The sequence below is a fragment of the Nelumbo nucifera genome, chromosome 5 (assembly GCF_055504915.1).
Source record: "Nelumbo nucifera cultivar China Antique chromosome 5, China Antique-T2T, whole genome shotgun sequence".
Classification (NCBI taxonomy): Eukaryota; Viridiplantae; Streptophyta; class Magnoliopsida; order Proteales; family Nelumbonaceae; genus Nelumbo; species Nelumbo nucifera.
The window spans coordinates 23,730,527-23,874,705 of record NC_142653.1 but is presented as its reverse complement, the minus strand read 5'-3'; the positions used below and the strand labels follow the sequence as shown (position 1 = coordinate 23,874,705).

The window sequence follows — 144,179 nt, the reverse complement described above, 5'->3', positions numbered from 1 at the left end:
CTAACTTACCTACCTATTATTTGTCTGTCTTTAGGATACCAGTTAGGGAAGCCAGGAAACTTGAGAAGTTGATGAGAGACTTCTTATGGGAGCCGGGACAAGAAAAAAAAGGATCACTTGGTTAATTGGGAAATTGTGTGCAGAAGTAAAGAAGAAGGGGGCTTGGGAATTGGGAGGGTAATTAGAAAGAATCAAGCTCTGTTAGGGAAATGGTTGTGGAGATGGCCTTTGGAAAGAGAGAGATTGTGGCATGAGGTGGTGGGAAGCATTCATGGGAGGTCAGAGAACGGATGGGATGCTGGTGTATCAAGGCAAGCTAACCTAGCAGCACCGTGGAAGGCTATTCACAACACCCTTCCTCAATTCCTCAATTTTATCAAGTATGAAGTTTGTTCTGGCAACTCTGTTCTTTTTTGGGAGGATATTTGGGTAGGAGACTCACCGTTAAAGGACTTGTTCCCTTTGCTTTTTTCTATTTCTTTGTACAAAAAAGAGGTAGTCTCAAAATTTGTTTCACCTTTGGGAACACCCTTAGATCCTACTTGGGATTTTGGGTTTCGTAGAGGACTTAGGGATGCTGAAATTGAGTCTCTTTCTATTTTGCTTGGTTGTCTTAACCAGGTTTGTTTGGATCCCTCCAAGCCAGATAAGAGAGTTTGGACTCCTAGACCCATTGGAACCTTCTCTTGTGCTTCTTTCTTCAAGTCCATCTCTCAACTTTCTTCTCACCAACCCTATCCATCTAAAGAAATTTGGTGCAGGCCAGTCCCCCCAAAAATTATGGCTTTTTGTTGGGAAGTATTCCATGGGAAAGTAAACACTTTAGACAACCTACAAAAGAGAAGACCTTTTCTCTGTATTTCTCCTAATTGGTGTATCCTCTGTAGAGCTCACGGTGAGGATTGTTACCATCTACTAGTATCTTGTCCCTTTTCTGCAAACCTTTGGGCTTGGCTACTTTCGTTGTTTGGGGGTAGTTGGAGTCTACCAGCAGAAGTTCACATGCTCTTCAACCATTCTACCTTTTATTGGCCTACAAAAATAGGGAGAATTATGTGGAGATGTGCTCGTGCTGCTTTGACTTTGACTCTTTGGGAAGAAAGGAATCTCAGAATTTTTCAAGACAAGGAAAGGAACAGCCAAGATTTGAAAGACTGTGTGTTAAACAGGGCAATACATTGGCTGAAGACCTTGGAAATCTTCCATCAATTCTCCTTTAATGACCTTTGGAGAAATTGGTCAGCAGTAGCAAGGTGCTCATCTTTAAAGGACAAATCAATTACAAGCTGGTCTCCTCCACCCGAAGGCTCAATAAAGTTGAACTTTGATGGAAGCAGCATGGGTAATCCAGGATTATCCGGAGTGGGGGGTGCTTTGAGAAATGAGAAGGGAGAGATTTTGTTGCTCTACTCAGGTCCCTTGGGAATTGGGAACTCCATCAGGGCAGAACTCTTAGCTGCTGTACAAGGGGTGCAATTTTCAAACTAGCTGGGGGTACAACACCTAATAATCGAGGGGGATTCCAAAGTGGTGGTGGGTTGGTTAAAAAATTCTGAAGAGGCTATGTGGCGATACAAGAATGAAATGAAGAAATTTAGTTGGTTGACAAGGAATATGTTGGTCACTGTACAGTGGGTGGGGAGATCAGCAAATACTTTGTCAGATGTGTTAGCTAAGCAAGGGGTAAATAGGGAAGAATTATTTTGGGCTCAGTTGTGATTATTGTTTTTCTTTCCTAGTTTACTTGTAAGACTCAAGGAGGGGCTGCAGCTCGTGCCTCTCGTTGGGATGATGTATGAACTCACTCTAAAGTTGCTTCTGAATCAATAAACTTATTATTATTCATCAAAAAAAAGATGGTTGCTGCTTGCTAATGGAACCTAGGAATTTGCCCTAGGATTCATGGTTTTTTTATTCAAAAAAAAATCCCAAATCCCATTGAATAGGTGACTAGGCAATAAGGTGCCCCCTATCACCTATTCTCGCCTCGGCACCTTGAAAATTATGATTCAGGTATGAAAATGGAATAACATAGCTGGTCCTTCACTCAAAACCATTAATCTACATCTTTGTTTAAACTGCTGACCCCATTAACATACTCTGTCCCTCCAACTGACTCGATCTCTCTCCCACTTGATAGAAGCCAGAGACCAAGATTATTGTTGGATGGCAGGTGGATACCAAAGAGAACTTTGTCTATGTTAATTACTTCAACAAAATAGAAATGGATTTTATTTAAATCCGTTTTGATTTGAATTATTATTTTGAACATATAGAAAGGATCTTTAAGCACTACCTAGAAGATGTTCTCACAAGTTTATTAGAAACAACATAAATGTAGAAATTTAGCAATAACCCTATTACCATACAGGAGTAGAGTGTAGAAGCTTTCCTTCTATGGAAGATTTGTTCTCTCTGTGAAATATTTGTGTGGGTGTACAGACCAAAGTTATTAATTAGTCATTCATTTATTTTAAGTTACTAGCACGTGAAAACTTTGCACAGCTGTCAAACACAGACTTTGTTCTATCTGGTTCTTGATCTATATCTATTGTAATCCTGGTATGCCCCACAGCCCCTACCTTCTTCTCTAGCCAACAAACACCGCCCAGCCTTAGCTCTAGCCCCAATGATGTAGAACTGATTGCTCTGGTACCAAGTGATGTAGGTTCAACTGTTCTAATACAGTAATACCAACTTATGTAGCATGGTCTTAGGATGATCAAGTCTCTCAAAATATAATAAGGGGAAATGTAGAGAATCAAAAACAAAAAATAAAAGAGGAGTCAAACATCTCGTCCTAAATCAAGTATGGAATCACTCCAACATTCAAGTTTAATACAAGGCCTTCAATGGAGTCAAACCAAGGAGGAAAAGTTTTGGGAAAAGTGACAAAGGTATGATTTTAATGTACTATGCCAACTAAGCATAGTGCAGGAAAATTTTGAATTGAACATCCTTGTTCTTAAAGCTATGCCCACCAAGTCCTAACTCAAGCACAAACCCTATTTTGTGTTCAATATATTATCATCCAAGAACAAAAAAAAAAGAAAATTTTGTTTCTTTAAATTCTTTCTTCCTGTTATTAAGATTGAAACTACCTTTCTAGAAGCATTGTTAATGGGAATCCAAATGGATAAATACTTTTTTGATAAGTAATAAGATAAGTTTCATTAATAGAGAACCAAATGGATAAATACTCAATCAAATCAATATGAAAAATAAAAAGAAAAGAAAAAAGAATTGTGCTATAGCTTTGTATAGTAATAAAGGAAATATAAAGAAAAAAACACTTCATATTTGATGGATCTCAGCTCAATAGCTAACAATAATTGAGAGAAAGAACACTGGATGTTTAAAAGCCATTTTGTAAGTAGCTGGAAGATGTTGAATACAAAGAAGGCCTAAGAGGCACAAGTTCCAATAGGAAAAAAATTTGTGTCCCATATTCCCTAATTGTAAGAGATAATCTAAAAGTACCCATATCAATAATTCTTTATTTTGTAATTTAAATAGCGATATCAATAATTTCCCAATAACCTTTGAGCATCACACCCAGAAGAAACAAAAAGGCATAATTTTATTCTCAATCTTGTCATTCTCCCTTGCAACAATATCATGAACCATATATAGACTTCATCCCCTAACCTAAAGACTTGTATTCACTCTCCAATCCATACCTAAAGTTGGAATTTCAAACTAACTAAAACTCCTAAACATTGGCTTTTCGAGCCATTACAAGTTTGGCATGAATTTCTAATAATTAACTTTTAGAACAAATTGCAAACAAAATAAATTCTATAATTACTTAAAAACTAATTCAAAACATGAAAACATAAAAATTAGAAATCCTGTTGCAAACTCATCAATTGTCTGTAAATTGGTAATAACTCACTCAATGATTCAAGTTATGTCCTAATCACATTTTGGTCTTGTTGAATGGGTAACTAATAACCTATCTAATGACACCAAAATCAAGTAAAATGGTAAATTTGGAACTTTCATATTTAAGATGCAAGTTGGGTAATGGACCTGAGATTGATTTCTCTCTGATTTTTAGTCAGGGCCCAACTTTGATTATCATCTCATTCTTGTTCCACATCACCCAATTCTAGCCCAAATCCCTCAGTTTATCACCCTTACCTGTATTCGTTAGCATAATTCCTTACCTTTATTTTGGTAACAAAATCCCTTACCTACATCAAGGAAAAACTATTAACCCCGAGATCATATCTAATTTGCTTTTGCTAGATAAACCCCAAATATTTTAATTTTGGACCTTCATACAGGACCTCCTAGACCTTTCCTCTATCAAGCCCCCACATTACCATCTCCAAGGTGTATATGAACATAATTGTTTGCCTGGTTTGTAAATAGAGAATAAACTATTTATGGCATGCAGTAAGGTGTTTGAACATAACAATATCTTGTTAGTTGTCAAAGAACCACCAAACATCTCAATGTTTTCAAGGGCATTCTGTTAAAATATCAAGCATCAAGATGGACACAATAGAAAGTAACAACACATTCAAACAATTATTAGCTAATGATCAATGATCTGTGGGACAATATAAACTCTTTAAAGAGATAAAATAGCAGATCATATAGAAAGTAATAAAAAGAAAAAACTCACCATGGTTATACATCACCAATATGAGAATGCCAAAGGTATTGGTGCCCCAGAGCATTCAATGGGGATGCTAGGTGAGAAAGCTTTGGGTTCCACTGAAGCACCAAATCAAGTTATTTCTGTTCATTATGTGTCTTGCCAAGAAGACATCTCTCAATTGCTTCATCACAAAGCTCAAGAGTCATCTCCATGTTCCCTTCTCCATAGTTTAGGTCCACAAAAATGTTGTATATTTCTCTATCTGGAACAAGACCTTCTTTCCTCATCTCTTCAAACAGTGTCTTTGCCTCAGTAAATTTCCTCTTTTTATAGAGCCCCTTGATGAGTGCATTGTAAGAACTAGCTCTGAGGCTAAACCCTTTCTCAACCATTTCAGTGTGGAAGTAGCATGCCTCTTTCATGTTCCTGGCTCTACAATGCCCCTTTATTAATATGTTATAGGTGTCACTGTCAGGCATGATCTCTTGAGCACACATCCCTCTATAAATTTCAGTGGTTGCCTTCATATTATTTCCAACAGAGTACTGCTTCATAAGAGAATTATATGTGGTTGCATTTGGCTTTATACCCTTATCAAGCATCCAGTTTAGTAACCTCTTACCATCTTCTAGCATCCCCGACATACAAAATCCATTCATAAGCACATTAAATGTCACAACTGTTGGTTGAAGCCCTTTATCCAGCATCTCACGGAGAAGCTCATGAGCTCGTACCATCTGTCCTAACTTGCAATAAGCATCCATTAGAGTGGTATAAGTAATGGTATCTGGATGAAGCCCTGCCATCTCCATGTCTTCCATGAGCTTAACTGCCTGCATGATATTTCCAGCCTTGCAAAGACCATTAACTAGTGAATTATATGTATAAATATTCAGCTTCAGGCCCTTTCCGCACATCTCATGGAGAAGTTCATTTGCAGTTTCCACCTCCCCGCGTTTACAGAGGCCATCAGCCAGTGTTGTGTAAGTTACAATATTCGGGGTCAGTCCCATCTGAACCATTTGATTGTGAAGAGTAAAAGCCTCTTTCATCTGACCTGCCTTGCAATAACCATCAATAAGCGTGGTATAAGTAACTTCATCTGGATTCAATCCCTTACTGAGCATCTCATGGAAAAACTTTTCAGCTTCAATCACCTTTCCACTTCGACAAAGCCCACAAATCAGAGCAGTATATGTTATAGTGTCAGGAATAAGTTTCTGGCTCCGCATTTCATTGGAAAGTCTATTTGCAGCAGGCAAATTCCCAGATTTGCAGAACCCATCAATAAGTGTTGTGTAGACGACATTATCTGGAACTATACCATGATTAATCATCTCCCTCAATACTCTCTCTGCTTCCACTACTTTATTGTTTCTACACAAATAAATGATTATGCTATTGTAGGTAAATGGGTTCGGCTTCAAACCTTTTGTGCCCATGTCTCTTATGAGCTCCAATGCACTTTGAAGCTCCCCAACATGACAATAGCCATCAACAACAGTACTGTAGCCTATAGCATCTGGCAAGCACCCCTTTGATTCCATTTGAAGGAGAAAGGAGTGAGCTTCCTTTACTTTCCCTAACCTACAGAGAGTGTGAATTATAATATTGTATGATGCAGTATTCCAGCAAACACCAACCTCAGGATATTCATTAAAAATCTTCAATGCTATGTCAGCCCCATTAGAGATGTTTGACAAACGAGAGAGTAGAAAATTACAGGAACCAACAGAGATAACCACCCCATAGTTCAACATTTTGTCAAACAGTTTCCTTGCCTCATCAAACATGCCAATCTCTACAAGGACTTGAAAGAAAATGTCAAAGACGAGGGGATTGCAACCCCAGTCTTTATAGGTGTAAATCAACCGTTCAACAAAATGACTAAATGAGAGACCGACATCAAGATTTGGCTTCGTCCAGAAGTCACTGATAAGTCCACGTGCCATCTTTGGCTTTTTGGAAGACACAGCAATCTGAACAACGATGCAACGGACTTCCAGCGACGGATCTTTACGCAAGCATGCCCAGTCGAAGAAATCAATAACCAATTTGCAATCGTTCTTGATTTTCATGAGTACCCAGATGATGTGATCAGACCTGAATTTGGATTCAAATGATCTTAATATTCGGTGGAGGGGCTCGGAGCGGCGTTGCTTAATGGCGGTTGAAAGGTGAAGGACAAACTCGGAATCTCTAATAGTGGGTTTTTTCGGGGAATAATCGGGGAAAGGCCTGGTACCGGAGTAGACAACGGAAGAAAAGTTGCGGCTCAAGCTCCCGAAGAAGAAGAAGAATGAAACGGCATTTTGAGAATAACCCAAGTGAGAAGAGTAAGGGACCTGAAACCGAAGATGCAAGGAGGAGAAAGCATACCTCTTCATGTCTGTGGGAGACCCATGATAAGAGAAAGAGAGTGGCAAGCTTGTTCATGCAGTCGCTCTCCATTTAGGACACAAGAATTTCATGGTTTCGTAGGATGCTGCTCGCTGGATCTTTGATAAAATGTCGCAGAGGCTCGACGCGGGCTCGGTGCGCCGTCTATTAGGCCCACTAGAGGTAGGAGTCAGAGACCGGCAGGGACCTCGTCTCAACCACAAAGGGTAGGATGTGCATGTGCATGTGAGGCGCCAGGTGTGAGGAGCAGATCCGGTCTCACCACGAATGTAGACTCAGGACTGTGTCTAAATTTAATTTACGATGAATATCTCGTCAACGGTTTGCGTTGCCCAAAATGGGGGCTCAAATCTCAATGGATTATAATTGCTACATGTTAGTCAGTTATTAGTTGCCTTTCTCAAACGAGTCAGTTTGTGAAGAGTACCGCAAAAATAGAAAAAATTAATGTTGTATATATGGTTTTATACTGAACATTTTTGTATTTACACTTCCAAATGGGCCTGGATTGATTGATTGATTAAACAATGAGTGCTGATTCGTTGGTGTATTTCATGGTTTGGTTAATCGAATTATGGACATTTTTTGTAAATTGAATCGGTTTTATTGGTTTTTCAATTTTTTTAAAATCGAAATTGAACCGGTTAATTGGTCTACTGGTTTTGGTTTTTGACCGATTCGGTTCTTTAGTTTTTTGGTTTTTTATATTATATAAATATATGTATAATATTATATTATAAATAATAAATGATATATAATATATTTATAAATAGATTATTATAAATATAATATATATATATATTTATATATAATTCATATATATTTATATATAATATATAGAAAATATGTGACATATATTTAAAATATACATATAAATATATATATTGGTCGGTTTGGTTAACCATCGGTTTTTTCTAAGGTAACTGAAAACTGAACTGGTCCTTCAGTTTTTCAAAAAAACCAAACCGAAAACCAAACTGATCGGTTTGATTAACCACATTTTCCCATTCGATTTTCTTAGTTCAGTTTGGTTTTTCATTTTTTTGGTTTTTCATGGACACCCCTAGTATTAGCTAATTTATTCCAGCATTGACATGGAATGGATCTCGCAGCAAACACTTTGGGAAAAAAAGGGTCAAGGGGAAGTTACCAAAAAAAATTGGGCCTGGATTGAACTGCTCAGGGTTGAGTTTGAACAGGATCAGATAGCCTAATGTGGTATTATTCCAATCTATTCATATTTATGCATGTTTTATATGTACTAGAGTAAGAGTATGTGGATAAGTATCTGTATTAATTATGAATGAAACGTGGTATTTGAATTTAGGTTTTATGACCTGCAAGAAATTCAATGCAAGTATGTGGATAACCTTCTAGCCTGTTATGTATTTCAAAATGTGAGAGGAATTTTTTCTACTTCTAATGTTTGTATATAAGCTAACCCAACTTTGGATAATTTTCTATTGTATCCTTCTATGTTAATGAGATTATCAATTTAAAATCAAAATAATTTTTTTCCCAATCTCAAAGAACTATTTAACCTAAAAGCTTAAATTGTTAGGCGAGGTCCTAGATAGGTTTTCATTCTCTAATGCACTCACTCGCATGAAAGTCTATGGGCTTGAAGTGTGGACAATTACAAGTCCATTCACACTTTATGCTTAAATATAATTAATTATAATGGGGGAACAAGGATCAAACACTATACCACATGGTTAAACAAGCTCTCATACCATCTCAAATAAATGTTCAACCTAAAATTTTAAGATGCTAGATGAGGTCCCTTAATAGGTTTTTATTCTTTAACACTTTAAATCATGAATAAATACCCACCCTTTAAAAAATTAACTGCACCTTAAATTTGTTATGACGCTATTCTTATATTGACCTAGATAAATTTTTGCCCTCAATTCTATTCGACAATCACTTGTCATTAACTATGATTTAAACTTTTAACTGACACAAAATTTGTACTTTTTGTCTCATTTTGCACTAATTGTATAAATTTTGCATCTAAAAAAACTGATGCAAAATTTGCACCCTAATTTGATTTTCTCCCATATAGAGCGAGGATCACCTCTTTTTGCTTCCTACCTTACATTACTCCCAAATAACCAATCTTCTATTTCCATTCCCTTTCATTTAAAGTAGAGGCCACATTATTCGACTTCCCATTTTATTTCAAACAAGCAAATTAACAAAGTCTGGAAGCAAAAGTAAACTAGAATTTGAACTCAACTCATTTTGACTCCCCTCATCCCATGCATTTATTCCAGTGCTAATGAAATTCACACTATAAACAAACTAAGCTTGAGGTTGTCATTTTTTACTTGTAAGTTTGCAAAAAAAAATCACTAATTAATGATTAATTAGTTAACTAATTAATTGTAAAATGAATGAATAAAGTATTATTCATTAATAATTAATGAATAATAAAATATAAAATAATAAAAATATTACTAATTACCTAATTAATTAGTACGAATTAAAATGTTAATTAATTAATAATTATTCAATAATTAACAAAAAAATAGTTAATAATTAATTAATTAAGTAATTGATGAATAATTAAATAGTCATTTTAGTACTAGCTTACATAATAAATAAATAATAATCGCATTAATTAAATAAAAACAATTATTAATACAAAATAGAAATTATTTATTAATTCATAATAAATATTAACTAATTAATAATTAATTAATTATCTAAAAATAAAAAATATATATCTTTCTTAATTAATGATAAAATTAATTAATAATGAAAAATATTACTAAATACCTAATTAGTTAATAAAGTAATAATTGTTATTAGGGTTGATTTTCCCACTATTTTTTCTTTTATAAGCAAACAAGGGAAATTTTTTCTGTTTTTCCTTTCTCATCCCATCCCATCCCATCCCACTAAAATGTTCCCTCAAACCAAACACAACCATGTGATAGATGAATTTAAAACACGGGTTGTTATAGGCAGTGGACGAGACCTAAAAAACCTCACCATGAGCCTTTCACCAACGGGAAAAAAAACAAAAAACAAAAAACAAAAAACAAAAACAGCCTAAAGGGCTGAAAATATAATGAAAAATTCTCATTCACCTTTTTTCTGGGAAACAAATCGATGGATAAGCAAATACAACCTACACAGCTCAACAAGATAAATACTGATCTGACACATATGTTGTATATCGACTAAAGTTTCCTATATCAATATCAACTGTATAAAGCTCAAGCCCATCATTAATATCCACTAATATTTTTTTTTTATATAATAAATGATGATGATGAAAGTGCCAAGTCTTGTACATAAACCTCCACCCCCCCCAACCCATCATTACTATCCAGTAATATATTTTTTTTTTGTAATAAATGATCTCATGATAATGAAAGTGCCAAGTCTTATACATAAAAGAATTCCCCCTCACCCATTGGAGTTCTTATTTATGAGTATGAATTTGTTTTGAGAATGAACAAGTTTAAGGGAGATCACATTTTATGTCACGATAGTCACAATCTGGAGACCCTCAATAAAATGAGTTTGGATCTGCTCCTCATAGAGCGTGATAGAGTGCGCCTCATAGCATGTTTTGGAGATCCTCAATAAAATGAGTTTGGATCTGTTCCTCATAGAGCGCGATAGAGCGCGCCTCATAGCATGTTTTGGTAGTGCATCTGGAACATCTCTGTGTTTGTGAATTTTTATTCATGGAAGATGTTTCAGACAAGGTTCAAAGTATCGATTTGTTCCTATGTATCAATAGAGGCGTGTATACTAAACAGGTGTATTAGGACCTGTTTTATTTAAAAAAATAGAGGCATATCGATAAATTTTTCATACATATTTTTTATTAAAAAAAGAAGGGTCCCTAAACACTATTGGGACCCTAAAGATACAATGGGCATATCATATCGAAATTTTGAACCTTGGTTCCATATGCATGGCTGAAACATGCTGTAAGATTAGTGTGAGACCCACTCTATAAGAAGTAAATCCAATTTCCAATAAAATGCGAGAAAAGACAAAACATCACATCAACAGTTTTTTTGCTTTAAAACACTTACATGTTCACATTTCATTGGGGGTTGAATGCAAACACCAGTCACAGGAAATCTTTTCTCAATTTAAGGAGAACTAGCGGGGACCCGTGCAATGCACGGGATTTGCTAGGAAAAAGTGAAATAAAACAATGTAGCAAAATAATAGACTTTATTAATGTAATCAAAACAAACTAAAAATAAAAATACAATTTTTACCCCTAATAAAACACTAATGCCCACTCTCTTTTTCACTATTTGGTCAATTTTGCTTTTTTTATACAAAAAAAGTGTTAAGGGTACTTTTGAAATAAATAATCATGGATCCATAACCCTTGAACATTTTCCACTTAGTTTAAGGGTACTTCTGGAATAAACAACCATGGGTCCATGCTCTTGGACATTTTCCACTTAGCTTAGGTGATCATGATACTATTTTCAAATGACAAATCAAATAGTTATTAATAAAAGTTTCATTAAGTAAATAGGTTGCAAACTATAAGGTGTGTTTTAGTAAAGTGCAAACTATAGGGTAGGTTTAAGTAAATCTATAAAACTATATTTGTTAAGAAAAAGTAAAATAAAATAATGTAGCAAAAGCAATAAACTTCACTAATATATTAGTGTAACTAATGTAACAAAACAATAGACTTTATCGATGTAATCAAAATAAACTAAAAATAAAAATACCACTTTTGCCCCTAATAAAACACTAATGCACACTCTATTTTTCTCTATTTGGTCAACTTTGCTTTCTATACAACAATGTTAGGGGTACTTTTGGAATAATACTCTAGTTTTCACTATGCTTTATTAATAAATACAATATTTTAATAAATAAAGTATTTTAATAAATACTGTTATTTAATTAATAATATAATAATTACTAAAAATGATGTATTTATTAAAAACACAGTAATTATTAAAAATATAGTATTTACTAAAATACTATATTTATTGAAAATACGGTATTTGTTAAAATTCTCTAATTATTAAAAATATTGTTTTGAATAATACAATATTTTAATAAAGTACTACCGATTAATTAATAATACTGTAATTATTCAAAATATTGTATATATTAATAATAGTTATTAATAAAAGTTTCATTAAGTAAATAGGTGCAAACTATAAGGTGTGTTTTAGTAAAATGCAAACTATAGGGTAGGTTTAAGTAAATCTATGAAAATATATTTGTTAAGAAAAAGTGATAAAATAATGTAGCAAAAGCAATAGACTTCACTAATATATTAGTGTAACTAATGTAACAAAAAAAAGACTTTATTGATGTAATCAAAATAAACTAAAAATAAAAATACCATTTTTTGCCCCTAATAAAACACTAGTGCACACTCTATTTTTTCTCTATTTGGTCAACTTTGTTTTCTATACAACAATGCTAGGGGTACTTTTGGAACAATACTCTAGTTTTCACTATGTTTTATTAATAAATACAATATTTTAATAAATACCGTTAATTAATTAATAATACAGTAATTACTATAAATGATGTATTTATTAAAAATACAGTAATTATTAAAAATATGGTATTTACTAAAATACTATATTTATTGAAAATACGATATTTGTTAAAATTATCTAATGATTAAAAATATTGTTTTGAATAATATTATATTTTAATAAATGCTATTAATTAAATAAATACTACAATTATTAATAAATACTGTTAATAAATTAATAAATACATTATTTTTGAAAAATACTATAATTAATAATGTATTTTAAAAATACATTATTAATGCTGTTAATTATTAAAATACTATAATTATTAAAAATATTATTAAATTGGAAACCCAATATCCAATATTGTAATTGTCATCCACATGGATAACCCAATATCCAAAGGGTATACTAAGTGTCAGCCACATGAATAACCCAATATCCAATAATTTACAATGAAAATTATTGAAAATACAAAATGTTATTTTCAATAATTATTTATTACAAAACGTAGACTAACTTATCTTTTATTTTCCAAAATGTATTTTTATGAAAATTTTAGAAAATTTATTTAATATTTTAATTTATTCTTAAATAAAATTTTTATTAAGTTATTCTTAAAATTTATTTAATTTTCCAAAATGTAGACTAATTGATTTTTTTATTTTCCAAAATGTATTTTTATGAAAATTTTAGAAAACTTATTTAATTTTTTAAGTTATTCTTAAATAAAATTATTACACTAATTTATCTATTATTTTCCATTATAAATTAATCAATCATTTCCTTTTCTAAACTTATACTAATTTATCTTAGTAATAGAAATAATTATTTTAATTATTGGTTGAAATAAATAATTTGATTATTAATTGCAAAAAATATTTTTCAGTAATTTACAATGTAAACTACACAAAATTTCAATAATTTTTCAGAATTGTACAAATCTAATAAATTTTACTAAATTTTCCAACTTTTTGAAAAGTACAACGATTTATATTTTATCTACCAAAATGTAATTTTCTATAAAAAATCAGAAATGTAATTATTTCCAAAAGTACACTAATAAATAATAAATTTTGAAAAGTATACTAAATTTTGAAAATTAATTTGTTCTAATATTTCCTAGTTTTCCAAATAATTTTCGCTATTAATTGCAAAAAAATAATTTTGAATTATTATTAGTATTATAGTATAATATATTATTTATATAATATTCAATTATTATTACTATTATTATTGTTGTTATTATAATTATCATTATTATTATTATTATTATTATTAAAATGAGTAAAAATCAACCTGTGTAGTACACGGGTTGCTAATATATTTAGCAACCGTGTATTGCACGGGTTACTAACATATTGAGTAACCCGTGTATTACATGGGTTGCTAACATATTAAGCAACCTGTGTATTACACAGTTGGGGCGTAAAAGGTCCGAGTGGTTATTCAAAAGCGGGTCGAGAAAACCCGTTTTCTTTGTCGGGTTGGGAATTGAAATCAGCTGGAATGTAAGTTCATTCCCAAGGGAGGGGGAGGGAATGACCATTCCCTTAAATGGGGAATCCACCAAGAATGAAAATGGAATTCCGATTCACAACCAAGCAGTTGGAATCAGAATGACCCATTTCGATTCTGATTCCAGACCCTTATTCCTGCAAACCAAATGGGCTCTAAATCCACTCATTCAAATGTCTGGTCACAAGCTTCCCCAATGTTGAGTAAATTAGTAGGAAAACAAATAAGGAGACTGGTTGAGGCAGTGAGGCGCCTTCTAATTTTGATTACAGAGGTGGCCATGGAAGTTCCATATTGAGAAAATTATTTTCTTACGTCTTCTTTCTTTAAAATCAATGATGTCCATTTGGTTCGTAGTTGGAACCGGAATCGAAATCTTTCGGAATTGGAATTGGAATGGTCTATTCCCATAATTTGTTTGGTTCAGATAGGAATGGAAATGGAAATTAAATCAATTAACAGAAATATGATTTTATTTCCAAGGGAAAAGCAAAGAATAGCTATTTCCTCAAATGGAAGAATATCATTCCAGCAGGAATGAAAATAAGATTCTGATTCCACTCAACTAAACAGTTAGAATTAGAATAACTCATTCCAATTCCCATTCCAGACCCCTCTTCCTGTAAACCAAACGTGGCCTAAGAATGTTTCTGTTTCACACACACTCAACATCTCAAGATACCGTAAAACCGTGGAAATAGATTTCCAGTACCGGTTAAGAGGAAAATATACATATATTGGACTGGGGAGGAAATACTCATTATTTAAGGTATAAGGGCATGATTTACTGAGTGCAATATGATAAAAGATAGACATATGTTGGTCCACATGTAAAAACTGAGAAAATGATGATTAATACAAGATCTGCTTGATGATGTCAGACTCCCTAACCTGGGCTCAGGAAATCATTTCCCTTGGGTCAATCCATTTATAGAATAATGCTGTACTCAGTGGAGCTAATTTTGTTCTAGGCCCATTTCAAGTATGGGTGTAGTTGATAATGGACAAAAGAATGGTGTTGGGCATGGCCCATGTAAACTCGAAATTTGATGAGCTTCAGGCTATGTTGAAAGACGGATCAGTTACAGTTAAAAAACGGAAAACTATAGACAGATCCATTGCAGACTTATGAATTTTACTGTAGACCTATAAACATTCAAAATGTCAAATACCTCTATTCTATGCATCAATGCCCCCGGTGAATTGACATCAATTCTAAATTGGCATCTATCTCAACTGTACTTTGAGCCTAAAAATTGTGACCTGGGCTGAACCGTCATTCTCTCATTAAAGAAAAGAGTGCTTTGAACACTCTAGCTATCTAGGGTAGTACATAGTGCTTTGAGCATTCCATCTAGTGAAAAAAAAAGCAATCTAGATTGCACCAATTCACCAATTTTAGATTAGGGTTTAGGGATGAGGTTATTTTTATCTTTTTGAAATTCATATGACCATTGATTAGGGATAGGGTATCAATGGACCGGTTTTGAGTTGGACACATCCAAATCAAAACCAATTTGGATGGAATGAATAAATCAATATGACAAATGGACTGGACCAGGTCCATCTGTAATAGATTTATATTGAATTGAGTTAGATTGCACCAATACCCGGTTTATTAATAGAAGATAAGAATATAGGTGTCAATGGACCAGGTTTGTATTGGAATAAATCTAAATTAAAACCAATTTGAATAATTGAATGGTCCAAACATTGAACTCACCCGGCCCAAAATGGTCCAAAGTATATATTCATCGGATTGGATTGGACCTGATCCATTTGTAAATGAATTCATATTGGACCAAACCATACAGAGTCAAATCAAAAGTCTGTAGGCCCCAATATTCCATACAGAGTCAAATCACAACTCTACCTAGTACCTACGTCCCCAGAGCCCCCTACCACGTATCAAGATTCAGGAGTCAAGGTTGATCAAAACCCACCCCATTCCTATCCCTGGTTAACCTAGGTTTGGACTTTGGATTGTCTTCTTAAATTGTAGGCTAGGCTTGGGCTTCAGGGCTTGAACTACCCCTTTTGATGGATTTCAATTTGCATGTTTCGGACTGTCGGACATATGATATGATCACCGCCCGACCGCCAGAAAGACTCGTGCCGGCGGCAGAGACCTTCGACAAAAAAACACTATTCTTGTAGTCTTTGGATATATTCATATTTGTACTCTTCACCATGAATAGATTCTAAGACTGTCCAATCTCCTCGACTACCAATCTCTTTGTTTGTTTGAGCCGTTCTTATTCCCAACTATTTTTCTCTTCTTTATGACCTCACATGGTTTCTTCTTATTTAATTCAGCAAGTTCTATTTATTCCCCATGTCACTTGTCCTTGCAACTTCAATGGAGTGTAATCAAATTAATCTGATGCAGTCATGTGCTTACCAATTCACAGTTAAGACATGCTTTGATTATTTATTTATATTATCGATTCGAAGTTAAGGTAAGTTCCTATTAATTCACCCTTCGCTCTGTCCACCTTACAAGAGCAAGGGATTATAAATAATTCAGGGGCGTTAAATCTTGGACCGTCCGACAAACCCATCATTTGTTTTTTCAATGACTAAGCTGCCTAATTCCAAATTGCAAATGGGTTTAGTTCTAATTTTAAATTTTGGTGGGTTTCGCCTTTTTTTTTCCCCCCCAAATCCAACTAGGATGGGCCCACAGCAGACCCAACCGGACCCCATTTCCAAAATGGACCCCTAGGTTTGGGTTGGGCTTTCCTGAACTACCCGACCCAATTCCTTGACATGAACTAATAATATCTTTACAATGATAATGGTCAAGGCCCATTAACCAAGTCTTCCAATAATATTCCCATCCTTTTCTCTTTCACATAATATATAGCCAGAGACACCAGTACATTACAAGTTTACAACGAGTGACCATGGATAAACTAAAACAATTAATAACTTGGTCTAGAGCTAGCTTATCAAACTTTCAATGCAACACGTCATGGAAGCATCCAATTTGATCAATAGGAAAGGAAGTGAGGTTCTTTTACAGAAGATGTTGAAATTTATTATTAGGGTTTTTCTTTAGCTTTTCTAAGGAGGGTGTGCATGACAGCTGAAAGTTAGAGAGAGAGAGAGAGAGAGAGAGGTAATTAAATGGGACCAAGGAAGGGATTGGAAATTAACTCTGCTTAAAACCTAAGTTTGAGAAGATTTTGTTTTTTAATATGTAGAGTGCATCGTAGTCTATGAGACAGCTTGGGAAGTAGGAAAGAATATTTAAGGGTTCTCGAGACAATGGTTTAAGTATAGAAAATTGCTAATCATGGCGCATCTCCTTCTTCCTACTTTTCTTCCATTTTCAAATTGATGGAAGCGCTCTCTCTCTCGCTCTCGGTGGGGAAATTGAAAAAAGACACACTTTGGAGAAAGATATATAATGGGAGTTGGCTCCACCTCCACGAATAACGGCCCACAACTTATGCTGTCGGTTTGGTCAAATTTGAATCTAGAAAGAAGAAAGAAGCGTAAGTGTCAACGCAACTAAAATCAATCTAGAAAAGAGAAGAGCCGCAAATCACGTTAAAAAGTTGGAGAGAAAAACCTTTCACATTGTGTATTGATGAAACAAGATGCAGTGGCCCCATGTTACCAAAGATGAGATCCAATCCACGGTTCTGTTTTTCATACGCCATCTATTGGAACTTCCAAATTAAATTCAATGGTAGAATATTGTGATGCATCTCTTAGCGATCGTATATATCTCAAACCCATTTCGGGGAACAGTCCCAGAGAGTTGTCCGCATTGAAAAAACCATGTGAATTTGATTGAGGGATCTCCTCGATCGCTTTGTTTCGGCTCATTTCCAAATACTGTATTTGTAACTGCACCAACTTGGTTTTGTGGCCATGTTATAAGTCTCCACTGAAGACATTCTCTGCAGGATATTGTGTTGTTGACGGATCAATATTCATTGTCTCAGTTAGTCTCCATTCTTCAATGCTATATACGTTTGTAGCTCTTCCATTATCAATATATGCATGGTGGTCCAATGGAGTGTGGACGGGCTTGTGCTTTGTCTTGCGACTCAAGAGTCTGCTGGGAAGCTTCCTTCTGTTTGGTTGTCTTATTATTAATTCTTTGCTGGACGCCCTCCCTTCTTATTTTGTCTGCTTTCCTCTTGTGTTCTCGTTTTCTCGATCCAGGTTTTGGTTTATAAGGATGTCACTACGGTCCGAAAGAGAAATAAACTAATGTTCTTTTTGGCCTCGTGTTGATTTTCGAAATAGCTAAATTAGGATGGATGAAGTTAATTTTATGGATTCTTTTTCTTCTCTACAATTTATTAATATTTGTTAAAACATTAAAGAGTTCAACTAGGTGCATTCAGTAATATTGGGTATTCATTGAATCATAAAATCAACTAATAATGTTAAAATCTGCTTAGTTTTTATTGGTTCTAAAGTAAACATCATATTCAATCAACCACGTTTTTTGCTGCCACAGTGGAATGCACTAAATTAAATTCTTTTTTAATTGATCAAATATATTTTGAATTAAAAAAAAAAGTAGAAATAAACGGTTCAACTTTGAGAACCTAATTAGAGAAAACCTGATATAAGATTAGTGAAGCTGGTGGATTATTGGGTTGACTGATGGCTGTAGTACAAGCCATGGTGGTATCCTAATGATCAATTGCTGCATAATATCGACAATGGAGTTGGGTCAGTGAATTCCTTATTATGAGTGTCAATGGAATGGTTTTGAATTGGACCCGTCCAGTCCAAAATCAACTTGGATGGATTGGATGGACCAATAAGATATATTGGATTGGATCAATTTAATCCATTTGTAATAAATTTATATTAGATTAAGTTGGATTAAATCAATATCTGATCCATTGGTATAAGATAAGAAAATAAGTGTCAATGGACTGGGTTTGAGTTAAAATTAATCCAAATCAAAACGAATTTGAACAGATTGACCTGGTCTATTAATATGGACTGACATTGGACTGGATCGGATTGGTCCATATCCAGTCCAATTGACACCCCCTACTTATTAAATCAGTATCAGGCACTGTAGCATTCATTAATTATTATTTTGTATATATTGAACTGGTCGATCATTATTGTTGTTTATGAGGCTCCCTTGGTTTCTAGTATAAATCTAAACCCGAAGCAAAATTAGATTTCTGCTTGGATTTGCATGTAGTTAGGGTCCGCACTCTTATATGTAACTATAAAACTTGTACATTTTGTCTCATTCGAATTTATTAGAAATAAGGTTCAAAATATTGATAAGTTTGATATACCAGTAATGGAGTATTGGGCAATATCGATAGTTTTTTTTTTTAAGTTTTTTTAAAAATATGGTTCAGAGGGGCCGGTTTAAGTCCATTCACCCTCTAAACTGGTCGAGACCCCGAAACACCCTTCATAGAAGCATATCGAAAAGCCACCGATACACTATATATTGGTTGATACAGCCCAATACTTATAGATATTTTGAACGTTTAGAAGTGTAAACTTTGCATCCCAAAAAATTGATGTAAAACTTACATCATCTTCTTATTCCCTTCATTTCCTTTTATATAAAGATGGGGACCCCATATTTTCTTTCCATTGTACTCCTCTGATCCACTCAAGCAGACAATCTACCTCCTGCGTATTTTCATTTTCTCTCATGTATATAAAGTGGAATCCACACACTCGCTTACCATTTTACTCTTATATAAACAAAACAAAATGAAAATAAACCGAAATTTGAACTCAATCCATATTGCTTTTGTAAATAATAATAATAGATTACGATGAGGAAGACAGGGACTGAGGGATTACTAGAAACAATATCTACAATTTTTGGCTAGGAAAAAGAAAATTAAGCAAGGGGCATCTTGGTGAGAAGAATAATATGATTATGAATAAATGAAGATCAAACAAACCATGCATTGGCACCTGGAAGGAGAGAAAGAATTTGATGGTCTATGTCTCAATTGAGCCTTCAAATGTCTCTCTTTGTTCTTTTTTTTTTAGAATATTCTTAAAAATATGCCTATATATATAATACAAATATGTACTGTACAAACCTGATATTTTATATTTTTAATCCTGTATTTGCAGTATTATATATATCTGTATTTATACTCTCCCCAAACTGAGCCTAACTCATATTTAGAAACAATTTTCTGACATATGAAGTATGAACCCGTCTTATAAAACGCACCAGAAGTATTTCTAGATTAAAGTCAAACAGCAACAAAACCGATATATATCCAGAATTTAATATTAATTCCTATCTTCGATCGATCAAACTGCCGGACCATTTGGGTCATTAATTCAATAAAATTTCAGTTTAATTTGCTAGATGAATTCCTATAAGAAAAGCTCAAAACAATAAAAAGCTTACAAACCATTGGATTTTGATTGTTCAGGCATGGCTCAGGGAACTGGAATGCTTCTATACGGACTTCATTGCAGAAACAAGAAAAAACAAAAGAAAGCAACACATATCAGAAGGCAAACTTTGAAGTGGTTCAGCAATTATATGCATGTGCCTATATCCATAGATGAAACCTTGTGAAACTTCACTGTATTATTCATCGGAATACAACCCTTACTTTCATTTGAAGAATGAATTACTATCTCTTCTCATAACCCTAATGTGAAGCAATACCCTTAAGGGGGCATTCTTTTTTGGATTTTGAGAGGGAGGAAAGTTTGTCAATGGGATTTTGGTTCCCATTGACCAAGAAACGTATGTTCTTTCTGTAGATTTCTGTAAGGATTTGAGAAAGTTTATTTTTCTGGATATTATTTACCCGGTTAAGTAATACCCATCTCCTAGGTGGGTAAATAACTTTCCCACCTAGGGGGAAAGTTAACAAAACTTAAATGGGACAAAAATGCTCCTTTTGATAATGAATTTTTATGACTAAAATGGTCATTGCCTTATTTACCAAGGAAATAAAAGAGCATGGGTAAATGCACTTATTTGGGTAAGTGTTTCCCAGGAAAAACTTACCCAAGTAAATGCATTTACCCCGGTAAGTAACTTACCAAAAAACGAACGTGGCATAAATGGAAGAATTAATCTTGCTTCTAGTTCACTGTGGGTTTCCGCCACTTGTGCGAATTAATACATATATACCAAAAATACACATGAAGAGAATAATCTTCCCTCCATCCAATTCGCCATCCTTGAGTAGCACCGGCCTTACCATCTTAACAAGGTAACACTAAAAAAGCATGTTAATCTATTAAGTAATACCAAAATAAAAGATTTAAATATATAGGACAAATACATGTATTAACATCGAGGTAGAGGTGTAAATCGGGTCATACCGCGCTTAGGGTTTCAGGTCCGTGGGTTGGGCTCCTGTGCTATGGCCCATATATATTTATATAATATAAGTAAAATAAACAATTATTTTCAATTTTATTATACTATTTTATTTAATTATTTTATATATAAACAATTGTATACATCAAAATTCATATAGAATAAAAATTTTAAGCTTTTTTCAGTTTTTTTAAATAAATAGCTTTGGTCCAATCAATGGTCCAGCCTGTTCTAAGGCTCGGCCCGTGGCACGAAACGGGCCTGCGTGGGCTCAGGCCATGGGTCATGCCGGGCCAACCCCCCAAAATATCCAAGGTAGGGGGGCATGGCCCGAGACGATCCTCAGACCAACACGACACGACCCGCACTTTGTGTGGACCACACGCAAGTCGTGTGGTACTTGGCCCAACACAGTTCATTTTACAACTCTACATCGAGGGAGTATTCTAATACTATCAATAATATATACAAATCAAATGATAATAAACCCGCTTATCAAGTATCAACAGGAAATTAAAAGCATCAAGGAATTCAGCTTTGATTAAGTGAGTGATCTCTCTAGAATTGAAGGAAAATCTGTCAGCAAATACAAGCGACCCATCCACATACTTTGTTTCTACTAGAAATCATGTATGTATAGAACCAAGAACTCAATCAAATGTAGATAGATTAGTAGTGTAAATACATGTAATTTATCATCACTAAGACTACAATGAGGATGTTAAAGAAAAATCACACAGAGAAATCCCCACTGTGACACCTCTGTAATAGCACAGAGACACTTTATCAAAATGATAAAAGGCTTACACACTTGCGATGAGCACAAAGAGCCATCCAGGACTTGCGATGGGCATGAAATGTCTTTCGAGACCTGTAGTGAGCATAAAAGACCACCTAAAACCTGCGATGAGCAACGACCATCACTTGGGACTAGCGATGGGCATAAAATGGCATCGCTAGTCTGAGACAAACCCAATACATTACCAATGCCTTTCGATAAACACGAAATAGTAGCCCATACTATAACGAACGGGGGACAAACCCCGAAGACCAATGACGCCTGCCTACGGAGAAAGAACGGATGTTCGAACACGTTAGTCAAACCCAAATTTTGTCCTTGACACATGGCCATAGGGAAACCCATAAGGGGACTTAGCATACACATGTAATGCAAGAATCCTTAAGAGAAAGAAAACTTTGTAGGGTCTCGCTGGACACGTAGCGAAATCCCAATGATGATTGATATTCCTTTTGGTCACAACAAGTTATGACGAGGTGCCTCAAAGGTGATAGAACGGATGTTCGAACACGTTAGTCAAACCCAAATTTTGTCCTTGACACATGGCCACAGGGAAACCCATAAGGGGACGTAGCGTACACATGTAATGCAAGAATCCTTAGGAGAAAGAAAACTTTGTAGGGTCTCGCTGGACACGTAGCGAAATCCCAATGATGATTGATATTCCTTTTGGTCACAACAAGTTATGACGAGGTGCCTCAAAGGTGATAGAACGAATGTTCGAACACGTTAGTCAAACCCAAATTTTGTCCTTGACACATGGCCACAGGGAAACCCATAAGGGGACGTAGCGTACACATATAATGCAAGAATCCTTAAGAGAAAGAAAACTTTGTAGGGTCTCGCTAGACACGTAGCGAAATCCCAATGATGCTCCCTTAATAGCTGATATGAGAACAAAAATCTCTTTTCCTAATAAGAAAAATCTTCTTTTAAATCTTTGTCCTTAAAGTCTCGAGATCCTCTCTATAAAAAGGGAAACAGAACACTATCTTTGAGGATCATCATCATTATCATCCAAGACATCTTAGATCTCCTCAAAGATCAAGGCATACCCACAACCTTGACCTAATTAAGCCCTATTCCATCTTCAAGTAGAGATAATTTTGCAGAAACATCTTTTTGTTATACGACAATACGAAATCAAAAGTTAAGAAAGAAGAAGAGTTTAGACTTTAGAGCAAAAATCATCTATTTAGGCATCAATTTTGGTAAAGACATATTTCCCATATTTAGTTGTGTTGTGCATAATATGATTGAGAATAGGGAAGCTCTCCACAAATCTCTACGACATGTTAATGGAAAAAAGCAGTAAAGCGTATAGAGTTTACGTTTGTTCTTTTTATCTGTTGTTAGGCCTAAGCTCTGATAGAAAACTTGTCCTGCTATATTCCAGACCGCTTGCGGTGAATCAGTTGCCACTCCTGGGTGTCGTCTGTGTGCAGTGTGTCTACAAGACGAGACACACATCTAAATGGACTTTTGCCTTTGGAATGCAAAAGACACTGGGGAAACGTAAACCGGTTGAAAAGGTTGTCTGGTTAACAATTTCCACGAAGCAACGAGAGCTTGCATCAACCAATGAGATGACGCTACTGTATGTGTTCTTCTCCATACTGATTCTACAAAGATGACAGAACAAGAGTAGTCCATTTAGTCACTGCCTAACTAACACAAGAAGCTCATGCAATGCCATGTGTCATCAGATCAGAATTGTTGTTTGGTTTTTCTTCCACGTAATTAGCACAGCAATTGAAGTGATCTGATGAGCATAAAAAGGCTGATTCCAATATGTGATAGTCACGGTAGCTGGGTCCAGGAACCAAGATGCATCGAAACACAGAACACTGAGATTATTAACAGACCCCACCCCATCTCGATCAAGTGGGTTGTTGACTTGAGGGGTCTTGAATCAGACATTTGCAGAGGAATTACTCGTCATCATTTTCTTTACCATTTTAGATGAGTTTTTTTATTTTTTTTTAAGAGTCGTGTGTACGAGATCCGCTGCCCTCTCTCTATTTTCTACGCTTATTGCCTCCTTTCATGTCCTTCCTTCATCAGCACCAGAAGTTCAGAACTCTAACACAGTTCTTTGAATGAACAACCGGTGGCCCAGTTCACAGTCCAGTACCCTTTTTAATTTAAGAAGGGTGGGGGTGAAGAGAATGCATGGCGAGATAGAAAGTTGCCCTGATGCTTGGGGAATCCAAATATACGGAAAAAGAATAAATGCACTGGATGTTTTGATGGTTGTGTTTTTTAAAAGCAGCCTCTTGGTTGTTTTCTTCTGTTTACGAAATTATGATGGCCCCCACCTTCCTCACTTGCCCAGCCCTTTCCTCGGCTCCTCCACTCCCATCTCTGCATGAAGCGTTGCTGAGCAGTGTCGCACCGAGGTCGGCCCCACCCACTTTAAGAGTTATGAGATTGAGCGCTCTAGGGGTGTTTATTATATATATACACTACAGCTCAAACCGTAAAACCAAATCAAATCAAATAGAACTTGCAGTTTTATTCAGTCAGTAATAAAAAATGATTTGGTTGTTTTAATTTTTAACTTTTAATTAATAATTGAATAAATCTCTCACTAATACCCTTGAGTTAGAGGTTTAATCCCATTAAATTTATTGAAAGGTAAATGCATGACACACAAATGAATTGGAGGATTGGGTTGTTCACGGGATATATAAATCAAGGTAATGTAGCATCAATGAATTCAACGGTCCAGGACTGTCTCAAGAGTCAACACCCTGTGATGAAGCTGTGCCTTCAGCCTTGTGTAACATTTTCCGAGAAACCAATAAGCCGAAGAAGTATTGTAATTGTATGTTGCCTCATCTTTAACTCTCTCTCTCTCTCTCCATCTTTCTTTTCTCTCTCTCTTTTAAACATATTATTATTATTCGGGTAAAAGAGAATTGCGTGTACATTGAGATTGGAGAATAGACAAGACACGAAATAGGGTAAGCAGAAGTGATAGTAAAACTACTAGTAGTAGTTGGTAATAACAGAAACACAAAAAGGAAAAGGTTGCTCGAGTTTCGAGGCACCGGACGGGCTCTCCGCTTTACCACCTCCACCCCAATTGGGTCACGTATTACGTAACGTACGTACGTCTTTACCCCTTTTGTCTCTACTGAAACGAAAGAAAATTTTGCACTATTGTGTGTATCGAGGGGTGGTGCGCAGGATAGACTGCTAGCTTAGCTGCTTAGCTAGCTAGAGTACTACTGTCTAGACCAGCCAGTCTAAAATGAAATGGGGTTTCGTCCTTGGCTGGGTCTGGCTTTTGCCGCTTAAAGGTGATCAGACCCTTCTGGGGCAGCTTTGATGGGGCGAGTGTTAAGTGGGAAAGAATGAAAGAAAGAAGAAAAGGAGGGTCCTTTTCCCTTTCTCCTTTCCTTTCTGCTTTTTGTTTCAGTACTGCTGACTATTGACACGGAGGGAATTAAAAAGGGAAGTGGCTTTTTAACATCAATTATTGAAAGTTGAAGGTGGGGTTTGACCGCTTTTACTATTATTCTAAGGTGGCGCACGTTAGCCTAAGTGGCATCGTTCTCGGAGATTCTATTAGTAGAAGGGATCGTAGAGAGAAGAAGAAGAAGCAATGCAAATTCAAAAGCTGTCTACAACCATGCTATGCCAGACGATTATTCTTTTTGGTTATTGGTTCGAGGAGGCGAGGCGATTGGATCGCGTCGTGTGTTTGTCTGTTTCTCCCTCGAAGCATGATCTTCATTATTATATTAACGTAAATCAAAAGCAAACACAAACACTACTTAAACCTTCTCTGCTTAAACAACATGGGATTTTTTGGGTCGTACGCATTGCCTTTAATTTTTTTCTTTTTTTTTTCGGGCTGTGATCAATATTGCGAAAAAAGCAAAAGATTACTGATTAGTGATTAACCCCCAAAAAATAAAGTTTATTATAACAAACAATTCAGAAATCAAGGTCTCACGTTTCACTGAGGAGTCCTTCATGTGGAAGGGTGTGTTAGAGTCAAAGAGAAAGCTAGCCATATAGATGTAAGACTGTGTATGGTTTGTTAACTGGATTCCGATCAAACATTATAGAAAAATGAGATGGAAAAGTAATGAGAAAGTAATAGAGAGGAATAAAAGCTAGGCACGTGATAGACTACTGATTGAATCAAACTAGCTCCATTAATAAATTGTGTGTTTTGTTCAAGTCTTTAGATACCTAAAGGTACATGAAAGAAAGCGATACATTCCTTAATTCCACAGATCACAAGTTGGCTATTTGTTTAAATTTATGTTTATACTAAATTAACTAGATTAATTGTGTGTGACATTGATCCATATAACTAATCTTCATGTGGGTCTGGTCCAACTTGTTTAAAAAAATGCATCTCTCAGCAATTGTTTTTGTTCTAGCTAGCCATTGGTCTGGGTTGCTGGTCTAACCTAGTTCAACCCACCGATCAGATGCCAGCAGATCTCCAATAAAATTAAAACAACTGAACAATATAACTACTCAATCAAGGTAAAGGGTTCAAACCATTTCTTGGGTTCAAACCCACCGGTCCAATTCCGGTTTGCTAAGTATATAAATTTGTAGTGACCCCCATGTTAGCAAAATGGGATTATTCTGAAGGTGAACAGAAACCAAAAAAGAAGGAAACAAAGAAAAAAAAGTGCATGTACAACGATGGTTGCTAGAAGACAAACACATGGAATATGGAATATGAAGAAGCAAAGTAATTGAAAATGTTGGGAGTGAGTGACGAAGAGAGAGACATGTTGACCGAATATGATTTAGCCGATTATCAACTTGTTTATAGGCTTTTCGTTTCTTGTTTTTTTTTTTTATTTTCTTGAATTCCTGAATCACCGATGAATTGAATTGAGCGAAACATGTATGAATGTACGTGAATGACACTGCTAAAATTAAAAAATCTCATTTCCCGGAGAATCTAGAGCGCATCAGCCGCTGACCACAGCTTCGGAATCGATTAACAAATGATTAATGTGTTTACGCTTCTTGCTCTTGCCCTAATTTGTTGATTAAACAAGTCTATCACAAGAAGAAAAAAATATGAAGCGGGCAGCAAAACAGAACAAACAATGAGCTTAAGAGCCTATCGCCTCGACAAGGTCACGCCCATATCTCACGTGATGGAAGCCGGGGAATGTGGTGGATCGTCGGATATATGCCACGTGGGCGTCTATGGCAGGGAGGGGCTCGAGAGGAGAATATTTGGACACGAGGAGGGAATATTAGGGAGGGTTAGGGAGGGCAGAAGACAAAATGCTAGGCGTTAAAAGGGAAGGTTGGAGGCTTGAGCGGGCTGGGGCTGGAGCTGGGTCATATGGGCCACCCTCATTCCGCATGTGGCTTGCAGCCCCGATGTCGCCGGACAACCCTACCTCCTTGACACTTCTCGCGATATATTCCGTCTTCATTATATCTCATGACTCACTCAACTCGACCGAGTTGAGAGTTGAGACATCCAACGTTAATACTCCCAAATTCTTTTGGGATAGTTTTTTCTTCTTTATTCGTTATAAATCTGATTCTTGCGTGGGACTGTGCTAGTCCCACGTGCACGGCTCGATACTGTCCCCGCATTCCTACACCATTAGCTATGCAAGTTAGTGAGTTACAGATACGGCCCTACTTTCTCTCACCTCTCACGTGAGCGTCTACTAAAAAAACATAGAAATCAATCTCCAAATCCAATATCTCGCGTCTAGTAAAATTCAAGAGTCCAGACAGATATATGACGACCGCCTTTGTTAATTTGCTGGTCTCCGGTGTGAAATGGTCTGGTAATTTCACTTTTGTATATTTCGTACTTGGGGAATTATCCCGAGTAACTTTCTACTGCTGCGAGAAGGACGACGAGCTGGTAGAAAATTATGTACCTAATACCCTTGCAAATTAAGAAATTGTTTTATTATTATTTATTAGACAGTGCATCAGTGCTCTAAATGTCGACTGACTCGGACTGACTAGTTACGGTGAGTCAGTCGACCGGCGGAAGAAGTTCCTAGTGGATGGACCCGATTCTCCAAATGTGGAAAATTCATGGAGGTTTGGGTGAGCCGATCACTATCGTCTGCAGTTTAGGGGTTCCAACGGGTCGGGTTCATTTACACGCATAACTGGCCAGACCTTATCATAAGGCTGAAGGATGTTCTAAGTGGCCCACATTTGTCAAAATTACATAGAGGCTTCAGTAGAGAACACACAAGATCATGATGGTAGTAAGTGAGAGAGTGTGAGATCACCACAGTCCATAGCCAATAGGAGCGTTTTGCTCCATTTTCCTCAAGCAAAGGAGCCAATGTCTTTTTTTCCTTCCAAGGGCCAAGGATCGTCCGTCCTCCTTTCCTAAAATAAAATATAAATGGAATATTCTGAATTCAGTAAAATAGAAATGATAATGCTAATTTGGGTTGTCGAGAAAAACCGGATAAGAATTATTATAATTATTATTTATTAAAAAAACAAAATGACATGAAAATTGAAAACTTTATTTGGAGGTTGCCGTTGTGTTGACGTGAGCGACAGATGCTTTCAAAAATCCTTCTCACAAAAATTAGTACCCCCTTTGATTTTTCGAATTCCAACCATTCCTTGCAGAAACCACCATTTAATCGCTTCCTCTCTCTCTCTCTCATACGTCTGTCATATAACTCATACCTCTGCTTCCTTAAAATACACCTCTTACCCTTTTCACTATCTTTTCCTTCATCGCTTCATTCCAGACACCGACTCTCTTTCTTCCCAACTTTATTTTTTTATATGACTAAAGAGCCTCTGCAATTCCTGCACATCCGTCTCGCCTTCCTTGGTGTTGTTTATTAACCCTAGAGGGATCCTACTGAAAGCCTATCCTTCTTTGTCTAGCCTTTCTAACTCCCCTTCGTTCCCATTTATCAACATTCATGCAAATCATAAGCCACTCATGATATGATCACTACCTACTCCCTCCCCATTTAGTTCTCTTCGCATCGTTTGCTTCCTCCGTTCTTCCATTACTTCTCTCTTTCTTACTTCGACCTGCACCTTGTTCCTTCAATCTCACAACTTTCACTCCGTTTCTTCCTTACTTATCCAAATCCGGTAACCACTGAATGATCTGAACCGCGTCTCCGCCATTTTATTCTCTCGAGCTCTAACTCTATGAGAACTACGTTGCCTTTCCCCGATCTCTCCCTGCAGATCAGCCCACCTACAATTCCAGATTGCGAAGGTAAGGATATGAGCTATCATGGATGGATGAGGAAACCAATCTACAGTGACAGGACCTCCACCACCGACTCTGGTAGCAGTGGGAGCGATGTAACCCATGAACAAGGGTTCCTGCACTTAGAGAGGGCTTATGATCTTAGAGGGTCTGAACCCACGTTGAGCTTAGGGTTTGAGACGGCAGCTGTGGATCCTCCGCCCATGCAACTGCCACGCAACCTTCACTACCTCCACCAACCTCAAATCTATGGTCGTGAGTTCAAAAGGAATTCCAGAATGATTAATGGAGGGAAAAGAAGCATCAGAGCTCCTAGAATGAGATGGACCACAACTTTACATGCCCATTTCGTTCACGCAGTGGAACTGCTTGGTGGCCATGAAAGTAAGCAGAACAGAGAAAAACAGATAATAGTAGATAGCAATCTTCATTTTCTATATTGATTTTTGTTATCCTTTTTCACCATATAAACAGATCAAACTTCTACACTATTTCTTCTCACCGATTCTTCTAACTAACAGGAGCAACACCTAAATCGGTATTGGAGCTGATGAATGTGAAAGATCTAACTCTAGCTCATGTTAAGAGCCATTTACAGGTGAGATTACTGCAACCAATGTCCTGGTTTGCACTTATTAATATTGTTATAATTCGTAGATTTTTATTCTTTTGTATAGTCAGTGGGGTTTGCAATACAAGGGGTAAGGACAAAAGGGCATCTAAAGAGTAATCTTAGCAATGTGGACTTTTTTGTTTTAAAATTTCTTCCTGTGCGTGTTCATGCAGATGTATAGAACAGTGAAGAGCACTGACAAGGGAGCAGGTATTTGGATTTTCCCCTTAAGAACCTTTTTTTCTCTACTTCTCTCTCTCTCCCTCTCCTTATTTTTTTTCCTCTTTTTTTGTTAATCCAAGGGTGGCAGATCTTCTATTAGTTGATGCACTATTACTTTCTACAAAATGGTTGAGACTGGTCTGGCTTTTGTCCGTGAATTATTTGTTCGGTGTCTGATAAAGCACAAGCAATGACTGTATGTGTAATGAATATTGCAGGCCAAGGGCAGACCGAATTGGGTTTGAATCAAAGATCGGGGGTCATCGAAGTGGATGCTGGCTTATCATCATGTGAGAAAACTGATCCAAATCCCTATTCTCTCAACCCACCACTACCAAAATCTCCAAGGTGTGTGCACCATCATCACCTCCACTCTATCTATTCCATTTTTTCATTAAGTCTCATCTTCTTCTCTCCATCGTAACAACGTGTAAATGTCAATGACTCAAATCGAACATGTACAAACAGCTTTGAGCTTTCATCAGTTAATGTTTGGTGCAAAGGGCAAGCATTTTAACTTTGGGATAATAAGTAATGCTGCTTTTGTTTTCCTTTTGATATATAACGGTGTGTGAGACTGTAAATAGGAGACTTGGGTTTGTGGATAGGGTAGATGTAGCTTCAATTTTAAGGTTTTTTTATTGGGTTTACATCGACATTGATGAATCTAAGTCTAGGGCATCCTCCGGGTATGTATGGTTTTTACATAAAAGGAGTATTAAATGTTGTTCGTTACTTGGAGTTTGTTGACTTTGTTCGTGAAGTGTCGAACACAATCAATCAAAAGAACAGGCGGATTGGATTTTAGTTAACAAAGTTTTATTATTGATTACTGATTGATTAGAGATATCCAGCTGGTTCATTTATTGAATCAGGCCTTGTAAACGGTAAATCGTGTACTTGATTTCGCCAACATGTTTGATTTGTTCAAGACTTGTTTAATAGTCTTATCTCACCAAAATGAGAAATGGTTCTTCCTAAATGAAATTATTAATACGTCAGAGACTCAGAGCTCACCTAAAATCACTCATTAAAAATGAGTAAGATGCTGTCATGGTACTATCAATCCTCTGTCTACCCAAGTGAAGCTGCCAAACCCTGTCTTCTCAGTTCTCACGCTACTGTCAATTAGTTTGTCTCCTTGTTTGTCTGCCATTTTGTAGTTACCTTCATCACTCTCTCTCTCTCTCTCTCTCTCTCCCCCTTTGTTTATGTTCAATCGTTGATTGTAGATATTAATCATCATGATGAAGATCCAATGGACCTTCAGTACTGACAGCTTGTAAGATTGCATGCCAAGTTTTCTGCCGTTGATTCCGATGGTCTTAGCCAGAAGGACAAACGGAATTTGATAATGGAAAAGTTCAAAAGCACGCCTGTGGAATGAGGCAGAAAGCTCTGTTACTCGCTAACACTGAGCGGAAGGGAATTTTGAAGTTTGATTTTTTTTTTTAGAACTATGCATACCACATTCTCAACTGTGACATGCATCTTTCTGAAAGCAGTTGTACACAAAAGCACATACTAAACTATTCATGTCCTAAGGATTAGAATGCCTTTCATTTTTCTTTTCTTTCTAATATTTACATGTTGATCAACTCCTACAGAGTCAGTCTCATTCATCTAGAGACATCTTTTATGTTTTTTCTTTTTTAATCAAAATATATACTTCCTCACTCATCTAATAACTTCTGTCGTCTCTCACTAAATTACTTGGGAACAGAGGCTCATGGTCATCAATGGAGACAAATGGTTGGGACCCATCAACTAAGGAGAGTGGCTTAATCCCTTCCCATTTGAAATCGACTGATTTAACCAATGAGAAGAACAAGGTATGAGTTTCTTCCAAATTTCCAATTGCAAAATCATTACATCTTTTCTTGAGTATTACAAAATCACTACTATAATTGTTTCCATCTAACTCATGTTTCTTTTTTTTTTTTTTTCTGGAACAATTAAAGCACAGATGGACGGAGCGGATTTCTATGTATCGCACAACGAGAGCGAGAGGTTGTATTTAAGCCCCTTGGCATCTTCACACGTGTTGCCTAACCTAGAGTTCACCCTTGGAAGACAGAGTTGGGAAATGGACTATGCTGATCCCACAAATGAACTAACCCTCCTCAAGTGTTAAATACTACTAATACATATATTTTGTATTTTTGGAGACTAATTTTAGAAAAAGAAAAGTCTCAAAATAATCATCCTCACTTGTTAATGATTTGTGTTCGTGCGTGGCTTCGGCTTCAATTCAAGATCTTCAAGGGGAGAGAGAATGTAAGTTATATGATATGGGGGTGAGCCGGGTGAGGTGGGTATTGTGGGTTGGACCTCAAGAGTCAAGACAGCGAGGAGAATGTAGCTTTAACGGAACTCGATCATCACTAATTTAATATTGGATTGTGGACTGTTAAGGTAGTGGGCCAGCTCTTTAATGGACCATAGTCCCGTGAAAGAACATCACATTGATATGATGACCTTGGCCCCATCGTGGGCGGACATCTTCCCCGAACTTTCGAAGCACATATTTCATGGCCAAGTTCGAGCTATTCCTGAAACAGTTATTGATTGCCTGATCGTCATCATCATTCTTTTTGGCCATGGCTCATGACCATTGCAACTGGATAGTACACATATTGGACGATTCGCACTAATAATTGTAGATGGGCCCATACGGAGGACAACTGCCTGGAACCAACTTTTGTTCCTCTGGGGGTCCTACTGTCATTTGATGAGCCGGAGAGGGTCCACTACCGTCAGTGAACCTTCACCTAGACGGTACTGTGGGCCCTGTGGGGACAAGGGGCTCCTGAAACGAGAACAGTAAATGTAGTGATAAATTCACCGGCTGTGGCGGGCTGCGGCACTATATCGTTGATTCCTTTCTTGCTGCATTATAAGCAAGAGGCACTCGTTGGCAATATCAATATCGTAGATGGTTCTAACAAGTACCCTCTCTTTCTTTTGGCCCCCCCAACACCTTTAAGACGATACACCACCAAATACTCTAATGACAACAGTAGCTTGGTGAAAATTTTTCCTGAAATTAATCAAGAAAAACATGATGAACCACTGTACCTGTAAAACCACAGCAGAACAAAGGGAACAGGAACAGTCGACAAGAAGAAAGAAAGAAAAGAATGTTTCAAGGATAATAACTATTCAAGTAGAGTTAAGACCTAAAAACCTAGAGATGGATGACCTAAATCGCCTTAGTATAGAAGAGCCAAGTGTTGGGTTCTTAAAAAATGTCTTTTTAATAGAAAAATATTTGTCTTTTTTTGCTTTTGATTAGAGAATGGTCATCATCCAAAACATCAACTGTAGAGAAGGATAAAGTAAATAATATGGGGTGTACGATTTTTTTTTCCATTTTAGTGACACTTGGGAAAAAAATAGGTCTGCAGCCAATCCTGGTGTTGAATTTGTTGAGATGATTATTGATAAGATTCTAATTTCGTATAAAAAATAATTCAAGATAGACAATGCGAGGAGGCAGTGGAATGAGTAGAATTATGGCGAGAAGGCTTGAAATTAAACTGTTCCAAAAAAAAATCATACTGTTTCACAATATACGACACAAGCAAGCTTTCCAAAGCACAAGTAGGAACCCAAGAGACTTAATGGGCTACCCACTAGTCCACTCGAGTTGGGCCAGCACATAAGACCAGTGATGCTTCATATAACAACATATAGACCAATCAAGATATCACACCTTGCCAAGAACAATTTAAAAAGGGTAAAATTGTAGTGCGTCCAGAGAGCCTAAGGATAGCCTCGATTTGGGTGACAACTCAGATAGTCAAAATGAATCCACTTGGTGAATCAAGTTAATGATGCTCTGGCACCCCTGAGAAATCGGTTCTCTTTGTAGTGATGAAATTGATAACTTCTACTTAATTATTAGGGAAAAGCAGAAGATTATGACATGAACCAATTAATATATGACTTTAGAAAGCTTTCAGTCTTTCACAATAGCTATTGCTCTTTGAACCGAGTTTCCTTTGATGTGAAGGAGTGCAAAACAGAAAGACTTGGTTCTCCAACCCTAATACTTCAAAGAAGTCTATATTGGGGAAAAAAGATTATAAAAATTTTGACCATAAAGTTGGAGATTGAATATATAATTATGTATAGTCTATGGTTTTCAAAACCGGACTGGACAGTTGGACAGGAAAACCCAGGAATCGGTCAGGTAATTGGTTCCATTTACCTTAAAATTGCTCTTTGGCCAAAAACCATTGATTTGATCAGCATCCTATTGACTCAGGCGATTGACCATCGATTCGGACAATGATTTTTTACTATTTTTTTTTAATTAAAATAAACTATCTATTTGAATCGAACGGTCAGACCATTCAACCCGAGAACCGGTCTTAAAACGATTCCCTCTCCGATCCGATTTTAAAAACCTTGGTACAATCCATAAAAATCTGTTCATATTGTCATTATAAACCTTTTTACTGGAACCACTTGCTTCTCAGTTGTCACCCACTCAGACTATTCTCTCATTGTGAAGTGCGAACATCCAGGTAGTCTGGAATTTGCTGCAAGGAATATTATCTCCATTGGAAGGTGATGGAGAATTGAATCCCAAACCATGCTGCAATTAATTCTTTCTTCGTCCTATAGCTCTTCTGAATTTTTTTTCTTTTTCTTTTCTTTTATTTATTTATTTTTTGTGAAAGATGATCATTTGCAGTTATATGGAAATCTGAATTAAGTGGAAATATCTTTAATTATTATTTGACACTAATATTTGCCAGATTGGAACAGGATGTAGAGCCGTTTTGGTGATGGTTCCACAGGCTGAATGGTTCAACTGCACGGTTCAAACGATCCACTCAAGCAAAATAAAAAGCCATGGTTTCAGATTATATTTTAATGCTATTTTACATCTAACATATGCTTACAAAAAATAAATATTACAACTTTGGGAAAAGATCAAAAGATCCACGTAGTTCAACTGAAATAAGGGAAGGATCCAATGGTGAGAAACAAGAGGAATGACATGTGACAACCCGCATTTTCGAAGAACCAGACAACCCAAAAACAGCTTTATCTGCTGGTTCCTGATTTGAATGATTCAATCATCCAGTCCATCGGGTTTGATCCTCACAAAATCCTACTCACACTATCCTTACAGCAGTGCATTAGGAATATCCCATACAAGGACTGAAATGTTTTCAATGCACGGTTGCAATAGTCTTGTAAAGACGGTTCTGTAAGGATCAAATCTAAATTCGCTTTGAATCAGACAATACTGGTTGAAATCAGAGAGAACGAGTAATAATACCAACAAAGCAAAAAAAAAAACATTGAATTGATAATCTTTATATAAAAATAAAATGTTTTCCTTCCTTCGTCGATCCAGGAGAGAGAGTGAGAGAGTATCAAATGGAAACACAACACATTATCGATGACTAGAGGTGTCAGCTAAACTTTCGCTCCTTTTAAAAAGGAAGGAGTGCTGTTTTGGATGGTGGGTGGGGTGGGATAACAAAGCGCATCACCATTCACCCATGTTTAAATTCTTTAGAACTTCTCCATCATGCTAAGGTGGTTGTAGTATATACTACTAATTAATACTCGCCGTGAAAGGAGAATTGTCTCTCCTTTTAACGCATTGGTGACAGGGATGCTAGCTTTGACATTTGACAAGCCAATTAGAATATGAAAGGTAGCAAGGAGACATGATCAACTGATTCCTACAGTTTAAAGTGGCAACTTGCGAAATGGCCATTAGGTTATCCATACATATAGTGGGACAAACAGCTAAATTTCGCCCTAACATTGCTCTATCAATAAAGATGAAACTAAAACAGAAAATATGAAGGTGGAAGCTGACTCAGCTGGTTTAATCGAGTTCTTCTTTAAATTCATTTATTAGCGGGATTCGCGATGCATGAAATTTATTAAGAAAAAATTAAATAATAAAAAGGGTCATATACTAAAATACCTCTTATAGTTTTATGGGTTTACTAAAATCTACCCTATAGTTAGCATTTTACTAAAATACTACTTATAATTTGCAATGGATTTAATCAATCATCTATTAGATGACAGTGGAAAATGACAATGTTGACCCTAATGTTCATTTAAATAAATTTAATCAAAATAAAATAAGAATAAAAATACCATTTTTGCCCTTAGTAAGACACGGACAACCACTCTATTGGCTATATTTGGTCAATTTTGTTTTTTATACAAAAAGGTATTAAGGGTATTTTTGGATTAAAACATCATAGACCTAATGACAAAACAAACAATCCTTAGTGAAATGTTGATTAAGTAAATAAGTTGTAAAATATATGAGATGTTTTAGTAAAATGAAAACTATAAGATAGGTTTAAGTAAATATGTAAAACTATAAGGTGTGTAGGAATGGCAATGGGGTAAGGATCATATTCCCCGTCCCCTACCATGATTCTAAAATTATCCCCCATCCCCGATCCTCGATGGGGATGGGTTCCCTATGGGGACCCGAATCCCCAAAATGTTTTCAGATAATAGTATTTTTTTTTAAATAAATAAAAACTTTAAATTATAAATAATGTTTTAAATATGTTTTGATACATATAATATAAATAATATAATAGTATATCTAATATAAATAACATTTAATATATAATTGGGGTCGGGGCGGGGCGGGGACCTCAATCCCCATCCCTGTCCCTGCCCCCGCCCCCGCCCAACCCCATCGGGTCAAGGAAGTCGGGTCCCCATTGAGAATGAGAAAAATTGTCATCCCTAAAAGTGTGTTCTAATAAATGACTCTAATAGAAACATATAAGAATATATAATTGTTTTATATTTTCAACTTTTTAAATAATTAATAAAATAGAAAAGTATGAAGGTGGCAACTGACTCAGCTGGTTTGATGGAGTTCTTCAGTAAAAGACTTTAAATTCATTAATGGATCTGCCAACATGACACGTTTTATTCTCTTGTTCATGAGAACAATTTTGGCCATAAAGCTCAGTTTAGAAAAAGTACAAATACAAATATACACAATATAAATACATACAAAATATAAGGTTTTACATTCTACATATTTGCATTTATACTCCTTCTAAATGGAGCCTAAGGGCCAACAATTTGGGCTGTGGGAATGCTTTTGGCCACATACACGTTATCATGGGCCTGAAGGTGAAAGAGTAATTGCCTTCAAAACGTAAAATAATGCAGTGGTTCAATTGGTAAGTTATCTAGCTGATTGTAGTGGAAATTTGAGCATCCATGTAATACACCCATCCAGGTGATATATCAATATTATCTCTACATACTAGCATATTAAACTAATGTTCCGGTTCGTCAAAATGACATTAATAAAGGAGTCAACAGATTAAGCCATCCAATTGATGTGCGGGAGTTTCAATGCAGTAGAATATATGAACATGTCATTAATCAATCTTATGCCACCATCACCTTTCATTCTCTCTAAACCATCACTCTTTTTGCTAGTTGCTAGTCTGTTTGGTTTGAAAGAAAATGCAAGGAAAGGATTAGGTTTCCCTGTCTTTCCCTTCCTTTCCCTATCTTTTCCTTCAAACCAAACATAGCCAAGTGCAAATTATATATTTGTATTTGTACTAGGGTTTTAAAAACTAATTCAGAAACGGAATCGTTTTAGCTTTCGGTTTTTGGGTTAGTGGTTCAATCATCTGGTTTGAGTGGGTCAAGCTAGTAAGATGTAAAATATAATGCAATTTTTTTATTTTGACCGTCAAATTATGATTAAGTTAAAGCTAAACTATTATAAGAGGGGAGTGTGATACTTTGACAAAGAGGCAGATGGTTAAAGCTGAGAAATGAGAAGAAAGAAAAGAAGAAAGAAGAAAAAGGAACTGCCGCTAGCAATTGTCTCCATATTCATCATCACTGCCATCTATATAGTGTAAGATGTTTGAGTGAAACAGACTTGTTTAAATGGGTTGAGATGGCCGAGTTGGTCTAAGGCGCCAGATTAAGGTTCTGGTCCGAAAGGGCGTGGGTTCAAATCCCACTCTCAACAGTTCTTTTATTTATCTTTTTTGTATTCAACTACTCCTTAAATCCACGGAAAAACATTTATTTTATTTAAACCATCCAGTTGAATCATTCATTATAGATCATCACGGCATCACCACACATTTCAAACGTTGATTTCCAGTATTCAATGGGTTATATCATTTCCTGTATTAGTATACTTTTTTATTGTTTTTGGTTATTTGTGGCATAACAAGTTGACCCTAGACAGTAAAAATGCTAACTCCTCACCCGGAGAGAAGCAAATTGAGCCACTGACTATAATCCCTGAGACTTACAGGTTACAGCCTAAAGGGGTGTGGCACATAAAATCAATACTTTTTTTAAGAAAATAAAAGTTATCAAGAGAAAGATGGTTGATACTTTAGTAATCGTGAAAATGGTAATAGAGGAGAACATGAGAATATAAATGGTGGGGTTGATAGAGGAAAAAAAACGAAACAACCAATGGTGGAGGCATGATAAAAGTTGAAGTGTGTGGATTACTTGTAAAATGTATTGATGAAGATGGTGCACAAGGTGGGCTTAAAGGTCATTTTGATGACAAGGATTAAACGAAGTGGTGAAGTGGTGAAGGTTCACTTTGGAAAGAGAATAGATCACTGTTTTAAAAACCGGATTTGGATTACACCATTTCGTCAAAATCTTAATTTGAAACCTTAAACTAACTCAAACATCTTACACTATATACCATCTGTGACCTATCGTACTAGGAATATAATAAAAGATAGATAATAATAAAATATTTAGTGGTAAATTACTCATGCCTCCTTGTGTTTCCATTGAATACTGATACATTCCCTAAGTTTCAGTTTTTTAACTTGTACCCCTTTGACAACAAAGCTACAAGGTGTTCTATTAATGGAAGAGAAAATTAAGATTGAGATAGATACCTTATATCAAAATACACTTGATAGTTAATTAGCTTGGCCTTATCAGATGTTTGATAAAAGCATTTGTATACAAATATATACAGTACAATTGTATATAAAATACAAATTTTTGCACTCTACGTATTTATATTATTACTCCTTTTAAATTGAGTCTAGATATAAATATATATAGTGTAAACACATATAAAATAATACAAAATACAAGGTTTTGCGTTCTACATATTTGTATTTGTACTCAAGGCTCTAAATATTGATATGCCAGTAGGGGCGTATTGGGCAGTATCAGTCCTTTTTTTTTCAAAACCAGTTCAGAGGGCCAGTTTAAAGATCCCCCATCCCCTGAACTGATCAGAACCCTAATACACCCACGTTAGGTGTGCATCGGAGTGCTTCCAATACAATACGTATCGACCAATACAGGCCGATACATGTTGATACTTTGAACCTTGTTTGCATTCCTTCCAAATGAAGCTTAAGGAATGTTTGTTTAGTTTACAATCGAAACCAGAATTGGAATGGCCTATTTCTTCCATATGTTTAGTTTAGATGAGAATTGGAACTGGAATTGGAATCAAGATTGGAAGGAATGGATTTTCATTCATAAGGGAGAGCCCTTTCCTTAAATGGGGAATGCCATTCTACCATGAATGGGAGAATAGGATTTTGATTCTGCCCAATCAAACAGTTGAAATCAGAATTGTCCCAATCCCAAACCCTTATTCCTACAAATCAAATGACCCTAAATATAACTTGATCAATAAAACACTGAATATAGTTTTATGATGTCAATTTTTATTTCATTTTTTCCTAAAGCCATTTCGACTTTTCATTCTCAATCCTAATGTTAGAGCACAAAAATATTTCATTAAGCATAAATAATGGCATTTTTTTCTTCTATATAACATACAAGATGGTGCAAGGAAAAAAAGGTAAAATAGGCTTCTAGAAAGTTTTAAATCTCATTTAAAGCTTTAAACACTTTTTCTCACCCAAACTCGTAAGCCTAGAGTGGGATTTAAACCTACGACAAAATGATAACTTATAGACCACCAAGATGGTCCTGATCTCCTGCACTTTTCTCATGGCTTCCAAAAAAGTGCAGGAAATCTAAGAGCCCGTTTAGAATCTTTATATTCATTAAAATAAAAAAAAAAAAGAGAAAGTATCCAAATGGTTCAACTGATATTATCTGATGTATATAATATTTTAAAAGCCATTTTAAAAATCCAGACATATAAAGTGGATACTAGTTTGGTTTTAGTATAGGCCATTAAAGTTAAATTTATATGAATGTTAATTTATATCTTTATTTGTATAGATGCATAGTATGTTCCTTTACATTAATATATTATTATTATTATTATTATTATTATTATTATTATTATTATTGTTATTATTTTTATTGATTATTATATAAAAAAGATATTTGCTTTGGGTTTTGTGCAAGTTATAAAAGTTAAATCCAAATAACATATATGTAGGAATGGCAACGGGGCGGGGATCATATTCCCCGTCCCCACCCTCAATTCTGAAATTAATCCCCATCCCCGTTCTCGATCCCCGATGGGGATGGATTCTCGATGGGGACCCGAATCCCCGAAAATTTTTAGATAATAGTATTTTTTTGAAAAATAAATTTATTTAAAATAACTTAAAATTTTAAATTATAAATAATATTTTAAATATGTTTTGATATATATATATATATAATATACATCTAATATAAATAACATTTAAATATATATAAATATATAATTGGGATCGAACGGGGTGGGGGCCTCAATCCCCATCCCTGACCCCAACCCCGATCAGGGATATCGGGTTGGGGATGGGGAAAATTGCCATCCTTACATATCTGATACTATGCTCTCTTACACTAGTACTATATAATGTGGATATTTGCATTCGATTCCACACATATCATAAAATTAAAACCCAAATGTTATATAATATACATGGTTAATATTTACAATGTATGTAGCACATATCTTTAAAAAAAGTCAAAATTCATAAATTAGAAGCAAATATTTTTGTTTCAATCATTTTTTTAACTAATTCTCACTACATACGTCCTCGTGTTAGAAGTTCTTTGAACCTATTGAAAGGTGAATGTTGATTCTTTCAATATAAAAATTTTTTGTGCCTTTGTGGTGTAATTAATGGGCTCAAATTATATCCAATTTGATGGGAAAATTATATCCAAACCCAAATTGATAGGAAAAATATACGATTTGAATTGGATTAGAATCTGACAATTATCCAAAACCCTTTTTGGAATTAAATTTATTTATATTATCAGATATCTAATTTGAATCCAATTTGATTCGTGTTACAACATAATGATGATGAACATGTTGTGCCATTGCACATCGTGTATGAACAAGGATCTCCAATGACTTGGTTATTCTATCATAACCAAGTTGATGATCAAAATCCAAAACTCTAAAGTTGCGTTTGTTTTCGATATAAAACTCTATTTTTGGTTTGTATATGTCATTGTTTATTTTGAATATAGTTTTACATCTAAAATTGATATAAATTCTATTCATCGTGGAGTTTTACATCGATAATCATACATTTTTACTTTATAATGATTCACTCATTTAAACTGATTGGTGTCAAATTCCATCGATGTACCTGAGACTAGAGAACTAAAACTGATTTGAAAAGTTGTAGCTATTGAAGGTTGTAAGACAAAATCATTAAGGGCTCTCAAGTTACACTAATAATCTCAAAGCTAAGAAATCCACGATAGAGTTGGAAACTTGAAATTTCTCTTGCATGGCTAGAACACTGTAGGAAGAATAAGATGGGAATGTTAATTTTCTACAATGAAATGCTGGTACCTTTGTAGCAAGATTGTAGGAGACAACGACAATTAATAGTGGGTCTTAGGTTTAAGGTTTGTTAAACAAATCTGAAGGCTGAAGTTCAAGTTTGACTATTGTTATGTTCAATGGACCAGAAGTTAAGGGTTATAACTTTCTTTAGATAGACATTTTAGGATGAAAATTACGACTAGCTTTACTTATTTATTTATATAAAACGAGGGTATAAATGTCTTGTACAAAACATTTATAATATATAAAACAACAAAAAATGATAAAATATAAAAAATATATAAATATAATCTCTGAAATATCAATCGGATTTTCCCAAATCAAATTGTGTTCAATAACTAAGTATATGTTTGACATATACAACACCGTTTTTTGATGTATGGGTTGGAAGCACCATTTTATGAGAAAACGGTGTATTTTTTTTGTTTGGAAACGTTGCTGCCAGGTAGAACATTTCCTAAAGCAATAGCAACACTTTCTGTTTGGTACTTGTGCTCCATGTTTGTTTTCAGCACAGGTACCCATTATAGGAAGTCCACGTCACTACCACATCACGTCCTCATTGGAAGCAACGAGCTGCAATTTGAGAAAATGCCAAATTCGGCATTGATCCAAACCACGCCTTCTCGATTTCCAAGACGTGGCTTGGAGCACCGTTTTTTATGGAAAAATAGTTCCAAAAAAACAAGTGTTTCCTAAACCACCATTTTTTTTGACGTGGCGTTAATGTGTCACCGTTTTCTTGAGCGACGACATTGATGCCAAACAAATGCTAAATGAATCACATTTTTTTATCGATTCAATTTGGCAAGCTCAAAATTAAACGGAAATCAGAATCCCATAAACGAAACGGATTCAGTGACTTTGAATTGAACCATAATCCGACCCATGTGCATTAGAGAGATACTTGGTGAAATCTCAAATTATTTCTATAACACTAGTAGAATGGCCCGTGTGATGCATGGGATATTTGAACCAATGAATGATGCCACAAAATGCCATGGATCCTCCATAGAGACTAAAGAACATCATTGGAGATTGCTTGGATTTGAAGACTCGTTTCAAGAAGGGTATTGCCTACCGGCATGTGTACCGCAAGGCCAATCAAGCTGTAGACTAATTAGCACATGAAGCTCTTTTTAGTAGCATAGGGTTTTTGAATCTAAATCTCTAGGACCTCCCTTAGGCTGCATTTGAAAACAATGCAAATGGAGTGTAAATCTCGGTTCAAGGTAAATTTGCACTCTGGTTCACTTTTGCTTGTATTTGGCAACATTACATTTATGCATTGACAAATGACAGACCAATGCATATTTACATTGATAATAAGATATAAAAGTACATCAATAAAAAAGAAGTAAATTTGCATTCAATTGGATTTTTGATAAAAGGAAGCATACTTTGCATCCATTACAACTAAAAGTCTGTTTAGTAAAAAGGTAAATTTTTCAGTGCAAAACTAACCCAACTTTGCAATTTATATGGACCATTTTACACTCTGCATATTTGCACTCACTTTTTTGCGTCATTTCCAAATGCAGCCTTAGTCTTTCGATATATTTGTGATTGTGAGAGTGATTTATGGGGATGTGCTACCCCTTGTCTTGTATAGTCCTTAGGCTCCGTTTGGAAGGAGTACGAATGCAAATATGTACATTGTAAATACATACAAAATATAAGGCTTTGCACTCTACATATTTGCATTTGTACTCCTTCCAAATTCAGCCTAAAAAAATAAAATAAAACAGATGTATCAAGTATACCACAAAATGAAATGTGCCTATAATAATATAAGTTAATTAAACTAAGTAATATATCATGAAAATTTAAGGTAAGGGTCTTTCAAAGTATTAATGAAATTTAGATGAAGTGCCCTAAATTCCTTGTTTTCACTACCATAGAGGTGTGGGATCATCCCCGTGTAGTAGGCTTTCATGGTAAGGTTATCTACATTGCTCCATTCTCCACACCTTAATCCCTCTTCTATTGTGTAATATTTATAATATAAAAAAAGAGACTAATTGGATCCTATAGAAGAATCTATCAATGTGGGCAAGGCAAGACAACCCCATGAGACTACATTGCGTTTTCTCTCCCCATAGGTTCTTTCTAGACCTAGATGGCCCATTCTTATCCCAACCGAGGATGGTTTAATTGGTAGGGTCTCTAGCTAGTTATAGCAGAGACTTGGGATAAAATCCCACTACCACCGAGGTGGAATAATACTGGGCTCCTACCCAATTGAAGGAAGGACATGTGTCCGATCAAATCCATTTTACATGCTAACTTTAGGCTGTATTCGGTTTAAAAAAAAGGTAGGAAAAGAAAGGAAAATGATATGAAAACTTAATAAGCTTTAGGGTTAGGGTTTAAGGGTTCAGCATTAAAATTTTAAGGATTAGGATTTAAGGGTTTAGAGTTTATATATACATACAAAAATTAAGAGGTGGATATGATAGGAGCCATGTATAGCCCTGCCAGTTGGGGGGATTATGGGTACGGGGTTGGACTCCGGATCTCCTGCCCACAAGAATCCTACTCATGCCTACTCACAATACACCACCCCCCGTGAATTGGAAATATCTCCCCCTGTATAATGTTATGCAGAAGATAAGATGTTCTCCATGTGTGGCTACGATAAATGTGTGCAGGAGATCGGGGCTCGTGGGGATGGGCTACGTAACTGGAGCTGCAAATCAGGGGTAAAAAAAAAGATTGTCTTCGACTCCGTTCAATATATAGTGCTAACGTACTCTACAACGATATGGGCGGGGCTGGGCACGTAAGGCCAGGACCGGCCCGGCGCCTCAACCCAACCCAACCCAATAGCTCATTGTGTATCGATGGGTTTGCCTTGTGTCGTCACTCGTCAGCGGTCAGCCGGTCTGGCCCGATTCGACCGATACCGAAGAAATAATGTGGATGTTCTGTTATTAGGGAAAACCCCATGTTATTAACTTATTATTGCCGGGTTAACCCAAAAAAAGGGAGCAGCATATAGGCATATCCCAGTTCTGGGCCTTCTGGCGGAGGGAATAGAAATGCAAATGCAGGAGAGAGATGCAAGGTCTTCATCACCAACAGCATCAGTTAGCAGCTCTCCTCTCTGTTGTTCTCCCCAAAGACGACTCCTCATCTTCCACCTCCGAAGAAGACGACTCAGCCCGACTTGCCGCTCTTACCTCTCTCCACCGTGCGATTCTTTACCCTCCCAACTCGTTACTTGTTGCTCACTCTGCCTCTTTCCTCTCTCAGGGCTTCTCTCAGCTTCTTTCGGACAAGTAAGTTCCGTTACCTGATCCTCTATATATGTTCTATTCTGGATTTTCTTTTATTTCTTGTAGTTTTCGTTCTTTCGATCAAATCGAACTCAGTTTTCTTTATTACTTCCCCTTAATTGAAAACCAAACATGGTTGAATTGGCGGAGGCCAGCTTTGTTTGTGACTTTGTGCATCTCTTCTCTGACCAAGATTGCATTTATGTTTGGTCCGAGTCCTTTTTTTTGGTGAAGAGGTTTTTCTCGAGTTTAATCTACTATAAATGGCGGATTTGTTGCTGTTTGTTCTTCGAATTCATACTATTTTTTTAACGAGCAGCCAATTTCGTATGATTTCAACAGAATGACAGAATGAGTTTTGACTCTTGAAGTTATCTCAGTTAAGGTTGTCTATCATTCTTGTAGAAATTAGAATACCGACTGGAGTCAAAATCATTTTTCTTTTCAGAATGTTCACATAAAATTGCTTTAGATTCCACGAAGTTCCGAAACAAGATATGAAGAGGAGAATTTTTTGCTTTGATGCTCCGTTCTTATTGGAACTGAATGTAGGATGTATTTGATTGTTGCAAACTCGTATCGCAGGTCATACTCGGTGAGCCGGTCAGCGGCTATTGCCTATGGAGCTCTGTGTTCTGTGGTATCTTCCAGCCATCTTGCATCTAATGGGAGACAAAACCATGTTATAGCGGGTAATTTGGTGGACCGGTTCATTAGTTTGGCTTTGCCACTACTTAGGGATGTCAGTGCTGGCGACGGGTCGGTGGAATTGTCAATTGAAGCCCTCCGTGAATTTCTTACCATTGGAGATGCAGGAGGAATTGAACGATATGTTCCACCTATTCTCAAAGCATGCCAAGAACTTCTTGAGGATGAAAGAACCTCCTTGAACCTGCTTCATCGGCTGCTGGGCCTTTTAACTCTTATCTCCTTGAAGTTCAGTAGGTGCTTTCAGCCTCATTTTGTTGACATTGTCGACCTGCTTCTTGGATGGGCATTGGTGCCAGATCTTTCAGAACCAGACAGATGCATTATAATGGATAGTTTTTTACAGTTCCAGAAGCATTGGTTGAGTAATCTTCAGTTTTCTCTGGGGATTTTGTCAAAGTTCTTGGGTGACATGGATGCTCTACTTCAGGATGGAAGTCCTGGAACCCCCCAGCAGTTTCGGAGATTGTTTGCACTATTATCTTGTTTTTCAACAATTCTACGGGCCACAGCTTCTGGAATGTTAGAAATGAATTTGCTTGAACAGATCTATGAACCACTCACCAGGATGTTACCTCAACTGTTGACTTGCCTATCTATCGTTGGCAGGAAATTTGGGTGGTCAAAATGGATGGGAGAATCATGGAGGTGCTTGACTCTGTTGGCTGAAATCTTGTCTGAAAAATTTTGCAACTTTTATACTTCTGCTTTGGATATCTTGTTTGAAAGTTTGAGGGAGAGTTGTGCAACCCAACCAGCAGCGTCTGGCAAGTTTCCATCCTTTCAGGTTCATGGGGTGCTAAAAACTAATCTTCAGTTGCTGTCCCTACAGAAGCTAGGTCTCCTTCCATCATCTGTTCAGAAAATACTGCAATTTGATTTACCTATATCTCAGCTCCGTTTGCATCCGAATCACCTTGTTACAGGAAGTTCTGCTGCCACTTATCTTTTCTTGCTGCATCATGGGAGTAATGCAGTTGTTGAACAGGCAATTGCCTCTTTGCTGGAGGAGATAGAGCTATTAAAGGGCATGCTTGAAAAGATATGGGATTGTAGAGATGCAACTGGTACCATGTTAGATTGTACATCCTATTCAAAATCTGAGTTATTTGCTCTGATTAAATTTGATGTAAAGGTGTTATTGAACTGTTTCCCATTGGGTGTTGGAAGTTTGCTTGGCGAGCCAGAAGTTGCTACTTCCTACAATGAGAGGTCTGTGAAATTGGCATCTTTTATTTTGGAAAAGCTGGGCCCTTTTGACTTCCCTGTTCAAGAGTGTGTGGAGTTACAAGTCAATGTTGTAAGAGCGTTGGAAAAACTCAGTGAAGTTGAATTCTTAAGCAAATGTAGCATGCAGAAAAATACTAGCAAGACAGCCCCCATTAATGTTATGGCTGAAAAGCCTTCGTTTTGGAGCAATTTCGGAAATGAACATTCTACTGTGATAGCTGAGTACTTGAGGAAGTACAGTATGATCCTTGTCAAAACTCTTAATGTTTCTTCTCCTCTTGCTGTTAAGCTGGAAGCTCTAGAATGGGTCCATAACTTTTGTGAAGTTGTTATGACTGTAAATGAAGATTTGAGTTCAACTTATTTTAATGAAGCAGATGGATTTGCTGTTATTGATAATAGTTTAATTTTTGCAATTTTAGATGCGGCATCCGATAGGGAGCTGAAATTGAGATCACAAGTTGCATCTGTCTTGGAATCTCTTCTACAAGCAAGGCTTATTTATCCTGGACATTTCTACTCTATTACAGAAGTTGTCCTTGAAAAACTTGGTGATCCAGATATGACTACTAAAAATGCTTTTTTGAGGATATTTTCCATTTTCTTGCCTGTTGCAATGTATGTGGATGGACTATTTGATAATGAAATAGGTAGCACATGTAAGCCTGGGGTCCTTAGGTTGGGCAACAGATCATACTTGCACTGGAAACAAGTATTTGCACTCAAACAGCTTCCCCAACGCCTTCATTCTCAGCAACTTGTCTCCATTTTGAGTTATATCTCTCAGAGATGGAAGGTTCCCCTTTCTTCTTGGATCCAGCGCCTCTTCTATAGCTGCTATGGTACAAAAGGATTTATTTCAAGTCAATTAGAGGAGTCGGGAAACATTTGTAACAGTGGCTTATGGATAGACATAAAAGTAGACAGAAATATGCTGGAAAGAATTTGCTCCGTAAATAACCTGGCAGCTGCATGGTGGTCCATAAATGAAGCAGCTAGATACTGTATATCTGTCCGCTTGCGGACCAACCTTGGTGGGCCAACCCAGACTTTTGCAGCCTTGGAGCGCATGCTTCTAGATGTAGCACATGTGCTACAGTTAGATACTGAGCCAAATGATAGTAACTTGAATACAGGTCTACCTATTACTCACTTGTTACCAATGAGGTTGTTGTTAGATTTTGTTGAGGCTCTAAAGAAGAATGTATATAATGCCTATGATGGATCGTCTGTTTTACCATGTGCTACCCGGCAGAGTTCCTTGTTCTTTCGGGCAAACAAGAAGGTTTGTGAGGAGTGGTTTTCCCGTATATGTGAGCCAATGATGAATGCTGGCTTGGCATTGCAGTGTCATTCTGCTTCAATTCATTACTGTTCATTGCGCTTGCAAGACCTAAGGAATATTGTTGCTTCAGCTTTGAAGGACAAATCTCGTGCAGCTGAGAATGTTCATAGTCTTAGAGGTAGACTTGCAGGAGATGTCTTGAGAGTCCTACGACATGCAGCCTTGGCTCTATGCAGGAGTCATGAACCTGAGGCTTTGATTGGCCTACAAAAGTGGGTTTCTGTTACATTCTCTTCATTGTTTGTGGAGGATAATCAGAATGCTCACACAGGAATTGTGGGGCCATTTTCATGGATCACTGGGCTTGTATATCAGGCACATGGCCAGTATGAAAGGGCTGCTGCACATTTTACTCACCTCCTTCAGACTGAAGAGACACTTAGTTCTATGGGTTCTGACGGTGTGCAATTTGCTATTGCTCGTATTATTGAGAGTTACACTGCTCTTTCTGATTGGAAGTCTCTAGAGTGCTGGCTATCAGAATTGCAGGTGCTTCGTGCTAAAAATACTGGAAAAAGTTATTCAGGTGCTCTAACTACAGCTGGTAATGAGATAAATGCAGTCCATGCCTTGTCTAGCTTTGATGAGGGGGATTTTCAGGCAGCATGGGCATATCTTGATTTGACACCCAAAAGTAGCAATGAGCTCACCCTTGATCCTAAATTGGCCTTGCTGAGGAGTGAGCAGATGCTTTTGCAGGCCATGCTTCTTCAAAGTGAAGGGAAGGTAGATCAGGTACCACAGGAAATAGAAAAAGCCAAGTCAATGCTGGAGGAATCCTTGTCTGTTCTCCCCCTTGATGGATTAACTGAGGCAGCAGCATATGCCTTCCAATTGCACAGTATTTTTGCATTTCAGGAAGGGTTCAAACTGAAGAGTAGCCAAGTTGAACCCAAGCAACTTAAATCAATTTTAAGTTCATACAACCAAGTTGTGCATTCTCCCATCAATGGTTCTAATCAAGATTGTAGCCTCTGGTTGAAGGTTTTTCGGGTTTATCGTACTGTTCTCCCAAGCTCCAAAATGACACTGCAGCTCTGCCATAATATAATGACTTTAGCTCGTAAACAAGGTAATTTAATGTTGGCACACCGTCTAAGCCAGTACCTCAAAGGTTGTATCTTGAGTTGTTCTGAGGGAATGTATCGTGATTTTCTTGCTACATATTTGCAATACGAGGGTATTCTTCTGATGCATGCTGAAAACAAACTTGAAGAGGCTTTTATGAATCTTTGGTCATTTGTGCGCCCTTGTATGCTTTCTCCAATGACTATAGTTTCTGATAGTGTTGACAATAAATTGAAGGCAAAGGCATGCTTGAAACTCTCAGCTTGGTTAAGAGGGAATTATTCAGGTATGGATTTAGAAAATGTTGCCCTAAATATTCATGCAGATTTCAATACATCTGATGCTTCTTGTCCAGGCAGAGGTGGGCCCCTCTTTTGTAATGGAAACTTGATCTGCAATCCTGGTATCAGTTTGATTATTGAGGAGATTGTGGGGACAGCATCAAAACTATCTTCTCTTCTTTGTCCCAACATGGGTAAGGCATGGCTTTCTTATGCCTCTTGGTGTTACAGTCAGGCTAGAAACTCCCTTTCCAAACCCCAAGATGCTACTCTTCAGTTGTGCTCTTTTTCTCCCGTTCTTTTTCCAGAAATTCTACCTAATAGGTTCCAATTAACTAAAGAAGAAGTATTGACAGTGGAAAGTACTATCATAGAACTTCTGGAGAAAAGGGAAGATGCAAACAAAGAAGGGGGAGAGTGGATTATATGTCCCAATTCTGGAGAGGATTTAAGAAATGAGAACCCTGTAAAGGCTTTGGTTCATCAAGCAATAAATATGATTGAGGCTGCAGCTGGAGCACCTGGAGTTGAAAATTTGGATGGTGAATGCCCTTCTGCTGTGCTAACTTCTCAGTTGCGGGTGCTCTTCCTTCATGCAAAATTTGGCGTAGAGGAAGCCAACATTCTATCTTCTGTTAATGAATTAGTAGCTGTCTGGTGGTCACTTAGGCAGAGGAGAGTGTCACTCTTTGGACATGCAGCTCATGGTTTTATGCAATACCTTTCACATTCATCCTCCTTACTTTTTGAAGGTCACCTAGCTGGCTCTGATCCTGATTTTCTAAAGCAGAAAACTAGAAGCTACACTATCCATGCTACATTGTACGTCCTACACATTCTTCTCAATTATGGTGTGGAGTTAAGAGATACACTTGAACCTGGTCTTTCAAGAGTTCCTTTATTGCCATGGCAGGTGAGATATTGTCTTAAATAACAGTCCGATTGATTATCCTATAGGCAACATAACGATAGTTTGGCTGCTATCTTCTTTTTGTAGGAAATAACACCCCAACTTTTTGCCCGGTTAAGTTCTCATCCTGAGCAAGTGGTTCGAAAGCAACTGGAGGGCTTGCTGATGATGTTGGCAAAGCTATCTCCTTGGTCCATTGTGTACCCTACACTTGTTGATATAAATGCATATGAAGGGGAGCCTTTGGAGGAACTTCAGCACATACTGGGATGTCTGGTAACCATTTTTCAATAATAGTTTATTTAAAACTCATAGTCTACCATTAATGTGCTTAAAAACCTTCTGGTCATCTTCTGAACCTGTTATTTGGTGTTGATGGTGAATATAAATTTGTTATAGTTTCTTGCTCTCACATATTTAGTCTATTTTTTTTGCTGGATATACATTTTAATATCTTACTTATCTATTAATATTTCGCTAGCCCATAGGCCCTATACTCAGTATGGGAAGCTATAGGTATGCATCATATTTGACTCTTGAAGCATCTAGGCTGAGTTTTTTTATTTGATTTAGGACATAGGAGACCAAATTAGATTTGATTTGTAATTAAACAACCGACTTTTTTTTTTTTTTTAATTTGGGAGACCAAATTAAGCAACCAACTTTATCTAGAATAATAGGAGGTTTTGTTAATTGAATTGAACATGGATGCAGCTCAATCTGATCCTAATCTGACCAGATCACAGCCCTATACGCCTTAGTGTCTAGTGTAGGGCTGTCAATGGACCGGATATTGGTCCAATCTGATCCGGTCCAGTATGAGTCCATTACAGATGGATAAGGTCCAGTCCAATCTGTTGAATACTTTGGACCATACTGGATTGGTTCAATTCAATATCTGAACCATCCAAACTGTTCAAATTGGTTTTAATTTAGATCTGGTCCAACTCAAACCTGGTCCATTGGCACCCACACTCTTATCTTATGTCAATGGATCGAATATTGGTTCAGTCCGACCCAGTCCAATATAAATCCATTACAAATGGACCAGGTCCAATCCAATCCAATAAATACATTGGACCATTAAGTCTGGACTGGTTCAATTCAATATGTCTTATTGGTCTGTCCAATCTGTTCAAATTGATTTTGATTCAGAAGGGGTCCAACCCAAACCCGGTCCATTGACACCCCTAGTCTAGTGAACCCTGGGTTTTGAGGGGCTTAGGGGTTTTGTGGACAACATTTTGGTCCAAAATTTTTCCCAAAGCAGTGAAAGCAACATTTTTAGAAAAATTATTTCCTTTATGATGTGCACGTCTAGTTAAGAAAACTTCTGATTAAGCACACTTAATTGGAAATCAATAGAATATGTGGAACATAAAAGATCTAAAATTATTTCTAATGGAATAAGAATAACAAGATTGTACATGGGCCTAATGTTTGTTTGTATTCCCCATTGTATAGCCTCTGGTTGTACATGGGTCTTTTTCTCTTTTTCCCAATGAATTAATACTTTACCTCTTCTCAAAAAAAAAAAAAAAAAGAAGAATAACAAAATTGCATGTATGATTTTTCTGTTTAGTTTTTTTGACCATCAAAGTTATATACTTGCCAACTAATTGTGCACAACAAATTGTGCTGCTGGCATGTTAATGATAAAAGTTCTGCCGGGATTTGTAGGTTCTGTTTGGTTGCCTATAAAATGAAGGAAAATAAACAACTACTTGAAAAATTCTTGTTATGGTGTTTGGTTGCATGTAAATTGGCCATATGAATAAATGTTTTCCAAAAAGGGAGGAGGTGATGTATGGAAAACCCAGATATTTCTGAACAGAAAGTTGGTTGTCCTGATTAATGTTGCAACTTTTAATATTCTCAAACATTCAGGATTATTTCCCAAGTTAGGAAGTGATTTGCTATCTTATTGAAAATCAGTTATGATATAAATGTTAGTAGAATCTAGGAAAAAGTATTAAACTGTTAGATAAATCATATTAAATTGATGTGGTATGCAATTTTCCATTTATAGGTTACTGATTGGATAGATTCCCATTTGTTCTAAATTGGATAGATTCCTGTTCTCTCTGGATTGGGAAGTCCATTGGGGAACCTTGGCTTCTAGAGCTCTTCCAAGGGTGACCTCCGATCATTGGCCCATAGTGTTATTTAAGGAGGAAAGAAGGCGTGGAGGTCCTACCTCCTTTAGATTTGAAAATATGTGGTTACTCCACCCAGGGTTTAACAACAAAGTGAGGGAGTGGTGGTTTGAGTGTAACCCATTGGTGGAATGGGAGGGGATGAAATTCCATAAGAAACTTCAATTTTTGAAAGCAAAAATCAAGGAGTGGAATTTGGGAGGATAGAAAAAAGAAAGGGAGATCTGCTGGATAAGATTGAAAGCCTCGACTCTAAAGAAGAAAGGGGAGAACTTGGAGAGGAAGACATTGAGCTCAAGAGAGATTTAATAAGACAGTTAGTGGATTGCCTGCACAAGGAGGAAATTAGCTGGAGGCAAAAATCTCGGTGTAAATGGGTGCAAGAGGGGGACAGAAACACTAGGTTTTTCCACTCTCTAGCAGAAGGCAGGAGAAGGAAGAACCTGATCTCCAAATTGGTAGTAGATGGAGTTGAGCTAGTGCATCAAGAGGAGATTGCTGGGGCTTGTGTGGAGCACTTCAAATCTATCCTAAGAAGGCCTGTGTGTAGAAGGGTGTGGGTAGAAGGTTTGGATTGGCCAGATGTAGGGGTGGAGAACAGGAGAAGGTTGGAGAGAAGCTTTAGTTTAGAAGAGATCAAGGAGGCTGTATTTTCTATGGATAGAACAAAAGCCCTGGGGCCGGATGGGTTCACTATGGGTTTTTATCAGGACTGTTGGGACTTTTTGAAAGATGATCTTTTGTAGGTATTTGAGGAGTTTTACAGGAGAGGAATTGTCAATCCGGGTGTGAATTCCACATTTATAGCCTTAATTCCAAAAAAGAAAGATGCTTCCCACCCGAAGGATTTTAGGCCAATTAGCTTGGTTAATAGCTTATATAAGATCATTGAAAAAGTGTTGTCTTTAAGGCTGAAGAAGGTTTTGCCAAATATTGTTGCACTACCAAGGAGCTTTTGTGAATGGAAGACAAATCACTGATCAGATTTTAATTGCTAATGAGAGTGTGGAGAACTTTAAGAGGGATAAGAAGAAGGGAGTGGTTTGTAAGTTGGACTTGGAAAAAGGCTTATGACTTGGTGGACTGGGAATTTTTTAGGAAAGTTTTGACTAAATTCGGGTTCGGGGCTAGATGGTGTAAGTGGATCATGGGTTGTGTCCGGAATTGTCATTACTTAGTGCTAGTGAATGGGACAGTGGTAGACTTCTTTCCAGCCAGTAGGGGTATAAGACAAGGAGACCCCCTTTCTCCTTTCTTGTTCATTCTAATTGCGGAGGTTTTGGGGAAATTGATTCACAGAGCAGATTCTAGGGGGCTCATTAGAGGCTGGAGAGTTGGGAGGGCGGAAACCCCTCTTACTCACTTGCAGTTTGTTGACGACACGATTCTGTTTTGTGAAGGCGGTAATGTGAGCTTTATTAGGAATTTGAAGTCGGTGATACAACGGCTTGAGCAAATATCCAACTTGAAAGTTAACCTTGGGAAAAGTTGTGTTGTGGGGGTGAATTTGGAGGAGGGAGAGATCAGGGAGAGTGCTGAAGTATTGGAGTGTGAAGTCTCGGGTTGGCCTTTGAACTACTTAGGGTTGCCTTTAGGAGATAATCCCATGAGAGAGAGCTTTTGGAACCCGGTGGTGGAAAGGTTCGAAAAAAGACTGGTGTCATGGAAAAAGAACTACCTCTCTCTTGGTGGGAGAATTACTCTTATTAAGGCCACGCTTGCTAATTTACCTATCTTTTTCCTGTCGGTGTTTAAAATCCCAGTGAAGGTTGCTAATAGATTGGAGAAGTTAATGAGAGATTTCCTGTGGGAACCGGGAGAGGAAAAGAGGGATCATAGAGTGAGCTAGGAGATAGTTTGTAGGAGTAAGACATGTGGTGGCTTGGGGCTTGGGAATATTAGGAGAAGGAATATGACTCTGTTGGGAAAGTGGTTGTGGAGATTCCCAGTGGAGAAGGAGAAGCTTTGGGCTAGAATACTGGCAAGTATTCATGGGCTGGAGCATAATGGATGGGACGCTAGAATCAGAGCTAGGACCACAAGCAATTCTCCTTGGAAAGCCATTCATGACCTACTTCCAGTTTTCTCCCCTAATATCAAGTATGATTTGAATTCTGGTAACTCCATAAAATTTTGGGAACAAACCTGGGTGGGGAGTGCTCCTCTAAAGGATCAGTTTCCTTCTTTGTTTGCTCTTTCTGATTTGAAAAATGAGCCAATCTCGTCTTTTACCACCCCGTCCTCTTCCATTTCTGGGATTGGATGGAACTTGGGTCTAAGAAGGGATTTGAGGGACTCAGACTTTGACATTATTTTGAGCCTTATTGCAATTCTTGATAACGTTGTCTTAGACCCCACTAGGGCGGACTCTAAAATTTGGACACCTTCTCCCAATGGCATTTTTACTTGTGCGTCTTTCTTCAAAGTCTTAAGTCAGTCCACCAGTCCTACCTTCCCTCCTTTTTCTGTCGATGAGGTTTGGTGCAGAGTAATACCTCCTAGGGTTGGTAGTTTTTGTTGGGAAGCTTATCTGGAAAGAATCAACACTGGTGATTTACTCCAAAAGAAGAGACCCAATACTTGTTTGTCACCTCAGTGGTGTGTTCTCTGTAAAGCGGATGGGGAGACTGGTTTTCACCTACTGGTGTCTTGCCATTTTGCGAGGTCAATTTGGGAATGGGCTTTGTCCATATTTGGTTGTTGCTGGAACCCCCCCATCAGAGTTGCAAGGCCTTTTTTCCCCTTCTTTTTTTAGGTGGCGGATAAAAAGGGGAAGGGCAATGTGGAGAGGACTAAGGGCTGCAGTATGTTGGACACTTTGGGAAGAAAGAAACTCCAGGATATTCTCAGAAGCTCAGAGAGGAGCAGCAGATCTGAGGGCTATCATTCATATTAGGGCGGTACAGTGGCTGAAATTTTTGGAGCTTTTCACAGATTACACTGTGGATGACATGTTGAGGAAGTGGGGTGAAATTGCAAGTTGCACACAAACTAAGTCAGTAATGAGTGTGGCTTGGACCCCTCCACCTAGTGGATTCGTGAAACTAAACTTTGATGGGTGTAGCAGGGGAAATCCGGGACAATCGGGGATTGGGGGTGTTTTTAGGGATGGAAATGGGGTCATTTCTGCCATGTTCTCAGGCCCAATTGGAGTGGGTGACTCCCTTAGAGCTGAGATCTTTGCAGTTATGGAAGGAGTCCAAAAAGCTAAGGAGTTGAACATCAGGAAACTCTTAATTGAAGGGGATTCAGAGGTGGTGATAGGGTGGCTGCTTAAAGATCACAATGGCTTATGGAAGTACAATAATGAGAGGAGGAAATTCAAGTGGCTGGTGCGGGAGATGGAAGTTAAGATATGTTGGGTTAAAAGATCGGCTAATTCCCTAGCTGACGGTTTAGCTAAACAAGGGGCAAAAAGGGATTCACTTTTTTGGGCCAAGCTGTAACTTTAGTGTGTTTTCTTTCTTTTCTTTTTTTTTTTTCCTTTTCTTGAGGTTCTTTGTTGCTCTTGGAAGATAAGCGTGTTTGTCTTCCTTTTGTAAATCTTCTATTGATGAATTAATGAAAGTGTTATTGATAAAAAAAAAATAAAATAAAATGTAGTAGAAATCATAGTTTTCAAGGCACCAAGGCGAACCTAGGTGACAGGGGAGCGCTTAGTCACCTGGTCGCACAAGCGCCTGCCTAGGCGTCACTTAATGTCTTAAAAAAGAACCAAAAGGGGATGAACCCCTATTTTCACCATTGAAATAGAAGTGTCAGAAGGGCAGAGCCCCTATTCTTGTCTTAGAAGAAAGAAAATATGAAATAAAAAAGTGGAATTGTAGGGGTCAATTTGGAGGAAGGAGAACTAATAAGATTTGTGGAGATCTTGGGGTGCAAGATCAAAAGCTGGCCTATCAGTTACTTAGGTCTACCCTTAGGAGGAAATCCCAGGTCAGTTGGGTTCTGGAAACCAATTTTTAGAAAGGTTTGATAGGAAGTTAGCCCTTTGTAAGAGGAATTATATTTCTTTGGGTGGAAGAATAACCTTGATTAGAGCCACTCTAGCAAACCTCCCCACCTATTTCCTTTCAACCTTTAGAATCCCTTCTAAGGTAGCAAGATGCTTAGAGAAGTATGTGAGAGATTTCCTTTGGGACCCAGGAGAGGAAAGGAAGGACCACTTGATCAAGTGGGAGCAGGTTAGCAAACCTAAGGAACAAGGGGGTTTAGGAATTGACAACATCCTTTTAAGGAACATGGCTCTACTAGGTAAGTGGCTTTGGAGGTTTCCCTTTGAGGGCGACAGATTATGGCACAAAGTGATTGAGAGCATTCATGGGGTGGTTGGAAATGGCTGGGATGCAAAAGTTTCCCTTCACAGTTCTTTAGCTTCTCCTTGGAAAGCAATTTATGAAATCTACCCTACTTTCCTCAATTCCATCCGGTTCGATGTTGGACAAGGTTGTTGTAAGGCTTATTTAATTGTTACTTTATAGTTGCTGTTAGTAGGCTGACTTCTTAAGATACTATCAGTTTGGTACTTGTTTTTTTCTTATTAGTTTGGTTTTAGGGTGTGCCGCTAGGGGCATACTTGTAATTTCTATTCTTTTTATTAAGTTAATATAAATAGAGAACTGGCGGCAGCCAGTAGTATCTTTTTTCCTTCTCAATCGTATCTCCCTCTTCTTCTCTCTTCTCTCTCTCTCTCTCTCTCTCTCTCTCTCGTCTCCCACTCTCCATGAATGATTACATGGTATCAGACCTGATTTTCTGGGCTGTAAAAGACCTACGATCCCTCTTGTTTTGAGCAAGGTTTCCTTCTTTAAATTCTTGGACGTGGAAGACAGAGAAACCCTGGTAGGTTTTTTGGCTGAAATCCTAGCAGATTTCTGGCGGCACTTCTTGTGTTTTTTTTCCTTGGTCGTAATACCAAGGAAACCCTAGTTGGAGAAGGGCGATGCTGATAGAGACTCTCTTCCTTCTCTGTTCGATGTTGTGAAGTTGATTTCAGGTTGGCACCTTCGTACAGGTGCTGGACAGGTGTGTTCTTGTTTGTGTCTTCTTTGGCCAATGGTATGAAGGGCTTATTCCTTGGTTATATATACTTGTTTGGATGTTGGATTGTTAGACTGTATGAGCTGCAGTCGGACTGATAGCAATGTCTTCCTTGGTTGTGTTGAACTGATTACCGGGCTGGTTTAATGACTGAACCATCTCAGAGTTGATTTCAGCAGTGTCTTGTTCTCTTCCTCACATCCTAGAAGTAAATTTCTTGAGGGTTGGTTTTCTGTTTGTGGCTGCTGTGTAGTTGTGTGGTGTTTGGACTGGTTTTCAGCAGTATCCTATGGCGAGTTATGAATCAACCTCATCGGGAGTTACACCAACACGCATAACAACTGGTATGGGAGGTGAAAACATGATTTTTCCCATGCCAATTACCCCCTTAAATGGCCTGAACTACCTGGAGTGGGCTAAAAGCGTAAAACTCTATGTAACGGCAAGGAGTAAAGCTGGTTACATTAATGGAAGGGTGAAAGAACCCAAGGGTGAGACAGCTGAACATGATAGGTGGGACCAAGAAAACTGTATGGTGATGTCTTGGCTCCTCGCAGCCATGGAATCTGATGTGAAAGAACTTTATGTGGGCAAACACCGCTAGTGAGATCTGGGAACAGGCCAAAACTACCTATTCTGAGCAAAGGCATATGCCAAGGTTTACCAGTTACAAGCTGAATCTTCAACCTGTAAACAGGGAAATTGTAGTTTGTCTTCATATTATTCAGCCCTTACCTCCATATGGAAAGAATTGGATCATTATCAGGCTATAGAGTGGAAACATGATGATGATGCTAAGGCCTACAGGAAGCTGGTCTCTCAGCAACGTGTGTTTGCCTTCTTGTTGGGACTGAACCCTGCATATGATCGTTGAGGGTTCAGATCCTAGGAAGCAAAGAGTTGCTGATGGTTCACGAGGTATACTCCCTTGTTCAATCGGAAGAAAGCAGGCGGAGTGTGATGGTTACAGCTGAGGGGGAGCAACAAGTTGCTTTGGCTGCAATGAATAATAACTCCACGGGGAAGAAAAGTGACACTAAGAAGACTGATGATAAAGATAAGTTGTTCTGTACCCGTTGTCGGCGTTCACGGCATACACATGACACTTGTTGGGACATTCACGGGAAACCCAAGTGGACAGTGAAGAATCAAGAACATGGTAAAAGTCAAGGTCAGAAGAAGGTGAACACAACACAGAATGCAGCACATGTGGCAACCCAAGAAACTCGGGTTGCCGGTAGTACCCGGGACCACCCTAATAAGTCTGACCCCAAGGAAGAGATAACGAATTCCTTTAGAGAGCACCTGGACTCTTATGGTAGGGCTTTGCGACAAATGGACAGCTCAATCACTGGTACTCCCTCTACTTCATTTGCATCTACTCCAGGTAATACGGCTTCTGCATTCCATGTCACTCACACGGATTCCCCTTGGATCATTGACTCAGGGGCCTCCAACCACATGACCGGTAAGCCGAACTTGTTTCAGACTTATAGCCTTTTGTCAGGAAGGGATAGAGTGAGACTTGCAGATGGTTCTTTTTTCTCCATTGCAGGCCAATGATCAATATCTCTTCCACATGGCCTTAATCTGGATTGTGTATTGCATGTCCCTCAACTTCCTATAAATTTGCTTTCAATTAGTAGCATTACAAGCTCTTTAAATTGTAGTGTAACCTTTTTTGCTGACTATGTGTTTTTTAGGACCTAACTTCTGGGAGGACGATTGGTAGAGGGAGCCTAGTGGATGGTTTCTACATTCTCGACAACAAAGCTGGTCTCTCGGTGTCATCCTCAGAGTCACATAGTCAGTCAAGTAAGAGTCAAATTTTTTTGTGGCATAGTCGTTTAGGTCATGTTTCTTTCGAAATAATAAAGTCTTTGTTTCCGGTTTTATTTATTTAAGTCATGTTCAGTGTTAGAGTTTCAGTGTCAAACGTGTTAGTTGAGCAAACAATGTAGAACAACTTTTCACTCAAGTAATAAAAGATCAAATGTTCCTTTTCATATTGTGTATTCTGATGTATGGGGGCCTACCAATGTAATCTCTGAGGGCGGATATAAGTACTTTATCGCATTGATCGATGATTACTCTCACTATACATGGGTAATTCCTATGCGTAGTAGAGATGAAGTTCCAAAGATTGTGAAAGACTTCCAGAGGATGGTATTTACACAGTTCCATGTTGAAATACAGATCTTCCAATCCGACAATGCAAAAGAATACTTCCATGGGGAGCTCAATGAGTTCTTTGTCTCCCACGGGTCTATTCATAGGAGCTCATGCGCCAGAACACCACAACAAAATGGTGTTGCCGAAAGGAAAAATAGACACCTCCTTGAGGTAGCTCGCGGGATGATGCTACATATGAATGTTCCAAAAATGTTTTGGGTGGATGCTATACTTGTAGCTGCTTATGTCATCAATCGCATGCCCTCCAAAGTGCTGAACTACATGGCCCCTCATCAGTTATTGTACCCTCAGTCTCCTTTATTTTCCATTCCCATGAGAGTCTTTGGTTGTCGTGCATTTGTCCATGACTTGTCTCCATCTCGAGGTAAGTTAGACCCTCGGTCCATTCCTTGTGTCTTTTTGGGGTATCCCTCCTCTCAAAAAGGGTATCGGTGCTTTGATCCCGTTAGTCGTAAGTTTTTTGTGTCTATGGATGTGTCATTCTTTGAGTCTGAGCCATTCTTCCCTGCTTCTCCTCAGGGGGAGAGTAGTAGTGTGGAAGAGGAGAAGCAGGTTCAGGTATCTCTTCCTTCTATTCCAGACCTTGCTCCCTTTTGTGTCTTCCAACGTACACGCCGTAGAGATCAGCGATGTGATAGAGATGTGGAGCAGCCAAACACTGAGCAACCGACACCGTTAGACTCCCATGAGGTAAGTCCACTCCCTAACCCTACTCTTACTATGGATGACCTTAACATTTTTTGATGAATAATAATAAATTTATTGATTCAGAAACAAATTTAGAGTGAGTTCATACATCATCCCAGCGAGAGGCGCGAGCTACAGTCCCTCCTTGAAACTTACAAGTAAACTAGGAAAGAAAAACAAGAATCACAACTGAGCCCAAAATAATTCTTCCCTATTTACCCCTTGCTTAGCTAACATATCTGACAAAGTATTTGCTGATCTCCCCACCCACTGTACAGTGACCAACATATTCCTTGTCAACCAACTAAATTTCTTCATTTCATTCTTGCATCGCCACATAGCCTCTTCAAAATTTTTCAACCAACCCACCACCACTTTGGAGTCCCCCTCGATTATTAGTTGTTGTACCCCCAGCTGGTTTGCAAATTGCACCCCTTGTACAACAGCTAAGAGTTCTGCCCTGATGGAGTTCCCAAATCCCAAGGGACCTGAGTAAAGCAACAAAATCTCTCCCTTCGCATTTCTCAAAGCACCCCCATTCCGGATAAACCTGGATTACCCATGCTACTTCCATCAAAGTTCAACTTTAGTGAGCTTTCGAATGGAGGAGACCAGCTTGTAATTGATTTGTCCTTTAGAGATGAACACCTCGCTACTACTGACCAATTTCTCCAGAGATCATTAAAGGAGAATTGATGAAAGATTTCCAAGGTCTTCAGCCAATGTATTGCCCTATTTAACACACAGTCTTTCAAATCCTGGCTGCTCTTTTCTTCTTCTTGAAAGATTCTAAGATTTCTTTCTTCCCAAAGAGTCCAAATCAAAGCAGCACGAGCACATCTCCACATAATTCTCCCTATTTTTGTAGGCCAATAAAAGGTAGAATGGTTGAAGAGCATGTGAATTTCTGCTGGTAGACTCCAACTACCCCCAAACAACGAAAGTAGCCAAGCCCAAAGGTCTGCAGAAAAGGGACAAGATATTAATAAATGGTAACAATCCTCACCGTGAGCTCTACAGAGGATACACCAATTAGGAGAAATACAGAGGAAAGGTATTCTCTTTTGTACATTCCTATTGCTCAATGAAAGGGAGTTAGGTCATGCACTACCAAACACCCCATTAGCCATTTTGTCTCCTATGATCACATTTCCCCCTCGTACCGAGTCTTCCTATCTGCAGTTGATTGCATCATTGTTCCCAGAAATGTTGCAGAAGCCTTAAAATACCCTGAATGGATAGATGCCATGAAGGAGGAGATTAATGCTCTTCACAAAAATCAAACTTGGGAATTGGTGGATCTTCCAAAGGGGAAATACCCCGTGGGGTGTAAATGGGTGTTCACGGTTAAGCACAAGGCAGACGGAACAGTTGAAAGGTACAAAGCAAGATTAGTAGCCAAAGGGTACACACAAGTATACGGGGTTGACTATGATGAGACTTTTGCTCTAGTAGCTAAGATGAACTCAATTAGGGTTCTCCTGTCCTTAGCTGCTAATTTTGACTGGGAATTGCATCAACTAGACATAAAGAATGCTTTTCTGAATGGTGACTTAGAGGAGGAAGTATACATGGTTCAACCCCCTAGGTTCTGTGCCAAGGGAAGTGAAAATAAGGTGTGCAAGCTGCGAAAGTCTCTTTATGGCTTAAAACAGCCTCCAGAGCCTGGTTCAGTAAGTTTCACATGGCGGTTCAACAGATGGGCTTCAAACAATGTTAGTCTGATCATACACTCTTTGTGAAGAGATGTCAAGAACAGGTTGCTGTATTGATAGTGTATGTGGATGATATCATCATTACAGGAAGTTGGAGCTCAGAGATACAAAAATTGAAACAATTCCTTGCATCTAAATTTGAAGTGAAAGATCTAGGTCCCCTGAAGTATTTCCTTGGGATTGAAGTTGCCCGCTCAGAAAAGGGTATCTTTATCTCTCAAAGGAAATACACCCTTGATTTATTACAGGATACAGGCAAATTAGGTGCAAGGCCGACAAATACTCCCATGGATGTTGACCATAAGTTAGGTGACTGTGTTGGTGAATCTCTGAAAGATTACTTGAAGAAATATCCCGGAACAGGTCTACTATTCAGTAAACACAATCACCTAAAGGTGGAAGTCTTTACAAATGCTGATTGGGCAGGAGCTGTGGATGACAAAAAGTCCGCAAGTGGGTATTGCACATTTGTGGGAAGAAATCTAGTGACCTGGAAGAGCAAGAAACAAAGTGTGGTAGCGAGGTCAAGCACTGAAGCTGAATATAGAGCTATGGCACATGGGGTGGCTGAAGTCCTTTGGCTAAAGAATCTTCTAGGGGAGCTTGGAGTTGTTATTCATAGTTCTATGTCTCTTTACTGTGACAACAAGGCTGCAATAAACATCGCCAACAACTCTGTCCTACATGAGAGGACCAAGCACATTGAGTTGGACAAACACTTCATAAGGGAAAAATTGGAAAAAAGGGAAATTTGCATCCCTTATGTCAACTCCAAGGAACAACTTGCTGATGTCCTCACAAAGGGGCTTCTATACTCGCGACACAATGAGTTATGTGACAAGCTGGGCATGATAGACATATTCAGCCCAACTTGAGGGGGAGTGTTGTAAGGCTTATTTAATTGTTACTTTATAGTTGCTGTTAGTAGGCTGACTTCTTAAGATACTGTCAGTTAGGTACTTGTTTTTTTTCTTATTAGTTTGGTTTTAGGGTGTGCCGCCAGGGGCATACTTGTAATTTCTATTCTTTTTATTAAGTTAATATAAATAGAGAATTGGCGGTAGCCAGTAGTATCTTTTTTCCTTCTCAATCGTATCTCCCTCTTCTTCTCTTTCTCTCTCTCTCTCTCGTCTCCCACTCTCCATGAATGATTACAAAGGTAATAAAATTTTGTTTTGGGAAGATCTATGGGTAGGGGAAACCCCACTAAAAGACCAATTTCCTGATCTCTTTGCGCTATCTAACCTCAAGGAGGGAAGCTATATCCTTGTTGGGAACATCATGTCCAAACGGTGTGAACTGGAATTTAGGCTTTAGAAGGGGACTAAGGGAAAATGAGTGTGAGTCTTTAATCCGATTGCTGGACCTCCTAGGGCAAATCCACTTGGACCCTTCGTTGGAAGACTCTAGAATTTGAATAGGCTCTCCAAACGACCTCTTTTTTTGCTCCTCTTTCTTCAAAGTACTTGCTTCCCCCAACCTTTTAGGTGGGGTTTTCCTTGTGAAAGAAATTTGGTGCAAGCCTATTCCCCCGAAGATCCAAGCCTTCTACTGGGAAATATTCCTTGGTAAGGTAAACACTTGTGATATACTGCAGAAAAGAAGGGCATATATTTGCCTTTCTTCTCATATGTGTTCATTGTGTAAGGAAAGTGGTGAGACCCTTTCTCATTTAATGATATCCTGTTCTTTTGTGCATCGAATTTGGGAATTCTTTTGTACTCTCTTTGGCTGCAGGTGGGTTCCCCCTCAAGATGTGGTAGGACTCTTCAACCATGAATTCTTGAGACAGCGAAAAAAAAGAGGGATGGTAATGTGGAAAGCAACAAAGGCAGCAATTTGCTGGGTAATATGGGAAGAGAGGAACAACAGAATTTTCTTGGAAAAAAAGTAGAACAATAGAGGAAGTGATTGATAGTATCAAGGTAAAAGTAGCTTATTGGGTAAAACCCTTGGATAGCTTTCAAGTCTTCTTAGTTACAAACATTCTAAGAACATGGTCCGAAGTAGCACAGTCTTCGAGAGTAAGAGATAAAGTAAGGCTGGAGTGGAAACCACTAGAAGGCAATAAAGTAAAGCTGAATTTTGATGGGTGCTCCTTTGGAAACCCGGGCATCTCAGGAATAGGAGGAGTATTAAGAAACTCTGAAAGGAGGATATTGGGTATGTTCTCAAGACCGATTGGCATTGGAAACTCGCTGAAGGCTGAACTATTAGCATTACTACAAGGGTTAAAGCTAGCCAAACAGCTAGGATGCAGACACGTTGAAGTGGAAGGGGACTCGAAAGTAGTAATTTCATGGGCAGCAAACAGCAGCCTTACCCCATGGACGTTTAAACATGTGATTAGGGAAGTGGAGAAGATTGCAAAGGAGGTTGAGGCTGAATTTAAATGGGTCCGAAGAAGTGCAAATGGGCTAGCTGATGGTTTAGCAAAACAGGGGGCATTGAGACACCAATTATTTTGGGCTGCACTGTAATGAGGGATAGAATAGAGTGATTAATCATTTTGCACCCTCTGAAGTTGCTATGGAGTGGAAATGCCTTAATGTTTGGCCTTATGTCCTTTTGTTTTAACCTTTTTTTTTGTTTCCATTGTCTCAATTACATTCCTTCCCCAAGCTGATCAAAAAAGAAAAAAATAAATAAATTCCTTCTCCAATTCCCCTTTTAACAATACAAATATTAAAGGACACTTTTGAAAGCTATGGAACCTAATCCCTATTGCCATATGTTGTCACAGTTGGAAAGAGAAAAATAACAGGATATTTGAAGGGAAATAGTGTAAAAACCATAGGTTGATAGGGATTTTTGAAAGAACAATCTTCTCATGAGCTTCAATATTAAAGGACTTTGAAGGGCTTTGGTACTCAAATTTCTGTAATGAGTGGGAATCCATTATTTTTGCTTCTTAGGAGGAACTGATTTTGTATATGGTGCACATTAGTTGAAAGCTTATTATAGCTCTTGAAGAAAATTGAAGAGAAGAGAGTTGAGGGTTCGACAATGAGGGTCTGAGAAGAGGATTTCGAACACTCCCTCTCTCAGCCCCCTAACACTGTTTTATTAGAAATATTTGAATAATTACAAGGAGGCCCTTAGTTGGGCAAGAATTTACATAGAACTTAATATTGACAGGATGGACCCAGAATAAGGCCCATTACAGAAAAGAAACATAAATAACAAGAAAGAATAAGCAACCTATGGGCCATTCGGCCCATCTTCTCTACACTCCCCCTCAAGCTGAGCATAGATGTCAATCATGCCAAGCTTGTTGGTATCATGCTGAAGTTTTGCCTTGGGAATGCCTTTGGTGAGAAAATCTGCCAACTGTCCTTCAGATGTGATGAAAGGAAGACACACTTCACCCGAAAAGACCCTTTCCCTAATGAAGTGTCGATTAACTTCAATATGCTTGGTTCTATCATGTTGCACTGGGTTGTGAGCAATGTTGATGGCAGCTTGATTATCACAGTACAACATCATTGGCTTGTCATATTCAACTCTAAGTTCTTCCATCAAAGATTTTAGCCATAATAATTCAGAAACCCCATGTGCCATGGCCCTGTATTCTGCTTCAACAGAAGACCGAGCAACAACCGATTGTTTCTTGCTTCTCCAAGAAACAACATTACCAACTACCAAGCTGCAATACCCAGAGGTAGATCTTCTATCATCAATGTTCCCGACCCAGTCAGCATCGGTGTAGGCTTCAAGTTTCATATGACCATGCTTGGCAAACAGAATACCCTTTCTTGGGGAGCCCTTCAAATAACATAGGATTCTCTCTGCAGCTGCCATATGAGTGTCTCGGGGAGCATGCATGAATTGGCTAATGCAACTGACTGCATATGCAATATCTGGCCGAGTCATGCATAGGTACAAAAGTTTCCCAAGAAGTCTCTGAAAGATTCCTTTGTCTTCTAACAATGTCCCTTCTGAGGCTGAGAGTTTATGACTCATATCAATAGGAGTAGCAACTGGTCTAGCACCCATCTTTCCAGTTTCAGAGAGTAAGTCAAGAACATACTTCCTTTGGGAGATAAGAATCCCGTCCTTGGATCGAGCCACTTCTATGCCAAGAAAGTATCTCAATTCCCCCAAATCTTTAATCTCAAACTTTGTATGTAGAAAAGATTTTAGATCATGAATTCCTGAGGCATCATTACCAGTCACTACAATATCATCTACATACACAATGAGGTATATTGCTAGAGGTCCACTCCTCTTCACAAAAAGAGTATGATCGGACTGTGTCTGCACATAACCAAAGTTAACAAGTGCTGTTCTAAATCTCTCAAACCATGCTCTAGGGGACTGTTTTAGTCCATAAAGAGATTTTTTCAGCCTGCATACCTTCCCTTTCATATCAGTTCCATACATCCCTGGAGGAAGAGACATGTAAACCTCCTCATGTAACTCACCATTCAGAAATGCATTCTTCACATCCAATTGATAAAGGGGCCAGTCAAAGTGAGCAGCTAAAGATAGAAGAACCCTCACAGATGTCATCTTGGCAACAGGTGCAAAAGTCTCTAAATAATCAATCCCATATGTCTGTGTATAGCCTTTTGCAACCAGCCTGGCCTTGTACCTTTCAATGGTGCCATCAGCTCCGTATTTGATAGTAAAGACCCACTTGCAACTAACAGGATCCTTCCCTTCAGGCAAATCCACCACTTCCCATGTGTCATTCTTGTGTAGGGCATCGATTTCAGATCTCATAGCATCCCTCCATTCTGGAATCTTAAGAGCTTCTGACACAGACCTGGGAATAGGATGAGAAGCAACAGAAGAGAGAGAGGCAAAGTATGAAGGTGAAAGCAAACTGTAAGAAAGGTGCTTGGAAATGCAGTGTGTAGTGCACTTCCGTTTTCCTTTTCTAACAGCAATGGGAATATCAAGGTCAGGAAAGGATGAATCCAAAGGTGCTGAAACAATATCTGTTGTCTCTTCTGTGACTGGAAGTGTATGAGGCTCATGTGTTGTAGGAGAAACAACCTACACATTTCTGGATCTTTGCCTGTGATACACCTTGGGATTGAGGATAGGACGAGGAGGTAGAGAATTGGGACAAGGAGAATGGAGCGACTGATCCACCCTTGATTCATTTGAAGGAGAGGCAGACACATCAAGAGACTCAACAGGGACAGGAAGAGGAAGAGCAAACACTTGTGTCAAATTCTCCCCTTGTGGACAATGTCCTTCTGGAGAGGAACCATAAAAGGGGGAAAGCTCATCAAAGGTGACATCCATTGAGACATACCGATTGCCAGACTTTGGATCAAAACAACAATAACCATTCTGTGTGGGGGAATAACCAAGGAAGATACACTTTTGAGCTTTGGGTTCAAATTTATGCCTTTGGACACTTGGAACATGTACATAACAGGTGCAGCCAAAGACACGAATAGGAACAGGAAGAAGATCCTTGTCCGGATGAAGAAGAGTGAAGGGAGACTTAAACCCCAAAACCCTGGATGGCATGCGGTTTATAAGGTAGGTAGCAGTAAGTACAACATCACCCCAAAACCTGGTAGGAACATGTGAGGCAAATAAGATACTTCTTGCAACCTCAACAATATGCCTGTTTTTCCTCTCAGCAACCCCATTCTGTTCTAGGGTCCTAGCACATGAGCTTTGATGAATAACCCCCATGTCAGAAAGATAGCAGGATAGGTTTTTCTCAAAGTATTCTTTTGCATTGTCCGATCTGAAGATCTTAATCCTGGTATCAAATTGGGTTAGAACAAATTCATGGAATTGTTTTACAAGTCTTGGAACTTCATCACGGGTTTTCATCAGGAATATCCAAGTGAACTGTGAAAAGTCATCAATAAACAGGATAAAATATTTGTAGCCACCCATGGAGGGTAAGTGGTAAGGTCCCCACACATCAGAATGCACAATATTAAAAGGAACAGAAGATCTTTTATTGCTCAAAGGATAATTGCTTCTACAATGCTTTGACAATTCACAAGACTCACAATGTAGACTGGACAGACTAATTCCCTTAAACAGTTCAGGGAATAGATGACTCAAGGCAGAAAAAGACAGATGACCAAAACGATAATGACACAACATAATCCGACTAACAGACTCTGAAGAGACAGATCCAAGAGCAACATTCCCAAGATGATCAGTGCATTGTCCCGGGGTATCAAGTAGGTATATTCTGTTCGCCTCATGGCCACTCCCAATCACCTTCTGAGACTCCAGATCCTGAAAAACACAGTAGGAAGGAAAAAAAGTTACACAACAGTTTAGTGACTTGGTTAAACTACTCACAGACAACAGATTTGTATTTAGTTTAGGTACATGAAGGGCAGAAGGTAGGTACAAGGAATTCGTAGCCTTGATGGTTCCCTTACCAGAGATAGGGGCAAGTGAACCATCAACTAAAGTGATTTTATCATGTCCAGGAAGTAAGTCATATGAAACAAACAATGTAGACAGATTGGTCATATGGTCAGAAGCACCTGAGTCAATAATCCAAGGAATCTTGAGATTACCTGAAGAGGTAGCATGATTGGCAGAAACCCTTATACCTAAATGAGCAAATGCTGAAGTAGTAGAATTTCTTGAAGGGTTGGAAGGAGATGTCACATCACTCAGTTGACTGATCATCTTCCCAAACTTTTCATATTCTGCTCTCATGGCTGCCAACTGTGCAGAAGCAGACATCTCTTCACTATCTGGCCCGACAGCTACATTTGCACTTCCTGATCTTTTACCATCATGTTTTTTCTGAAACCGAATGGGAACAAGATTAGGATGTAACTTCCAGCACTTGTCTTTGGTGTGCTTCGGCTTCTTGCAGTTAGACCTGTTCATGGGCCAGGTGGCCCGACGGGCCGGCCCGGCCCGGCCCGACCCCCGGACGGGCTTGAACAGGCTTTTTGGCCCGCGGGCTTAACCTCGGGCCAAAAAGCCCGGCCCGCATAAAATTCGAGCCGGGCTCGGGCTTTGCGAAAATAGCCCGGCCCGACCTATAGTTAAACCTAAGTAAATCCGCCCCGACCTATAGTTAAAACTAAGTAAAAACCCTATGTGATGTCTATTTGAATAATTTTTTTGATTTGAGAAGGTCATTGATTCACTTGTAGGCTCATTGTTCATTTAAATAGGGGAAAAAACATCTAAATTAAAATAAAAAATGTCCATTTGAATAGGGAAAATTTTGAATTTCTTTTATTAGGTCGGGCTTCGGGCTCGGGCTCGGGCTTCGGGTTTTTTATCAGGGCCGGGCTCGGGCTCGGGCCTAACAGTTTTTTGTTATAAAGAGTTAAAGCCCGGCCCGAACCCGGCCCGGCCCGGCCTATGAACAGGTCTACTTGCAGTACTCACATATAACTTCTTTCTTTCCTGTGCCACTAGAAGTTCCAGCATTACCTTTAGGTTTAATCCCCATATTGGCAAAGTGATCATTAATATCAGCCCCTTGAACCTTAACAACCCTTATGCTCTCTTCACTACTCACCAATGCATAAGCTTGTGACAAAGAGACACACTCCTTGGAAAGAATATTCTGTTTCTGCGTCATTGGTGGAGTCTAGTTAAGAACTCAAAAACCTTGTTCCTTTCAACCAATTTTCTGTAGGTCTCTGCATCATTGGTGGTGTCCCAAGTTACAGCTTCTATTAGGTCAATCTCTTGCCATAGGGACTTAAGGGTTGAGAAATATACAGCAAGAGGTTTCTCTCCTTGCCTTAAATTCTTTACATCACTTCTCAATTTATATGCCCGGGCCACATTGAGTTTTTGGGAATAGGTTTCTGCAACACTGTCCCAAATTTCCTTTGCTGAATTCATCCATAGGTAGTGTTGACTGATTTGTGGCTGCATTGAGTTCACAAGCCACCCAATGACAGTGTAATTTTCTTGCATCCACTTCTCGTAGGATGGATCATCTTCTGGGGGAGCCTTCTTACTCCCGGAAATGAACCCCCACTTTCCTCTACTACATACATGAATCTTTACTGATTGTGACCATGCCAGATAATTAGTTCCATCTAGTTTAACTGTGGTCACAGTCAATAAGGAGTCACTTGGAGTCCCCTGAACCAGTCCATATTCAGCACCACTTTTGTTTTCAAACTCTGAGGAGTACATCATGTAAACACTCCAAATATGATTTCAGATGACTTCTACAAGTATAATGAATAAGGACAAGCAAGAACAGAGTTCAGCCGACCACAAGAAGGCAATACACTGAGTTCAGCCTTCAAGAAGTAAAACAAAAACTTCTAGATACTCAGCCGAAGTACCCTTTTCAAATCTGGACTTCAAAGTAAATACCACTTGGCACTCAGCCGAAGTACCCTTTTTACAAACACAGTGTGGGCAATAGAGACAACCCCACTGTCAAGAGAAAAAAAGGCCTCAAGAACAGTTCGTACAGCCCCCCAAAAACAGCCAGATATAAGCAACAATCCACAGCCTTGTTACAGGGATGTTTCGGCTGTTTGACAGTCCAATAAGGAGTGAAAAAACAGCCCAGAAATTTCTGGGTTAAACCAGATTCAATGGCAGCCGAAGGTAGTACAAAACAACCAAAGCTTTCGGACAGTTCAACAGTCCAAACAGTCGAAAGCAATACAGAACAACCAAAAGAAAACTGAACCCAGAAATCTGAGTACAACTTACAGTTTCGAACCAGAAATCTGAGTACAACTTACAGTTTCGAACCAGAAGAAAACTGAACCCAGAAATCTGAGTACAACTTACAGTTTTGAGCTTCAACAGAACCGAACTGTTCCTCTTCCTCTTCCCCTTTTTCTTTTCTCTGATTCTTCCTGGCCACTGAACCACTTCTCCAAGAGATTCAAATCTTGGGCACTTCCAATGACCTCCAAGAATCAGGCAACACGAGTCAAGCTTCCAGCGCCAGGATACTGAAGTTCAGGTATGCTCTGATACCATGAAGAAAACTGAAGAGAAGCGAGTTGAGGGTTCGGCAATGAGGGTCTGAGAAGAGGATTTCAAACACTCCCTCTCTCAGCCCCCTAACACTGTTTTATTAGAAATATTTGAATAATTACAAGGAGGCCCTTAGTTGGGCAAGAATTTACACAGAACTTAATATTGACAGGATGGACCCAGAATAAGGCCCATTACAGAAAAGAAACATAAACAACAAGAAAGAATAAGCAACCTATGGGCCATTCGGCCCATCTTCTCTACAGCTCTTTCAGTAATGGGGTTGTTCTGTCCTTCCCTCTTTTTTCGTTAATATAAGTTCTGCTTAATTTCCAACAAAAAAAAAAAACAGAATATCATAATCAATTTGAGAAATTATTTATTTTTCTAAACCTGAATTTGCTGTTTTATTGGATGTTGAATGCAGACGAAGCTTTACCCAAAATTAATTCAAGATGTCCACCTTATAATAAATGAGTTGGGGAATGTAACTGTTTTGTGGGAGGAATTGTGGCTTAGCACTCTTCAAGATCTTCACACAGGTATACTTGGTTCTCTCATACTACAACACCCTAAATTTTATTTCTGTTGACAATGTGTTTTTTTCATGGTTCCATATGATCTGTTTACAAATATTAAAAATTTTAATTTGGTCTTTTAACTGTAGTGGTTGCTTTAAGTTCTCAAAATAACAGTGATGTTTGTGATTATGGCATGTTTGACCTAGTTCTAGCTTTATTTCTTTAATAACATTTCTATGCCTTTTTCTTTTCCTCAAATCAGATGTAATGAGGCGGATAAATATGCTAAAAGAGGAAGCTTCACGGATTTCACAAAATGCCACTCTAAGTCATAGTGAGAAGAACAAGATAAATGCTGCAAAATACTCTGCCATGATGGCCCCCATTGTTGTGGCCTTGGAGCGTCGTCTGGCTTCAACTTCTCGAAAACCTGAAACACCACATGAAATCTGGTTCCATAAGGAGTATGGGGAACAACTGAAATCTGCAATTTTAACATTTAAGACCCCTCCAGTATCTGCAGCATCTCTTGGTGATGTATGGCGACCTTTTGATGCTATTGCAGCATCTTTAGCAACTTATCAGAGGAAATCATCAATTTCTTTGGGTGATGTTGCTCCACGGCTGGCTCTATTATCATCTTCTGAGGCACCCATGCCAGGCCTTGAGAAGCAAATTACTATGCCTGAATCTGATGGTGGTTTTGCCACTGATCTCCAGAGAATTGTAACAATTGCTTCTTTCTCAGAACAAGTGATTATTTTATCTACCAAGACAAAACCTAAGAGGCTTGTGATTCTGGGCTCTGATGGTCAAAAGTATACATATCTCTTGAAAGGACGAGAGGATCTGCGACTTGATGCCAGAATTATGCAGCTGTTGCAGGCAATTAATGGTTTTTTGCATTCATCCCCTGATACTCGTAGCCGTTCTCTTGCTATTCGTTATTATTCTGTGACACCAATCAGTGGTCGGGCTGGTCTTATCCAGTGGGTTGACAATGTAATAAGCATATATAGTGTTTTCAAGTCTTGGCAGAACCGTGTCCAGCTGGCACAACTCTCAGCAATGGGTCCTGGCAATACAAATAACACAGTTCCACCACCTGTTCCTCGGCCAAGCGATATGTTTTATGGAAAAATTATACCAGCACTCAAAGAGAAAGGTATACGGAGAGTAATCTCACGGAGAGACTGGCCCCATGAAGTCAAGAGGAAAGTTCTTCTGGATCTAATGAAGGAGACTCCTAGACAACTTCTTCATCAAGAACTTTGGTGTGCTAGTGAAGGATTCAAAGCCTTCAGCTCGAAACTAAAGAGGTACCTTATGCCTTAAACATTTTTACTTGCAATTCTCTTCTATCTTTTCTGTGTTACCAAGTTCCAAAATGACTAATTCCTACGAGCATTGAAAGGATGCATTTCTTTTCTTTGTTTCAAAATTTTGAATTTCAACCTTCAATTCAATATTGATGCTTTATAGACTGTTGGATGGTCAATTGAACTTTCCTTGTAAAGAATAAGCCATTGTTGTTCGAACTGGATTGCATGTAAAACCGGAAATCTCACTGGGTCATGGTTTTACTGGTTCATTTAATTGGTGGTTAGATTGTTTGGCCTATAAAAAAACTGTCAAAAACATGGGCCAAGAAAGCTCACTGGGTTACCAATTTGCTGGCTCAACTGCTGGGTTCGATCTGCATCTGATCTGACAACACTGGAAGGTATTGGAAACATTTTTAGTTACTAGTGTAAGGTATGTCATATGTGCCATGCATGTGTGCAAGTAAAAACTAAAAAGATAAAAGATATTTAGATTTTGAGAATTTTCGATGTCCTTTTTTAAGTGTCTTGACTCATTGATTGAATTTAAAAATTAAAATACAACTGCTATTTATAATTATTAACCTTGTATGATATGATACTACTAAAATATTTGACTTAGCTTTATGACCTGCATAGAAACCAAGGCAAGTAGCTGCATAATCATTGTTTTTTAGATAATTGAATAATAATTTCATTAAGCAAAGAGAAAAACAAGGTTTTGACCCGGAAGCTGAACTGCTTTGGCCACCGGTTTCCGGGTCAGCGGTTCGACCGTCCTGGTCGAGCGGGTCAAAACGGTCAAGGTATATCTTGACCATTGAATTAGCATTTAGGTCACAGGTTGGGAAGAAATACAAATAGGGAGAAGAGGTAGTTGTAAGCTATTGGCTGGTAAAGGAAAGAAAAGAGAGAAAGGAAAGGGAAGAAAGAAAAGAGAGAAAGGAAAGGGAAGAAAGAAGAGGTAGTTGTAAGCTGTTGGCTGGTAAAGGAAAGAAAAGAAAGGAAAGGGAAGAACGAAAGGGAAAGAATGAAAACTGTTCTCACTGGTCTCAGAACTGAGATCTGAAAACTGTTCTCATTTCAATCCCTCCCCCATCTCTTGATCTGCTCTTGTTAAGTGTTCACAGTTCAGTAAACCGTGAACCGCTGCCCGGGTCAAACGGTTTGGCGGTTTGACTGTCTGGGTCAGCGGTTTTCTTACTTTTTCAGCGTTTTTTTTGAAAAAAAAGTGATTCATAGTATAACCGGAACCGGAGACCTGACTGGTTCCCAGTTTTTCCAGTCCGACCGTCTGGTCTGGTCCGGTTTTGAAAACATCGGAGAAAAAACTTTTACAAGCATCTCTTGGAAAGGGACGAGGTGCGACCTCTCCTAAAAACGAAGGTTACATTATAGTCAAAAAAGAAAGATAAGCTGCCCAAATAGCACTTCCCGAGAAGACCCTTGTATAGTAAGAAAATCAGCAAAGAATTTGCCGACCTATCCACCCATTGGACTCTAATTGTCGTGTGCCTTGTTAACCATTTAACTTTTTTTATAAGATCCCTATAACACCAAAGGACATACTCTGGGTTCAACAACCAGCCCACAATCACCCTAGAGTCCCCTTCAAATTAGTAGATTCTCCACCCCAAGTTGGTCGGCAATCTGAATCCCTTGTACTGCAGCTAATAACTCAGCCCTTGAAGAATCACCTATTCCTATTGGGCCTGAGAAAACAAGGATATGATGTTACTATCCTCATTTCTCAAAACCCCTCCTATGCCTAATAGCCTTGGACTGCCTTGACTGTTCCCATCAAAAATTGGCTTAGTGAACCCTTCCGGAGGTGGTGTCCAAACTGCTAAAGTTCAGCTTTTCTTAAAAGAAGTATTAACTACTATAGAGTAGCTTCTCCAAATGTCGTCAAAAGAAAAGGAATTAAAGGAATCTAGGGTTTTCATCCAATGGATAGCCCTATTTAAAATACACTTGTTCACTACTGAAAATGCTCTCTCTCCTTCTCTTGGAAGATTCTAGCATTCCTTTCTTCCAAGATAGTCTACAAGGTAGCTGCCCTAAAAGATTGAAACATCTCCACATGATTCTCCCTTGTTTTGTGGGATAAACCAATGTTTTAAAAATCGACCGAGAGGTTGAATCATTTTTGCCTCCGAGTCACGGGTCACTAGTTCGACGGGTTAGACTGTACCACATCAACATATGTATATATATACATATATGTGTAAATATTATTTTAGATGTAATATATGTATATACAAATATTATTTTATTATTTAATTTATATTTTTAGTTTAGTTTTTAAATTTTATTTGCAAAAAAATGTTAAAAATTGCAATTTAAGGCCAAAAAAGGTTTTTTTTCGCAAAAATAGTGGGACAAGGCACCTATGTCACCTTGGGACACATATTAAGTGTGCAACCTGTGACCCGGTGACCAAGTCGAACGGGTCATTGCTTCATCTGACCAGGTCGAACCATAGTTTTCATGGCGCTAAGGCGAGGCTAGGCGATAGGGGGTGCCTTGTTGCCTAGTCGCCTAGGCGATGGATTTTTTTTTTTAAGTAAAACCATATATCCTAGGGTAGTTTCCTAGGTTCCGTAACCATTTGAACCCCTACTTTTGTTATAGGAAAGAAGAAAAGAAAAGGTGGAAGAAGAAGATGTGGAAGAAGAAAATGTGTTGGCTAGACAAAATTTTAAGTTCTTCCCTTGCTTATTGGTTCAAGTTTTGAAATTTTTGAGGGTTCAATCAAGGATCAAAATTTCGATATGATACACTCCATATCGAGTATATTGTATTGTATCTTTGGGGTCCCGATACCTGTTTACAGGTGTTTTCGGGGACCCATTTTTTTTCAATATATATATATATTTAAAAATGAAAGTGAAAACCAAAGAAATTAAAAAAGAAATAGGGGAGTATCGTTATAAGTACCGATACACCTCTGCCAATACATAGAGGTGTATCGATACTTTGAGCCATGGGTTCAATACAGAAGTTAGCAATGTTTGCGTTGATTAAACCCTAACAAAATAAGAAAATAATAAAAAGAAATTAGTAATTTAGTATATAAACACATAAAATGAATATTCTCGTTTAATAATGTCTATTTTATAATTATAATGTCAAAAAATAAAAAATATAAAAGTATTTTATAACCCAGTTCACAAAACTGCTTGGTGACTGGGCGAGGCGAGCCTCCAAGGGCGCCTTGTCGCCTAGGCGTCGCCTTGACAACTATGGGTCGAACGGTTTTTGACCAAGTGGCAGGTTTCTTGCAAACTGCACATGGAATCTTGAAAGGGTGACGGTTCAAACAATTCAACTGGCCAAGTCAATGATGAGAGATGAAAACACTGGACCAAACAAAGGTAGATGGACTAAGCAACAATTTTATGTCCATTGGCAGGTTCCACCTACAAGTTTACAACCAATCAAAACAGACATCTAATTCCATAGAGCCGCTACAAAGGAACAAGAAATCAGTTAGTGGTAGCAGTCCTCACTATGGTCTTTGCATAGAAAATACCAGTTTAGGGATAAGCACATAAAGGCCTTTTCTTTTGCAAGTTGTCCAAAGTATTTAATCTTACCATGATACACTTTCTTTTGGCAAAAAGACAACAATTTTGGGGGGAATAGGCTTAGTCCAAACTTCTTTAACAGGGAAAGTCCAAGGAACAACATTAGAATAGAGAAATTTGAGAAAGGAGGCACAAGTAAAAGAACCTTTTGGAACAGGGTCCCAAACCCTTCTATCAGACTTAAAGGGTCCAAACAAACATTGCCAAGGGAAAGTAACAACTCAGAAACACAATCAAACTCAACTCCCTCAATCCTAGTAGACTACCCGCCCAAGTATCTTACAAAAAAAGAACTGAATATCCAGAACAGACATCATACCTTACAAACTGGAGATATTTGGGAACTATGCCATGCTGCATAATCAATGTTCTCTTTTTGGCTGCAGTTGGGACCCTCCTCAGAAATTCGGAGGGCAGGATATTGGCTCTTTATTCAGGACCAGTTGGTATGTCTAATTCTGTGAAGGTTGAATTCTTGGCTTTACTACATGGTCTCTGGCTGGCAAAGCAACTGAGTTATTCCTTGGACATATTCCTTGGACTCTCAAAAATGTATACAGGGGAGAGGGAAGTTGAAAGGATTGCAAGAGATTTAGTGCTGAATTCAAGTGTTTAAGGAGTGCAAATGGGCTAGCTGACCCCCTTGCTTAACAAGGGGCAGCAAGGCAGCTATTGTTCTGGGCTTCTTTGTAACCTAGTTTATGTTATTGGGGATGACATTCTGGTCATCAAGTTGTACTGTTTTTTACATATAATTAATTAATAAAATAAAGTTTCTACTGATAAAAAAAGACAATTGCTGAAAGTGAAAACTAGTCAGTGTGCCTTATGCCAGTCAGAAATTGAAGATGTATCTGGTGCCAAGTCTCTTACAGTATTTGTTGCTACTTCTCAGAGATTTTCAGGGTAGTCATGGACATGCCAAGAGACCTGGCCTTTCTGATTGCAGCCTGGCCATCTAAGGCATTTTAGTACCAGGGGAAGGAAATTATGGCAGCTAGTTCCTGGAGCCATGTCCTGGGCTATATGATTGGAGCATAATAGTAGAGTATTTAATCAAGCTGGGACAGATCCTGATTGGTTGATTGGGAGGACTGAGAGGTGCTTGGTCAAATGAGCAAGTGTTCAGGAGTTCAAAGGCATGAAAAAGAGCTGTTCTTAAATCAATGGGTGAGGATTTTTTTGTGGATTTTGTAAATGAGTGAACATTGATTACACTTTATACAAGTAGTATACCTTTTGATAGTTGTATAGACCCATATGATCACATCTTGTACATATTTAGAGGGAATCTCTCCCTCCCTTTGAGCAATATAATTCAATACTCTGCCTTCAAAAAAGAAAAAAAAAAAAACTAGTCCTAAATTATTTGTCTTGATGATCTACAGAGTACAGACACGAAACATCTAGCAAGTCTGAAGAGTCCAGGCAAATTGATTACTGAAGTTTTGGATTTTCTTTGGTTTATGGTTTTCTTTGCACTTCTTGTCTGGTACCAGTTTGAATTATTTTGTCTGTGCATATGCTTTATTAGTTTGTTAAATGGCAGGAAATTTACATGAATTCCAACTCTTACATGATGATCTAAATCTGTGTTTTTGTTACTTATGTAGTAAGATGCATTTTCCTTCCTACTGTTTATTGCACTAAATATGTATGTATTTCTCTGCTTGAAGGTATTCTGCTAGTGTGGCAGCCATGAGCATGGTAGGCCACATTCTGGGTCTAGGGGATAGGCATCTGGATAATATTCTCATGGATTTCTCCAGTGGGGATGTTGTACATATAGATTACAATGTATGTTTTGATAAAGGGCAGAGACTAAAAATTCCAGAGATTGTCCCCTTCCGCCTGACCCAGATGATTGAAGCAGCTTTAGGCTTGACAGGAATTGAAGGTAACTTCAGAGCCAACTGTGAAGCAGTTATTGATATTCTGAGGAAGAACAAAGATGTAATTATAATGTTATTAGAAGTATTTGTTTGGGATCCACTAGTAGAGTGGACACGTGGAGATGGCCATGATGAAGCCGCAATTGGTGGTGAAGAAAGAAAGGGCATGGAATTGGCGGTTAGCTTGAGTTTATTTGCATCCCGAGTGCAAGAAATTCGTGTTGCTTTACAGGTACTTGTTGCCTTGAAATCTTTCATACTTGTGTGTTTATGCAAGGATTATTTCCAGTTTTGAAGTAGGTGCTAGTTCTTCATCAAGAAAAGTAGGTACTAGTTCAACCTGGTTCATGGTTAAATTTTGGGCCAAAATTTCACTAGAAATTTGAGAACCATTGAACTAAATCCTGTTTTAATTTCTTCTTCCAATTTCTTTCTTAATCTCTTTCTCTGTATTCTTCATTTTATCCTTGTCTCCCTGTTTTCCTCCCTAGTTATTCTGTTTTTCCTAACTATCTTCCCTCCAATTTAACCAAAACAGTAGGTTTCTGTAGATTTTGTGCTAGTTACCAATGATCATGGTATAAAATGTGAAATTTTGACAAAATTTTAATCTTCTATAGATTTTGTGCATGTGAACGTTTATGAGGCTTGGTGCTCCATGCCTCAACTTTTTGGAAACCACGGTGCTAGTAGCTTTCACTTTTTATTGAATTTATATCCTTCACCTTTTGCATAACCTTACTTACAATGATATTAATAAATGAGATCTTTGTAATACTCTGTGCCCAACCAGTACTGGTGTTTCTGATAAGAAGCTTATTCAAGATTTATTTGATGCTTGATTTCTCTAATTGTGATCAGGAGCATCATGATCTTTTACTGGCCACCTTACCAGCTGCTGAGTCTGCTTTAGAGGTATTAATTGGCTACTTTGTTGTCTATAGAGTGCTACAAATTTTCTAGTTTTGAACAACAATCATGTTGAAATTTGTCTAACTTGGACATGCACACATCAGAGGTTCATGGATGTCCTAAACCAATATGAGGTTGTTTCTGCCCTTTTCTACCGAGCTGACCAAGAGAGATCAAACCTTGCTCTGCATGAAACATCTGCGAAGTCAATTGTTGCTGAAGCAACTTCTAATTCAGAGAAAACACGCGCCTCATTCGAAATACAGGCTCATGAATTTGCTCAAGCAAAAGCTGTGGCGACTGAGAAAACACAAGAAGTGGCAATGTGGATGGAGCAACATGGAAGAGTTCTTGATGCTTTAAGGAGTGGTTCAATTCCAGAAATCCAGGCATGCATGAAACTGGGGAGCATGCAAGAGGCTTTATCACTGATATCTGCTGTTCTGGTTGCTGGTGTTCCATTGACTATTGTTCCTGAGCCCACACAAGCACAATGCCATGATTTAGACAGGGATGTTTCTCAGCTCATAGCTGAGCTGGATGCTGGACTTTCTTGTGCAATAAAAGCACTCCAGGCCTATGCTTTAGCATTGCAAAGGATTCTACCACTGAATTACATTTCAACCAGTCCACTACATGGTTGGGCACAAATCTTGCAATTGTCAGTGAATACCCTATCTTCTGATATTCTCTCTCTTTCCAGAAGACAGGCTGCTGATCTTATTTCAAAAGGTCAAAGGGATGATCTTGATTCTATTCAACAAAGACATGAAGAGTTGTGTCATAAAGTGGAGAAATATGCAGTGGAGATAGAGAAAATTGAAGAAGAGTGTTCTGAACTGGTAAACTCCATTGGTTCAGAGACTGAAGCAAAATCCAAGGATCGTCTTCTATCTGCTTTCACAAAGTACATGCAATCTGCTGGTTGTTCAAGGAAAGAAGATGATGCATCTTTTATTCAAATGGGGCAAATTAAGCATGAGGTGGCAAGGGATGTCCGATTACAAGGAGAGCTCGAAGAGAAGAAGGTGAAGGTGTTGTCAGTTTTGCATGCAGCAGCTTGTTCCATGTATAATGAGGTAAAAGTTAAAGTACTCGACATCTTGAGTAACTCCAGTGAAGGAATGGGCTCGAGCCATACTGAAGTTGGTCTTCCCTCTAATTTTGGAACCACTTTCTCGGAATTTGAAGAGCAAATAGAAAAATGCATGCTTGTTGCAGAGTTTGTTAATGAACTTTGTCAGTATATTGGCATGAATTCATCTAATGTTCTTGCAGATTTGGACAATCTAAAACACTCTTCTGAAGGAACTTGGGCTTCTATATTTCAGGCCAGTTTACTTTCATCTAAGATATTGATTGTGCAAATGACTGAAATTGTTCTTCCAGAGATAATTAGGTCAGTTGTTTCATATAATTCAGAAGTAATGGATGCATTTGGATCCCTTTCACAAATCCGTGGATCCATCGATACAGCACTGGAACAGTTAGTTGAGATTGAGCTGGAGAGGGCGTCTTTAGTGGAGCTTGAACAGAACTACTTTGTGAAGGTTGGCCTCATTACAGAACAACAACTGGCTCTCGAGGAAGCTGCGGTTAAGGGTAGAGATCACCTTTCATGGGAAGAGGCAGAGGAGCTTGCATCTGAAGAAGAAGCTTGTAGGGCACAACTGGACCAACTACATCAAACATGGAATCAGAAGGACATCCGGACTTCTTCTCTTCTAAAGAGGGAAGCTGGTATTAGAAGTGCATTGGTTTCTTCAGAACACCACCTTCTTTCTCTGGTTAATATTGAGCAAGGGAGGGACCCACATGTTTTGAGGAGTAAAGCCCTTCTGGCTACATTAATGAAACCCTTCTCTGAGTTGGAATCTATTGATAAAGTGCTGGCTACATTTGGTAGATATTCAACCTACTCAAATGGGTCTTCTAATCTAGCAAATTTAATGAATTCTGGATACTCTATATCAGAATCTATTTGGAAGTTTTCCAGCTTACTAAACAATCATTCATTCTTTATTTGGAAAATTGGAATGATGGACTCCTTTCTTGATTCATGCGTACATGACATATCTTCTTCTGTGGATCAAAATTTAGGATTTGATCAGCTTTTCAATGTGTTGAAGAAGAAGCTCGAAATACAGCTTCAAGAACACATAGGCCATTACTTGAGAGAACGAATTGCTCCTGCTCTTTTGGCTCAGTTAGAGAAAGAATGTGAGCATTTGAAGCAACATTCTGAGGCAACAAAGGAACTTAATTCTGATCAAGTAAAGAGAGAAATTGGTGCTGTGAAGAGGGTGCAGGTCATGCTTGAGGAATACTGTAATGCACATGAGACTGCTAGGGCTGCAAGATCAGCAGTGTCCCTTATGAAAAAGCAGGTGACTGAGCTCAAGGAAGCTATTCGCAAGGCAAGCCTAGAGATTGTTCAGATGGAGTGGCTCTATGATGCTTCCTTACCCTATCTGCATAGAAACAGGGTCAAATTGCAGAATTTTCTTGTATATGATGATAAACTATACCCCATGATTTTGAACCTTAGCAGACCTAAATTGTTGGAAAGTATACAATCCGCTATGTCATCAATAGCTAGGTCTATGGATTGCCTGCAAGTTTGTGAGAGAACCTCTGTGTCAGCAGAGGGGCAGCTTGAAAGAGCCATGGGGTGGGCCTGTGCTGGTCCAAATCCTGGGACTGGAAACACATCATCCAAGAACTCAGGAATTCCTCCTGAATTCCGTGATCATCTAATGAGACGCCGACAGTTGCTATGGGCTGCTCGAGAACAAGCATCAGATATTATCAAAATCTGTTCATCTGTATTGGAATTTGAAGCATCTAGAGATGGTATTTTCCAGATGTCTGGGGAGATATCCTCAGGTAGGGCCACTGGAGATGGCAGAACATGGCACCAAGTATATATGACTTCTCTAACAAGATTGGATGTTGCTTATCATTCTTTTACACGTGAGTCTTCAAATAGCAATCATTAACTTGCCCAAAAAGTTGGATATAATCTACTTATTGTCAATTCTGAAATACATATTAGTGATCATGCAGTTTCTTTCCTTGCACTTATCAGGTGCTGAGCAAGAATGGAAGATGGCACAGAGCAGCATGGAAGCTGCTGCCAGTAGCTTGTTTTCTGCCACCAATGAACTCTGTATTGCCTCTGTCAAAGCAAAGTCAGCTTCAGGTCAAATGCCAACTTTTCTAGTTGAATATTCATAAACCCCCATGTATGCATACATAGATACGTTTAATATATATAATGTATCTATGTATGTATGTATATATGTATATATGCTTCATAAAATATAAAATAGAAGGTATCTGTATGCATACAAGTGTTTAGACTTGAATGAAGACTCTTAGTTGTATATGCATCATGAGTGTACAAATATAGATGCATGCACATATATACATGAATATGTGTACATGAAAAGCTTCCATTTTTCCTTTGCAGGTGATCTTCAAGGGATACTTGCAGCAATGTATGATTGTGCCTACGAAGCTAGCATGGCACTGTCTGCTTTCGGTCGTGTCACAAGAGGCCATACTGCTTTGACTTCTGAATGTGGCTCCATGCTTGAAGAGGTAAAGTACCATATGATGTATGGTGCATGATAAAGCTCCATCCCTCCCCTCCCCTTTCCTCTCTCTCTCTCTCACTCCTTTTTTTGGGGTGGGGAGTAATCCTATGCTTGTTGAAGCCACCATTTGTGTCTCCATGCATTTTTGTAGGACAGGCTTGCAAGTTGCGCATGAAAAAGCTATGTTTCCTTTGGGGGGGGGGGGTAAATATGTATGCTTAAGGTTCTGTACTACTATGGTGCATGCATTTTGTGTATTTTTTGTGTGAGCGCATGCATATCTGTAGGATAGGCTTGCTAGTCAAATCATTTTTTTATGGCAGTATGGTTGTGCCAGGCCTGGGCTTTTGACTCAGCAGGTAAAATCCAATATCTGCCATGAAGCTGAGAGTTGATGTAAAATGATGCTAGTGGAAAACAAATCGAAGAGTATGATGGAACTAAAAGTCAAAAGGCGAAAATTTCATTCAATAATAAAAGACATATTTACAATGCTTTGGTATCATCTATTTATAAGAAAATGAAGCTCTAGGGCCTAAGGAATAAAGATCATTTGTTTATGATAAAGAACCTCAGACTAAGACGTTGCAAGTGGAACTTGAAGATCAGAATGAGGTCCAAGATAGCTTGGGCTTTGGCGGGGTTGAGGAAGGAGAACTTAAATATAATTGGTATATATTTATACCAAATATTTTTGTATATGGTTTTATAATATATGTTATAAATATAGACAACCGAAAAACTGAACTAGTTAATCGGTTAATTTGGTTCGGTTTCAAAAATCTGCTCATGGTTGAGCTAACCGAACTGTGAGCACCCCTAGTTAAGAGTCACTCTATGGGTTTTGATTTTCTTGATTGATTTGGCTTCATTTTAAAGGAGAGTCTTCACACATTGTGTCATTAGAAATGCCCAGCCTCAAATAAATTTTCTGGTCTTAGACAACACTCTTCGCTAATATAATTATATTTCTTTTTGTAGGTTCTGGCAATAACAGAGGGTTTACATGATGTTCATGGTCTGGGAAAGGAAGCTGCTGCAGTACATAGTGATCTTATGGGAGATCTTTTAAAGGTTTTCTGTCACTTTTCAATCTAAAGACTTAATACAAATCATTTGCATGTCCTTGTTAAAAATAGATTTATATGCTGAACTCACCATTCCAATATATTATTTTTTTTTTCAGAGGATTACTGAGCTTGTTCTCTTTGAGCGACAACCATGAATGCTCAACTAATTGATTTTACCATTGGGCAGGCAAATACAATCCTTCTCCCACTTGAATCTATCCTATCTAAGGATGTCGCTGCTATGAATGATGCTATTTCTAGGGAAAGAGAAAGCAAGATGGAGATCCCCCCTATTCATGGACAAGCAATGTACCAGTCATACTGTTTGAGACTTCGGGAGGGTTGTCAGTCTTTAAAGCCATTAGTGCCATCACTTACTTTTTCTGTAAAGGAACTTCATTCCATGTTGACGAAGCTTGCACGATCTGCAAGTCTCCATGCTGGAAATCTCCATAAGGTAATGACATCCTTAAAAGGAAATTTGTGGGGTTTGACATAAGTAGTTCTGCCTCAAATGCTAGTTGAAATTTTAGCAGCTTATAGTTTTAGTACATGATTACAGTTCTTGCCAGCTTGTGAGAGAAAATATTTACTTGGCCCAAAGTCTATCATCCTTGATTTATTTTAACTTTCCTATTCCCTTTCCACAAAACAGGTTTTTCTCATGGTCCACTAGTTTTGTCAATCTGGACTTTTCTGTCCATAGGTAGGGGTGAGCATTTGGTTTATTCAGTTAAAAACCAAACCGAATAAGCCGAAATACAAGAAAACTGAAATAACTGAAACCAAAATTTTCTGTTCGGTTTTCAGTTAAAACTGAATTTCATTAACATGAAATTTGGTTAATTTGGTTTTTTCAGTTAACCGAATTTTTAATTTTGAAAACTGAAATTTTTTGTTTGTTTTTTTGGTTTTAACCGAATAATGCTCACCCCTATCCATAGGTCTCCTCTTGGACTCGGCACAGACCAAAGAGATCTCAAGTTTCTTTTAGTTTCTTTCTGTCCATGAGTGTGATATTTTTCATATTGTCACCTTTCTCTCCCTAGATCTATCAGAGTAAAACCAATCCAACAGACCTGGTCTGGCCTATCCTTATAACTGTGGGTCTCGGACAAAATATAGGACTACCAATTTTTTCTTTCCTTATTTCTCCTGTGTGTATTTTGAGAAGGGGGGGTTGTCTGGTTCCTGTTATACAGACAAGTAATAACTAGGTCATTTACCGCATTAACACTGCTTAGTTCAGAAGGACCCAATTATTTTTTAGTCTTAGAAGAAGACTTGCATGCATAACACATTCTCTTCACAAATGATAGGATTAACAAATATCTTTTTTTTCTCCTTTTATTTTTACCTTTAACAGGCACTAGAAGGATTAGGAGAAAGTCAGGCTGTGAGATCACAAGAAATTGGGTTGTCGAGGTCAGACCTTACAAGTGAGGCTGCTGTATTTGATGACAAGGAGGGGGATATATTCTCCAGAGCTAATGAAAGCAGCAACCCGGAGTTTCTGGATGTTGGTGGATTTTCATTGCAAAATGATGGATGGGTTTCTCCTCCTGATAGTATCTATAGTGAAAGTCCCAATTCTAGCATTGCATCACCTGAATCAAGTCTTCCTGACAGCTCTAATGATCTGAGAAATGTTATGGAACTGTCTTCACATGGATTCAGCAGTAGAGAAACTGCAGATGATTTGAATGCTGTTTCCTTATCTGGTACTGGTTATCAGGAAAGGTCAATTTTTGTGCAGCTAGAATCCAAGTATGATGAAGTCAGGAATGTTGGTAAATCTGTCAATTTGATACCTAATGAATCAACTGAACATCTGCGGGATTTGGCACCATCAACTGATGAAGTTCCACCTGACATTGACTCTTTACATCCATTGGACAAGGAAAAGTCGGAGGAGGTGATTTTGGGAGACAAAGATGAAGCATCCACATCAAACCAGGCCAAGGGTTCTGGGAATCATGAAGCTCCTCTTCTCCATACAGATGGTGGTATTCGGATGACAAGGGGTATCTGATCTCTTATCATTTCAAATTATGGCTTATATCTTTTTCATTGCTCCTTTCTTTTGCCTTCCAATTGTTTTCATTGTAGCTGTAATCAGTAATGTGTTTATGAAACATGAAAAAAATTTTTGGTTGAGGAAATATTGAGAGCATAATGCCACCAAACAACTCAAACCACATGAGAGTATCTTCTCTTATTTAAGTTTGAGGTTTCCTCGAGGAAATTATTGGCACATATCTTCAGTATACACTCCATGTACCTCTTAACAGCACAGGAGCCCATTCTTTCCTTGTCCCATTCTGTGTGAATTGTCACAAAAAAAAGACCTCAGAGGTTTATAAATATAGTGTGGTGTTGCAGATATGCTACTCTTATTGAGGCTTCTTTCCATAGGGTATTTTGGTCTGGAGATAGTAAATATGCCTTATTCCCTTTTTTTAGTTACTTCTCTACAATATACTCTATGTCCTTCTTTCAAGAATAAAATGCTTATAGTTCTGGTTTTTTAATCTCTCTGTAATTCTTAATTGTCTGCAGGTAAGAACACTTATGCCCTATCTGTGTTGAGGCAAGTTGACATGAAACTAGATGGTCAAGATATTAGAGATGGCAGGTATTATGATTTCTTTTCTTTTTTTTTTTTTTTTTGATAAGTAGGTACTACGATTTCTTTCTGGTTAAGTTTTTGTTTCAGATGGTGGGGGATCTTAGAGTGACATGTTTCATACTTGCTTTTGCAGGGAAATTAGTATTGCAGAGCAAGTGGTTTATCTTCTCAAGCAAGCTACCAGCATAGATAATCTATGCAACATGTATGAAGGGTGGACACCATGGATTTGAACCATTACTTGAAGCTTGTGAATTTCAAATCAGGCATCAACCTTGGCAATGACTTGGTGCCATATCTGAGGGAGAGAACACCATAGCGCTATCAGCTATGCTTCCCTAGTTGACAAGAGTTTCCCATCTAGCATCATCATGATTCAAGTCTCCCACACTTTTAAATTGCACAGTTTCATGTCTCCACATTCCTAGTCCTGGTGCTTGCCTCTATATTCCTAGTCCTCCCATGCAAGTATCAGTTGGATGAAATTGTGCAAAGGAACCCCGCTTCCTCTTCAATAGGTGCCTGATGGATGGCGGTGTTACATGCTCTGACCAGCCTAAGTCTTCTTCTCAAATGATTTCAGGCCTTGGGAAGATTGAATGGGCTCCATCAGGTTGGACTATGACATTTTCCCCTTCAACAAGTTAGTTTCTTTATGTGGTTCTCAAACAATGAATGATTGCTGCAGGATCTGGGTATGCATTTGGTGTCAATGAAGACAATGATCAACAGCCCACAAGGTCCTTTATCAAAAGGCTTCTTCCTGTGTTAATTGGATAATCACTAGATTGGTGCCACAACTTCTCAGGGTATGAAGGTACTGCAGGCTCCCATAGCACTGAAGTAAAATCTTGGCTTCAAGAGCCTTTAACATATTCCACTTCATTGGAATTAGGAGCCCTTAGTATATTCTACTTTGTTGGAAATAGATCTCATTGCGATCTAAGACCATGTTTGGGAGTGCTTATGTTAAAAATAAGTGCTTATTCGAATAAGCACTTATTTACATTTGGCGCCCAACTTTTTGAAGTGCTTATTTTAAAAAATAATCACTTATTTCATATTGGGCATTGGGTAGCCTTTTTCTCCAATAAGCACGCATTTGTGATTTATGAAAGCACTTTTATAAAAGCATTTTTTATAAAAGTACTTTTATGAAAGCACTTTAATAAAAGTACTTTTGTAAAAGTATTTTATGAAAGTACTTTTATGAAAGCACTTTAACTTAAGCACTTTATGAAAGTTCTTTTATGAAAACACTTTTACGAAAGCACTTTTGTAAAAGTGCTTTTACGGTACTTTTATAAAAATGCTTTTGTGCTTTTATGGAAGTACTTTTATAAAAGTACTTTTATTGAAGAACTTTTACAACAGCACTTTTCTAAAAATACTTTTACAGAAGTACTTATAAAAGTACTTTTATGAAAGTGATTTTATAAAATTCAACTAGGGTAGTTTTGTAAGTGGTATTTTAAAATTCAAATAGGGATAATTTTGGAAGAAGCCCTTATTGAATGAGCACTTAAAAAAAACTGACAATTTGGGCTTAAAAAATAAGCCCTTATTTTTAAAATAAGCACTTATTTCGGGCTTATTTGCCAAACACCATTAAGTGCTTAATGGTGTGGTCCTGGTCCAAATAAGCACTTATTTTTCAGCACTCCCAAACATGGCCCAATATTGTCTGTTCCAACTTCCAAGAAGATCAAGTGGTTATTAAGATTACATTCATATGTTGTCTTCTACTGAAATGGTTCTTTTCTATAATCTAGTTGTCTAACTTGGCCTTCTAGTTGAGTACTCAATATCAATTGCATATTTGGAATTCACTCCAGGATGTATATTCTATTTTTCTAATGAAATTCAGTTGTCTATAGTTTTAATAATCTCAAGGGATAAAATTTGTGGTTCAAGTTTGTATGGAATGATAGTTTGTATTCTTGCCTGGTCTTTGCAGCTTTAGTCTTAAGCCCGTACCTACATGGAAGGAAACTGGGAGTGCTCAAATGTTGGGTTCGAGATGCCTTGTTCCAAATTAGGCTTGGAAAAGGAAACAAAGAACTGCTGGTTGAATTTATAAGCTTGATAAAGGACCATGTTTTCTGGAAGGCAAATGGAACTGCTGATAAGCTTGGTGATGAACTGAATGATAATCTAGTGTCGATGACCTGCTGTATGTGATTTAGGTGTTTTCCATCACACTGTACAGGAAGCACCATTCCCGACTCATGTTTCTCTCATCCTAAATAGTTAAATTGTAAGTCTCAATTCTTAAGCACCGTCTCTGTTCATCCTTTTGTTTTCGTCTTACGGTCATTTGGAATTAGAATTACATGCCTGTTAAAATTTTTTATATAGCTAGTAAAAATTCATGTGCAATTTTTTTTTTTTTTTGTTGTATAATTTGTATTTGGATGTGCAATGTTTTTACTACATAGGGGGTTACATCTTACATCCATGTTAAGTGTTAGCACTAATATTCTCATCTTGGAATCCCTTCTTCCTACATATCTGAACTCCACCATGTGTAATGTTTTCTTGATTTAATTTTTTCCGGTATACCATAAATCTACGCTTAAAAATTACTAATTTATGTCCTCTCTTTAGAGTTTTATTTTTATCAATAAAATTCAGGGTGTCTGTGTGGTGCGTTACGTGCGTGGGAGATTCAACCGGCATGGCTAGTTCTTTGAAGCCTAACCTCGACAGGCTCATCAGTTGAGATAAAATCAAAATCTGCTTGCTTGGAACTCCTCCACCCCTCTCTCTCTCTCTCTCGCAACGTTTATAATCTACATGCAATCAACAAGAAACTGAACAAATTAAAGAGAGCTAAAAGAAAAATATCTGCTGCTTGATTAGGTGCTTTATCAAGGGTTAAAGCATTTGACGAGCACAGGAAGTGAAGCCTTCAAGAAGGGAACTACAGAGAAACCGGATTCAGTCATTGCAAAGCCCGAACAGCCATCATAGCCTTGCATTGACAACATCTCCCCATGAAATAATGCATAGAAGTACGGAGATGTTCCCGATGCAAGGCTGTAAAGGCTGTTCGAACAGAACTACAGATTGTTAGAAGAATAGAGTAAATTAGAGTCAGTTACATGTACAGTTGTATCTTGCCATGTGTACTTTTTGTTACAATTGACTCAGTCTTGTCTCTATATATGTGTCTCTTGTAACTTAATGAACACATGAGCTTTCATTCGACATGTGATACCTGTCTTCACAGATGGCGTGAGGGCTTATCTTGTGTAATTTGGTTTAAAGCAAGGTTCAAAATATTGATATGCCTTATACGCCAGTAGAGGTTTATTGGGCTGTATCGGTATATTTTTTTTTAAATATAGTTCAAAGGGGCCAGTTGAAGGTCTGTCCACCCCCTGAACCGGTCAAAATCCCAATATATCCTCTGTAGGGGTGTATGGAGAAACTCCCAATGTAATACGGGCTTATAGGTATAGATACTTTGAACTTTGATTTAAAGTGGAGGACAGAGCTGGTTTAATCGCTTGACCACCTTCTTCAGCGAGGACCACCTGGGTCAACTTGACCCGAGTTAGAATCAGAATTAGACCTGCTTGGTAGGAAGAAGCTTCGACCCTTTTCACGCAGCTTTGACAATTCGTTATTCCACACATCTACTAGCCAAGACATCTATTTTGCACCACAGAAGAAGCAATAGCAAACAGATGAAGTAAATTATAACGGTTTTGGTTGGGAATCCTTGGAATGTGCAATACAGAAGCTCGTTTGAATTAGATGTAAATAGATCAGATTTGGATCTGAACATCTGGAAACTTTTAGATTTGCATGTGTTTAATTATTATGTTGGATTTCAGATTTAATCCACACCATTTTGTTGCGTTTAAAATCATCCAAAAAAATAAAAGAAATTTTGAAAAACCTTATTATTTTAACTTCTATACGTATAATAAATATATAAATTTGTAAATTATAGACTTTATATAATTATATATACTATCTATATATACATAAAATGATAATTTTTATCAGAATCAGATTTTTATTACATCGGGTGGTGTTAAATCTACGTATGATCCGAATCATAATTTTGGAGTCCATTCACGGCTCTATTCGAAATTTTGAATTGTTTTGATGACGAAACTGGAAGGTAAGGTGTCGGAGGGTTTATATATAAACCATCCTAAAGGGTGAGAAGCATGGAGAAACTAAGGGGTAGTGGTTTCGTATCGTGGATTTTCAGCCCATAAGCCTTCAACAGTGAATTTCACTAGTTCACTGTAAAAGTGTCTTAGAAGAGGTTGAGGTCTACACTGACAATGACACGGTGCCTTTGTTCGAAGGATAAGAAAAGAACCCACCAACCCCCAACCACTGGAAGAACATCAACGATCAACATCATACTATAAATCTGGCAAGCGTTAGAACGCACGTTCTGGAGGACATATCACATATATTTCAAACTATTGGAGTTTATCTTTGCTCATTCCAGCGTCCTTCCAAACATTTCACTTGTGAACACGTAAACCATTCTCACGTCTGCCTGGAAAAAGTTTTCAGATTTTAATATAAGGGTATGCTGTCTACGTACGTGTCCTTCGGTAGGATTGAAAGGTTGCAAATTTTAAGTTTCTTATTTCACGAATCAAGACCAGAAAAGAACTAGCGGAGTGGTGGGTCGGGTGCCAAGTTCCGATTTGTTCGTTGGGATGACAGACAGAAAAACGACTTCTGATGAGAAGAATTTTGTTCTTATTTGAATGTTCGACCCACCGTCGTAAAATATCTTATCCTAAATGTTCAAATGTCAAGCTCTCTCATCGAAGAGATATGGATGAGTATCCTCGGTGCAAGGATAAGGGAGAGAGATGCAATACTCATCACTCATTAGTATGTTTAAGTTGATTAATGGAAGAAACAGGGCCGATTTGCTATTTGAACTGATGAATCGAGACATTTGGTAAACAGTTTGTGTAAACTGAAAAAAGGAAAAAATAAAGACCATCCACCCTAAAAGCTTAAGTTATTAGTGAGTCCTCGAATTCATAGGTTTTTAATCATAATTTAGTGATAGTCTTTATTAGCAAATTAAAATGATTGGTTCACTGCAGCGGACTGTAACCAAGTTTTTAGAACCAAACCGGTCAGGAGTGTTTGGTTCTCAGGTCAAATGGTCCACCGTTTGAACGGAATAGATGGCCTATTCTGACAAAAAATAAAAAATGGCCAAAATTATTGGACGGTTTGAACAGTTTGAACGTACGGATCAGCGGTTTGTCAACTAAATCAATGGTTTTTGACAAAATAGCGGCTTTGGAGTAAAACGGAACTGTTCACCTGACCGGTTCTTTTTCCAGTCCGACTGTCCGCTCCAATTTTAAAAACCATGGATTGTAATGAGATGCACTGGATTTTTCTTCTATACATTAAGGCCCTGTTTGATTTGCAGGAATAGGGGTCTGGAATCAGAATTGGAATTGGCTATTCCAATTTCAATTGTTTGGTTGGACGGAATCAACCATTCTCATTCTTGCCGGAATGTCATTCTCCCATTTTTTAAGGAATAGCCATTTCCCTGCCCTCTCTCTTGAAAATAAAATCCCATTCCTCTTGATTCTAATTTTCGTTTCCATTTTTGCCTGAACCAAATAAATTATGGAAATAGACTATTCAAATTCCGATTCCAAAAGATTTTAATTCTGATTCGAATTTCAATTCCAACTGTAAACCAAACTAACCCTAAGTGATACAAAGCAGTCACTTGTAAATGGTTCAACGCAGAGAACGATTCTAAATTAATCAGAAACTACGCAGCTCCGATGGAACCTAAAATTGCTGAATGCTTGCCTAATCCAAGAGTCTCAGCACAACACTCTCCACGAAACACGACTACTTTCATTTACAGTCCAAAGTCCCAACAGAGTGGTAGTTGCTGTAGACAATAATTCAGTGACAGCGACGGTGACAGGGGTACCAAGTATAGGATTGACCCGACAGATCGGACCATCCATTTACAAAGGATAAGCTTAGAAGACAAAGCCCACAAGAAACAAAACCCAGCTAGCACTGGCTTTCTACGACTAGTTTCCATTAACCATACGTTGAGATGAGAAATTGAGAATTTAAGCTTGTTCAAAAATACCTATTCCAGGCGGTGCAAATCTGTCACTTGCATCTTAACATTCTTTGCCAGGTGACTCCAAACATGCCCACTAGCTAGAATTTCACTTTTTTTAATAAAGGGTCGAAGTATTGGCTTCATTAATTCAGTTGGTCATAATATTCTCTCTTTTGCTCTGTATTTTCTCATGTCTGTCGATTTTGTTCTCCACCATTAAACACATGCTCGATATATCAATGAGTGCAGACAATTAGAAATACCCACTTTATCATATTCTTGTCAACGGGTGTCTGAATCTGCAACCGTTTTAGTTGAATAAGCCTTCACTGTTGAGTTTAGACTTTAGAAATCACAGCACAATCATCCAGTTCGGATTTGCTGAAACCAGTCTGGCACAGCCGCTTATTTGCCCACGTTTGAGAGTACCAACGGCATATAATGATTCTTACCATTGATCGGTTACCTTGTTTCCCGATACCTAACCCTGCTTTCTGATCGGCACTGCTAACTTAATCTATGTTTGCTATCGGATAGATCATAGATGGGCAAAACAAATTTACAGTGAAATTCTAATAATTATATTACCAAACTTGGATTAAAAAGTTAAATTAGTTAACATATATTCAACACAGGCATGTACAATATAAAGGAAACCAACCCAAATATAATCGAAACGAAGAAAAAAAAAAGTTCCCCTGTGATTGATTTTCCCTTTCTTTTTCCCCTTTTTAAGGGCTAAAACATTCGACAAGCATAGAAACAGAAGCGTCGGAGCAGTACACTGCCGGCGACTTGGTAAGCATGGAACGGCCTAAAGTGGGGGACAGAGGTGAAGTTAGTTCTTCTTCTCGAACCATCTGGGTGGACTGTACCCCAGGATTGGAGTTTGAACCGCCTGGGAGGAAGCTCCGACCCTTTTCGCGCAGCTTTGAGACCTCGTTGTTCCACATATCTACCAGCCCAGACATCTTTCTTGTAAAAGAAGAACCAGTGAGCTCAGATGAGGAAGCTTTGGCGAAGTGTATGTAGTACAATAGTTCTGAGTTAGAATTGTTTGTTGAAGAGATTTGAAGGAAGTAATTTACTTATATAGTAACCGCAGAGTGATACACTGAAACAAAAACAGGGGGTTCCTGATAAAACTAGAGGGTCGAGGACGCGACTCTTCCCATGGTTTCGCGCCGTGGGAGTTGGGACCCATTCTGCAGGCCTACTCTATGATATCAAATGTCTGTGTGCGCTCTTTCTCTCTCGATTCAGAGACAAGGCACCTTCGCTTGCTGGTTTTGTTCAGGGATAGGTATCGGGTCAGATTTTTGCATCGACCCAAATTAGAGAACGTCCATTTTAAAATAAGTAATTAGGATTATAAACAAGTCGCATCAGATTTGATTGAAATTGAAATTCGATTTGGTAAGAGTTGGACTCAATTGATTCTAATAAATCAATCAAAAAGTTGACCCGTTTATTTAATGGATCGAATTCAAATATATCCCGATCCACTCCGCCATTTATCGAATCGGATTCGAATACAAATTTAGGCCGTGCTCTTGAAAATCTGACAAATTCCAAACAGATTCGGATCAACCGGGTTTCTTATCGGATATGATTTAATTTATTCTTTACCAATCCGATCCGTTTGCAACCTTGAAATGAAGCGGTAGATGATGCTACTGAAGTATATATTTTATTCGGGTCGGTCTGGGCTGTTGCGGAATACCCATTTTAAATGTAAGCCAGGTTGGAACGATACGACCCAAAACCGGGGGAGAAGCCGGTTGATGGGATCGGCACATCGGACCTGTACCTGCTCACTGTCGCTTTTGAGACTGGAAACTGGGGATAAGGAAAGTGGAGTTGAGTCAAATGTAGATATTTTAAAGTGGAGCCCACCGTCCAGATAACTTTGGCACAAGAAAGAAGGCAAGAAAAGATAAGGATGGACCCGAGTCCACGTATGCATCTAAAGAGATAAGGGTGAGATACAAGGAATACGACTCCACTCTACTGTTTAGTCCTCCTGTACAGGGCCACATGGATAATTAAATGAACAACCACGTGTACTGCAATTATACAATTTAATCAATTAACATATTGGTTGCGCCGAACTGGTCGGAGAAGTTGAAATTTCAAAGGCTGCGTTTTGGTTGTTGTGCAAATCTATTTGCACTGATGCAAAATTATGATAGTGTAAATTTTGATTTTTTTTTTTTTTGTTTCAAATTTTACATAATTTTGTATGATTTCAATGCAAATGGAATAAAATAATACCAGAATAATGTAAAACCCAAAATAAAATTAAACCAGAATGTGCATTCTTTTCATTTGCACTCCCATGTATTTGGTATTAATGCAAATATAATTGCATTATAGCCAAACAAAACCAAAAAAATAAATGAAAGAAACAAAGCACAATATATTAATTTAACATAGGGGCTTGCTAAATAAGGGAATCGATATTTAATTGGTGCAATTTTTTCTTGGTTTGCATTTTGCAATTTGACAGCCAAGATGAATATATAATTTCAAATACATCCCAATATAATTCACATTTGCAGGCATAATAGCTTTTTTGTTTTTGGCAAAATAGCTCTTCCGGCTTAGCCTATTAGGCCTCAAGCACATAGACACATCATTTTTATTTATTGTGTTGTAAAATAGCCTACAAGTGCCTATCAAGAAAAAAAAAATCCTTAAAGGACAATCTAGAACTGTTTTGAAATTCTTTTCTTTTTAATCTTTTTTATTTGAACCAGTAGAACGGTTGAACCGGATAATTAAACCATCCAACTTATGGCCCAGTTACCAAAACGATCCTATCCAGTCTAAGTCCAACAGCACTGACTTGATATACTCGGCTTAGCCGAGGATTCAAAATGCACAAGCTGTAGTGTGCTTGAAAATAAGGGTGTCAATGGACCCTGTTCATTCCAAAATCAATTTGGATGGATTGGACGGACCAATAAAATATATTGGATTGGATCAATATAGTCTAAAATATTTATTAGATTGGATTGGACCTGATCCATTTGTAATAAATTTATATTGGATTGGGTTGGATTAAGCCAATATCTGATCCATTGATATAAGATAAGAATATAGGTGTCAATAGACCGGGTTTAGGTTGAAACAAATCTAAATCAAAATGAATTTGAACAAATTAAACTGTCTAAACATTAAATTGGATCGATGCAAAAATGGTCCAAAATATTCATTGGATTGGATTGGATTGAATTGTTTAAACATTAAATTGGATCTGTCCAAAAATGGTCCAAAATATTTATTAGATTAGACTGGACCAAATCCAGTCCAATCGACACCCTACTTGAAAAGATAATACTAATATGAGTAGAAATATGATTTTATAAGGAAAACATCCATTATGAACAAGTTTAAGACTAGTTGTAATTAAGTTGATCTCATCCAAACAAGAAAGCCAATCTTGTTTGGCTAAAATACGCCTAAAACAATTGAAGACCAAACCAGCACCCCACAACATCCCACACCATATTCCGGCATGTTGATAATAATATAAAAAATGATATGATGATATCATCATCAAGAGATGGTCTCAATACATGACAGAGATATATTATAGGACATTGTGGGGGACAATCTTGTGGGGGGCTGATTTGAACTCAAACAATTGCTACTGAAGCACTTGAATACCACGGTACCATTATTAAAGTATCAAATATAGTACTTAATATACTTGATACATGTTTATGGAAGAGGTAGACCCCATGTAAAGACTTGTACGTAAAAATAATAATAAAATGAACAAATAAACATACAAACCATGTTGTTGGAATACCTCCGAATATCAAATAATTTAATCATTCTCCATAAATTTTCCATTCTGAGTTTCTGGCCTTTTGATTATTCAAAATAATATAATCTTGCTGTTGGTTAAACTATTAACTTGTAATAATATTTTTTTATACTGAAATCATCCGAGAAGGGAGCTTCAAATTGACTTGAGATATATAAATACTTGTAGGTCATATAAATCTAAAGCATTCTTTTTTTGTAAGTAAACCATTCTTTTACATGGGCTGCCCAATGTTTGGCCATAAAAAATAAAATACCCAGTTGTCTTTGACACAAGAAACCAAACTAATTAAAGGTTGGGATCAAATCAATACGCCAGGTCAAAGGAATTTAATCAGCCAACTCCCCAGTAAACTGATTAGTTACTATGGTTCTATTATAAAAATGCATTGCATTCACATTGTATATAGCATTCTTATTTTGATTTTTAAACATTATTTATTGTAAATTGTGATGGCCCTTACGGTTCAACCACCTGGATCAACATTCTCACGGTTCAACCAACTACCGGACATGGGAGCAACCGAAACTGGAGTTGAGATCGGATGAAAATTCACACGGTTTAACCGTCTGAGTCAATTACGGTTTAAAAATTGAGGGGGTGTCAATGGAAACCTAATCTGTTTTGTTTTTTAAAATGGTCATTTACTAAAATACCTCTTATAGTTTTATGAATTTATTAAACCTACTCTATAGTTTGTGTTTTACTAAAACATCCCTTATAGTTTACAATTAATTTACTTAATCAACCTTTCATTAGATGAAAGTGGAAAATGGTACTTTTAATCTTAATATCCATTTAAATAAATTTAATAAAAAAAAACTAAAACAAAAAAGTCATTTTTACCCCTTTTAAAACACAGACAACTATTTTATTTTTCTCTATTTGGTCAATTTTATTTTCTATACAAAGATGTGTTAGAGGTATTTTTGAAATAAATAACTATGGATCTATACCCTTGAACATTTTTTACTCAATTTGGAGGTATTTTTTGGAATAAACAACATGGGTCCATGCTCTTCAATATTTTTCATTTAGTTTAAGTGATCATGTTAATATTTTCAGGTAGTAAAACAAATAATTCTTAATTAAAGGTCAATTAAATAAATAATTTGTAAATTATAAAGAATATTTTAGTAAAATACAAAGTAGAGGATAGAATAGTTGAACGGAGGTATTTTAGTAAATGACACTAAATAAAAATAAAACCCAGGTTGATCAAGTGAGAGTCATGGCTCCTTTTCCCTTCTGCCATCTGCCAATAATGTACGCAACAGCTGTATTATAAGATTGAAAGAATTGATAGGAAAAGAGATCTGGTCCGCTCATCGCACCAATAAGTGGGAGTTGATAATTGATTCAAGCGTCGCGATCGATCAACGGCGCCCGTCGGCTGTCGCTTTGTGCACCAAAAAATCTAAATACAATGCGTGGTTTCCCTCGCTATAAAAAACGACAGAGCCGAGCCGTGCATGTCACAACAGTCACACTCTCATCTAGAATATACTGGATATATACCAGACCAGCCCTGCCCCTAACTGGGGGCGGAGTGTAGACACGACACCCTGTTTCTCTTCAGAAACTGGGTTCCACAAAACAATTTATAAGGCTATAGGCTATAGCTGTTCTTTGAAGTTTGAATTGAAAAGTTTGTTCTGGTCTTATCTTCCCTCTGCCCCTCCTCCTCATCTTTCAGTCTACATCCTTGCCCTATAAAGATTAAAGTTTATAGTTTATATCGCAGGATAGTTCGAGTTCGAGAGAAGTTGTTTGTTCCATAATGACTGAGTTCCTGGAGATCTGGATGAATGAGTTCGTCTCAAAGCTCGGGGATATGGTCCGACCCCAAAAGGTTTCGGTTTCAGTTTCATCACAGCAAGAGAAGCCTTCATCCTTCCTCAAGTCGCCTCCCAATCCCATTCAAGTAGAGCCATTTCACGGGTCCACGCTCTCAGAAGACACAATCTGTATGCTCATGGACCGCTTTGCGCCTTGTTGAAGACTCTCTGTTCTGGCCTTTCTGGTTCCGGGAGCCATTAATTGAGCCTCCAACTCCACAATGTTACCACCAAGTTATAGAGTACTGGTTGTTCCAATTTGCAAATGATTCTATGTACATATAGTTTGGTCGTCAAAATTTGAGACTAAATTTTGCTCTCCTAAATTCAGAAAACAGCATTAGTTAGCTGGTAGATTTAGAGTTCTACTGTACATCAAGCTTGATTGAATTTTATTTTGGATACTTCTTTTCCTCTTGTTTTGGGGGTCTTGACTCTTGATCGATCTGTCACTTTATCAGGGATCGTATTCCAATGGACCAAGAACACGCTAATTGTTTTTTTTATTTTTTAATGTTTCGCTGCATAAGAAGGAAATTTTATTGATTCAAAAGAAGGATCAAATAAAATGAGGATTTTGATAAAAGCTCCGTTTTATTAGTAATGGGCCATGTGGATGGGCTATCTGACAGCCTGACAGTCCATCCACAGCCTCATTTTGTATGAGTTGAGAGTTATCCTAATATTAGACGACCATCAATTAATAGTCTACCCTCTCTGACTCTTTTGCCTCTTCCATGGATGTTTTGTCATTAGAAAGCTAACAGTATTTGTAAGATTACATTGATACCCTCCGTTCAATTCCTTGGCTGCGTTTGATTGTGGAAGTCAGCATGGAAAGTCAGAAAATCAGTAGATTCGGCTTTAAAATTTGAATGGATTTTTGGGGGGATTTTTTATATGAGAATCAATATAAATAGAATATTGATTTACGATCAATTAAATGATTTATATCGATTCTCGTTGTAAACTTTACATTTGAAATTAAACGTCTGAAAAAGTGGATCGGGTGTAACATTTTATACTGGAAATATTCCTAAAGAGAAATAGATAAAGGTATTTATATTATATAAAATAAATTAATAAGATAAAGGCTGGTAGAGATTGGCTGGTAAAGGTTTGTTTTGCTATTAAAAAATAAAAATGGCACATGTTATTATCAAAGGTGTTATAAATGTTATTGTTGGACAACTTTTTTTTCTTTGCTATAAAAAAAAAAAAGGAAAGTATGGAGTTTCAGATTATAACCCTATGGTTTAAAATGGGTGGTTCGGCCTGTTGCAAGTTGTAACCCATGGGTCGTCGGAAATTTAACATTTAATTATGTTGGTTTGAACTTTAAAATATCTCATTATAATTGAAATTTTAATTAAACTAAAAAAACAAGTTCATAGTTAAATTTGAATGTTTGGCCTGTAAATTGACTAAACAATCGGTTTGAACCGTTCTTTCTGTTGATTTGTCCAGCAACCCACTGACCCGAACAACGGTTTTTGACGATGTTTGGCCCGGAAATTATAACATATTAATTGATCCATTCAAACTGGGTGGATTCCTTCAGCCAAGTCCAACCTGTTAGTTGGGTTTGGAGTTTTTGGCCCAAGCCCAACCCAAAATTATCAAAAGCCAGCTACATCCAATTCCGACAAAAGAGCCAGACGCAAGTTTTCGCTACTAGACGAACTCGTAGCTTTCGGTATGCTGCCGTCCTGGTGGTGGATCTGACTATCCTCCCTGCATATAGAATCTTTAACTCTATGGGTGTTCATGGCTTTTCAAACAATTCCTACGGCTGCGTTTGGTAGAGGTGTAAAATTGAATTAGGGTAAATTTTACACCTCGGTTTGATTTTGCACCCAAGTTCCGACGGGGTTTGATTGGGGGAACTTGGAGGCCGATTCAGATGCATTCTCTACTTTTGGGCGTTTTGCTCCTTCATGGCTGCAGCATCTCATCGTTCCTGGGCGTTTTGCTCCCGTTGGTGGCTCTGTCGTTTTGCCCCTTCTCTCTTAAGAGCTTCTGAGAAAGGAGATCTTTACACCCCGGTTCTGCCCTTGTCGTTTTGCCCCTTCTCTCTTATGAGCTTCTGAGAAAGGAGATCTTTACACCCCGGTTCTGCCCTTGTCATTTTGCCCCTTCTCTCTTATGAGCTTCTGAGAAAGGAGATCTTTACACCCCGGTTCTGCCCTTCACTCTCTCTCTCTCTCTCCCTCTCTGATAAATCTCACGCTACAACAAAATATAACCAAACAGGACGAATATAAATAGGCACAATGGCCGATTCATATTTTACACTCTCACCGAACCATTGTTTCTCAACTTTATCGGTGTAAAAGTGCATTTACACCAGAAACAAATGCAGCCTACAGAAATTCCCTGGGGTCTGGAATGGAAGTGGAATAGGTCATTTCGGTTTTAACTATTTGAATGGGTGGAATCAGAATTCTATTCCCATTTATGTTGGAATAACATTCCTTTATTTGGAAAATGGTCATTCCATCCCCCTCCCTTGAGAAATTTCATTCCAATTTGTTTTAATTCAGAATTCTGTTAAATCAATCAAATTATAGGAATAGATCATTCCAATTCTAATTCTAAAGGATTTTGATTCTAATTCTGGTTTTAATTCTAAATGCAGACCAAACGGACCCATATATGATAAATAGTGATATGACTATAAACAAACGTTAAATCCCATAAACAAATCTGAAAATTATGTAAAAGCAAGAAATTAAACAACTGAGGTGTGAAAGCGTTTAAGGAAGAAATCCTAGGAATTAGGATCTGGTTGAGGTGTTAAAAAAGGTTATATTGAATATGAAGAAACAGGACTGACTAAGTTGGCTGGATGCCTAAAATAATCCCATTAAACTAGTATGAATTGTGCCTTTTTACGGAATTTTTCTGATCAGGTCAGCTGACTATTTGCGATTTTGCATGTGTAGTAGTTATTCTTTATAGTCTATATAAGAATTGCAGGGGTTCTCAATTGTCAATTCAACGAAAACAAATAGTTTGGTGGTTTACCAACCATCAATACTCAACATGGTAGCTAGCTAAGTTCTAAATCGGGTGCTTGACATTAATATCGGTTGGAATTTTAAGGCCTGATTGTCAGGCTTTACCACTTCTTTTATGTACTCATTCTGTTCTAAATAACCAATAGAATAGAAGAGGGAAAAGAGGTAGGGTTTTAGGAGATTGAAAGAGATTTTATAGTATATTTATGTTTATGTTTCTTCTTCTAATTACAGAACAATATTGTCTCAGTACAAAAACAAGGTTTAGGAATATTGTATTCAAGGTTTTACACTGTACCCATTATTATATCTATATTCTTTCTGAATGAAAAAACAAATATGAAATATGTTCGGTGCAAATACGAATGATTTCATTTTTATGAACCTTACATATTTGTATTTGCAGCTCTTTTTCATGCTTCTATCCACGAGATTAGAGTCTGATCTCCATCGTGGCAGTCCTGAGAAATACAAAATCAAATGATCTTAGTCCAATGCCAATAATCTCTCTCCCTTTTCTTCTAAAGTCCCTCGAAATTTTGATTATTTAGAAAAATGAAAACATCAAACTTGGAGCTATTTAATATAAATTATTCAAGAATGTTTCAGTGATAATTCAGAATTTTCTTTTTTTTTTTAATTTAAAACCCTTGCAGGGATGTGTTTGGGCACGTGGCTAATATAAGGCAGTCCATTTGGAATCATTTTTAAATTAAAACATTGAGAATTTAGAGAGCTAAATCAGGAGAAACTCCAAATACGATTTCATACAAGTTCAGGGCAATTGCTAGGGATGCATTCATGCACACCTGGCCTAACCAAAGCACACCTGTCCAATGTACAGTACTGACAGGTCATGAGATTCTTCCGCATGCTAGAAATAGGTGAAATCTTTCCTAATATATTTTTATGTGTACGTATTGAAAAGTACAAAACAATTAGTCATTCCATGGCTATTATAGTATTATTTAAGTACAACTTTCTAAAAAAGTATGTGGAGAGAGTGGTTCTTTCCACTTTCAAACAAATGCCTTCTCAAGAAAAAAAAAAATATTTCTAAAGATTGGATATTTTCATTCTCAAAAAAAAAAAGTATTTCCAAAGATTGGTTACTTTTATTTAAAAAAAAAAAAAAGCTAAGAATAGTTACCTCCATTTTCAAAAATACTCACTTCAAATGACAGAACCCATATTAATGATAACCAATTTTTATAATTGAATTTTAGTAAAAATACATTTACCAGAAAAAAGGGATTTTATTAAAATGCAAATATTTATAAACAAAATCCAATTTAATCGCTTAAATCAAATAAAAAATCTAACATACGGCTGCATTTGGAAACGATGTAATAAGTGTGAATGTAAATATGTAGTGTAAAATGGTTTATATAAATTGCAAAATTAGATAAATTTTGCACTAACAAATTTACCTTCTTACCAAACAGACTTTTAGTACAAACATGAATTCCAATAAAGCATATGTTTTTTTTTTTTTTATCAAAAACCCACTTGAATGCAAATTTACTTCTTTTTTATCGATGTACTTTTACATCTTGTTAACAATGTAAATATGCATTGATCTATCATTTATCAATGCATATATTGCCAAACACAAGTAAAAGTGAACCAGAGTGCAAACCCTGAACCGGGATTTACACTGCATTTGCATCGTTTCCAGCCTAAATTCACATGTATATAACGGGTGCCAAACACAATACCGTCACAATAGTGGTTTCCTACAATGGTCCTTACTTATCTAGTTGTGCCTAACAAATTAATAACATCAACAGTTACTTCACCCAAGTTCAGTTGGAATTTTGATTGGTTTAACTCTTTTAGGTATGGTACATTTTCATACCATAAAAATTAGCATAAAGTGGCGATATGTATTAAGGCAAAATCTATTGTGTATTCTATATATGGAAATTGCTGCTAGAGAAAAGCGATATAGTGTCATTTTTAATTTTTATATTAGGAGTGCAAGTGGACTGGATCATGATCCGATCCTATTTTGTTGGATTCAGATATCCCTTTGTTGGATTTTCATATCGGATTGAATAATAGGATTATACGATTCAATTAAATCAGGGCGAATTTGGATCACCCCCTATCCTTTCCAAAAGAATCCAGTATATATTGTTTACATTTATTTATTTATAAATATGTGTATATTGCATTTTTATAATTTTTATATTATTTATTTTTTGTAAAAAGACATATATATATATATATATATATATATTTGATAAAAATAATTAAAAAAATCTTGTATTTTTTGTTTTTCTTTATATAGACCGTTATGTTTTTCCCTTTTAATAATTTGTTAAAATTTATAAAAATTAAATTAGATCGGATGATATTCATATATCCAACATCCATAATTGACTCGGATTCAAATTGACTTTTGTGAGATCCGATTAGATCATCATATTTCAGATATATCCCGATTTGAATCTAATCCTAACCGTTTGCATCCCTATGAAATATGAACCAATAAAAAAGAAATGATAAACATGAAATGCTTTTAACATGATTGATTAAGATTTAGATGTAATATAATGTAAACATTTTGAAACACACCTTACTTGAACTCATATATATTAATTAAGGGAAAATCTATGATGCAGGAAAGATATGGTATAGAAAGAGTTTTGACCAATCAAAATCCATCAATGAATTTTGATAAATAACACCTTATTCGCTATCATGTTTATGATTACAATTTATTGGTAAATTGTTTTTCAGATATCATATCTTTTCCATATCATAGTGGAACTCGTTAATTAAATATAACTCCCGAAAGTTGAAACCCTCGTTATGTTTTCCGGGAACTCCTTTCCATCAAACCCCAAACCAGCATGTTAAGAATTGAGATTCTTGAGAAAAGATTGGATTCAAATGGTTGGCCAAAAAGCAACAGGTCTAGGTGTTTTTGAGGTTTAATAACCTGGTTAAAGCAAGAAAGCCCTCAACCAGGTCCCTTATTCTCGGTTTGATACATGCCCAATCATTTTTTTCCAAACAATTAATATTGTCTATATGTAATAAACCATACACACACACACACACACACACACATATATATATATATATATATATCAATAAATTTCCATTTGCTCTAGCCCTGGGTTTCTTCGCTAGGGTTTCTTCGCCAAAGTGCTCCCAAAGGAATTTCGCTACCCATCTGGGCTCTCCTCCACCTTCCTCCTCTTTTTGGTTTTTCTCCCTCTCTCTATTTTGAGAGAGTCTCCCTCTCAAGTTTTCTTGAGGTTTTTCTTTGAGTTTTCTCAAGGTTTTGTTTTCTTTGTTCATGGTTTGATGCTATTCGAAGTCGTCGCTCAAGCTCATTCTTCGCAAGCAAAGGCAGTTTTTGGTTTCCTCCTCTATTAGTTCGCGGTTGTCCAGCAGTTGTTATTCGTGGTAAGCCCCGTTTGCAGTTCTCCGGTTGATGCTGCCCATAGTGAGTTTTTGGTGATGGCAATCTTTTGGATTCCTCCTCTGTCAGCTTCGTCCGTAGTTTGTGGTGGTTCGATGAATTGGAGATGAGTTTATTTTCTTCTGTTGGTGATTTATCCTCACCATTTCTTATTTGCGGAAGATCTTTTGATCCTCGTTCATCCATCGTCTTATTTTGTTCTCTTGAGAAATTGTTCATGGGTTTTCTGATTGGCATCATCGGCCTTTTTTTTGTATGAATTTCTTGATTGAATGAAATATGATGCTTATGAGTGATTTCAAAAATAAATAAAGTTCCATTCTACTTTTGATGTTGAGAATTTATGACAACAGATTGGCTTGATTTCTTATGTTGTTTGTGATGTTAGAAGCATGTTTTATGATTTATCTTAAAGGGAAGGCAAAAATTGAAATTTAGATGGAGTGATGGAGAGTTTTGGAAACGTAACAATGATATACAGATCAGTGGTGTGAGTGGTCCTGTATCACCTATGCTTGGAAATTGGAAGGTAGCATGGACAAAGGAAAGATGCATCATCTAGTTATTAATGGATGAACCGATGAATCACTCCACTCCACCTGATCCCTCCATGCAAGGGTCTGTTGCCTAAAAACGAACACAGTCTCCATTTGGCACATGGGCCTGCTATTGCCTATTGGGTCGCCATTATGCATCCTTGTCGATGCATTGGAATGGGATAAGCATTTCACGGCCAAACCCCAACTCAGAATTGAAGATCAATCACCCTCATTCTCAATCGCTTTTTTACCACTCTGTCTCAACTCTCAACCCTTCCTCGTTGTCACTGATTCTCGCTGTAAGCAACTCTCCCCACTTCATCCAAAACCGCAGCAGGGACCCTGGTCCCCTACAAATGATACATTTCACCCTACTGTGCATGCTTTACTTTTGTTCTGGTTCGATACTTCAATTCAATGCGGTTACCATCACGGATCACCCATCTCTGTTGATATGACTAGACCCAGACCTTAACAAGTAACAAGTAACCCACCCCTCCATGCCCATGGTTTTATACTGGGTACCGTATAGTAATTTTTCAATCAACCAGAAACCATAAACTGCATGTATGTACATATTTTGTTTGAAATCAAGCAGATACATCTAACATCAGTGTATATATATTGATATATTATATTATAGTATATATATATATATATATATATTAGAGGATGTATATCTGGGTGTACCGATACCGATAGGATACATTCGATTGAATTTTACAATTTTTTAAAAACAAAATAAAAACCCAAAGGAAAGTCACATAATCGTCTCCATACCAATATTATATGCATGGCAGATTAATCCAGTAATGATCTTCTGATTTCTTAATCCACATGCAAGCTAATTAATTAAAGGGGTTTTTTTTGGTTGGTTACTTCTCATTGGCGGATGGTTTTGAGAAAATGAGACTCCTTTTATTTTTCTTTTGAAAATGAAAGCCCCAAAAGGTAGATATATATCAAAATCAAAAGGTTTGTTTAGAAGTTTTCGGTGCCTGATGAGTGATGTCATCACATAGAAAAACGAACGGGACAGGATTTGGTAGGCACAATATAAGTAAGCATATTAAATGAGTACTTGATAAGTATTTTGACAATTGTCAAAAATGGATTTTAATCTTTTTTTTTAAGGGTGAAGTGAGGGTATTTTAAGGGATAGGTGTTAAAAAATTTTTAAGTGCTCATTGAACGTACTTACAACGTTGTGCCTACCAGATCCAAACTGACCAAAAACATTGTTATGTAACTAAGCACAAATTGACAATTTCATGTTTTCTCAAAGAAAAAGAAAAGGTCGTGTGTAAATGAATAGGAGTGCAAATGGGCTATGCGTAAATCCTGATTTACTTTGCTTTATATTTGACTTTGTTTCGCTTGTTTGTATAAATGGCAAAATAACAATTTATCGTAAAGAGAATGGAGGCATGAGGAATGTTATTTGTTTGGGAAGAATAAGCTAGGAAGCAAATTGATGTTGTCTCCACTTATATAAGATTTGAGGAATATGCAAATTTTGCAACAGTTTTTTAGATGCAAAATTTGCACTACTGATGTATACAAATGAGATTAAAAAAGTACAAGTTTTGCATGATGTAAGAATGCAAATCATATTTGATTCTGCTTTGCATTGCAAACAAACGGAGACTGAACCATAAACAATTTATCAACGAATCCAAAATGCCATTTCCACTTTTTAAGACACCTTGAAAACAGAAAGAACCACTGTCCTAGACATAGCATTGCATGGCCACAGTCTCACAGACACAATAATAAGAATCCAAGGCATGTAGTCGGTAGTCCACTATCAAAATAGTCTGCATTTTTTTGAATTATTAATAAAAAAAATATAAAATTCTATGTTTAATTTGTTACTTAATAATGGTTTGTAGAAAAAAAGAAAAACATTGTGGTTAAGTGGCCATCAAGTGATGGGAATCCGATGCATGTTTGACAATTGACATGGACAATTCATCTACTTAAAAAGACTCCATGCAAAACTGGCTAATTAAAACACTCCTTGAATAGTCTATTTATAACTTTTTAATTTGAACAGATCAATGGATGATGATGGATCAATATTTGTGCATCTGGGCGGGAATTCATTTCAAAATTAGTATTGATGACTGACTGATCAATTGTCATTCCTTGGGGCGGATGGCAGAAGCTTTTGATCATTTGTGTTGCGTTGCATCATGTGTCCCTTTTAGGAGAAAAGAAACCAGCTAGAACTTGATACGGTGGGAGGTCGGTCGATCTTGTTGTTGTAGGGGAATGCAGTGGGTCTTGATAGGGTGAGATGTTTCTCTGTAGGCTCTATTTATTTCAATGTAAGATGACTGAATGGAGAAGTTATTTTCTTATATTGAAGTATTAAACTATATCTTTGTGAAAGCAAAAAAGTAGTTGTGGAAGATATGGGTATAATGAAGAGTTCAGGTCTCCTGCACTCGCTTTGGTGTATGCAAGGGTGCACTTCTAATCACATTACTGCACGTAAGCATTGTATGGTATCCTTCTTCTCATGTGCGAGAGACTATGAAATGGTGAATTTGGCCCGTTATTCTTTATATTTTATATTTCAATTTTAAAAATAATAATAAAAAAAAAGTAAAGAAAAGAAAGTTTGACTGCTCTATTTGAGAGACTGGAGATAGCGGAATGCAAACCAAACTCATTAATTAGCCCTTTCTTCTTCTTCAGTTAAGGGCAGAAATCATTGACAAAAAAAAATTTCTTGGATGGAAGCCATTTGCAAGAGATCATTCCATTTTCTCACTATTTCACATTTTTTGCCTTCTTATTGTATACCCTTCCTCAGGTTTGACTGTTTGAAAAGTGTCAGTTTGTAATCAAGTTCTCTTAATTATCAAAACCCTAAATCAAATTCCTAAATATGTATCTCTTGATCTCTGTTTTTTTCCTCATGAGGCTCATCTAATTTGTTTTGGTTTTCCTTTTCCCCTCAAATATTATTAGTTCAAGAACATTTAACCTTTTCGTCCTGCCATGACCCGCCCCTCCTATTTTTTTGCTTCATGGTGGCAGCGGGATTTGATCCCAGGTCTCTACTCCACTCCGACAAATCAAAGAACCTACCAACTAAGTTACCATCAGTTGGCACCCACCCCTCCTATTACCTTTCCCTTCTTTTCCCTACTTTTCCTTCAAACCAAACACAGCCTTAGGGTAATAACATCATTCAAACTTCAGTATCTCTTTGCTAAGTCTGACAAATTGCGGTAAGAGCTGGGTTGGAAAAAGTGGTGACAGGTGAGAATTTAAAGGAAAACATACTCTACTCTACCATATACCCAGCCATCTTTGGTGCTATTTCCGTGGACATGGGTAAGGCTGATGTTGCGGACTTGCGGGTAGTATGTTTCCAGGACGTTGCACATGTTGTCAGAAATATTGCTCTTTAACTCCAAATAATAAATTTTTGTTCTTCTATTAATGGAAGATTTGGGCTATGTTTGGTTTGAAGGAAAAGATAAGGAAAAAAAGAAAAATATATAAAAATATATATAAGAATATAAGATTTGTAAAGATTTCCTTAAGTTTCTCTTTCTTTCCCTATTTTTTCCTTCAATCCAAACACAGTATTAATTCTTATGTGTATCCGTCCTATCCTGCGTAACTCTTTGTTGGAATGTTACTTGAAAGTTTATGTTTAAGTGCTGACTGCTGATTAATGTTTAACATTCACTATTAAAATTTTCTTCGTTTCTTGTGTTGTGGATTTATAGTGTCAGAGGGCTGTCCTCACCACCAGAATATTGGTTTTGGGGAAGGTGAGTCTTTGTAAAAGGATGCTAGTTATGCATCTATCAGTTGCAAATCATCTTGTCTGGGTGAAGAAAAAATCTTTTTATTAATGGCATCCGCCCCCGGATGAAGAAGAAAGGGCGGATTTGATCTGCAATCCTTTTTCGTATTTTGTTTACCCTCTCCTATCTATGTTGGATGCTGATGTGCAGCACTGTCATTTGAAGTGCACCCTGGCCTGCACCAAAGCGAGTGCAGGAAATCCGACCGCTCCTAGTAACTGGGATATGAAAAAAAAAGATGGTTGTTGGATCCCAACGGCTTCAGTCAGAGCAAGGCCCGTTCGAATAGCCTTTACAATCCTTCATTGAGAATATCTCCATACTTTTGTGTTTTATTTCATGGGGAGATATTCCCAATGCAAGGCTATGATGGCTGTTCGAATGGACTTTGTTCTGACTGAATCCGATCACCTATTCATGCCCATGTCTTTTTGTTTTTAACCAAAATAAATTAGAAGACAATTACTAATTTACCCACTCTCATGATAATATGGCATTTTCAGAAACTCTCTTAGTTTTTGTCAGATATTAATGCCAACGGAAGTGGAGTAACCGTTGCTCTTTTGTGATGTTTAACTAGGGAAAATCTATGACGCGGAAATGAGTTTTGACCAATCAAAACTCATCCGTGAATTTCAGTTAAATATCCGAATTCGACCGATTATTTAATTCTTATATATAATATATAAAATGTTTATATAATTTATATATAATAATTAAGTTATATAAGTAATTATTTATTTATATACTTTATATCAATAAAATATTTATTTTATATATTTATTAATTATCTAAAATAATTAATTAATCAAATTTGAATCGAATCAAATATTCGAATATTTAATCAGATTCGAATTCAGATATTAATTTTCAATATCCATTGGATATCGAATCGAATTCGGGTATCGAATTTTCTAATCAGATTTGAATTCGAATATTGTTTGATCCAATTTAAATTCAATCCGTTTACACCCCTACTCCCGTGCATAATAAAACCAGATTCAGTCAGTGCAAAGCCCGTTTGAACACTCATTATATCCTTGCATTAGGAATATCTCCCCATGAAATAAAACACAGAAGTGCGAAAATATTTCCAATGCAAGGTTGTTCGAATAAGACTTGCAAGACTGAAGCCGATCTCGTACAGGACAGTCCAAGACAACACACCACTATTTTTTTTAGGAATAAATAGATTACAATCCAGCTCAGAAATATGAAATTACAGCGCCCTTCTAATTTACTAATAGCCCCTTATAAACCGCATTGAGGTGTACTGAACAATAAAAACCCTTTTTTTTTTTACCAGTTGAAAATAGAGAAGGTAATAATTAGAGAGAAAGAGAGTGCAATTCCATCCAAAAGCCAAACATCAATTTATTGTCACGTTAATCAAACGGTGGCCTCAAAATTGAAAAAGGGACATCGAACATGTTGGTTGACTTGAAAAGTACATCAAATTGTCGGTCATGCTCTGTACATATAAATATAACCCTCGAACTAAGCCTCTGCTTTTGAGCTTTTGGCCAATTTTGAAAAATTTTCAGATTTGAGAGAAAGACTTGAAGTAGGGGTGTAAAACTACAAGTAAAATCAACCAAAAAAATCGCTATGAGATTCGAGCTTTCCTCTCTCTTTTTTTCACAGATGATTCGAGCTTTTCTCCACCTCCCCAATGTCCCCATAATCGTCAAATGGGCATTTAATACTCATGGGCCGATGGGCCCCCAAGCAGAAGTGAAATGGGCGTTTAATACTCATGGGAGCTTTTCTCCACCTCCCCATAATCACTTGTACAACACAACACTTCCAACTCCCTGTTCTCTACTCTAACACTCCCTTTTATTTTTATTTTTTTTAATTTTTGTTTTATCCTTTCCTTTTTCTTCCCCTTCTTAAACAGAAAGAAAAAAGATATCAGACGGCTAGGATTCAATATAGCGAGTTGATTGAGGTTGAGGTTCCACAATGCCAACTCGTATGTTAGGATTAAGAAGGCGGCAACCTAACCATGGTTAATTGACTAACTGGGGTAGGGGGTATGGTCTCAAATTTCAACCTTCTCAACTCTCGAACCTCCTTTTAATTAATATGATATGTTTATATACCAACAAAGAAAGTGAGTTCTGGTTTGGCTTGGTTTCTCTCTCTCTCCTCCTTGTTCTGCGCTAGGCTAGGCTACACTTGATTTCCTCAATTCCCTCGCATTTGCCGCTGGCCGAAATTCGCAGAGGAACTCATGTTTCAGGTCGAAATCCGGTCATCCCTCACTGGAAAAAGTGGAGCAGATGGAAATCAATACGCTGAAAAGAGAGCCCCAGAGCAGGTAATCGTCGCCGTTAGAGCTGAGAAGGATATCTCCAAGACTGCATTGGCCTGGGCACTGTCCCACGTTGTTCGTCCCGGAGACTGCATCACTTTGCTAGCTATCCTTTCATCCGAGAAAAGCAAGGGTAAGCAATTCACTGTTTAGTTTCTTTGATCATCGTACTGGTTTAATCTCTCTCAGCTCAAACATAGTCATCCACAGACGCAATTCCTCCCTCTGTCTCTCTGGAATGTGATATAAAATTTGTTAATTACGAGAGCACTCTGTTAATGCAGGTCGGAAATTATGGAGTTTTCCGATATTCACCGGAGATTGTGGGAGCCGTCACCGGGAGAGGTCTCCCGACTGGAGATGTCAGATCTCGGAATCCTGTTCGAAGATGGTGCTCCAGTTTCACGACCAAAACCAGGTAACGACTTAACATCGGTTAAAATTACTAAACTGCCACGTTCCGCTCCGGCATCATTTTTTTTTTTTTAATTTGACATCTTTAACCTTTTTGACCAAAATTATTATAGCCATTATATGACAAAATTTGACATCAAAACAATGATTGTCCGTGGAGACTAACGACGCTTGAATACTTGATAATTGAAGTGTCAGAATCTGTCAGATCGATATCCGACGCCGGGATCTGACGGGCAATGAGTTTGACACCACAGAAGCCAGAGGGCAATTTAATTTGGCTTCGGGACCATGTAGATGTAGCCTAGGTCATTAGAAAACGCGGAAACCTCTCTAATAGCATTGCTTACATGCTTAGACATAAATTGAGCGAGTGGGAGTGGGACTGAGTTAGTGGGTGTAACGTCTTCGAGACACCGACTAACGAACACTTAGGCCCATCCATTAACTGTCCATGAAAGAAGTAGGCCCAATTAGCATCCTCTGGTGGGTACCCGCCCATTCAGATTTGAGACAACCCTAGTTGTCACTTCTGTTATTGAAGTCATTTGGCAAGCAGCAAGCTGCAAATTTAGGCTGCTTTAAAAGTCATCTAAAATAGAGTGTAAAATAGTTCATATAAATTGTAAAATTGGGTTAATTTTGTACTGATAAATTTTTCTTTTTATTAAATAGATTTTTAGATGTAATGGATGCAAACATGAATTCTAATGAAGCATATACTTATTTTTTTAATCAAAAGTCCACTTGAATACAAATTTACTTCTTTTTTATTGATGTATTTTTACATCTTATTATCAATGTAAATATGCATTAATCTGTCATTTGTCAATACATAAATGTAATACTATCAAATACAAGCAAAAATGAACCAGAATACAAATTTACCCTGAACCAAGATTTACACTCCATTAGTATCTTTTTCAAATGCAGCCTTAATAATGAAAACAGCATCTTGTTGCATAATAACAGTAAAATTCCCAAATCTCTCTCTCTCTCGTTTTTTTGAGTATTGGATGTAAATGGTGATAATGTCAGCAGGTTGGTGTGAAGATTAAGGTGGTGTCAGGTTCATCTGGTGGCGTGGTGGCTGCAGAATCAAAGAAAGCTGGAGCCAACTGGGTTATTTTGGACAAGTAAGGATCAACCAGTGATCACATAAGATAGACTTCAATTTGGATTTTATTTAATTAGTTTTCTATTAGTTCTCATTTTCTGATTAACGTTGTTTAATTCATAACTGTGATTGGTTGAAAAGGGGTTAAAAACATATAACCAACCAATCCTCTCTGGTGCTTCCTACCAAATCTAAAACGTTGACCTGAGCACATGGATGGTATTTGAATAATCAAAATTTCTATTAAACGATGTTCTGTGGGTTTGATCCCGCACCTCTCTCTCCCTGTTTGGAGGGGCCCAAGTGAGAGAAAGGATTATCTGAATTTGATAGTCCTTTTATTTACTTCACACCAACCATAAATGTAAGTGAGAGATTGATTGACTGTGAGCCACGTTCTCCCTGTTTGGAGGGGCCCAATCCACCGTAAAAGCGGCTGAAAGAAAATTAAAATATTATATATTATGACAAGTAATTAGGGTTGCAAATGTATCCGAGGATCCTATTTGATCGAATTCGGATCATTCCTGATTGGGTTATTGGATTGGATTCGGATCCCCCTCTCTAATCCAAAAAGACCCGATCCGATGTGTTATATATTAATAAATATAAATATATATGTTATTTATTTATTTATAAATTTATTATATTATTTTCTTTAATATATATATATGAAGAAAATAATTAAAAAATAATTGTATTTTTTATTCTTATTTTATTTTTATTTTAATAATTTATTAATTTTAAAGAAAATAAATCGGATCAGATCAGATCCGAAGATCCGAAAATCCAACTTACTGATAGGATTCAAATCTTATCGAATCTTTTGATCGAATTCGAATCTAATCCGATCCGTTCCCCAAACTTTTATTTGCAACATATAGAACCACTCTTAATTTCGTTCATGGTGTTGATGGTAAATGTAAAATTACTAAAATATCCATTCAAAGTTTGATAGGTGGGAGAAGAAAATATTAAAATAACAGAAATAGCCATATTAAACTAAAGCATGTTATGATCCGTTGTATGTTTAGTCTTTTTTTTGCAATATTTAGTGTTTTTTTTGTATTTTCTTGTTTTTTTTCCATATTTTGATCTATAATTCTGTTGTGTTTTCTCTCTTTGCCTTCATTTTTTTGTTGTATTTACTTATATTTATCTGGAATTTCCTATTTTTCTTTTATTTTCTATTCTTTATTATATGATTTATCCATAAATATTTACATGAGATATTCCAATGAGGTTTAACCTTGCCATTTTTTAGGGGAAAAAATAATTTGTTTTCCGCCCATTCTACATAGAAACTATGTAGGAGCTTCACTGCAACTATATCTCATTATCTCATTGGATTGCGCTATGTTGCCGCAGACAACTGAAACAGGAAGAGAAACATTGCATGGAGGAGCTTCACTGCAACGTCGTGGTAATGAAACGTTCCCAACCTAAAGTCCTTAGGCTCAAATTGGAAAGCTCGAATGAAGTCCAACCTCCTTTCCCTTCCTACCCAACGCCAGAATCTGACGATGAGAAGTCTCTAGATAACAGGCTAAAGCATTCAACTCCTGTCAGCAGTCCTGAAGATCAAAAGACTTCCTTCACAAGAACCTCCACCACCACCACCACCGGAGCAACTTCTGTATCGAGTTCTTATACGGCCACTTCTCCTTTCTTGGTCTGTGAGCAAAACCCACTCTTTGAGGGAGTCAACAAGAGGAAGCTTCGACCTCTGAGAGAGAGAGTATACTCGGACGACCCATTTACCGTGTTTGAGTCGGACGGCCAAGATCCCGTTACTCTCTCTACTAATTCATCAGCGTCATCACTGGCTCGTAACCAGAAGACTGTCTATTGGATTCCTGAAAACCACGCTGTTGATAGAGAGAGCTCAATTATCAGAAACTACAAGAATACCCACAACACCACCAAATCCCAGCCTTCTCGTACTCTGCTTGAAAAGTTTGCCCAATTTGATAGGGAGACAAGGTTCAAACAACTCGAGCTTAGCCAAAGCTACGAAAGAGATTATATTGTCAACTCCGACCTAAGAGATGCAGTGTCCTTGGGCAGAACAACTTCAACACCTCCTCCTCTATGTTCAATATGTCAGCACAAGGGACCTATTTTCGGGAGACCGCCTGTGTGGTTCGACTACAGAGAGCTTGAAGAAGCTACAGATGGGTTTTCAGACATGAATTTCTTGTCAGAAGGTAGGTTCAGTTCGGTCCACAGAGGGGTGTTGAGAGACGGCCAAATGGTCGCGGTGAAGCAGCTGAAAGTGTCTGGGTTGCAAGGAGATGCCGACTTCTGTCGGGAGGTGGAGGTATTGAGTTGTGCACAGCATAGGAACGTTGTGATGTTGATTGGGTTCTGCGTTGAGAAAGGGAGGAGGATTTTGGTGTACGAGTACGTGTGCAACGGCTCTCTGGACTTCCACTTACACGGTAAAGATCGTCTTTCCTGATTTCTCTCACTTCGGTGGTCTGGTCGGGTACTGGTAGGTAGGTCTGGCATCATCACGTACGTGGTGCCAGCAGCATTCCGATTTCTCAACTTCTAAATGCGTAAATTAAATTCATGCAGAAAATGAGAGCACCAGTTTAGACTGGCACTCGCGACTCAAGATAGCTATCGGAGCGGCGAGGGGGTTGCGCTACCTTCACGAAGACTGCAGGGTGGGGTGCATCGTTCACAGAGACATGCGCCCTAGTAACATCCTCCTAACCCATGACTTCGAGCCGCTGGTATTTTGACTAATTTCATTCTTTCTCCCCTTTCTTTTCTCATGCATCTTTTGGGTGTTTGGTTGCATGAAAAATCTATTCAGATTTAATTAGAGATATTTGATCCTTATTTTAACCGCAATCCGCAAACTTCACCTAGTGCTGCAAATGGATCAGACCGGATGGAATATATTATATATGGGGGATCCGATTCTGATTCGTTTATATTTTGGATTCGTACCTAATTCTTATCGGATTTGGATCAAATTAAGACTGTTTTTTTATCTATCAGAAAAAGGTGTTAATTCAGACACTAGGATAGTAGGACATAATTATAAGTTTATAACAGGAAGCAGTGCTTTTGCGATTGGAAACTTGTACATTCTATTGTTTGACCGTTTTGATTTATTAGGTTGGAGATTTTGGGCTGGCCAGGTGGCAACCGTCATGGGATATTGGTACTGACACATGCGTCATTGGAACTCTAGGGTATATAATTCTTGTTACTTTAATCCTGAAGTAGTCCCGTCTCTGCAAGACTGCAACACTAGTCCCAGGAGAAATGTTGCATTTTTTTAACATGCTCTGCAATCACTGTTACTCTGTTATGGAAACCCTAATAAACTGTTAGGGATTATCCTAAGAAATAGTATACATTTGCAGCAGCAGCAGCAGTATGTACGTTTTTTTATTCTTTTTTGGTAACAGTGACAATGGTACTAATATGAGAAACGTCATCTCCAGGTATCTTGCACCAGAATACACGGATGGTGCAAAAATTACAGAGAAAGCTGATGTATACGCATTCGGTATGGTATTACTGGAGCTCATTACAGGACGAAGAACAATTGACTTGGCTCGTCACAATGCACATAAATTGCTACCAGAATTGTCCCTCTCCATGTTGGCACTAGAACAAAGCCATGCCTTGACGATTAATCATCAATTTTTGGATCCACGCTTGGACCATGACCAACTCCATAATTATACGCACCAGCTCCAGGCAATGGCTCAGGCTGCTTCCTTGTGTCTTTGCCGAGACCCAGAATCCAGACCCCCCATGTCAAAGGTACACTTTCCATTATTTCTCTCAAAGAATGTTTAATTTCATTCCTCTTCTATATAAATATAATGCCTTCTTTGTGGGTGTCTTAATCCAATAACATGACCCATTTTGCCTGTTGATTGATTAGATCCTTAGAATTCTAGAGGGAGATGCAATCATCCCGCTGGGTTCCGAGCTTGACATGGTCGGTAGTAGAAGTGCGCGTATGCATGGTCCAATCTCACACCCACTAACCGAATCATGGAGAGGTCATTCCCGTACTCTTTCCCATTAAGAAATGCGCTTAATGTTGAGAGAAAAGTGGGCATACTGAATCCAATTGAAGCTGGCTGTACATACAGCACTTTATTCTTTTTGAGTTATCAGTGCCAAATTTCATACTTCAAGAGATACATACTAAACGAGTTGGAATTGAGGGGGCTCGAGGAGCTCGAGGAGCTGATACTGAGGCCTTGAAGAGTAGCCGGGGCACAGATCGGCTTCCTTTTCTAAATGTACTATATACATATTCTTTTTTAAACTTCCTAAACAGTACTCGTGCTGAAACATGTAAAGTGGTAAATGATATAGGAACATGGAGACGACCAAAATAATAAACAGTAATAGTAATAATGAAAAGTACTATACTACTATTCATGAAAACATGAGCCGGTTGAGCACTGCACAGAATTCCTCCCATACATGGTGGAAAACAAAAAATTGGATGTTGGACAGTTTGTGGTGTCCACAGTGCTCTCCCCGCGTTAAACATTAATTGTCAACAAATATTTTTATTGGTATCGCATCATGAACTCATGATCAAAACGGTTCTCTGTATTCAAAACCGGATGACTGTGTATTCAATGCATCGAATCTGAATCATCAAAACATGTAGCAGCTTGTAAAATGCTACAAGAGAATCATCTAACAAATGTGATGGTTAAGCGAGTTTCTAAAGTAATTTTATGGCATAGGAGATTAGATATCCCACTCCCAGGTAGAAAGTGCTAAACCGTCTATAGAGTGGAGATTAGAGACTAGAGCTAAGGATGGATGAGATCACACTGCTTCACCCAACATCCTAAATTCCGTTGGTTACAATTGCTCACGTAATTCAACTTTAAATAAAATAAATATATATACACTCGTATATGATGAAAGGACCCATTTACAAGCCAATTCCATATTAGACTTTAGACATCAGGAAGAGAAGGAACTCGCCTCGGTGCTGTAATACGACAGCTCGTTTATACTTAGGTTTTCTCTCCCTTCATCCCACTTCAGAATCTCCCTTGCATATCTGAGAGATCCATCAACAGTACCAGACTCCAAACCCTTTACAAGAGAAACATACAACTTTCGTCCAGTGAGAGAGGCAAAGAGTCTCTTGAACTTCACTGCTATGTAGTAAAAGGCCAGCTGAGCCAGTGAAGGATTATTATTATTGATACTGTTACTTCTGGTGTTGCTATTAGAATGATGGTAGCTTCTCACTGGATTGAAGTCATGGAACCACTCACAAGAGGTCAGTGGGACCTGCTCGATCTTCTCCTCAAGCAGATCAAATTTGTTGAGTATCAGAAGGAATTCCATCTGCTTAAAAGTTGGATGAGTAACAATAATCTCAAAGAGTTTCCTGCTTGCCAACATCTTGTTCATCAACACCTCATTCCCATCATCACAGAATTGATCATAGTCACTCAGGGCAACACAAAAGATGACAAGTCTAACATCTTCAAACATCTCCAGCCACTTGCAGTTTTCTCCAAGGCCTCTTGCAGGTACCCTTATTAGCTGGTACCTGCAAACGAATCAAATATTGAAAAAGATCACAACAACATGCATAGAGATTACTGGGTGAAACTAATTCTACTATAATCCCATTCAGCACTTAAACCAAGCGAATGGAAAATGCAGGGGTAGGGAGATGGATCACAATTGGAGGATCTCAGCCAATGACAGCTCCATAGACATCACTGAACCATTCATCATTAATGGTTGATAAAAAATGCTTTCTCTTACGTGTCCAGAATAATCAGGATCAGTGAGAGAATCCAATGGTAAGTTTTTTTGCCAAGGCAATATCCTAGATTAGACCAATAAAGGACTAGATTTTTTATCAGCAACACCAATGAAAATTTCATTCACTGATAGAAAAAGGTTGTTGTCTATTAACTCTGCTTTATCAGCCCATAAAGGACTAGATTTCTCTATACAGACAGGCACAACAATTAATTCTAAGAACCATGGTTACCCACCTTAGCAAGGAATCATGCTGATCAGCAGTGTCAATGGACTCAAAATGGCCTGAATGGGGGAATGAGAAATCCATGCAAGCAAGTCCATTCGATGAAGTGATTCCCTCAGCATATAGAATGTCCTCATCAGAGGGCTCATAATCCATTCTCGATATCTCAACAGCCTGCAAAGAAGTATAAACTTAGAAATCTAATGAACTTAAAAGGAATGATAGCTCCAACTTACAGTCTACAACTGATCTCTAGAAACCCTTGTTAACAATTCAAAAGGCTTCTAGTGGTTCAACTGTCATAAAATGTAGAGATCAATCTTGTAAGACTCGGCCCAGACAACCAGAATGCTCATTGGTCACTGTGTCATGGATTTACTGGTTAACCGAGGCAGTTAACCCATTCAAACCATGAATCCATTTAACACGGACCAAAAAAGGCCAGTAGGTAACTGGTTCAACCATCTAGTCTGGTTCAAGTCTTACAACACTGGTAGAGATTTGCCCCTCTGATGACTGGGAGACTGTCTGGCTACCTCTTCTGATTTTTATCAAATGCTTTGTTAGCATTACCAATTGTCTTTACCCCTTTGCTAAAGCATAAATCAGTCATTTAATAACAAGTAAATCAGCAAACATAATTACCCTATAAAATCATTGGTTTCTAACAATTTTAAGCAATATTTTGTATATCAAATATAACAGAAGCTCAAGTTTCAGTTTGAAAGGTTAAATGGTAAATTAGTTGGATCAAGTGGTCAAGGCTCTGCAAGCCCAAGAGGGAGGGGGGCTAGGTTTTAGGGATGCTAGATGTTTCAACCTAGTAAATGCTAGCAAAACATAAACCCTTTATTCTTTATGGGCTAGAGTTCTAAAAGCCAAATACTTCTATAATGGCCATTTCTTTTCTGCCCCCAACCCCAAAGTAGCATCATGGGGATGGAGAAGCATAATTCATGGGAGGGATATATTACAAAAAAGGTGGCTTTTGGAAAATTGGGTCTCAAGGCCAATATTTGGAGGGATCCATGGTTGTCTGCCTTTCCCTATGCAAGGACTGAGTTAGAAACCTAAATATTGAATTATTGAGAGGATGGCTGAGCTGAAGCTCCCAGGTCAGTAAGATGGAATTCATTCATATGTTGAATATAAAGAGAGCAAAATTTAATAAAAAAAACAGAAAAAAAATCTACATCCCAGCTTCCAATCAGATGGATCCAATTAGTTGGTCTGACAAAAAAGAATGGCTTGTTTACAGTAAGGTTAGCCCATCACTAGGCAAAGCAAATTCAGGACAGAGGAAATGGTGATTTAGTACCATCAGTTTTGGCATATGACAGCCCCATGGAAGCTAGTCTGGCAGCTAAAATTGATTCCCAAATATAGTATGGAGGGTTCTACATAACTATTAGGCAATGAATAGGAACTTAATGGCAGCAAGCAGATGCCTTATTGTCCTTTATGCTCTGAAGTTGATGAGACCATTGAGCCATGCATTGCTGTACTGTAGCTCCAGTAGACCTATTTGGTTCAGATCTGCTTATGGTTTTCATTGCTTGGACAACTCAATGTCATCTGTTGAGCAATGGCTGTTACCTTGGCTTCAAGAGTGGAATCTTAGTAAATCTGATATGATGTATAGTTATTTTGTTATAACATGGGACATGTGCTGTAACAGAAAATAAAAATAGTATAATTTTTATGGGTAATCTCTCACCCCCACATGATGTAATTTACCAATGTTAACAGGGCATGGCAAGAGAAGGAGGCAATAGCTTTGCACAGCCTCCACCAAAGTCTTGAAGATCAATCTCAAGGAGTCCACTCTTTTCAGGCGAATCATATATGAATGTTTTGACACAATCCAGGTTCATACAACTTTTGTGCAGGAAAATCAAATTGGGCATGGTGTGGTGGCGACAAACTCCAAGGGTACCCTTTTTGGATGGGCAAGCATGATTAGATGTAGCAGGGTTACCTGTTTTCTCTGAAGCATATGACATTTTCATGGGCATCAAGTTAGCAAAGAATATTGGTTGTAGGAAAGTGTGTATCCAGTGTTCGATGTTGATCAGTTTTCTGGCTTGTTTAAGGATTTGTTCATGTTTCCAAATGGGGATGGTGGTGGTTTGGTTTGATTAATGAAATTTCCTTTTTATCAAAAAAAATACTTCGGGAATAAATATAAAGCATTTTGGCATATCATTTATTATCCAAAGTTTAACAGATTCAGACTGGTTTTCAAAACATTAGTTGCAACTTGCATTCAGATCTGTTCTTGTTATCTTTCCACACTGAACAGGAACATTTGAGTCACAAACAAGATCCTTCAGAATACCACAATTTAATTTCTATGTTAGCCATGAAATTTGTCTTAGTTATGATATTTATTTCCCCCTCTAAGGCTCTAAGTAGTTCAGGAAAACACTAAGACAGCACAACAAACCTTGTATAAGGGGTCACCTATGGGTGTAAAAGGTTGGGTTCATTTGAGGGTCAGCCCAAGGCCAATCTAACCTCAGCTTTAACATGTAGCCCACCCAAGTTGCTATTTCCTCAAACCAAACACAACTCAGGCTGAATCTGTTTAGGTCAGATTTCAATTTAGATAGTGTCATAAGTTCTTTTTTTTTTATCAGCAAGAAAAAGGTTAATTATATTAATATGTGAAAAACAAGTTACAGTAGAATGGGTATCCAGTCACCCAAAATTACAGAATCCTGAAAAAACAAAGCCCAAGAACTTAATTATAATAAAGCCCAAAACTGCTGCTGGCTATAGACCCCCTGCTTAGCTTAAGTGTTGGCCATCCCATTTGTAGTCCTTGTCAGGTAACAGGGGCGTTCACGTCACTTGTCAGGCTTTCTATTTCCCTTAAAACATGTCTATAAATCCAAGCTACATAACACCTAGAAGTGATCCAAGATACAACTAGTTTTGAATCCCCTTCAACTTTCAAGTTTTTGAAGTTTGATTTCTTAGCAAATTTTAGGCCTTGTAACAGTGCCATCAGTTCATCCTTTGGTGAATCCCTACCTTTATAGGTCCTGAATACATAGCCATCACTTTGCTTAAGGAATCCCCAAGCACACTACCAATACCTGCCATTCCTAGGTTTCCCATAGAGCTCCCATCAAAGTTTAACTTTATTTTATCACTTGCTAGGGGCTTCAATTCCACCATCTTTCTTTCCTTTTCCTTGGAGGAGTGTGCCACTTCATTCCACGCCCTTACTATATCAGTCACTGTAAAGTGTTGGAAGAGATCAAGAATTTTTATCTGGTTTGCAACTTTATCTGGAAGAGGAAAATGTGCTGATTAGATAAAATTTTTAGTTCTTCCTTACTTGTTGGTTCAGGTTTTGAAGTCTTTGAGGGTTCAATACAGCATTTAGCAATGTTTGTGTTGATTAAACCCTAATAAATAAGCAAATAATAAAAAGAAATTAGTATATAAACACATAAACTGATTATTTTAGTTTAATAATGTCTATTTTATAATTATAATCTCAAAAAATAATAAATAAAAAAGTATTTTATAGTAGGAAGTAGAAAACAGTTAGGCGATTAGGCGAGGCGAGCCTCAAAGGGCACCTTGTTGCCTAGGTGTCGCCTTGACAACTATGTTTTTAAAGATGCAGTTTTTCGGCTTCTGTACAAAGGTCTCAGCACTCTACTACAAATCAATGTGATACTATTATATTTAGCCTTGATTCCAGTTCGTTTCAAGTGAAGATCATTAGGATTTAAATCATATTTGAAAAAAAAATAAAAACATAAACATGCCAAAGGGCAATGGGAATCCCAAAACCCCATGTCTCTATTGGGAATTCTTACCCTGTTATGAGCAGTATTAACAAGAAATAAGATAAAAAGCATAACCAGTCCAAATTGTATGCATCTAAAACCAGCAAAAGAAAAAAGCATGAACTTACACGTTCTAAGAAATAACTAGCAACAACAGGTAGCATTTGTAGTTCAGTTCTCCGCTTGTATGTTGCTTGAATTGCTGCATCCTTCCACAGTTCCTCAACCAATGGAGCATATTCTCGAGTGGCAGCTGGGAAAATGGCTTCCAAATTACCAGACACCATAACTTTGAGAAGCCAGTCTGAAAATGCTTTAAGCCTTGGACCAATGGAATAGATAGTTTTCTCATCATGTTCACTGGCATTTCCTATTGTTTAGCAGATTACACTTCTAAGGTTATTTTTTATTAGCAAGAGGTCAAATCAACAGGTTCATGCTAGACAAAGCTCTAAAATATATGCATAAAACCAAAGAGGAAAAATACTTCACACATCAACTAAAACGCCACCAAATCCAAAAGGTACCCCATTAAGAAAATTCTAATACATGTAGAATATGGAGCTCACGCCATCACACAGACAAATGTACCCAAACATCCAATCCAGGGCCCCCTATCAGATGTACAAATTGGATTAGTCACACCATCCCCCCCAGCTGGGAGGGAAAATGTATTTAAAAGATGATAATCATTGTATAGAAACATAATACCTTTTTCCCATTGAAATGAGGGGGAAAAGCACAAGGTCCATTCTAAAGAATTATGTAAGTAGCCAGACACCAAGAATCTAGCAATCATAGCAGTTGACAAACTAAGTAAAACCAGATGTACATAGGGTGAAACTTGGGCTGGCTCAGGTTAAGGATTTGTTAAAATTTGAATGGGCCTGGGCCTGATGCTGTGTAAATTCCTCAAATTGGGAATCCAACTTGCATGCCTATATAAAGGCCACCCCAATGCACGAGGCTCTCAACAATGTGGGGCCTCGGGGGGACAGATGTACACAGCCTTTCCCCTGCAGGTACATAGAGAGGCTGTTTCCAAGATTTGACCCCTGGTCACCCATGTAACAATGGAGCAACCCAACCATTGTGCCAAGACCCACCCTCCTTGCACCCCTATATGTACCCGCTAAAGAGAAGCTTATGTATAATCAATTAAAAAATAATTGACACATAATATGTCGATTTCATATAAAAATTTGAGTATATAGATACTAGAAGAGTTTGACAGCAACGTAAAAGTGAGTTCATGTTTCATCTGATTCTGAAACAGAAAGCTTCCTTTTTCTCATTCGTTTAGATTGGTATATGGTTTTGTAACCACAAACTCCCCCATTTTTGAGCACTCCAAAACCTCATGTTTTTCAACCAGGAAGAGTTTTCACTTATGTAAGCATTACATCATGGGTGCTCGTTGTGACACAGAATCATTTACTTATATGGTATTTTTAAGCATAAAACCATGTAAACAACACATTCTTTTGGGTTGCATGGTTAAAAATACTAGTTCATTTTGACAACAGTGGGGTCCAGTTTTTTCAACTCCACCATGGGCCTTTTCAACTACCAGCTAAACACCATCAAAGTGAACCAGAATTTGACTTTCAAAATAATAGTCAATGTACAAGTAAAATAGTTGATGTGCACCATGCATACGTGTGGGATTCAAGAAATTGAATTCTTGAGTTTTATACTTCTTCCAGAAAGTTTCTTACAAAAATATTCAGCTAAAAAGTTAAACAGATGTTTACCAATGACCTGGTGGTGATGAACAATGATCATATACATCAATGTTCTTGACCACAAAAAAAATCACAAAAGAAAATGGAAAACCAAAGATTATATAAGCTAAGTGGAGGCAAATGTAACCGACTCATACCTAAGGCACTAGATTGCTCAACAGATTGATTTTTCTTCATTTCCACCTGGCTTTCTTCCTCAAAACGCTCACGCCCCTCAAGCAGTATACCTAGATATTTATATACATTGCTCTGGATTATCAATTTGATATCCTGGCGCTCATCCTCTGAGAAGGAGACTGACTTGTACAGAAACTTGGCCTGAAATAAGTAAGTAATAGCTCAAACCTCTAATTCCTTGAGTTTACCAAAAACAAAAATGGTACACTTCAAGACCATTTTTTCTTCAACACAAAATGTACGACATGTCTATATTAACTTGAATATAAACCTTTCACAGTTTCACTATTTATTAATTCATTACAACTGTACACCAAACCATTTCAGACTTTTTTTTTTTTTTTTGGGGGGGGGGGTTGTCATAATGTCAAAACTCTGGCACAAAATCACAAAATTTGGGCAACTTCTGATAGGTAGGTCATATCCATCAGAAAATCATGTTACATTTATTCTCCAACTTTGCTTTTTTGCACGTCATAAATTGAACAGAGTATTGTTGGATGGAAGGAGTGAATTAATGCAAGTAGAAGGATCAAAAAAGAGCTAAGGGAAGACCAAGGAAAATTAGTCTTAAGTGGTAAAATTGATGTGAAGGTTTGTTATTTGACAGAAGCATGGATCTTGATAGAGCACAATAGAATATTACTTGATTGAAGGACCCTTTCCACAGAGTATAAATCCAAAATACAGAGAAACAGGCCTGGCCAAAACTAAACATCCAAGTGAAGTAGTGCTTCAAAACTCTCCGACAGGCATGGCATCCTACCAACAACATTTTTAAAATGTAGGACAAGAAACTTTTGAAAATTTAATCATGGTCATAAGTAGATTACACTCAGCTACCCCAAAACAGTATATTACAATGAAATTTTCAACTGATACAAAGAGGCAGCCCTAGGAAATTTCTTGTAACATGATTTTAAATCTACCAAGTGCTATCCTTAATAGATTGATTTCAGCATGAATGATCATGTTGTGGAGAAGTTGTTTGTGTCATTTCGTGGTCATCTACAAGCAGGTTTAAATAGGAGTTACCTGTTTAAATATGGTACTTGTCCCAGATCCACTATATCCAACTAAAAGAAGCTTTTGGAGTGTTCTCTGCTCGAGGTAATCAGGGACAGGTCTATCAACCAGAGCCTTTTCTTCTCTACAAGGATTTGTAGCTTTAGAAGGAACAGGTAGTGACAAAACGGCACACACCAGTTTTGTTGCAGACTGAGGATATAAAACCAAAATAAATGATGGAAGCAGGGAAAAGGAATAAAGAAACACGTTAAACACGCACAAACAAATTCACGTGTAAATTGCACCTTGCCCCAGATATGCCCTTTTATGTTCTTCTGTCCCTCTTCCTGGTATGATCCATCTGCATCCACCCAGAAGTTTGGGTTTCCAGCACACTGGACCCCTGCCAGCTGCAAAATTAAACAGTACAATGCTTAGTTTTACCTTTTATTCAATAAAAATACCAAATATCAGCAAAACCTAATGTCTTTATCATGTCCAAGAAGACAACCTGAAGCATCCACAGCTCTGCTTTTGTAACCTCCCGGTTATTTATAGAAACCCGTGTGTTTCCATTGCTAGCATTTGGCATAATGGCCCCCCCAACATTCAGATTGGGGCTAATAATATTGCAAGGCTTTTGTCCCTCCTGCAATTTTAGTGAAAACATCAAACTGCATAACCATGCAAAGCCATCTAGAAAGCTAAAATATAATCATAGGAATTTCATGCTCACCTTTCCCCAAAGCCCAGATACTTTATCATACCAATATTTTCCTGGTTTTAGCTTCTTGGGTGGCTTTGGACAGCTCTGCAATAAAATCAACTCCTCTGGACAGAGCTGCTGCCGATTTACATATATAAGCTCTGCTTGTAGCTGATTCACTTCACATGACTTTTCAGCCTTCATTATCTGTTGAATTTCCAACTCATTAAGCAGCCATTTAAGCACTCGAGAGCATTTACCCAAGCTCTCTCGCTTTGACTCATCAATTGGTAATCCGATGCAAGTGACACATTTCCTCCCTTCTGGCATTGACCCCATTGCTCTCAATATGCAGTTACTGCAATACTTTTTATTGCAAACAATGCATGTCTCCTTATCTGTGAACAGATTTCCTTTAGAACAGCGATAACATGCCCCTTTCTTTGGCCTTGTTTCAGGTCCTCTCTGTTCCTGGATGGCTTGGCCTTCAACAGGACTAAAGTCCCCATGAATTGTGTCACTTGACTCAGCATCAAGGAAGGTTACAATTGATGTTCTTTTGGCATGGCAAGGGGGATCATTATTGAAATCTTCGTCCTTGCAAGAAGAAACCTCGGATGATAGAAAACGAGAGCTCTGCATTGACTCGGTGGAGCCCCAATCTGGTTGATCTATATCATTTAAAAAATCTAAACTCTCTTTGCAATCATTTGAAGCCCGCTGGGCACCGGAGCTTCCCGATAATTCATGTGACTCAATGCGGCTACTAAAACACTCTAGTGTCCTTGAAATTCCTATTCCACCTGATAACTGCTGGGAACCTTCATGCTCATTAGATAAATTCAATGCGCCAGAACCACCATCAACCACGACAGATAATTCACAGGACTGGTCATGGCCATTCGAGAATGCTAATGTGCCTGAGCTACTAAATTCACCCGATAATCCACAATCAGGACCGTCTCTATCTCTCTGGTGAAAGGCGATCACGGATGTGGGAGAAACAATCTTGTCAAAACCTAGGGTTAGTTCTTTGGAGTTCTTGCTAGAAGGATCTGGGGCAATGAGTGGCTGGGCAATCGGCAAGGAGAGCTTATCGGAGAGAGAGGTAGGAGGAACCACAGTAGCGGTCGGGATCCGTTTGATGTCAATCGGCACTGCTCGAGGGAGATCGTAAGTGACAGGAGGACCGTGGTACTCCATGGCAAACGAATATTCGACCTCATCTTGACTGTGGGGGATCGAAGCCCCGACGGGCAACATGCTAGTAAGGAGACTCTTCATATCTTCGTCTTACTCCAGTTGAATTTTACTGAGAAACACACGCCCTAAGTCTCAAAATCTTATAAGAGAAAAAAAATCATTGGAGATTACTAAAGCTTTCGTTTTACAGCTCAAACCCGCATGGAAGAAGAGGAGGAGCATCCATGAGAGTTTTCCCTCTGAAGCTCCTCCATTATCTTGCTTGTGTACAAAGAAACTCAAATGTCAACCTAACCTTACAGAGGAAGCTAGCTAGATCCTCCCCTCATTTGATCAACTGAATATTCTCCATTAAATGAACCAAAAACAAAATGGTACTAAAAATAAAAGAATAACAAAATCACAGAGTAAATGCAAAAACGGACTAGTCCTCTGACTCTAACGCCTTACCAGCTGAAAAATGAAAAACCGGAGAAGAGAAAGGCGAGAGAGGAGAGGAGAGGATGAAAGAGAGGCCGAGCCGGTCTTGAAAATCCTGGGCGGTATTCTGATTTCTGAGTCCAAGTAGGGAGGAAAATGGTTGGAAATTGGAAGGGGAATGAACGAAAGAGACAAGAAGAGGGTTTTGGGATGTGGAGTACACTTTTTCAATTTGTTTAATCACCTTGTATTTTACGATGACCAAACAAGTAAGTCCGGCGTGGCGGACATGTCGGATGGAAGGGTTTTGAGTTTGTCTTTAGTTCTTTGGTACTGTCTGAGCTCGAAAGTCGGAATTCGGATGAAGTAGAAGTAACACTGTCCTCTGTCCTCTCTTCGAATCTTTTACCACAGTACTTAGTTACTTACTGCCACTACTACCGCTCCAACCCCAATTAAATGGTTTCTAACTTTCTATTTTCTCTAGTATTAAATAGGTTCCAGTAACGCAGGTTTCAATACCATAGCAGCTAGCTGTTCGCAATCCATCGCAGCCGTGCATTGGGAAGATCTCCCATTTTATTCTCATTGGTTAATCAAAACTGAATCATTACTTTCAATTTTTCGAAAATGTCAAATTAAAACCAAAATGATCAATTCAGTTAACTGGAATTTTTGATTATTCAGTTTTTTATTATTTTTGGTTAATCACCCATAACTTTTCCCCTTTTATCTTTTCTTTTTTCCCAAGTGCTGACTGCGGGACTTCATTCCGCGTCAATGCTGGAACAATCCAGTTAACACACCAAGGAGGCAGCCCTCCATTGGTTTAGTTCAGTTTTTGATGATCACCTCAATAGTAAATCCGGAATTCTGGATTATGCATAAATGCTTGTTACTTATAGAACATGCCTCACACCAACCTCATAAAGTCATAAGCTATCACAATCATGTATAGAAGAAGCAGTGTGAGATTGGTGTGAGGTGTGTTGAGGACCAAATCCAAATTATTACTACCATGTGCCATCAAATGGCAAATAACAATTTCACCATAGACAAGACAAACAATCCATTTAGTCCATTGCTTTTCTTTCTATATATATACATATACTAGTAATTATGCGTATGCGTTGCACTTATGAATTAGATATCATATTTAGTATATAAATTGAAAATTAAAAAATGTAATAATATGATTAAAAATAAACTTAAATATTTATATTAAATGTGTACCTGTAGAAATTTTAAATTATAATAACAATTATTATTATTATTATTATTATTATTATTATTATTATTATTATTATTATTACAACAACTACTACTACTATTATTATTAAATTTTGTATTCCATTTTTATCTTAAATGAAATTTTTTTATTTTAATAATTATTTTTATTTAATACGATGATTATATAACATTATAAATGTTCCAAAATGTCTCTAACAAAAACTCTATACTTTTTATCTTTTGTGTCCTATCTTTTTTAAAATATTTATTATTCAATTATGACATCATGAGTTTCTTTTAAAAGTTAGATCATTGACCCACCATTTAAATAAGAAAATAGCTTTGCTTTTGGATTAATTTTAAATTATATATTTCATCCACATTATATACATATTTTTTACTTATCACACTTCATTTTTGTTTGACATAATTAATATATAATTTTTTATATTTTCTTTTGATTACTTGTACTTTTTATTATTTTTTAAATATTTATTATTTAACTATTATATCATCGATTAATCCATTTGACCCAGACCATTAACACATGATCCAAAAAAGAAAAGTATTTTGATTTCTAGGTTGACATTAAATTTTGTATTACAGTTTTGTTATTGATAAAATTTTATCTTATGTATAATATTTATTTTTGTTCAATATAATGAATGTATAATATTATATATGTATCCAATATTTTATTATTCATAAATATATAACATTATATCTTATGTATAACATTTATTTTTGTGATTCTTTGTATTTTTTATTTTTAAAAAAATTATTATTTGACTATGACATCATTTCATTTTTAGGTTAATTTTAATTTTGGCTTTCCAATTTCATCATTTACAAAAATACTTCTTACATTTCATACATATTTTTGTTCAGTATAATGAATATACAATATTAATGACACGCCCAGTTCTTTTTAATTTTTTGTATTATATATTTATTTATTTTAGTTTTTTTTATTTAATTATATCATTATTTATTAATGGATTTGACTCCAAATGGTTGAATTGCTTACCCACCACCAAGAGGGAAGAAAACAATTTTGTTTTCAAATTATTTTTTAAAATATTTATTTTTATATTATTAAAACTAATATTGTGGATTTAATTAGTACAATTTAATAATGAGAAAAATATAGGATTTAATAAGAGAATATATCTTAGAATGAGATTTAATGATAGATAATAGGAAAATAGTTTTACTTCCAATTAGTTTTAAATTTTACATTTCATTTCCATCATTAATAAAAACATTTTTTATTTATCATTAATGTTTTTCAACTTGTTGTTGACCTAGTCGATTGAATCGTTTGAATCATCACTCGGCCTTGATTCTAGGTTTGGTTCTATTGAAACTCCCTATTTTGGTTAAAACCCATCTAACTTGGACAATTCATTGACCTGTTTGACCCAGTAACCAAGTCTCAGGTTACGCACTTAATTATGTGCAAACTTTTGGAAGCCATAACTTTGTACTCCGATGTTTTATTGGGGTTATCTTTTTTTTTTTTTAGTAACTTTTCAAGATCAATACGTTCCAAGGGCATTATGCGCCTTGCCTTGCTATTTTTGTGAAAAAAAAAACTTTTTTTGGCCCAAAATTGCAATTTTTATTTTTTTATAAATAAAAATTTAAAACGGATTTTAAAAACATAAATAAAATGTAACATAATACATATATTATATGTAATATATGTAAAACATAACTATGATATATGTAAAACATAATTATACTATTTATTGGTAAAATATGTATTTTTACACAAAGTGTTGATGTAGAGTGGTTTAACTCGTCTGACCTTGACAGTCAAACTAGTGACCCGTGACCCGAAGGCAAAAGCGAGTTGGCCTCCGGGTCAATTTATAAAACATTGTTTATCATACTTATTATTGTTTAATATGTCAAATATATGATGTTAAAAACGTTTCCATTTTTTTAATTTCTATATTTTTTTATTTTATACATTTTTTAATTTTATTATTTGATTGTGGCAACATGGATTGGCCCATCTGACCCAAATGGCTTAATTTCTTACCACCACCTATATGGAAATACTATTTTTCTAGGCAGATTTTAAAATTACAAGTTTTTATTTAATTGAAATTATTAATTTATTATGTATGTATTTAATTATAGAATTTAATGATGAGAAGAAACAAAAAAGACTTAAATATATGACTAAATGAAGATGAATGCAAATTAATACCTTCAATGTTGGATTTAATGAGAGATAAATGAATACATTGAATATCTTAATTATTTACAACTCATTTAATATCAATAAATAATTACCCTATTTGCCCTCATTTTCTATCAATAAATTTAAATATAGAGGGGTCAATTTTGTCATCACAAAATTACAAAAATATTCATGAGGCTATTGTACTTTTTAAAGTAGTAACTCTCTCTCTCTCTCTCTCTCTCTCTCTCTCATATATATATATATATAGAACACATAGTTAGAGAATTATGTGTATATAGATTTTATATACAACTAGTGAGGACCTATGATGCACGAGCTTTATGAAGCAAATGTGAAACAATAGAAACACATAAGAGTAGCCATATTTGTATGTTTTTCGTCGTAACATTATAAAGTGATACCATCATAGTGAAGGATTATAGTGTTTAACTTTCTCCACAATTTATGATAACATTGAAATTAATTTTCCAAAACCTATGAAATTAATTTTAATTTTCATAAGTTATTGAAACTATGAATATATATTTACTAAGTCAAACAATTAATTGATATTTAATGAAATTAATTTTTAAAGTTACTGAAATTGAAATTAATTTTCAAAAAATTATTGATTTGAACAATTAGTGAGAATATGAATAAGTAATTATTACTAAAAATATAAATTAATTGATATTTAATGAATTTTCTATAATTAGTAAAAGTGGAATTAATATTTTCAAATATATAAATGAAAAAAAGTGACACCTTAAAATCTATAAAACAAAATCCTCACTTAAATGAATGAATTTAAGATATTCAAAATGTGTTAATTGAAATGATGCAGGTCAGGTCCGGTTAAAAAATTATAGGTTTTTGAGTCGGGTTGGGTTAAAAACGTTAGAGGATTGGGTTAGGGTAGAGACAACTCATGTAGACCCGACCCATACACATCCCTGCCTAGGAGTGAGCATGGACCGGTTCTACTCGACTCCATAAGAGAACCTAGAACCTATCCTATAGGGAACGGTTCCAAATTTTTAGAATCGGAACATACCCTGTAAAAATTGGTTCTAGGATCGTTTCTGATCTTTGTGGTCCCGAAGCAACAATGATTTATCCCCATAGAGAAGCAAAACAGAAGCCTGGGCGAAAGTACCACTCCAAAGTCGATATGTAAGAATTCTATATAACGTCAATACCTCTACCACAGAATGAATATTTTGTTAGAATAATAAAAACAAAAATACAAACCAAACATTAAAGTTATGTCCCTGTCTTGCCGAAAACAAATAATGAAAAAGAAATACATTTCACAGGCAGTTTATGTGGCAAACAATATTGTTCTCGTGGAGATTTAAAAACTCGTTTTTCGTTCATCCAATACATCATATTTTAATTTTTATTTATATAAAGAAAAAAAAAATACATTACATATGATATATCCATCTTTGTCTTCTTAAAAGTTAAAACCCAAAACCCTCTTTCTCATGTTACAGTCGTGAAGATATATAAGCTTAAATATGACCCCAAGTAAGTTATCCCAAAAACCAAAAATAACAAAAACACGACCCCAAGTAAACAAATTGAGGCCTCTCCCATTCCCAGTCTCTTGTGACGAGCCCGGCTATATATTTACAATCATAAATCTTAGCCACCCACCCATTGCACAAATCGCCTTAAGCCACGTGTCACCCATACCGCATTGTTTCTGGTTACAAAACGTGTCCATCACCGAGTATTGACACGTTGAAACGAGATATACGGTCGATTTGGCTTCCGACTTTACCTGCCTTTAATTTGATTAGAAGCGCGTCGACGGGAAGCACTCCGGAAAGATAAACCCTTCCGGCAGGTTTAGTTGTTGCATGGCGGCCAGCTGTTGTAAATCCGGAGATTGCTCGTACAGCCTCCAAACCTTCACCGATTTGTCAAGGCTGCCGCTGTAGAGGATCCACCGTGGATCATCAGGTGTTGATTCAGGATCGTGTTCCACAGCTAGGCACTTAACGGGGCCATTGTGTCCCGTTAGCACCGAAAGGCACGTGTGAAATCCACCCTCCCTCCTCCACACGCATATCGTCTTGTCTGCGGATCCGCTAATGAGGAGGCTCCCGGCCGCCGTTAGACAGAGGACGGCCATCTTATGGCCCTTCAGGACCCCACCGTGAGAGAGATTTTTCTCACGCTCCCAGAAGTTCACAAGTCCATCCGACGAACCACAATAAACGACGGAAGTCACTGTGCTAACGGCTAACGCCGTTACTGCGCATTCTTGTTTCAGCAACGTCTTATCAAGGGCGTGTTTCGTCCCTTTTCCGTGTAACTGCCTCCGCCAAGCTTTGACGGTGCCGTCAGCAGACCCCGTGAAGACTAAACCCTCAAAGCCAGCAACGACCGAGTTAACCGCGTCGTCGTGAGCGTTGATGGACTCCAAGCATTTGGAGTCCGATATCCTCCACACTTTGAAGGTTTTATCCCAAGATGCCGAGTACATAAGTTCTTGATCTTCATTCATGCTCAGACAGGAAATCGCGTCGAAATGCTTGATCCAGAGCCCGTTCTTATGACGTTTGACCTCAACATAATTGTTGGGATTCATGGAGCTCTTGATGAAGTCCTTGAGAGTCGGCAGAGATCCAACGCGCTTATGAACACTGGGATTCTTGGCGGAGACCTTCCACACTCGAATCTTGCCGTCCTGATGACCGGTGAAAATCTTCTGCCCGGAGATAACAATTGCTTTAACTAATCCACTGTTAGATTTAAACCCAGAGTATTCCTTCTGGTTCTTCCAGACGCGGATGTTCTTGCTATCTGATCCAGTGTACAACAAGTCACCGGTAGCGGCCAGGGAGTAAATGTGGCCTTCTTCGCGGACGAGGGATCCGATCAACCCGTTGGTAGGGAATTTCTCATCGAAGGGAGTGAGAGGAGAGGTTCTTGACCATGGAGACTTGGCATAAGGAGAAGTGCTCTGATTATTCCATGGAGACGTGTTGTAGGGAGAGCCTTCTAAACTCATTTGGTTATCGCAGTAACCGGGGCTTGCTGCAGAGGAGCTGCTGTTGTGTGACGAGAAATCCTCTTCGTTGGATGTGGTGGGCATGCTTGGATTAGTTTGTAAGATATTGCCGAATTTAGATCGTTGCAGACTGTTCGATTCAACGAGCACGGGGCCTCCGTTCTCGTATCTCATTCTGCTTATTCAACCCCACTCATTGGGAAGAGAAATTGATAATCAAGGCCAATTGGAGGGGTGAGACTCAATAAACAATGAAAAGGGAAGAAGAAGAAGAAGAAAATCGACCGTGAAGAAAGCCGAAAGCTTCGAAAAAAAGAGGAGGGAGGTGAGAAATCGAATAGAAGGCGCGAGCGAGAGAGGACCGTGAGGAGAATAGTAGTAGCAGGAGAAAAGTGAATAATAGAAATAGAAGAACTAAAGGCGGGAGGAGGGTGAACGCGTATATATAAACGTCAGAGACGAAAGAGCAGCAGATAGCTGGAAGGATCTGATTGAGACACGTGTAAGGAAGAAACGTGATCTTTACGATTGGAGAGATCTCCCCGGCCCGGTAAACCATCTACGCCGGTGATAGATAGGTAGTAGTAAGGATGGTTGTTATTTTTGGATAGGGAGCCGTTAGGATTGTAGGGTAGCTACTTTACGCTTCACACGGCCATTTCTAGAAGCAAACGTGGAACTTGGAATGTCTAATTCTCACACATGAGATATCCCAATACGGCAATACAGAACCAGCCCTTTGACCTTCCAATTCCATTTTCTTAACAGGTTACAGGTGTGAACTTGACCTTTGACCCAATCTAATGATTTCTGTGTCCTCTCAAATTATCATCTAATATGGTCGGAGCTAGAGGGTATTTATGTAAAGATCTTAGGTTATGTACTTATGTAGACCCTCCCCGGAAGTTAAAAGATTAAATTTGTTGGGAAGCTAATGACTGATATGTCCCTCTTCAGAATATATTATATATAATACACCACTGTTCAATGGATTAGTGGATTTAACAATAATTAATGTCTGAGCGACGACCCATTATTTTTTTTTCTTTTTTTTTTTGTGTGGCCAATAAAAATCTAATAACGAATGACCGTAAATTAATTGTAATGGCCGGCCATTGCCCCAAATCGTTTTCGTTATGTAGACTGTCAAGACCTGGTTGATAAATTGGATTGATTTTAGAACCCTATAATATAATATGTTGCAACCATTGACGCCCTAATCACCACGGCAGTCAAGCTTCAAGCTTCACCTCAGAAATTACTTGGTGTCACTGCCCAATGCGTTAATAACTTATTTCAGTCCAGAGACTGGTAGCTCTTCCGTTCAGTCAGTGGCCGAGGCTTTAGATTAGGCCATCCCATGGAGCTCTGGGGACTGGGGGCAGGCATTAATGTGCAAGACCACGACAGTGAAAGGCGACGTTCTAACTCTCAAGCGGGATATCTCCAATTCCGATTCATGGACTGTGGATGAGAGTTCGGCCTCCTCACCTATATACAAACATTTAAGGTTAAAAGTATAGATAAGATACGCATACTAGCAGTATCATATCCGTATTTAGAAACGGTTACAATTTTATTTTTTTTAGTTTTTTTTTTTTTTTGGTTTTTTAGAAAATTAAAAATATATTTTTTATTATTAAAAAAAGTTAGGATTCCGAAACTCGTGCGTAACAAGTATTTACTAGGTAGCTTAGAGAAAGTTGAACTGGCCGGGTCTATTCCATTTCAGTTCAGGTGCCTTTCTTTGTGGGAAGGTAGTCTGGACTAGTTTGTCCATATTTAAAAGATTAGAATGGCAAACGGGTAAATCGTCAAGGGCGGAGGTAGTCCCCCCCCCTGGCTTCAAAATCTCGACATATATGATTTCTCCACTCCGCTATCGTTGTTTCCCACTTTCCCCTCATGACCTCATCCATGTATATTTGCACTCCTTCCTAATGCATGTTAGATCTGTATGTCTATGTTTGTTTGCGGTGTAATTAAATACTCCGGGCATTTGTCAATCGATGTAAAATTGTACTCATGATAAGGTTTAGCATCGAAAATTAATGAAAATATAACATGATAAAATTGTTATAAATATTTACATTGATAATTACACTTTTTACTTTATAACATTTCACAATTTTCAACTAATGTTGAATTCCATCAATATATTTTTACATCGATAAATATTTACATTATATTCAAATGTTATAGATTGATAACTCTTAAGAGAGGAGAGAGAGAATTGGCTATCATAGAGTAGCTCGTAGAGCTCATAGAAGGGTAGTGTGAGGGGAGAAGGGTTTATGAAAAGATGTTGGTGGTGGGAGGATTTGGGAGAGCATCTTTTGGGGAAGGAGGGAACCCTGTTAATTATCCTCTCTATTGTTTATATCTTCTGTTTGTTAAATTCTAAAATCTTCTATGAAGAGTGTTAGCCATTATACACTCTTACTCGGCTTCGATTTGCATGAACCAAACCAGGTCAATGGTAGTTAATTTGGAACTCAATCTCCTGGCATCCGTTAAGCGCCGCTTTTCAAAAGAGCTTATCCTAAGGAAGAAAAGGAAGTTTAAGAGGCATACATTATTTAGTAAAATTAAAAGGTATTTAATTTAGGGTATTCCAAGTTGTTCAGCAGCAAAGGCTATTAGCCTATTACGGTATTACCTAATTTTCAAGACGAATATAAGGACCATGGCTACACCGAAAACGCTGCTTTTAGGTTCACACACAATCACACCCTAGCGCGCCCAGTCCAATATGTCAATGGTCTAATTACTTACAATTTTTAAAAGTTCGGCTGGTAGAAAGCCCACGGCCCACCCCCCACCTACAATGAAGAAATCAGTGGCATAGCGATTTTCCGGACGCATCCGGCCAGCCGCCACGTAACAAGACCTTAGTTGGGTGATTTCCTCTTCCGATACGTAGCCACAAGAAGATAGGACCACCACTAAAATGCTGCCATGTGTCAAATTCCTACATGGGCTTACGTTACCGCGACACCTTTGATAGTTTAACGTCATCACCTGAGACTTAAAAGTGAACGTGTTAGCCTGTTAGGTACTTGCTAAACGACGATTTACGTAATAAAAGCGCTTACCTGAGTTGAACAATTGAATTAGTGTTAGTTTGGTTTGAAATGTTTACAGCACAAAAGACACTTGGCAGCTTATGTGGGACAAGGAGCACCCCATAACCCTTATCCACCCGAATATTATTTGAAATTACTGTAATCGGGTTTCATATTCATTCATGTAAAATATATTGGTTATATTTTTATGTTATTCATTAAACCCGGTAGTAATAGCAATTATTAGTAGTGCTGCTATTTTTATCGTTTTATTTAGGATAAATTGTAGACTTTTATCTTGTATTTTGGGTCTACTCTCACTTTGGTATTTAAATTTCAAAAAGTATTAATCAATATATCAACTCCTCAAAACATCACAATTTAGTTCAGAATTGTTAACCGTCGTTAAGTGGTATGTAAAAGGACAAGATGTTTTTGCATGTCATCTAAATTTTTTTATTAATTGTCTAAATAATCAAATTTCTTTGGATTGGTAGTGGCTTTAGGGTTGTTCACCATTGCTTTGGTTTATGATTTTTAAGAAAGAAGATGACGAATAATGTCTTATTTTGAAGAATAATTTTGATATTTTCAAAAATTTTAAATCATACATGTCATCATATAATATAGATAACCGACAAACTATTGACAGAGATTAAATTGGGACGTTTTGGAAATTTAGGTATTAGATTAACATGTTTTGAAATTCGGATACCAAAATTAAAATATACGCAAAATACAAGATACTAATTTATAATTTACACTTACAAGTTCTTACTTAAGCATTGCATCTTTAGAACATCATGCTTATCCACCTTTTATTCCCGGTTGAAAATGATCACTTAAGCTAATTCTCTTTAAATGCCACTCAATTTTATTTCTTGCTCCAACTTTAAGTGTGTTGGGACGTTTATTGTGTTTGATTTGACAAATAATAAGAGACAAATTCAAAGTTGAGGGAAGGTTGTTGTCAAACCCAACATAGCCTCAGGTCTAATCAGCAAGGGTTCTTTAGGCTCCATTTTTTTAACCAGAAATGTGGTCTAAGTTAAAATATTTCAATCATAGGTTCCCACTTCCTCTTTTGCAATAAAAAAACTCATTTGTTTTCTGTTCCTTTACATGGAAACAAATGCAACTTTATTAGTCTTAAACTCAAACAGAATTTAACGTATATAGGTTGCAAAAGATGTTATTAACTTATTGGATTAGATGTAAAACCCTTTTGATGTCTGGGTCACGGGTTGAATAGTTCAACCATTTGTCTTGTCTTCTGTTCTCTCTCATGAATCATGTTCTTCGTGCGTTCCTTTTCCTTTTAATTTTTAATAAAATCTCACCATTTCAAAATAAACTTGAAATAATGAGTATCATATATTGGTTATAAAATTATTAATTTGGCTAAATTATTTCTAAGAACTGAGCAACAAAAAAAAAAAAAAACTCTTAGGATGTGTTTGGTTGCAGCTCCAATTTATTTATAATAGTACAAAATGCATGAGAGTGCAAATATAAAAAAATGCAAATTCTTGTTTAATTTTGTTTTGGATTTTACTGTATTCTAATTCATGTCTTAATTTACTTTGTTTATACTACAATCAAACAAAATAAAACTAAAATTTGAAACAAAAATAGGCCAGAATTTATGCTCAAATCATTTGCATTGCCATGATTTTTCATCAATACAAATTTATTCGCATTACAACCAAACACAGCCTTAATGGCAAAAGTTGGTTTGGATGTTGTATGTTTATTGAACAGTTATAGGTTCAACTCTTATAGAAAATATATTTTTAAGCCATTTCATTCATGATATATAATATAAAGCATTTTTTGGTTTATTTTATTAAATAATATACAATATTTTGATGATTTTAGTTTAATATTAATGATAATCAACATCCAAAATTTAAATTTGATACATAAAATTCAATTCAAATCCAAGCATTAGTGGATCAAATTAGATTAGTCGTATCTGATTTGATCATATCTCTTTACAGGTTGCAGTCTTACGACCAACCTCCACTGTAGATCCATTAATGTGTCTATGTGTCTAACTGTCGAACCTCCCCAGTCCTTTAGCTCTTATCTTGTTGCTTTGATTTCTCATGTATTGTTGACTTCGGAGCACAAGTTGGCTATAAAGGCAGACAATTGGATCTTTGAAGTTGATGGGGGGGGGGGGGGGGTTACGAGTCTCAGAACGCTGATGCAAAGGAGTCTGGTCGTATTCATAAGCTGAAAAGACCACAAATAAATTCAAGCCCTTGGAAGGTCAGAAAGGAGAAATTACCCCATGGCCCAGGCCTCAAAGTTCTTATCTGATATTTAGTTATAGGAAAAGGAATAATTTTATAAATATGTGACTAAACAAAACATGTTATAATAACGGGAAATTAAGGGCTAGTATGTTTGTTTACAGAGTCAGTAGAAACAAAATATCCCTTGGCCTACTCTTCTCGTCATGTGTGAATGGTCATCACTAGGGTCCTTAAGGTTGAATATTGTCCGTGACAGTTCAGATAGTAGTTAAAATGGGTTTGCGTCTTTGTCCATGTCGCTTTCTTTTATTTCCACATATTAGTTGTCTATTTGAAAAAGGGAAATAATCTGTTATGATGTCTTTCGAGTTTAAAGTTTCATTTACATTGCTAATAGAATTTTTCAAATCAAACCAATTACAATTTGATACGATTGTTAATACAGTTTGAGCCATTCTATTTGGCTTAATCTAATTAGAAAGCCCAAACAATATATAGACATGCATAAATATTATTTTACAGTTTGATTTGGCTTCTAAAATGTAGGAAATTGAACCAAACTGCAAGTTTTGGTTTGGTTTGATTCAATTTGGTGGTTTGGAGCATATATGAATACCTCTTAATTACTAGCGTAAGGGCATGTTATATGAACATATGCAAGGAAGACTCAGTTGAATTTGGCTTTGATTAGTGCAAATATGTACTCTCTCCAAACTGAGCTTAAAGATAAAGATATAAAGTCAATATTATATAATCAAATTAAAGTATTTAACTTTATAACCTGTATCAAAACTGAAGCAATTATCCGTTTTATATATCATCACATTATCAAAATTCACAAATAATTGGGAAAGGCGGAGGAGGGATTGGTTTTGGTCAAAGCTCCTAGTATCGAATCTAGAATTACTCCTAGTAGAATAGGAAAATGTTCCTGATGTACGGCTGCAATATAGTGGGAGGTGGGTGTTCACCCCATTTTGTAAGGAGGAAATTTGAACTCTTTCCATTGTTATACATTTATTGCACCATAGATTTATCATTTTATCATATACCCAAAAAGAGATTTACTATTTTTTTTGTTTGATAACATAAGGCTACATAGGAGTTCGAATATGCCCCTCACGCCCCAAAAACGTCCTACAGCATCATAAGACGACGCATGTCCTCCCTCGGGAGCCTCCGCCTCCTGCGGACCTAATGGGACGACCATTAGCTTGTCCTGTTAACTCCCATTTCGCCCCACATACCCGTTGAAGCTTGTCGAGTTCGAGTTCCATCTTTTGACGTCAACGATCATTCTGACAGATACTCCAGAGGTACGTTTCCCTCTTTAGTCTCAGTTCTGATCTGTCTCTCACTGTTCTATCTTGACCTGCGCTTTCTGAAACTCATTGCCCCATCCGCACTTGTATCTACCGGAACGGGGAGTACGCACCTTTTGCGAAGTTAAAAAATAAAAAAAAGAAAAATTGAGAAAAACAGATCTGAGAATGTTACAACTAAGAGTAAAGAGGAAAACATACCTCCGGTATATCTACTGGAACGATCAACGGCGTCGAAAGAGGGAACTCGAACTCGGCAAACCCTGGCGGGTTTCAAAGAGCACAGGTCGAGAGATCGAGTGAGAGACTGAGATTCGAGAGAGAGGAGGGAGATATGAATACATACTTTTTGGGCAAAATGAGAGGTAACGGACTGAGCTAACGGCTGTCCCATTAGCTCAGCACAAGGCAGAGGCACGCAGTGTGTGGGAGGACACACGACGTCTTGTGTGGGGTGCAAGGGGCGGTGGGGGGTGGGAGGGGGGCAGATTCAAACTCGCTACATAGCTGCCAAGGTAGTAACCTGACCTCTAATCTCCGCTAGGAATAGATAGAAAATCTACCAACTGAGTCACCATTAGCAGTAGGGTTGTTCACAAGTCAGATTTAGATTTGGACAGAGTGCCTTATATGCACATCCTATCATGTATTGGGAATATCTTTCGTGCTTATCAATTATTATTCACGGGAGATGCTCTCAATGCACATAGATGTACATGTGAGACGCCCATTTGTGAAGAGCAAATCCCGTCTCTAGGACAGGGTGTCCTAAGGTTCAAAGTATTGATATGATAGGCATTGTCTCTTTTAGGGTCCAAAACACCTATTTACAGGTGTTTCTGGGAACCCCTCTTTTAATAAAAAAATATATGTAAACCAAATTTTGAAAAGAAACTAAATAAAACATAAAAAGTGCATGATTTAACTTAACAATACACTTCTGCCAATATACTGAGGTGTATCGATACTTTGAACATTGGGGTGTCTAGTCTTGAAGTGATTATTAATCAGAAAAAAAAAAAAAGCATAGGCCTAAAACTTTATTATTCCTAAATAATAAACAAGATAATAGAGTCTGACCGTAGATCCAATTATACTAACATCTATATTTGTTTACTTAAAACCTGAATTTTGATAATATAGCCAAAATAAAATTCACATCAAAATAATATACAATTTCAAACAAAAAATATAATAAAAATTATTATTATATATACATATAATAAATTCAATAATCTATACAAACAAGAACGAGAACTTACCCAATTATTAGACAAAATCAATAAACCAAAACCTGCATAATTGGTTTGGTCGGTTCCATTGACAGCCCTAACCACCATCAGTTTGGTGGTTTACCATTTTTCTTTAACACTTACACTTTATTTCCCTCCTTAGCATGTTACATAATAAATTTGGCATTGAATTCCATCTTATTGACAAAAAAAAAAAGAAAAGCATGGATTCATCATCCATTGTTAAAAGTGATAGTACCTATTATTTAAATGGAGAAATACAGAAAGGTCTAATGCAGATTTCTGATTTCCACTGTAAAGTTATAAACATTCAAAATGTCAAAAACTTTCATTCTATACATCAATGCCTGCCTGTGAATTGGCATCAATTCTGAACTTTCACCCACCCCAACTGTACTCTAGGCCTAAAAATTCCGACCTCAGGCTAATTGACATTCTTCCTTATTTAAAAGGACCGGAAGTTTTTTCTCAAAAAGGCAACATAAGAAAGTGGAGTTCAACTTTGGTCAGTGCAACACCAATTCGAACAGCCTTTATAGCCTTGCATTAAGAATATCTCCGTATTTTTGTGCTTTATTTCATGGAGAAATATTTTCAATACAAGGCTGTAGGAGGCTGTTCAGATGGTGTAAACACGAACAAACGGACTTCTATTAACCGAAGCCGATCTCAAGAAATGATACCACTATTGTCTAAAAGAGGAGATGATACATGTACAAAAATGAAAGAGAATGATTGTTCAACTCATCATCATAATTCTTAGCCCCACCATATAGTTGGCGTAAATGTTAACTCAGAATTAATACCAATACATAGTGGCATTCATGTTTAGAATGAAGTATTTAACATTTTGAATTATTGTAGATTTGCAATAAAATTTAGAATTTTGCAATAGATTACAGTATACTTTTCCAAAAAAAAATAATATATGGTTTATTTGCATTTGCTAATAAATATTAACAAAACAATATAATCCACGAAACCAACTATCAACTTTTTAATCAAACGAAGCAAACAAGAAGAATAGGACAAGAAATGTACCATGCAACCACTTGGCGTGCTCAGTGAGATTTCCTTCAGTCATTTCAGGGTTCATGTTTCTATTTTCTTTATTTATTGTGCTCCATAAACCATTAATTCAGTCATGGTTCCGGTCCTTCCGGACAGGTGCTTAGGATTTCTTAATCACGTAACTGGCTAAGATATCAATGAAAACGACGTTGCTCTACCATATTACCTGTCACTCTGTCACCTGGAATGAGCTAAACTCGGATTTCATCTTCAAGACCGTG

General features: G+C 37.4%; 5 protein-coding genes, 1 non-coding gene and 1 pseudogene across 12 annotated transcripts in view; 4 read left to right on the top strand and 3 right to left on the bottom strand.

Annotated features, from left to right (window-relative positions):
- LOC104595832 (Pentatricopeptide repeat (PPR-like) superfamily protein) overlaps nucleotides 1-7,282 on the bottom strand; it is a 14,178-nt gene extending 6,896 nt beyond the window's left edge. For both annotated transcript variants that reach the window (XM_010256746.3, XM_010256747.3), the window contains exon 1: nucleotides 4,634-7,282. In XM_010256746.3, coding sequence (XP_010255048.1) covers nucleotides 4,744-6,996 — 2,253 coding nt within the window. In that variant the 5' untranslated portion in view covers nucleotides 6,997-7,282 and the 3' untranslated portion in view covers nucleotides 4,634-4,743. The remainder of the gene's footprint in view (nucleotides 1-4,633) is intronic.
- Nucleotides 7,283-28,663: 21,381 nt separating this feature from the next.
- On the top strand, nucleotides 28,664-32,601 carry LOC104595831 (putative transcription factor KAN4). Of its 2 annotated transcripts, none has more exons than XM_010256745.3 (6): nucleotides 28,664-29,736; nucleotides 29,874-29,950; nucleotides 30,139-30,175; nucleotides 30,406-30,535; nucleotides 31,911-32,019; nucleotides 32,149-32,601. In XM_010256745.3, exons 1-6 carry the CDS (start codon nucleotides 29,289-29,291, stop codon nucleotides 32,206-32,208), a joined length of 861 nt encoding a protein of 286 aa, XP_010255047.1. In that variant the 5' UTR covers nucleotides 28,664-29,288; the 3' UTR covers nucleotides 32,209-32,601. The 2 variants fall into 2 exon arrangements, with proteins under 2 accessions (XP_010255047.1, XP_010255045.1); XM_010256743.3 differs by having other exon boundaries at nucleotides 28,666-29,736; nucleotides 32,154-32,405.
- Nucleotides 32,602-38,120: 5,519 nt separating this feature from the next.
- On the top strand, nucleotides 38,121-38,201 carry TRNAL-AAG (transfer RNA leucine (anticodon AAG)). The gene has a single exon. It is a non-coding gene; the product is annotated as a tRNA-Leu (tRNA).
- A 6,716-nt stretch (nucleotides 38,202-44,917) lies between these two features.
- LOC104595829 (uncharacterized) lies at nucleotides 44,918-89,465 on the top strand. 4 transcript variants are annotated; one of them, XM_010256738.3, is made up of 17 exons: nucleotides 44,918-45,229; nucleotides 45,812-50,771; nucleotides 50,856-51,044; nucleotides 71,906-72,020; nucleotides 72,262-73,318; nucleotides 78,588-79,035; nucleotides 79,665-79,718; nucleotides 79,820-82,688; nucleotides 82,804-82,917; nucleotides 83,188-83,318; nucleotides 84,296-84,388; nucleotides 84,572-84,841; nucleotides 85,751-86,408; nucleotides 86,944-87,019; nucleotides 87,147-87,626; nucleotides 87,702-87,830; nucleotides 88,971-89,465. In XM_010256738.3, the coding sequence occupies exons 1-15, from the start codon at nucleotides 45,009-45,011 to the stop codon at nucleotides 87,244-87,246; spliced, it is 11,355 nt and encodes a 3,784-aa protein (XP_010255040.2). In that variant the 5' UTR covers nucleotides 44,918-45,008; the 3' UTR covers nucleotides 87,247-87,626; nucleotides 87,702-87,830; nucleotides 88,971-89,465. The 4 variants fall into 4 exon arrangements, with proteins under 4 accessions (XP_010255040.2, XP_010255041.2, XP_010255043.1 ...); XM_010256739.3 differs by having other exon boundaries at nucleotides 87,702-87,822; nucleotides 88,971-89,402; XM_010256741.3 differs by lacking the exons at nucleotides 86,944-87,019; nucleotides 87,147-87,626; nucleotides 87,702-87,830; nucleotides 88,971-89,465 and having other exon boundaries at nucleotides 84,501-84,841; nucleotides 85,751-85,839.
- A 22,251-nt stretch (nucleotides 89,466-111,716) lies between these two features.
- Nucleotides 111,717-117,866, top strand: LOC104595828 (inactive protein kinase SELMODRAFT_444075-like). The gene is made up of 8 exons (XM_010256737.3): nucleotides 111,717-112,064; nucleotides 112,216-112,349; nucleotides 113,387-113,481; nucleotides 114,831-115,903; nucleotides 116,043-116,203; nucleotides 116,595-116,671; nucleotides 116,927-117,251; nucleotides 117,376-117,866. Exons 1-8 carry the CDS (start codon nucleotides 111,851-111,853, stop codon nucleotides 117,520-117,522), a joined length of 2,226 nt encoding a protein of 741 aa, XP_010255039.1. The 5' UTR covers nucleotides 111,717-111,850; the 3' UTR covers nucleotides 117,523-117,866.
- Nucleotides 117,867-118,318: 452 nt separating this feature from the next.
- On the bottom strand, nucleotides 118,319-128,711 carry LOC104595827 (extra-large guanine nucleotide-binding protein 1-like). Its single transcript, XM_019197491.2, has 9 exons — nucleotides 128,571-128,711; nucleotides 126,948-128,229; nucleotides 126,723-126,860; nucleotides 126,517-126,621; nucleotides 126,239-126,421; nucleotides 125,164-125,344; nucleotides 123,410-123,651; nucleotides 119,486-119,649; nucleotides 118,319-119,028 (listed from the first exon to the last, which is right to left on the bottom strand). The coding sequence occupies exons 2-9, from the start codon at nucleotides 128,199-128,201 to the stop codon at nucleotides 118,428-118,430; spliced, it is 2,868 nt and encodes a 955-aa protein (XP_019053036.1). The 5' UTR covers nucleotides 128,202-128,229; nucleotides 128,571-128,711; the 3' UTR covers nucleotides 118,319-118,427.
- A 4,618-nt stretch (nucleotides 128,712-133,329) lies between these two features.
- LOC104595826 (protein JINGUBANG pseudogene) lies at nucleotides 133,330-135,865 on the bottom strand (annotated as a pseudogene). The gene has a single exon (XR_016075893.1). The product of XR_016075893.1 is annotated as a protein JINGUBANG pseudogene (transcript).
- Nucleotides 135,866-144,179: the final 8,314 nt, after the last annotated feature.

Excerpts from the sequence above, each read along its gene's own strand:
- LOC104595829 (XM_010256738.3), top strand. The coding sequence starts at position 45,009 with ATGCAAGGTCTTCATCACCAACAGCATCAGTTAGCAGCTCTCCTCTCT. Across the intron at positions 82,689-82,803 it reads TGCTTATCATTCTTTTACAC|GTGCTGAGCAAGAATGGAAG; the intron begins GTGAGTCTTCAA and ends TGCACTTATCAG. Across the intron at positions 83,319-84,295 it reads GTGGCTCCATGCTTGAAGAG|GTTCTGGCAATAACAGAGGG; the intron begins GTAAAGTACCAT and ends TTCTTTTTGTAG.
- LOC104595827 (XM_019197491.2), bottom strand. The coding sequence starts at position 128,201 with ATGAAGAGTCTCCTTACTAGCATGTTGCCCGTCGGGGCTTCGATCCCC. Across the intron at positions 126,622-126,722 it reads CAGAGCTGTGGATGCTTCAG|CTGGCAGGGGTCCAGTGTGC; the intron begins GTTGTCTTCTTG and ends TTAATTTTGCAG. Across the intron at positions 123,652-125,163 it reads TGAGCAATCTAGTGCCTTAG|GAAATGCCAGTGAACATGAT; the intron begins GTATGAGTCGGT and ends GCTAAACAATAG.
- LOC104595828 (XM_010256737.3), top strand. The coding sequence starts at position 111,851 with ATGTTTCAGGTCGAAATCCGGTCATCCCTCACTGGAAAAAGTGGAGCA. Across the intron at positions 115,904-116,042 it reads TCTGGACTTCCACTTACACG|AAAATGAGAGCACCAGTTTA; the intron begins GTAAAGATCGTC and ends AAATTCATGCAG. Across the intron at positions 116,672-116,926 it reads TGCGTCATTGGAACTCTAGG|GTATCTTGCACCAGAATACA; the intron begins GTATATAATTCT and ends CGTCATCTCCAG.
- LOC104595831 (XM_010256743.3), top strand. The coding sequence starts at position 29,289 with ATGAGAACTACGTTGCCTTTCCCCGATCTCTCCCTGCAGATCAGCCCA. Across the intron at positions 29,951-30,138 it reads ATGTTAAGAGCCATTTACAG|ATGTATAGAACAGTGAAGAG; the intron begins GTGAGATTACTG and ends GTGTTCATGCAG. Across the intron at positions 32,020-32,153 it reads TAACCAATGAGAAGAACAAG|ATGGACGGAGCGGATTTCTA; the intron begins GTATGAGTTTCT and ends ATTAAAGCACAG.